General features: G+C 41.0%; 3 protein-coding genes and 1 non-coding gene across 5 annotated transcripts in view; 2 read left to right on the forward strand and 2 right to left on the reverse strand.

Moving 5' to 3' along the window:
* RNASEL (ribonuclease L) overlaps positions 1-6,337 on the forward strand; it is an 18,470-nt gene extending 12,133 nt beyond the window's left edge. Inside the window, exon 7 of one of the 2 annotated variants that reach the window (XM_053605731.1) lies at positions 813-6,337. In XM_053605731.1, coding sequence (XP_053461706.1) covers positions 813-999 — 187 coding nt within the window. In that variant the 3' untranslated portion in view covers positions 1,000-6,337. The remainder of the gene's footprint in view (positions 1-812) is intronic. The other variant, XM_053605732.1, reaches the window with a different exon arrangement.
* Positions 6,338-28,128: 21,791 nt separating this feature from the next.
* Positions 28,129-103,416, reverse strand: RGSL1 (regulator of G protein signaling like 1). The gene is made up of 18 exons (XM_053605730.1): positions 103,404-103,416; positions 101,625-101,707; positions 97,418-97,492; positions 95,355-95,484; positions 90,109-90,213; positions 88,978-89,139; positions 77,343-78,310; positions 64,637-64,699; positions 63,999-64,221; positions 57,881-57,988; positions 51,657-51,765; positions 42,186-42,379; positions 39,928-40,045; positions 39,365-39,479; positions 37,189-37,318; positions 32,889-33,063; positions 30,630-30,768; positions 28,129-28,152 (listed from the first exon to the last, which is right to left on the reverse strand). The coding sequence occupies exons 1-18, from the start codon at positions 103,414-103,416 to the stop codon at positions 28,129-28,131; spliced, it is 2,934 nt and encodes a 977-aa protein (XP_053461705.1).
* Positions 103,417-111,347: 7,931 nt separating this feature from the next.
* Positions 111,348-112,130, reverse strand: LOC128596444 (transmembrane epididymal protein 1-like). Its single transcript, XM_053606073.1, has one exon. The coding sequence runs from the start codon at positions 112,128-112,130 to the stop codon at positions 111,348-111,350; it is 783 nt and encodes a 260-aa protein (XP_053462048.1).
* A 16,983-nt stretch (positions 112,131-129,113) lies between these two features.
* LOC128597870 (U6 spliceosomal RNA) lies at positions 129,114-129,220 on the forward strand. The gene has a single exon (XR_008383425.1). It is a non-coding gene; the product is annotated as a U6 spliceosomal RNA (small nuclear RNA).
* The last annotated feature ends 14,959 nt before the right edge of the window (positions 129,221-144,179 follow it).

Raw genomic sequence — 144,179 nt, forward strand, 5'->3', positions numbered from 1 at the left:
GCGGCGCCTGTGGCTCAGTGAGTAGGGCGCCGGCCCCATATGCAGAAAGTGGCGGATTCAAACCCAGCCCCGGCCAAACTGCAACAAAAAAAATAGCCGGCGTTGTGTTGTGGCGGGCGCCTGTAGTCCCAGCTGCTCGGGAGGCTGAGGCAAGAGAATCGCGTAAGCCCAAGAGTTAGAGGTTGCTGTGAGCCATGTGACGCCACGGCACTCTACCCGAGGGCCGTACGGTGAGACTCTGTCTCTACCGAAAAAAAATAAAAAAAAAATAAAAGGGGCCTTAAAATTAAGAATGGATGTGTCCAGCAGGCTCTCATCTTTCTTTTTAATTTTTGCTAGAAAAAAACATAAAACGAATTGAATTGAAGCTAGTGACTTCTTTGATGCCTGTGTAAAACAAATGTAGCATTACAAAAGTCTAAAAATAGTCCCAAGTTAGTTAAATTAGCTTTTGCTGCCAAAAATGGCAGAGGCAAACTCACCAAAAAAACCTTACAGTTTAGGGCTTTTCTGGATTTTGGAATTGTACATAGGAATTTATGACGGTGTTGTATTAATTTCTTTTTATGAATAAGAAACCTGAAGTTCAAAAAGATTAAATGGCCAAAGGTTGCACAATTAGTTTACCTGAATTTAGGAACTGAGTCAGGAGATAAATCTTGCTATGTCAGATTCCAAAGATTCCATGAGATTTTTACTCATTCTGCTCTAGAAATCAAGAGGGCACAGAGATCTTTGGGACTGGGTGGGTGCTGTGAAAGGGGGAAGAAGATTTGAGACTAGAGCGCCAAACTGTTTGTGTTCCCTTTCAGGATAAAGCCAATAATTGGAGACCCTTCCTGGTATTTTCAGAATAAATTTCCAGATCTGGTGGTCTATATCTATACAAAACTACAGAACACAGAATACAAGAAGCATTTCCCTGAAACCCAAAGTCCAAACAAGCCTCAGTGTGACGGAGATGGCAGGGCCAGCGGGCTGGCCACTGCCACGTGCTAAGTCCTCTAAGTTCAGGGAGCCACTTACTAGCTGAGGAGGCCTTGCTTGGCAGCTAGTAACTCTCTGGGCCTCTTTTTTTGCAGTTTTTGGCTGGGGCTGGGTTTGAACCCACCACCTCTGGTATCTGGGGCCAGTGCCCTACTCCTTGGAGCCACAGGCACCACCCATAATCGTTTTAATAAACACATTTTTCTTTTCTTTTCTTTGTTTTTTGGAGACAGATTGTCACTGTTGCCCTCGGTAGAGTGCTGTGGTGTCACAGCTCACAGCAACCTCCAGCTCTTGGGCTTAGGTGATTCTCTTGCCTCAGCCTCCAAAGTAGCTGAGACTAGAGGCGCCCACCACAATGCCCAGCTATTTTTTTGTTGCAGTTTGGCCATGACTGGGTTTGAACATGCCACCCTCGGTACATGGGGCTGGTGCCCTACTCTCTGGGCCTCTTAATTTAACCTGGTTGCTTATGAAGGATGAGTTGGGTAGCTGATGTGCCAGTCCTTGGCAGAGTGCCTGCTACATGTCTCTAACAAAAGGAGTATATACCCAGATGACACCAGTCAATTTTACTGGGAAAAGCTTATGTGCAGGAAGTGGGAAGCCATTCTGCTAAGATTCTTCTTGTCAATTGCACCACAGGAGTGAGTGTCTAGGCCCCTAATGCTGAGTGTTTCATAGTTACCTCATTTAATTCTCCCAGTGAGCTTGCAAAACAGGGTTTATCATCCCCTATTAACAACTGAGGAACCTGAGACTCAGACAGTTTGAGCTACCGGCCCAAATCATGCAACTTGTACAGAGCACTGTATAAATAGACATGGTGTTATTGTTACCTCTCACGTGGGCACCTTGGAACTTCATTAGCAACCCAGAGAAATTCTGGATGGAATCCAAAAGGGGTATGCCAAAGGAGCCTTTGCCTAGAAGGCTTATTCATTCATTCAATATTTATTGAGCACTTAGTTGCATGAATTTCATTCCTTCTAGAACCACTGGCACTACTTTTCCATGATCTTAAGGCAGTAGTTCTTAAATGACAATCTGTGAGGCATTCTCAATAAAGCTTTGAATCATCACATTCAGTCTGACTTTCTTTGAGTGACATTTCCACTTTAGAGAGTAGTATTAATAATATATACAATGGAAAATACTCAATAAGTAATTCCTGGGTAGTTTTCAAGAAAGGACGTCCTGCTCCCTAAAAGTGGGGAAAGGAGCTATTTTGGGGCCTCATTCTGGAACAATGTGGGCCCTGGGTTTCTTTGTAGACAGAGAAGGAAGGTACTGATCATTTCCCCCTCTGCTTGAATTCTCTGAGAGTTTCTGTTGACATTCCATAAGTATTTCTCATTCAGTTGTCATTACCACAGACATTTTATTGAGCAGGTAGCTCATCTGAGGTACTGTGTCAGGCAAGGTGACTCTGTACCGGGGCTTGCCAAGTGTAAGTGGCAGTTACACAGAGAAGAGAGGAGGTTGCCCACTCCTAATGTACTGGACGGGCAACACAGGTGAGATGATGATAGTAAAAGTAATAACACTACTATTTACGGAGCACCTACTGTTTTTTAGCACCTAACTAGCTTTTCCATATGGCATCCAGCAATGTCCATGGTGCTATAAGATGTGGTTGTTCCCATTTTGTAGAAGAGGCAGCTAAGTCCTAGATCGGATTGGTAAATTCCCCAAGTTCGCACAGGTAGTAAGCAGAAGAGCCGGGATGTAAACCCAGATTAGTGAGTCATACTGTTGGGTGTGGTCTGTCTCTAGTTCTTGAAACTGTCTTTAGCATCCTCAATTCTGCCCTCACCTGCTTTTCTTCCCATTGGTTGCTTCTCTGCAATGTCCTTTGTCAGTGCCTTCTCAGCCCAGCCACTAAAAACTGAATGCCCCTAGACTAATCCTCAAGCAATTCTCTCTTTTCTCCTTCTCCCCAGTTGGTCTCTTTGAATCCCAAGACTAATTTCACCATAAATAGGCAGAGGATACCCAGATTGTGAAAGTTAGCATCCAACTAATTGCCTCCAAATTATCAGTGTTGTTTGATTTTTTTCATACACTTCCATCCAGTCTATTTACAAGTCCTGCCGGTTCTGCCGCCAAAACAGATCCGAGATCACGTCACAACCCTTCTTCTCCACTGCCTGGCTCAACCCACCATGGTTTCTCATTTGGAGCGAAACATTGGCCTCATCACTGACTCTTGTACTTCCGTACTTGTCCTCCCCAAATTAATCCTCTATAAAAAATGTGAATCAGATCAGGGCACTGACTTCCCTGCTTAAGGTCCTCCAATGGCTTCTCATTGCAGTGAGGGGAAAATCTAAACTGTTTACCGTCACGTACATGAACTGGCCAAGTCCACAACTACATTGCCTTTCGCTTGCCTGTCTTGCAGGCTTAACCTCCATCCACACGGCCTCATCTGTGTTCAAGAGTGCCAAGACCGCTGCCTTCTCAGGGCCACAGGCCTTGCCATTCCTCTGCCTGGAGTGTCGTCCTGCCAGATTTGGTGTGCTAGTTCCTTCGCATCTTCTAGGCCTCAGCTGCATCCTTCCTTCCTTTATCCAAAGTTGTTCCCAACTCTGATTTTTTTAACATCATAGCAGCAATCGCTATCTGAAATTATCAAATTGACTTGTTCATGTGTTTTTAAAAAGCTTATCCCTTACCATGATGAGAACACAAGTTCCATGACAGCAATCATGCTATCTGTCTTATTCACCCTCATATCCAATCTAGCGAAGGGTCTGGAACAAAGCACGTTTCAACTAATATTTATTGAGTGGAGAAACAAATACTTTTGAGGTTGCAGCGTGTCGCTGAATCATAATTATCTAGTTATAAGCCAGTGTCTTTCTTTAAAATGTGAGCATCTTAAAGGTCACGAGTTTTTTTGTTAATTCCTTGTGTTCGTCGCAGAATAGGTGTTCAAGGGAATCTGTTGCATTAATTTAGTTGATTACTCCTTACTATGGAACTCTGGCCTAGTAACGTGGGTCTCTCAAAGAACAAAGAGCTTTAAGGATCTCTTTAAAAATATTTGAAAGTCGGCATTCCAGGCCTCAAGTCAGGTGGTAGGAAGGGATATTTGGATACTTTCTGGTATTCCTCATATCACTTTATGTAGGCATTTACCCGTAAAAGTAGCGGCTCTCAGGTCCTTCCTGCTCCCTGGTCTGTGGAGCATCCAAGAAGCCCTGTGGCCAGGCTCGTGAACTCAGAGTCAGTAGTTCTTCCCCCCAGCCCAAATCTCACCTAAGTTTCAGTTTTCAGAATACATTGTTTTGGTCTGGTGCCACTGTGCTCTTGTTTGAGGCAAATCTCTACTCCATGTGCCTCATTCAGCAGCAGGTAGCATATTTGCACCTGTCTCTCCAACCAGCCTGGAAGGGCAGAGGTCACATCCCAGTGACTCACATGGTATCCAGCATGTTATAAGTGCATAGAACACATTTCTTGAATTCACTGGAATTGAGTGGAACTTTCAAATTGGATTTTTGGTGGGTTTCTGCTGGAGCTGCAGCCTGGGAGAGAGGTAAATCTTAGAGCTGAGCCCTAAGGCAGCTCTCCTCTTCCCCACCCTGGTCTCTTTAGGATGCAGTGGGGTCTGAAGATGCTCTGGATAAAGGACAGCAGAACCTCTCCCTCTGGAAGAGAGCCTGATATTTACTCCCCGCCCCCCATGATATTTTCTCTCAGGATTGCCTAAGTGCCCTGGCACATACCACACACTCGATTTTACTTGTTGCTGTTCCTAATTGCTGTGTATACTGACTGTGTCCCTCCCAAATTCATACACTGAAGGCCTAGCCCCGAATATGGTAGTATTTGGAGACAGGGCTTTTGGGAAATAATTAGAGTTAGATGAAGGAAGTTATGAGGGTGGACCCACATGATGGCATTCACGACCTTGAAAGGAAAGGAGTGAGGAGAGAGAGGGCTCTTTTTTCTCTCTCACTGCCACATGGTCACATGGTGAGAAGGAGGACATCTGCAAGCCACCAAGAGAGTCCCACCAGGAGCCAAATGGTCCAAACTGGTAAGACAATCACCTGGCGTATGTTCAGCTGCAACAAGTGTTTATGCTCTTCCTCTTGTTTGTCATGGAAACAGAAATGCTAAAAAAAAAACTGGTGCAAACTCTTATCTCCTCCACAGCACTTTTCTTTCTTTTTTTTTCTGAGATAAGATCTCACTTTGTCACCTTTGGTAGGATGCCCTGGCATCATAGCTCACAGCAACTTCAAACTCTTGGGCTCACAAAATCCTCTTGCCTCAGCCTCCTAAGTAGCTGGGACTACAGGCACCCACCACAACCCCCGGTTATTTTTAGAGATGGAGTTTTGCTCTAGCTCAGGCTGATCTCTGACTCCTGAGCTCAGGCAATACACCTGCCTCAGCCTCAGAGTGCCAGGATTACGGGTGTGAGCTACCAGCCTGGCCCTCCACAGTGCTTTTCATTGATGAATCTTCTAACTGCTTTATGATCTGTTTGCTTAGACTAAGGTCAAAAGATGGTGCTGTCAACAGGGAGAAGTGAGTAGGGGAAAAACAGGAGAACTGGATTTTTTTTAGGCTCTAAACGTTAACAAGATTAGATGTTAATAATATTTACTTTTTATTATTTTTAAGGAATCAAATACAGTAACATTACTGTTAGCCACTAATACTGGCCTATAAACATTTAACACAAGACCCACATCACAAAATATCAAAGCTGCAGGTACTGGCGTGGATGTGGAGAGACGGGAACACTTTTACACTGCTGGTGGGACTGCAAACTAATACAATCTTCTATTTGAAAGGAAGTATGGAGAATCCTCAAAGAACTCAAACTAGACCTCCCATTTGATCCTGAAGTCCCATTACTGGGCATCTACCCAGAAGAAAAAAATCCTTTAGTCTTAAGGACATTTGTATTAGACTGTTTACTGCTGCTAAACTTATAGTTGCCAAATTGTGGAAACAACCTAAATGCCCACCAACCCAGGAATGGATTAACAAGCTGTAATATCTATCTATCATGGAATACTATTCAGCCACAAAAAGATGGTAACTTTACGTCTTTTGTATTAACCTGGATGGAGTTGAAACACATTCTTCAAGAATGGAGAAGCAAGAATCCAATCTACTCAATTCTGATATGAGGACAATTGATGACCTAGTACACGGTGGGGGTGGGGAAAGGGGCGTGAAGAGAGGGAAAGTGTGGCACACCTCTTGGGTATGGGACACAATTATAAGAGAAAAAAATTAAAAATAAAAAAAATTGTAAGAGGGACTTTAACAAATGCAAGCAGTGTAACCTGGTTCTTTGTACCCTCAATGAAACTCCAATGATTAAAAAAAAAATTAACACAAGAATCTTGAAGCAATTTGATGTCTACCAAAGGGGTGAACCCAAAGAAAATTTCATTCTTTTTGACTGCTGAGAATTCTCTCTTTTCTTTGAGAATTAGGTTTTTAATATATATGTGTATATAATATCTATATATTATATATATAACATATATTACATCTGTATTATATATATTTTTTAAACTGAAATAATCAAGTAGGATTTTGTTTAGCTGTTTTAATAGACCAAATGACAGTGATTCAAAGAAAGTAGTAGGTTTCTTTTTTTCTTTTTTTGAGACAGTCTCACTATGTCACCCTTGGTAGAGTGTGGTGGTGTCACAGCTCACAGCAACCTCAAACTCTTGGGCTTAAGCGATCCTCTTGCCTCAGCCTCCCAAGTAGCTGGGACTACAGGCGCCTGCCACAATGCCTGGCTATTTTTTGTTGTTGTTGTCGTTGCTGTTGTTGTTTAGCAGGCCTGGGCTGGGTTTGAATCCGCCAGCCTCAGTGTATGTGGCTGGTGCCCTAACCACTGAGCTACAGGCGCTGAGTAGAAGGTTTCTATTTCTTTCATGTTAAAGCCTCAATAGTTTAGTAGTCCAGGAAGTAAATAAAACATTATACCCCAAGAGTTATCTAGAAAACAGTGTTTTTCCACCCTAGGTGTTTAAAGTACTAGAGATACTGCAGTGAACAAACAGATCAAAATCCCCATTCTCATGAGAGCTGGGCTAGGGCAGAGGTAGGGTGGGGCAGAAATAAACATCCACAGAGTCATGTAGCATGCCAGAAGGTGATAATAACCGGGAAGAAAGGTAGGCAGAGTAAGGCGTAGATAGTCGGGGAAGGGCGATTAAATTTCAGTATGGTGGCCTGGTGGATCTCATCAAGAGGGAGCCAAGTAAGCAAAAACGAAAAGGAAACAAGAGAGTCAGCTCCAGAGATATTTGAGGGAAAGCAAGCAGCGGGCATAGGCAGTGCAAAGGCCCTAGGGCAGGTTCATGCCTGACCTGCTGTAGGAATACAGAAATGTGGCATGTCACATACAGATGGAGCAAAAGAGAAAGAAGCAGAGGGCAAGACAGAGAAGTGGCAGGAAGCGGAGGAGGGCCCCAAGGCACATGGAAGGGTTTGGGTTTTTCTGGAGTGAGATGGGAAGCCTTAGTGGACTGCGGGCCGAGGAGTGGCCTCATGTGACTTAAAATCTAAAATAATCCCTCTGACGTCTTTGTGAACAGACTGCAGAGAGTACGAGTAAAAGCAGGGAGATCAGTTAGGAGACTATTAAATGGTTCATGCAAAAGACGTTGACAGCCTATAGCCGGTGGGGACAGTGAAGCTGATTTCAAGGAGGTCGAGCCAGCAGGATTTGCTGACAGTGAGGTAAGAAAGAGAGGTGTCTAGGGCAATTGTCAGCACTTTGGCCTGAGTGACCAGAAAGATGAGGCTGCTGTGAATGAAGAAGACAAAAAGGCTCTTGGAGGAGCAGGTTTAGAGGGAAGGACAGACGTTTCCTTTTTGGACAAGCTGAATGCCATATTCCCAGGACATTTAAATGGACGTGTCACGTAGGGTTAGATGTGCATATCCAAAGTTCAGGGAGAGACTGGCTGGGGATAAATTTGTGAGGCAGTTACTGACTCAAGTATTAAAAGTCATGGGTTGAGAAATAATTATCAACAGAATGAGTGTAGGAAGAAAGAGAAAGAGGAGGCCAAACCATTGCTTTCATCGATTCTGCTTGCATCCCTTTGGTGGGTACTTAGCTACAGGTCTTTCCCTAGCTGCAAGGGAGGCTGGGGAATGAACTTTCTGCCTGGTTAACCAGGGGCCCAGCTAAAACCTAGTCCCCAGCTGAGAGTTCTTTCTCAACTTCCTAGATCCCTAGCCCAGGTCCCTTATTTGGGGTTTCAGGCTGGAAATTGTTTCTTTACTGCTCTCCAGACCAATGCCATTCTCTAACTAGCTTCCCCTGGTTCAGGACACTCCTTAGTTTCCTGGACAGGACACTCATTTCTGTTAGCACAGGCTGGCGATCCTCAGTTCTCTCTTCTCTTCTGACATCAGGGCTGAAAACCTACATTCCTTCATCCATCTACTCTTCATCACCTCACTCCTTGACCAGGAGCCGCCTCTGCATCTCCTTGGTGGCATGGCCTGGCTCTCCCAGAGGCCTGTGAGTTGGTTCCCTTCCCTGGGGGAGGGGATCTTTTCAGCTTGGTAGATTGTGGCAATACTTCTGCTGAAACCAGTCCTCCTCATAGGAAGGAAATTGGGTCACTGTTCCTGCACTGCCCTGAAGAGACCTCACTGGTCTCTGGGGCCAGCCATAGAGTCTATGTGGGCCTAGAGGAGGATGTTCAATGCCCATTTTCCTGATGAATTAGATATTGCATCTGTAACCTACCTAATCTATGTTACGTGATATCTACAACCTATTGTGGAGGGAGATGGAAACTCACCATCCTATCATTAAAGGGGGGGGCGGAGGGGGGAAGACCTGCCCCAAGTGCAGAGAGATTTTTTTGTTTTTCTCTTTTGAGACAGAGTCTCACTTTGTCACCCTCAGTAGAGTGTGGTGGCATCATAGCTCATAGTAACCTCAAACTCTTGGCCTCAAGTGATCCTCTTGCCTTAGCCTCACTCTTATGTCAGCCTCCCAGGTAGCTGGGACTATCAGTGCTCACCACAATGCCCAGCTATTTTTAGAGACAGGATCTCGCTCTTGCTCAGTCTGGTCTCAAACTCCTGAGCTCAAGCAATCTACCCACCTCAGCTTCTCAGATTGCTAGGATTACAGGCATGAGCTATCACACCTGGCTATAGACTTTTTCCTGGAATTTTTAACTAGATTCATGATATTACAACTACTGTTTTGAGCTATTACTATGTGCCAAGCATTGTGGTAGATATTTAAAACATTTTATTTTATTCTTGACTCACTATGAAATAAATGCCATTATCCTAGTTTTGTAGATGGGGGAATTGAGGTTCAAAGAGATGAAACACATACCCAACTAGGCAATGGCAGTAGGACTTCTACCTAGGGAATCCAAAGCATAAGCTCTAACCCTCCAAGTTAGATGAGCCTGTTTGGCACACACAGGGCAAAATTCTGATCGTTGATCAACAACGGGGCCCCTGAGTGCCTTGGATTTTAGATGGTACTGGTTAGGGCTGTTCTAGCATCCTTTTTTTATTTCATGGGCAAGGATGTTAGGGAGCCAGTACCTTACCTTTGTTTCTCTCTCTCTGAGCCATTGACTATTTGTTGGCCTTCTTACTTGCTTTTGAGACCTGCCTGATGTAGAAAGTGATGAGTCTGGAAATGATATAAGGGCAATCTCATTTTTTCAGGCATCTAAAAGGCTTTTCTGTGTGCAGTCACAAATGGGAAGATTATTTTTGTGGAAATCTGGGCTAAAAGTGAGCAGGACATGGTATCAGAGTGTTGTGTGAGGAAAGTGACTTTTATGAGACTCAGAACCTCATCAAAAATTTAACTTTCTTCCAAGAGAGTCCAAGGCCTGTGAAATATAAGTAGACACCCTACAAGGGCTATGGAGGTGATGAGGGTAGAGAGGCAGTGATGGAGTGATGCTGGTGGAGGTGGTGGAGGCTGGAGCTGCTGGTCTCCAGGAACTGCCTCTCTGTTTTTGGGTTAAAGAACTGATTCATCGCCCTGATGATTGGTTATGGTGGGTCAAAAATAAGTGATACCCAAAGCCCAAGTTCCAAAATACAGATAATAAAAGAACATCAAGAATCACTAGTCAAAATACATGGCCACAAGGAGATGCAAACAAAAGCAAGAGCAGTGATAGATAATTTTGTAAAGAAACAAGAAAATTATTATTCAGCACACACAGTTGACTTACTTGTGATTGAGAAAAACTTTTAGAAAGGGTCAAGAACACCAAGCTCCATGAGGCAGTGCAAGCAGACAATTGGAGGAAAGGAAATTTTAATACAATGTGTGATGATTTGAAAGATGATAAAAAACTAATCTCTGACCTACATGAATGTTTGCTGGTGCCTTTCAATGTTATCCTGAAATTATGGAAAACATTAAAAAGGCAGGTTTTCAAATGCCAAAACAGTCTTGGCCAATAATTCTACAAGGAATAGACTTTACAGGAGTAGCCCAAACAGGAGCTACTGGTTTAAATAGACATTGTTCTATTTAAAGCCTGGAATTATTCATCTAGAAAATCAACCAAAAGTTGGAGGAAGAAGAAACAGACCTTCAAACAAAAGTTGGAGGAAAAAGTATGTTAGTACTTAAGCCCACCTGGGAATTAGCTATTTGTGTGGAAGCTGAATGTTCCAAATATTTGTGTAAAGGTCTTAGGAGTGTTTGTGTATGCAATGGTGGAGATAGTCACTGACACATATGTCATCATTGCAACACCTAGAAGGTTGAACGATGTGTAAATGAATAATTTTGTCAAATGGAAGTGCATAGCCTACTTGGTTTTAGATGAAGCGGACAAAATTTGAACCCCAAATAATGAAAAATTTGCTATATGCACACCCAGATAAGCAGATTATTATGACAAGTGCAACTTGGCCATATGCTATTAGATGACTCATGCAGTCTTATTTGAAAGAACCAATGATTGTCTATGTGGGGACATTGTACCTTGTTGCTGTGAGCACAGTGGAGCAAAATGTGATTGTGACAACAGAGGAAGAAAATCAAGCTCAAATTCAAGCTTTTCTAGAGTGTCTGTCACCCAACAAAGTCATTGTCTTTGCTGAAAGGCTGTTGTGGATCATTTATCAAGTGACCTGATTCTCAGACATAAATCAGTGAAATCTTTGCATGGTAATAGACAACAGAGGGAGTGGGAGAAAGAACTAGAGGATTTTAAAACAGATAAAGTGAGAATATTAATCACTAATGACCTAGCATCTTGAGGTCTGGATATTCACAATATTACACACGTCTATAATTATGATTTTCCACAGAACAGTGAAGAATATGTTCACTGAATAGGATGTACTGGAAGAGCAGGGAGACTTGGAGTTGCAATTACACGTATCACCAGAAATGATTAGAGTTGCCCCTGAGTTGATTGATTTTCTGGAAATAGCAAATCAGAGTATCCTGGAGAACCTTAAGGCAATGTCTGAGAGATATGCCACATCAGTTGAAAAAACAAATGGAAAGAACAATGGGAGACCTCAAGGAAGGTCCAAGAAGTTTTATTAATGTCTTCTATTGAAAAGTGCTGAAGAGAGGCAACCAGGCCAGGAGCCAAAGAGCTGCAGCCTTGGGATTTCCAAGACCTCCACTGGAAATCTCCAACTCAAGGTGACTTTCAAAGAAGTATGGATTAGGGGTGTGACTTCACTCCCAGATCCTTTTAAAGACCCATTTGGGCTCGACTCCCATCATGAGAAGCTTTGGTCCCAGCCAATACATCATCTGGAAGTCTGCAGACAACTACTTCCTGATATTGAGGATCAGATTGTGTATTGAAGATTTCTAAGAACTCCCAAGAAGCAGATAAATCATTTCAGCTAAGTTGCCTGCCAAGGAATGACCCCTGGGGACCATGGCCAAAAGTCTGTACGCAGAGGCGACCTGCCCAGTTTGCCTGGATTTCTTCACCAATCCCGTCTCCTTGTCTTGTTGGCACATCTTCTGTTTTGATGGCATACAAAGTTGGGCATCAGAAAGGGAGGGTTCGAAACTGATCTGCCCCATGTGCCGAGCATGGACAGAGAAACCTCCTATGGAAGCACGGCAGGTGAGAACGCTGACCCTTGTCCTCAAGCAGCACGGGTCCTCCTGGAGCACACGATGCACGTGAGCAGTGAGCTCCAGAGGTTCTGGGAAGATATGAGCCTGGATGCAGCCACCGCCAGCTCCCTTCTTATCGTCTCCAAGGACCAAAAGAGTGTCCAGCATGCAAAGAGCCATCAGGACATGAAGGAAGATCCCAGGAGATTCACCTACCTGGCCTGTGTCCTGGGTACACCCAGCTTTTCCACTGGCTGACGTTACTGGGAGGTGCTGTGGGAGAGAGGTGAAGGAGTGGTCGCTTGGTGCCTGCAAGGAGCTGGTTGACAGAAAACAGAGCGATTTAACCTCTAACCATGTCTTCTGGATCATCAGCATGAAGGCAGGAGCAATCTGTGCCAACTCCATCCTGGAAAGTAGGATTCTTGCAAGCCCTGGACTTGAGCATGTGGGACTTTTTCTGGATGTTGAGATAGAAGTTATCTGGTTTTTCAATGTTGGAAATGATGCCCTCATCTATATATACAGTCCTCTCTCCTCTCTGGAGCCGTTTCATCTATTTTTCTTTATTGAGCTGCCAGGAGAAGGTGACAGTGGTGTCCTGAGAATCTGCCCATGAGAAACTGAGTTCCTCCTAGAAGCTTTCTAAAGAAGTCAAAGAGATCTCTGGCCTGAAAAAGCTCAGAATGATCAAGTGATTTGTTAAATATTGTTAAGTGCATTTTGACTCTGTAGCGACAATGATATAGATTTGTTTGTGGTAAATATTTTAGGCTTGTAGGTAAATAACTGAGACATTTGTGAAAGATTGAAGCCTCAGTTTTCTATTCTGTAAATTGGGATAATTATATCTTTCAGTCGAATAGCTGTCATGATTAGATATCTCTATAGTAACATTTCTAGCATATAATGAATAGACAGTAGTAGATTGTTAAGTTAACTAGATACTAGATTTTGGGGATAGAAACTGTCTTTTTTATTTTATGGATTTTTTTGTGGAATGTCTGATGATAGTCGTCTGTGGACAAAGAATCAGATAGAAACAGTGTGAGATGCTTTGATAAAACATAACATTACAGAGAGAGGGAAATAGATCCCGGGGAAAACCAAGTGGACAGAAACTGTGTTTTTTATTTTATGGCTTTTTGTTTTTTTTTTTTTTTTTTTTTGTAGAGACAAGAGTCTCACTGTACCGCCCTCGGGCAGAGTGCCGTGGCGTCACACGGCTCACAGCAACCTCTAACTCTTGGGCTTAAGCGATTCTCTTGCCTCAGCCTCCTGAGCAGCTGGGACTACAGGCGCCCGCCACAACGCCCGGCTATTTTTTTGTTGCAGTTTGGCCGGGGCTGGGCCTGAACCCGCCACCCTCGGCATATGGGGCCGGCGCCCTACTCACTGAGCCACAGGCGCCGCCCTATTTTATGGCTTTTTTGTGGAATGTCTGATGATAGTCATCTGTGGATAAAGAATCAGATAGAACCAACGTGAGATGCTTTGATAAAGCATTAAATTACAGAGAGAGGGACATAGATCCCGGGAAAAACCAAGTTTCTCATTTTTAATTTCTTTGAAACACAGTTTCTTGAGAGACAAAGAACTTTGACCAAGGCATATTGTGAGTGGTGATTCATATTGTACTGGGAATTATATCCTTTGCCCATTTCAACAATTGATCTGTTGTGTAGCTAGTATACTATGGTATGTATGCTAGGCGTGAAGATGCCAATAGGTTTAATGAGATAATGTCAAGTTTATAAAATAGCAAAAGATTCAGCAACTTCTGGATCAATTATATAAAGGATGAAATGACTGTTCTGAAGACTGGATCCCTGCCGGTCTGCCCAGCAGATGCAGTTTCACTTGCAAAACTCCACTGTGTTTTCTGAGATGAAAGGTCATCTCCCACCAAGCCCAAACTTCAGACCAGCATTGCTGATTTTTGATTTGTTAAGAATTGTTTGTCAACCTTGCTAACTCATTAATGTGTAGTCATCATAAATTTGTATTTAAAGTTGTTTTTGAATTTGTATTAGAATTTACATTTTCTTGCAATTAAATTTATAACATGTCAAAAAAATAAAAAAAAGAAAAAGAAAAAAGAAAAGTGGCTCAGCGCCTGTGGCTCAAATGGCTAAGGCGCCAGCCACATACACCTGAGCTGGTGGGTTTGAATCAAGCCCGGGCCCGCCAAACAACAATGACGGCTGCAACCAAGAAATAGCAGGGCGTTGTGGTGGGTGCCCACCAGCTACTTGGGAGGCAAAGGCAGGAGAATCACTTGAGCCCAGGAGTTGGAGGTTGCTGTGACCTGTGATGCCATGGCACTCTACCCAGGGTGACAGCTTGAGGCTCTGTCTCAAAAAAAAAAGTGCTGAAGAATTCAAGATTTTTTAGAAATATATACTAGATATGGAAGTATTGGAACATACTGGCAGTATAGAGAGATTTGACTGATTCTTAAAATAACAGTGTTTTAAAAAGTAGAATTCAAGGGCAGCATCTCTGGCTCAAATGAGTAGGGCACCAGCCCCTTATACCAGAGGTGGTGGGTTCAAACCCGGCCCTGGCCAAAAACTGCAAAAAGAACAAAAGTAGAATTCAGTATTTTATAATTTCTTCAATAATATAAAAAATACTTAAACTTGAGTTGAAAAGTTTTTCCTGGATATTTTTTAAGGAATGTAGCATTTACAGATTTTCTTTTACTTAAAATTTTTTCTTTTAAACAAAATTAAAATCCCTTAATGTTGCTGTACTAAAGTCAGTCTTAGGAGAGTTTAATGCTTGTTCAGATGTCATGGAAGTGAAAAAAATACTGTTAACAAAGTAAATGTTAATTTCTGTGGCTCACACTAGCAATCCTAGTACTCTGGGAGACTGGGTGAATTGCCCTGAGGTCACATGTTCAAGACCAGCCTGAGCCAGATCCAAACCCTGTCTCTAAAAAAAAAAAATATATATAGCCAGGCATTGTGGCAGGTGCCTGTAGTCCCAGCTACTTTGGAGGGTGAGGCAAGAGAATCACATGAGCCTAAGAGTTTGAGGTTACCGTGAACTATGATGCCACGGCACTCTACTGACAACGTAAGACTCTGTCTCAAAATAAATAAATAAATAAATAAAAATAAATAAATACATACAAAAACAAAAACGAAACAAACATAAAACCCACCTCTCCAGGAGTTCCATTGTGCAGCCAGAGTGGGAGATTGCAGTTACATACAACACCATAAGCAGAAGGGAGTCATGGTTAATAGTGTGAGCTTTGGAGAGAGGCTTCCAAGGTTCAAATCCCAGATGTACTATTACCAACGGTGGAACCTTGGATGTTTACTTAAACTTCCTAAGCTTTGGTCTTCTTACCCATAAAAAAATGGATAATAGTATTTAAATCATAGGTTTATTGGGAAAATTAGATAACACATATGAAGTGTGAGGCACTTTTGTTGCATATAGTAAACCTCAACAAATGCTAGTTGTAACGCTCTGGAATCCTGTCATTATCATCACTCTTTCCACTGCCCTTCCCTTTTGTCTGCGTGGCGCTTAACTAAACTGCTGGGCGCCCCCTGGTGTCCAGATATTGATGTGCGCTGTTCTCTGAGCACACCCCGCCCCTTCCTGATTGTGCGCCAGGCTGCTTTCTCTCCTTCCCACCTCAGCTCAGGCTGGTCCCCTGACGAAAGTCTCCCTGACACCGGCGTGAATTATGTCCATTCGCCGCTTATATTCCATTTGCTGCTGCAGATCAGCGGAGACTCCTCCACCTTGCTGCGTGCCCCCCACAGCTGATCTGGATGGAATACATCAAAGACCTTCCTTCCTCTCTGGCTGATGAGCGAGTTCAGCCGATGGGAAGCCTTGGTAGCAAATTCAAGAGGAATAGAAGGAGAAGGTCTGGATATTTATTCTCCCATTTTACCCTTTTCTGGGGGTGTCCTAGGACTGTGATGATCCAGGCACCCACGAATGGTACCCATCATAACCCTGAAAGACACAATCTCAAATGCCATAATCCAGAATGTCGAAATCCTGAAAGATCAAAATCCTTAAATTCTAAAATCCCCAATATCTAAAATCCCCCAAATCACAATCCTAAAAAATTAAAATCTCAAATGTTGAAATCCTGAAAGCTGAATTCTAGGGAATGGAATAGATTAGTGGATGCTGGTTGCATACGCAATAGTTGCATCATATGATCTGCATCATGTTATGCAGAACTGTGATCTTGTTACTGTCTTTATTTGCATTTGGTGGAAAGTTCAGATGAGCAGATTGATTGTGCAGTATGGCAGGCAACAACATCTTCAATTTAAAATTGAATTGCCTGCATTGGCATTTCCTCCAGCTGATGAAATTCCAGAATCGTTTAATAAATTAAAGCTGCATTTCCTGAAGAAGACAATGAAGTTACTGACCGGTTAGAGAGTAATTACATGATTAGTAGAAGAAGAAGACACAGAAGGGGCCTGGTGTCTTACACCTGTAATCTTAACACTTTGGGAAGCCAAGGTAGGAGAACTGCTTGAGGCCAGGCATTTGAAACAGCCCGAGCAAGAGCAAAACCCCATCTTTGCAAAAAATAAAAAAATTAGCCAGATGTGGTGGTGTGTGCCTGTAGTCCTAGCTACAGGACGCTGAGGTGGGAGGATTGCTTGAGCCTAGGAGTTTGAGGCTGTAGTGAGCTATGGTGACACCACTGCACTCTAGTCCAGGAAAGCAAGAATCTGTCTAAAAAAAAAAAAAGACAGCCTAGCATGTTGGCTCACATCTGTAATCCTAGCACTCTGGGAGGCTGAGGCAGGTGGATTGCCTGAGCTTACAGGTTTGAGACCAGCCTGAGTGATACCTCCATCTCTAAAAATAGCCAGGTGTTGTGGCTGGCGCCTATCCTTCCAGCTACTCGGGAGACTGAGGCAAGAGGATCGCTTGAGCCCAAGAGCTTGAGTTTGCTGTAAACTATGACACCACAGCGCTCTATTCAGGGCACAGAGTGAGACTCTGTCTTAAAAAAAAACAAAAAACAAAAGACATGCAATAGAACAGTGATGCTGTTGAATCATCAGTATTCCACCTCATGAGTGGTCTATATGTGAATGCATGAAGAATACAGCTCTGTGTACCCCAAGCAACATAGAAGCATGTCACAGAAGACAGAAAAATTTAATAGTAAACGCTGGTGCATGTCACCTTCACCCTTAGAAAGTCCAGGGTGGGGCCTCAGGAGGCAGGAATGGAGAAGGGTAATTCCCTACCAAAGCGAATCCTCTCCTTATCCCTGCTGGGACCCTTGTCCCAACCCTGGTGTATCCCCAGTATTGGGCATTCAGATTCCCAGGCCCATCCCCATTTTTGGGGGGACAGGGTTATTAGGTCAAATATCAGAACTTTAATGAAAGTTAATTTCAGGTAAGCAATGATCATGTTTTTAGGATCAGCATTTCCTGTGTAATACTTATGCTAAAAAAAAATTGCTGCTTATCTGAAATTCACATTTAACTAAGTACCTGTATTTTTATTTGCTAAGTCTGGCTGTTCTACATCTCCCCAGACTTTTTTTTCTGTAATTTATGTTCCCACCCACACCTCCTCATGCTCACATTTTGGTACCGACACAATTCTTGAGGAAAAATAACCAGCATAGACTCCCTGATTTTCTTCTGACATTTAAGGAATTGTTGAGTGTTTGTGAACAGAATTGAAGCATGATACCAGGAAGCATCACAGATTTTGAAGCCACTTTCTAGATGTGGACTCTGGGCTTTCTCTACCTCCATTACCAAGCCTTTAGAAAGAGGCTCTTGATTCCTACCCCTCCTGTCAAACAGCAAATGTGCAATAAAGGGTGGCTAAAATTTTAAAGTCTGTATCTCTTAGGGACTCGGGGTGTACGTATAGGGGCACAGGAAGAAGTCTTATTACTCCCTGTGAGTGATAAATGTATAACACATAGAAATCCTCCAAAGGACTACATACGTTTTAGGAACTAAATAGATTTTGTGATATCCTGACCACTCTGCCCCCATGCATTATGTAACTTGTTGGAGAAAAGGCATTCATCATTTCCTTAGGAATTAACTCTTCAATTATACCTTTCCTGGTCAACCATGTCCTTCATGTTCAGGGAAGTTTTAGGAAGAAGGTGGAAAAAGGAGAAACAACTAATGTCAATTCTATGTGCAGCCACATGCTGTGCACTTGGCATACATTTTCTCAAGTTAGTCCTCAACACCATGAAACAGAAATTATCAGCTCTGATTTATGCACAGGGTGTTAGGACTCAGTGAGGTTAAGTAATTTAAGGAGTGGAGATGGGATTTAAATGCAGTGTGCCTCAGGGGAGAACATTAATTCCGAAGGAAGGGCAGCAGGCCCTCCTGGTCTGGACTGTGACGGTCAGAGGAGGGCCCAGGTGTCAAAGCCACAGGATGGGGCTGCTGGCCTGTGGTGTTGATCCAGGATGAGAAGTGTTATATCCACTCATCTCTTGAATTGAAAGTGATCTTGGGAGCCCTCTGAGGGCCAACATCCATTTCCCTATATCCTTTTCCTAAAGAAGAAGAAGGCAGGCCCACAGATGGTGAATGCGATGTCCTTTATTCTGCTTGATGACCTGCAGCCTCGTTGAGGTGAGGATGGGCACCCTGAGGGGATACACATGTGGGCTGCCCCCTCCTCTTGGTCAGTTGGCAGCACTTAAAAAGTCAGTTAGAAGCACTTAAAAAGTCAGTTGGAAGCACTTAAAAAGAAGGATTGATGTTTTTTCATGCTTCTGCAGAAAGAGAGGAGACTTCACATGGGTCTGAAGAGGCTCCACTGAAGGCGAAGGCAGGTCTCAGTGTCTGTGGCTCACTCTCCTCTCCTCAGCCTCTTTCTGTCACTCTTTAGTCTGAATGGGTTATGTGAGAGTCCTAGAAAATAAAAAGTTCTTGAATCATCAAGATGATTGGAATATACAAAAATTTCATATAGAAAACAGCATTTGATATTTCTTCTTGTGGTAGAAATGTGGTAGTCACAATCATAATCGATTGCTGAATTGGTTTTCAGGTAATAGCACGGTTGGCTCTAATTGACTCTGAGGTCAGCAGAGGCAGAAACTTCACATGTTGTTTTCTATTCTACATTCCCAGCACTTAGCACAATTAATTTACTCATGCATTCAATATTTACAGAGCAAATATTACAGAGCAAATATTTATCTGCCTTCCAGTATGCTAGATGTGATAAGAAATAGGACTTGATCTATTTTATATACAAAGAAAAATAAGACTTGGTCTCTGCCCCATGAAAATACATAGACATGGGCAGCACCTGTGGCTTAGTGAGTAGGGTGCCGGCCCCCTATACCGAGGGTGGCGGTTTCGAACCCAGCCCCAGCCAAACTGCAACAAAAAAATTCTGTGGCGGGTGCCTGAAGTCCCAGCTACTTGGGAGGCTGAGGCAAGAGAATCGCCTAAGCCCAGGAGTTGGAGATTGCTGTGAGCTGTAATGCGATGACACTGTACCAAGGATAAAGTGAGTCAGGAAGAAGGAAGGAAGGAAGGAAGGAAGGGAGGGAAGGAGGGAAGGAAGGAAGGAAGGAAGGAAGGAAGTAGTGTCTTCATGGGGGGAAAATGTTCTCAGATAGAAAGAGGAGAGGGTGAAAGGAGGGAGGAAAAGACCAGGAGGTGTCCCAACTGTGATGTCTGCTATCAGCAGGTGGAGAGGAGAGAGTAGAAGAGGATGGGTAGGAGAGGGAAGGACCCTGTTTCTGAAGAATGGAATGCACGAAACAGAGCGAAAAGAGAGGAACCTGGAAAACTGGGCTGAGGTCACATTATCAATGGCTTTGTAGATTCCACTGGGGAGCTGAGGCTTTTTCAGGCCAAGAAAGGGAACAAAGGTTTCCTCACTGAGAAAATGAGCAGGTCACATTTGGTATTAGGGATAAAGCAGTGTGTGGCGAGTGTGTGAGAAGACCGGGATGAGAAGGTGACTTCCCAGAGCTGATGACAGAGGACAAGGGCTGGAGGAAGGCAGTGCCCGGGGGACAGTGGAAGGTCTGGATATGAGAGACACTTCTAAGGCAGAAAGGGCAGAGCTTCTTGTGTCTGTGGTCGAAATGTGGGAATAAGTGGAGGTTGACGCTTGGTTCTCTAGCTTGGAAGACGGGATTGGTGGGAGAGAGGGACTAAAGGAGTCAGAATGATTTGGGCGTACATTAAATATTCAGTGTCTCATTAGGAAATATGGATTCTCTTAGAGAAGAAGCCGGGGCCTGGGATTTCAATTCAATGGAAGATACAAGTTCAACCATGGAGCCATGCGGAGCACTAATATTTAAAGAAAAAGCAGGAAGAGAGTTAAGAAGACTGAGAAAGGATAGTCAGAAATGTGACAAGAACAAGAAGAAAATGATGTTTTCAAGGCCCCAGGAGGTGGCAAATGCATCAGAGGCTCAGATTCTGAGTTTGCATGTCCTTTTCTAAGGAAGTTGGTCTAAGGACTGGAAGGGGCAGAAGTTGTGGTGGCCACCCAGACATGTCCTTATGCTAATCCCTACAACCAGTGTCCATGTTATCTTACACAGCAAAATGAATTTAATGGATGGAATTAAGGTTAAGGACCTTAAAACAGAGACATTATTCTGGATTATCTGGTTGGGCCCTGGGCATTGAGAGGAAGAAGAGGAAACCAGAGAGACTGAAGATAGAAGAGGCAAGAGAAATTTGAAGGATGACAGGGGCCTGACCCACCACTGCTGGCTTTACCAATGGATGAAGGTGGTCCTGAGCCAAAGAATGCAGGTGGCTTCTAAGAAGTGGAAACAGCCATCCAGAAGATGAGACCCCAGTCCTACAACTGCAAGGACTGAATTCTGTCAACAATCTAGATAAGCAAGGAAACAGATCCTCTCCTAAATCCTCCAGGAAGGAACACAGCCCTCCTGACACCTCACTGGTATCAGCCCAGTGAGTTCCAGGTCAGACTTCTGATCTAAAGAACTATAAAATAATTTTGTGTTGTTTTAAGCTACTAATTTCTGGTCACCTTATATAGTAGCAATAGAAAATTAATACAGGGACTAAGGTAGGCCAGGTTCCTTTCCTGGATCCTCTTCTTGGCCTCTGAATCTATGGTTGGGACCCCTCTCCCTCACCTCTCTATTTTCATCCAAGCTAGACCTGGGATCCAAATTTCAGGGGGAAAGGAAAAAATTAAAGATAGCAATTTGTTGGATTGTGAGCCCATCTTACCTCCAAGCTTTGGTTGACCTATAGTGTTAGAAAAAAACTAAATTTCCCATTTCCTTCCTTCCTTCCTTCTATCCTTCTCTTCTCCTTCCCTCTCTCCCTCCCCTCCTTTTATTTTTCTAAGTAGTTGCTCTGACATCAGGGTTGGCTGGCTAGAGCTGTCACTGATCCCTTAGAGACAGGTTCTCCATTTCACCGCAGTCTCTCCCACTCTCTGCTGTCTTTCATGGGCTGCTTCACTCATTATTTTCCTGTGTTCTATAGGTGACTGATCTTGACACTAGTCTGAAGCTGGCATGGGAACATGTTGGATCTGGGATCTCTACAGGGAGAAACCAAAAAATGCAATCAACAAGACTCAATAAAAGATCTGAATTTTTTCTAAAAAAAAAAAAATGGTATCATGAAGCCTTTTGAAAAACATGCTTGTGTGTGCTCATACACCACCATATAAGTATACCCATGGGTGAATGTGGAGAGAGAGATAATTTTAAAATGGAAAGATGGGACAAAGATCTCAGTGGCAAATGAATCAGTTCAACTCTGTTCCTTATGTGGGGCCAATCTACGCCAGCACTACAGCTTGTGGCCCTGAGTCAGTGTTTTACTGCACCCTCACAGATCACCTTACTTATGGCCTAAGAAGTAACATCCTCTCTGGTTCCATGCATGGGGCTCTTGACTTTTTTCCTTTCTCATTAAGTTCTTTCCTAGTACCTCAATTCCAGTAACTGGGCTCTTTTCCATTATTTTCCAGGGATCTTGCCTTAATTCTGTCCCTGATTTTTAGGGACTGAGTCTGTTTCACATCCACTCTTCCATCTATTAATGGAAGTTCTGTTCTGAAGTGCTAGCCCTTCTAGAGGAGGGCCTCCCTTACACTGAACACTTGCCTTTCTGGACCTTCTCCCAGGAGCCCAAGAGCCTCTCTACAGCCTTCCTTACTCTCTTCCTTTTGCGTCATGTCTGCCTGCAGTTCTCCTGGATCTTCTGCACTCACAGCCCCACCAGACAATCTCTCAGTACGCTGGTCATGAACTCCGTCCTGACATTACAACCTTTTTCATCCCTGTGAAAAGTCTAGGAAATAAAGGCTCTCAGCATAACAGGAAACTCTGGCTGGGAATTTGAAAGGATTCTCCCATAAGCTTTCTGGTCTTTCCTTATTCTATAACCCAGAAAAATGATGACCAACATCTCCTCAATTATCTCAAGTAGGGTACTCACTGAGGAAATTCTGTCATTTTACTCCTGATTTTTTTAAAGGACAGAAAATGGGCTTACATTAGTTAAAAGTACAACAATAGTTTGGGCCTTTAGGTCAGATAAAAAAATCCCTTTATCTACAAGTTGGCAAATGAACAAAACTCTAGGGAAGAACCATTCCTTTTGTGCATGAAAAGTTTACAGAGGTGGTTACCATAGAACAAGAACAAGACAAAGAGTAAGAAGTGTTCTAGTCCAGACTCTGTCATTTACTGCCTACAAATCTTTGGAAAGTCATGTACCTTTTCTGTAAGTTCACTGGCTTAAAAATAAGTGATTTCTGACTTGGCTGTGCACAGGGTTGTAGTGAGGATATACTGAGACAATAGATATGAGTCATTGTCCAAATGGGAGAACCTAGCATGAAAAGACCCCTCTGTCACTGCTGCTAATAATAGCACCTGGCTCCCTCCAGGGTTCAAAGACATCTACATTCATCTTTAATGGGAGTCTTCAGCAACTTGAGCTAGGATTTGCACAAGGCAGCCACAGAGTGAGACCTGGAGACCAGATCTCCTGAACCAAACCCCTGTGGAAAGACCATCTGTGACAGAACACCCAAGTTCAAGGAGGGCAGAAATTCTTCCTTTCATCCTCTGCCCATGTCTTACCCATTGCAGTCTGGTCTTCCCTTATCTGGGCTGTCACCCCGTGCCCCTTTTTGATCTTTCCAGGGGAAGATGGTGCCAGGACATTTCATTTCTGTCAAGATTAGGAGGCCTCTGAAAGATGATTTGCCTCTGGTGGGGGCCTGACTTGATTACCTCTTCTTTTTGTTGCTGGGAACTTTTTGTCTGAAGGGAGAAAGAATAGCCAGTTATCACAGTGACCATGAGGTCTCTAAGGCTGCACTCTCTGCTGGTTTGCTGTTGTCATTTCCTTTAGGGATAACAACAGCCAAAATTGAAACCTTTTGCCTTGAGGACATGGCTTCTCACATTCTTAATCTCACCTCTTCCCCAAGAGCTTGTAATCTCTGAAGCCCTGCACTGCTCTCCAGTGTGAAGAGCTTCCAAGAATCTGGTTTGTCTTCTAGGTACCAGCACTTGCAAATGATACCTGGTCAGCTCCAAATCTTTGTTGGAAGGACAGGTCTGCAAGCAGGTCTGAGAAGGTGGACAGTTGATGAAGAAACAGGCCTACCATTCTCAGAGGCTGCTGTTTGTAACCTTTGCCTTCAAACAACTCTTTGGCACTCCTCAGCTGTAGTTTCCATGACCCCTGGAGATTCTTCTAGAGCTCTAACTTAGGATCAGTCTCACTTTGATGCTTGTGCAGAAATGAGTTGAGCTGAATGAGATTTGACAGTCTCAGATCCCTTCTGTTTTTATTGTCAATATCCTGCCAAATAGAAGAACAGCTCCTCTTTCTTTCTCATCTTGCACATTTTACCCTAAAGTGTTGAAGTATTTGGGAAACTGGTAATAAAAAATCATCTGGGGTACTCTTCTACCAACAATAGTGTAGGGGCCCCAGCTTCCTAAAAGTGCCCGTCCTAGTTGGAGGTGAGCAAAGACCTTTGCAGAGACACCCCTCCCTAATTTCCCCAACTGCAGATCCCTCAAGAGGCAGCAACCTCTATTTCTTGGTTCTACATGCCGAGGAGAGTCAGGATGTGTAGCTAGGTCCTGGAAAGTTTATCCCGTCTCCCATGGTGCGCTTGAACATAGCAGCTTTGAATTGAAGACGAGGAATTCTGGCTCATGCCTACCCCAGGACAGGACACATCTGCACGGTGGGTAGTGTGAGTCCTGAGTGGGTAAGGTTGCTTGATGAAGCTAAAGACAAATACAGAGAAAAACTGCATCAGAACTCATGACACAGAGAGTTACTGGAGGACCCTTCGCCTAAGAAAGACCATCCCAGGTGGTCTTCCAGGGTCACCTCAAAGAAAGGGATTAGGAAAGGGGAGGCAAAGGAGCAATGCCCCAGGGATGTTTGGGAGACCCAGTTTGTATGTCGCAGTTATTTTTTTGTCCCAGGACACCTATCACCTGGATCCAAAGGCCATAATGCCAACCACATGGACCGAAGGAGGTAAAATAAAGAGATTAGGCCAGAAGAACACTAGAATCACAGTCTTTAGGGCTGTTTTGACCTTATGGATCATGGGCAATATTCCATAGTGAACTTCTCCATTAGGTAACAAGGAAACATATATAAAAGGATAGGTCCGTTAAGCTGGTATTTTATGCCTACAAGAAGCAGAAAAGCCCAACATCTTCCCCAAGTAAAAGTTGACAATCGAAGTAGAAAGGAAGGGTTTATTGGGAGAGACTATGTGGACAGAAAGTCAGGGTTAGTACTAGGGAGTTGACTTTTTTTTTTGACAGAGTCTCAGTATGTCACTCTGGGTAGAGTTCCATGGCATCACAGCTCATAGCAACTTCTAACTCTTGGGCTTAAGTGATTCTCTTGCCTCAGCCTCCCAAGTAGCTGAGACTGCAGGGGCCCACCACAAGGCTATTGTTATTTTGTTGTTGTAGTTGTCATTGTTGTTTGGCAGGCCTTGGCTGGGTTCAAACTCGCCAGCCCTGGTATGTGGCCATCACCCTAACTGCTGAGCTACAGGCACTGAGCTGGAGTTGACTTTTTGATGCTGAAAATTGGGAAGAAAAAGAATATAATATGGGCTCAATATGAGAGTGTGGAATTACAGGGTTTGTTACAGGGATGAGATCAGTGGCAAGATCCTCCAGGATGCAGGAGGTATGGGGTGATACTCTTCAAGCCAGCAGCTAGTTTCCACGTGAGGGGGGAAGTAAAAACTGAGACATTATGATGGTCTCTTAATAAAAATCATATCATGCCTGAAAAGGACAGAAGAGTCAGCAGATATGAAGCTTAAGGCACCTGCCTTCCAGGGGCTGTAAAAGAATCAAGAAGATATAATTATTCCAATGAGAGCTGCACACAGAGCTCTGGAAAAAGTTCAGGAGACCTGCTTTTCACCCTATCTCTGCCATCACAAGCTATGTGATCTTGAGCAAGTCACTTCACATTTGGGGTGTCATAGTCTCCTCACAGTCAATAAGGAGATGAGCCAAGCTGGCCTTTGAGTAGTGGACTTCTGCTATCAGTGGGGATCTAACTCCAACTCACAATTTTGGACTGAATTTGTTGTTACTTCTCGATGTTGAGGCCGCAACCATTCAATACCTCTTAGCAAGGTGAACCTTAAGGTGGCTTGGTCTTCTTTTCCTGGGGAAAGAATAAGGAGAACATTAAAAATCTTTGCAGCTACTCCAGATGAAATCTTTCTAAGTGAGCCAGAAAGTTCTTGTGTAACATGTCTTAGATTCTAGGATGTTAGTAATAGAACATTACCTAAATACAAACCTTTGTATCTGAGATACCATGGTTTGAAAGTGCCCTATACTTATGTTGAAATTTAATTGCCAAAGAGATGGTATTAAAAGGTGGCACTATTAAGAGATGAGGAGGTTGTGAGGGCTCTGCTCTCACAAATGGATTAATATTCTTATGATAGGAGTGGCTTCATTACTGTGAGAGTGGGTTGTCATGAAAGCAAGTTTGGCCCTTTCTTGGTGACCCACTGGCACTCTCTTGCCCTTCTTCCTTCCACCAGGGATGATGCAGCACAAGAGACCTCTCTAGATGTTGTCGCCATGCTTTTGGACTTCCCAATCTCTAGAACCATGAGCCAAATAAATTTCTTTTTTAATAAACTACCCAGTATCAGGTATTCTGTCATAGCAACTCAAAATAGATTGAAGGGTCTGAAGCTGAGGGAGGTAATCACCATGCTTGAAGTCCCTCAGCTCCTACTTGATGACTCTCCAGACCTAGAATACAGAGCCCTTAATTCATGGCATCCCGTTACTCTCTTTCTCCTTCTGACATCAGGAAAAAAAGGTGGATTTCTTTCCCTGGAGCTCAGCTATAAGAACTAAGCAAAAAAAGCTGGGTCCCCTTTGGCTACCACTAAGGACCATTTTCTCATTCCTTTAAATGAGTACTGGTTACTTGCTCTGCCTGTCTGCTTTCCTCTCCTTTTTCTCTCATTCCCTCCTCTTTCTCCATCCCTACTCCCTTCCTAAATAAGCTTTAGGGACTTTTGTTCCCTGTTCAGATGTATTTAGTAGGTCTTAAGAACTCTTGTTTGCATTCTAAAAAGAGGGTGAGATACTTGTTTGTGAAAACTGGCTTGGGGGCAGTGATTGGTATCTGGGAAAACCCAGGAGAGTCGGGCATGTTTGAATAAATCAGAGAATGTTCATCGCCATCATGGGGCAGTTACTTGCTGTTTTTAATACTGTCCTATCTCTATATTTTTTTTCTGGTGCTGATTTTGTCCCCAGGTGCTCAGTCCTGTTTTCCAGAACTTCTGAGACACCTAGCCTTGTCCTCACCAGGCACTGCTCAGTTCATGCTTCTCCCTCTTGTTAAAATCCCCTCTTGCTCAAGTACCAATCATAGCTATCAGGAAAGGGACTGAACTTAATGGCTTTGTGCTAAGAAAACACATATATAGTCACGCATCACTTAACCGTGGGCTTATGTTGTGAGAAATGCACTGTCACGCAGTTTTGTCATAGAGTGTTCTTGCATAAACTTAGATGATATAGCCTATTGAACACCTAGGCTATGAGATAGCCTATTGCTCCTAGACTACAAACCAGCACAGCATGTTACTGTACTGAATACTATAGACAATTGTAACATCGTGGTATTTGTGTATCTGAACATATCTAAACATAGAAAAGAGGCAATAAAAATATAACATTATAATCTCATGGGACCACCATCATATTTGTGGTTTGTCATTGACCAAAATATCATTATGTGCTACATGATTGTGTGTTTTTATGTGTATGTGTGTGTATATATGTATATATATGCATGCATTTAATTTTTTATAGATATATTAATTATGTAATATATACATAGAATATAAATAATAAATATATAAATTCCTCATAATTACACCCTCCAGAGGTAACTCTATTAACACTTTAATCTTTATTTCTAAGTTTTTTCTATGCTTTCATAAAAATTATACATGTGTAGAAATATATATTTATCACATTAAAACAGTACTTTATATCCAATTGTTTTATGTTTTCAATTAACACTATAAAATACATGATTTTCAAATGGTGGGATTTAATGAAGTCAGTTGGAGCAGGAAGCCTCTTAAGCAGCAGTGAATTGGGTCTGCACCTTCAGGCACCCACCATGTGGACTGCAGCAGGACAGAGGCATCCGGAAGCTGCAGCCAGGAGCAACACTGGGGTGGGGTGCCCTCTTACTAGCACTGCTGGCCACAGTGCACCTGAGTACACTTGTTTTCTGAGGGCCAAGGTAGAGAGCTTTCTGTTCATTGTACCAACGAACACCCCTGAGAAGCCTCAAAGTTGGCCCTTTGGGCCCTCACTTCTCTTCACAAGTCTCGATTGCTAGAGAGTGGAGCATGGGTCCTGGTGGAGCTTACCTACAGTTGAAGGAGGGTACTTGTATGTAGTTTTGGGAGGACCCTTTCTTTCCTTGACCTTCTTCCCCATGTACTGAAAGTAAGAGCTAGTCGCCTTCCAGGAACAGTACCTGTGAGAAGAACGCTTCTGGTCACTGGGAGGAAACCACAGCTGGAGGGGGCTGGAATAATAAACACAGGGGAAACCAGTTTGGGGCCACCCCTCACAGACAGTGTGGGATGTTCAATAAAGAAGCGGATAGCATTCTGGCCTTGGAGTGCTGCCTGTAGAAGGCCCTTCTTCTGAAGCCTCCTCTTTGTTCAGACTGACTCCAGCAAGAGACCTATGTGGGCAGTGTGTTGGGATGCCCTCTGGAATCACGGCATGGAGTCTGTAAGGAATCTGCTATATCCAGGCCTCAGGTGAGGTTAACCCCTGGGGTCTGCTTGAGTATCAGACTATGAGACCCCATCTAACCCCTCCAGGTCTAGCTGGAGCATCTGACTGGCCTCTCTCTGGTCCTGATTCCTGCTTTCCATGCTGCCCCTTATTGAGAACCTTGATCCCCTCACCCAATTCCCAACAGGATTTTCTCTGGAACTGACCCTGGTTTCTTAGGTGAGCTTATACTTGGATGACCTGAGACTGCTGCTCCCTAAACCACACAATAGTCACATCTCTTCCTCCCTAGCCCCCTGACCCCTTGCTATCTCTATTTTCAGTGAGCCCTTGTCTCAGACCCCTTAGAGGTCAGTCCATTTTATCTGGTGGGCTTCTCCCATTCCACTCACTGAACTGGGTCTTCCTGTCTTCACAGACCTCCCAATATGCCCAGATAGTAGTGACAGATCAAGTGACCTGGTTTCTAATTCTGGTTCTACCATCTACCAAGTGATCCCAGGCAAGTCCCTTAACCACTTTGAACCTCAGTTTCCTCATCTGTAAAATAGGGATAGTACTTTGCTCCACCTACCTCAGAGGGTTGCAGAAACGTTCATTTGAGATAACATGTGTGTGTAAAAACATACATATGATCTGTGAAATATAAATCGCTTTCTAAGTGTGTAGGAAAGCAAGTAAACAAACAACTGCATGAGGATCGGGGATCCAAACTTTCCCAAGGCAGCTAATCTTTCTAAATCCACATAGTGACAGCTGAGTACTGACTCAAGCCAGAAGAAGCATGTATTTCTCCAAAGTCTGATTACCCCCTAAATAGAAATTCTTAAAATGAATTAGTCTGGGTTAGGAGAACTAAAATAGTGCTTTAAGGGCTAAACTGCTTATCATGAACTTAGATTTTTGAATTTATTTCAATTCTGTATTAAATAATTTATTACCTTAGGGATTTTAAAATAAAGATTAGTAGTTGGTAAGCACCCTTTATGCACTTCCATTTTAATAAACTAACATCTTTTTTGTGGGAGAAGGGAAGCCCTGAGAGCTGGAATCATAATAATCTAAGCATCCTGATAAGCTTGTCTGAGAAAATGTCAGTGTCCTCTGGCCACTATCACCCAGGGCCTCGCCATTCTCTCTGTGGAAGATGTGAGCTGGAGCTATGGTAGGAATAAATAGACCAGCTGGGAGAAAAGTCAGCTCTCAGCCCAAACCTGGGCAGGACTGGTTAGGAGGCACTGGCCACAGGTTGTATTTGGTCTGCAGATATTTTGCCTGTTTCATTTTTGCTTTCTGGCCTTTGCAGGCTCCTTGTCATGTTTTAAGTCTTGAGTTAGTTGCCACATTTGCCACTTTCACCTTGAGAGGGATAACATAGAATTTTGAATTTCTAGTTCCTTTTGAAAATTGGAATAGCTAACAACAGGGCACCCTGAGTAGTAATTATGGGAATCTGGGAATAACAAAGCAAAACACTTTGGCTTTCTTCCATAATCACAGCCTTTGTGTTAACCTTGACTGCATTTCTACCAAAATGGCTGTGTTCACCCTTGCCCTTAGGGGAGAAACCTAGGCCTGAGAAAACCTCACATCCTTGTTCCAAGCAAGCACAAGAGGAGTGGTGGGAAAGCAGGTGTTCTGGTTCCCAGTCTTGGGCTGCCATCCATTTTCTGATCCAGGGTTTAGAGCTCTGTGCGAGAGATCAGGAGTAGGAGGTAGGATAAGAAAAATATCACCTTAGTTTCAAAACTGGAAATTATGAAACAAAGGCTTAGAGGAAGATAGAAACTCTCTAGAAAGCTAACTGCGTTTTCCTGACATGGCATTCATCAAGTAAGGAGAGACAGTTACCTTTTCCAGAAGTACATAATGACGGGGAAGAGACTCATGATAGCCCCATGGAAGATACTCCGGTCTAGATGGCCCTCTGTGATGGCAGCAAGTATGGAATCCTTCTGTGACTCAGGGATATTCACCTGCCCACAGAGTGGAAACCTGTCACTGGAAGAGGCTCCAGGGAAGGCAGAAAACCTCTCTCGGCCCCCAGGACCCTTAAGACCACCCCTTCTCTAGAAGGCAGAAATTTTCGTGGGGTTGCTGGGTAAAGGATCCAGGACTTTGAAGTCATCTGTGACAATTAGCTTTCAAGGACCCTTTGGAGGAAATGTTTTTTGCCTAAGGGCAGAGTTGAGTAGAAGTCCCCCTTACCCTCAGCTTTGGAGGGATGTCAGAATGCAGGAAGAGCTTTAAGATAATATTGATTTTGGATCGCATTAGAAGCACATCATTCTCACTGTATGCTCGGTTGACCAACAGCATTTGAGCTGAACTCACCAAATCGTTAAATCTAAAAAAGAGATGTCAAGCAGGAAATTAGCAAGGAGAAACTAAAAGCAGTGACTAGATAGGGCACCTGGCCCAGGCTTCTTTCTGGCCTCTAAAAGTCAGGGCTAGTTCTAGGCCAGATTGGACTTCATCCATTCAATTATAATTTATCCCCTGGCAAATATTGAGCACCTACCCCACGGCAGACAACAAGTGAAGTGTTCCTTCAAGTGTATTTCTTCACCACGAATGCCCTCTTTCATCCTATCCTCCTTTCCTTACCTGTTCTGGCCCTATAGCATTTTTACCTCTGCTGACTTCAAGACCTAAGGCCTCTCTTGCTCTTTTCTCCTCTGTGCTGTGAGGTAAACACTGAGATGCAGGTCGGTCCCACTTTACTAGAGCACTTTAGGCAATGCGAGGAGGTTTGGACTTTACCCAGTGGTCATGGGAAGCTGTTGGAACACTTTAGACAGGAGAGTGGATATTGGTCTGGTTTACATTTTCAATAGGTTACTCTGGTTGCTGTACAAAGAATAGTGGGTAGAGAGCATATGAGGAAGTAGAGGGGAGGTGGTGGGAATGGGCAGCAACAGGCGAGGAAATCCAGTTGATCCAGGACTTAGAAGTCATCTCTGACAATTAGCTTTCAAGGACCCTATGGAGGAAATGTTTTTTGCCTAAGGGCAGCGTGGAGTAGAAGTCCCCCTTACCCTCTGACTGCTCTCTCTCTCTCTCTGACCCCTCCTTACATATTTTATTATCTGACTAACCCCTACTTACTCTCCAAACATCAGCTTAGGTGACCTGTCTCCCAAGAAACCGTACCTGAGGGCTTACAGTTGTCTACGGCACTTCCCGTGCCTGACTCTCCCATCGTATTTGTCCTCCTGAAACACTCCCTAAGTTTTATCTGTATCTGCCTTCTCCATCAGTTTGTGGGAGTCAAGCAGAGAAAGACAAATACTATGTATCCCATGTTCTCACTCAGGTGTGGGAGCTAGAAAAGGGGATCTCACGAAGATGGAGAGTAGATTGGTGGTTACCAGAGGCCAAGAAGAGTAGAGGGGAGAAGGGGATGAAGACAGTTTGATAAATGGGTATAAACATACAGTTAGTGAAAAGAAATAAGACCTAGTGCTCAATATAAATCAATAAGGTGACGATAGTAACATTATCTACTGTACGTTTCTAAATAGCTAGAAGAGAACAATTCGAATGTTTTTAGCATAAAAAATTTAGGCAAAGGACATCCCATTACCCTGATTTTACATTTACACATTATATGAATGCATCAAAATATCACATGTGCCATAAAAATATATGTCTGTTAAGTGTCAATCTAAAATATTAATAGATAGCTGATATAGGAAGAATATATGGACCCTCCATGGTGGATTGACTTTGGCTTTTCATCAAAAGATTGGCAAGTGAATGCATATAAATTAATTTCTTAACTGAAAAATATCTGCTTAATGGCTCGGTGCCTGTAGCACAGTGGTTATGGCGCCAGCCATGTGCACCAAGGCTGGCGGGTTCGAGTCTGGCCCAGGCCAGCTAAACAACAATGACAACTACAACAGGAAAATAGGTGGGCATTGTGGCAGGTACCTGTAGTCCCAGCCACTTGTGAGGCTGAGGCGAGAGAACCGCTTAAGCCCAAGAGCTGGAGGTTGCTGTGAGCTGTGATGCCATAGCACTCTACCAAGGGCAACATAGTAAGACTCTGTCTCGAAAAAGAAATAATAAAAATAAAATAAAATAAAATATCTTCTTACTGTCACACACACACAATTTTATAATTATAATAATTCTTGGCTTTAATTTAAGAACTTTGGGTTCAACAGTGCTACATAAGAGTATTTCTTTCATGTTTATAAATAATGGAGAAAAAAGTGTGCCATTTCCCCGGAATAAGTCAGTGCATTTCAATGTTGGAAACTCTGAAATACTGAAGAACTTTTAGGACCCAATGAAAAGAATGATGGAAATTGATAGAGTGGCAGCATTTGGTAGAATTTCCAAAAGGAGACTCCAGCTTGGCAGGGCTAAAATCACTGTGCCTCTCACAGGACAAGCAGTTTCTGCTGGGCAGCACTAAGGGTGAAAAGCAATAAGACAAAAGAAAGGTGGGAAACTTACTTCTCCATTTCAGAAAAGAAATATATGTCATTGATTGCAAAGTTAACAGTGATAACCCTGTGGCCATATATACGACGCTTTACAAAGGTCATTTCTCCATTCTCTTGTTCTGTACTCCGGACGTTTGTGGATAGAAGGGCTGAACGTCCTGACGTGTTGGTCGATACAGAGAAATCTGAGAGAGAAAAACAAAGGAATTACAATTTGGTTTCATCAAGTCCCACTTAAGCCTGTGGCCTTCAGCCTGGGCATACATAAAAATGAAGAAATGAAATTACTGGGTGAAACAATCACTCCTTACTATGGAGCTCACGTTTTACACGAAAGGCTGCTGAAAAAGCCATCTGCTCAGACGGTATGAAAACACACACACAATCAACTGAGCACTGAAGGATGTTTTCCTGTTGCGGGTCTAATAGAAATACAATCACACTGTAGTTACGCTAATCTCTAAGGTTTCTGAAGAGGCTGTGAAAACTAAAAATGCAGAGATGACCCTGAGGATGGAATGTGCTTATTCAAAGTTCAGGAGGGTAATAATTTAGGACTAAACTGGGAAAGCACACAAAGAAGTAACCAAAACATCCAAAGTAGAGAAGTTTATTAAAGAAACTGTGGGTAGAAAGCTAGAGTGGAAAAGAGAAAGGAATGAGTAAAGATCATAGAAGGTTCTAGAAGATTTGGATTGTGTGTCAGAAAAATAAGACACTTATTTTAGAAATTCTCTGCATTAGGGTATATCCAAAGAAATTCATCCATAGGGGTTCAGGTCTAAGAGAACAGTTTTGGGCCGGCCCTGGTTGAATACCTGGCTGAGTTTAGGAAAATGATCTAATCTAGCTGTAGAATTTACCACTTTCCATCAATCTTTCTGGAGTCCTGTTCAGAAATTATTGATGTGGGATTCCTTTTGGTGCCTTGCTCTATATAGGATAAGATTCCATTGCTGGAGTCTACTTCTTGGGTGAAGGATTCAACTACAACTTAGTTGTAATACTTTAGCTTACAAACTCAGATAATGTAACCTGATCGTATGTACCCTCATATTAACCAGGTGGGGGGGGGGGAAATGGAAAACAGACAAATGTGCCAGAGAATTGGAGGGGAATGTGGAATCAAGGAGAAATTAGTATTAATTTTTGGTTGAAAAGCACTATGCCATATCTGGTGCTGACTGAGTAATTAAAGTTATCCAGCAGAAAAAGCAAAAATGACTGAATTAAAGCCCTTGAGCAGATGAGGGAACAGATGCTTCTCAGCCAGGGCAGGCACCACCATGCACTGTGACAAGAGCTTGTAAGCACAGGGGAGGCTGACTGGGCAATTCAGGGAGGGAAGCTGTCAAAGTTCTCTTCTGATTGCTTCTGTTTACTCAGGCAAAATAAAACCACACACACTCCAGCCTAAGACAATCAGCAAGATTAATAGAGTGGCAGTTCCAACAGGAATCAAAGTTTGTTTGAGATGGGATATTACAGCCAGAGTATGAAAACACGTGTACATTTAACAAGTCAATAATAAAATAAACACTTGTGTTCATGATAGAGGTTACATCTGTGGAGGGTAAAGGAGTTTGACTGCAGAGGGGCATATCATGTTACCTGGGTTATGCAGTTTTCTATTTCTGGGATTGGGTGGTGGGTATTCAGTTGTTCATACAGTCACTTCTATGTGTGTGCTATACTGTAAAATAAAAGGCTTGAGCTTGTGACAGACTGAGTGTCACTGCTCTTCCTTGCATCTGAGAGGAACTGGAAATTGGGTAGGCCTCCCATTGAATTGCATAAGCACTCTTGTTCCTGGGCTATCTTGTAATGCAGGGGAAGAAGGAAGTCAAGAACAAAGAAACAGACTTCCTTCTGTTCTAGAGCATGAGGGCTTGAGCTCTTTTATTTAAAAGAAGGAACAAAAGAGCTAGAACTATTTTTTTTTTTTTTTTTGTAGAGACCGAGTTTCACTTTATGGTCCTAGGTAGAGTGCCATGGCATCACACAGCTCACAGCAACCTCCAACTCCTGGGCTTAAGCGATTCTCTTGCCTTAGCCTCCCAAGCAGCTGGGACTACAGGCGCCCGCCACAACACCCAGCTATTTTTTGGTTGCAGTTCAGCTGGGGCCGGGTTTGAACCCGCCACCCTTGGTATATGGGGCCAGCACCCTACCAACTGAGCCACAGCTGCCGCCCGAGCTAGAACTATTTTTGAATCCTAAACATGTGGTTGCAAAACAGTTCATAAAAGATACATGCAAAGGTTTTTTTTTTTTTGCAAAGTACAAAAATTTAAAAATACCAATAGAAAAATAGACAAAGGTCATAAAGAATTCAAGGAAGAATGCAAATGACCAATAAATAAAGATGCTCAACCACTAAAGAAAAATAAAAAAGAATGGCATATTATTTTTTGTATTCCAGGTGGGTAGTTTTTAAAAATGTATAATACCATGCGGTGGCTGTGGCTCAGTGGGTAGGGTGCCAGCCCCATATACCAAGGGTGGTAGGTTTGAACCTGGCCCTAGCCAAACTGCAACAAAAAATATCCGGGTGTTGTGGCAGACACCTGTAGTCTCAGCTACTCGGGAGGTTGAGGCAAGAGAATTGCCTAAGCCCAGGAATCGGAGGTTGCTGTGAGCTGTGACGCCATGGCACTCTACCAAGGGCGATAAAGTGAGACTGGCTCTCTAAAAAAAAAAAAAATAGAAAATGTATACTATCCTATTGTTGGTAAGGGTGTGAGGCAGGATCAGACGCTAGTTTATACTGTTCATGAGAGCATAAATTAGGGCAATGTTTTTGGAAGGAGAAAATTTAACTCTTTTTAACCATTTATCCATTTATTTATCCATTATTTCAGTTTTAAGGAATTTATGTCATAGAAGTGCACAATTGCACAATAAGTGTGTTTTGCAGCATTGTTTGAGTGACAGTTGGAACAACTCAAAAATCATCGAGAGAAGATTTCTCACTAGAAGTCTCTCCAATCTCATGTCATACACTTTCCCCATCTCAGTGGAAGATTCCCACCCACCCAGATCTCAAAATCTCTAGTCCAACTGACCTGGTTACAGTTCCTGAAATACATCATCCTCTTTCTTAGTTTAGGGTTCTGTGTATACCTAGAAGTCACTCTCCTCCCATCCCACCTGCCTAATCTGGTCATTCTTGAAAATTCAAGTTTATGTCATTTTCTGGGAGAAGTCTTCCCTGACCCGATCCTCCCACCTGACTAATTAGGATCTCCCTACAGTTATTATTGGGATCAGTCATCACAATTATAGAATGATGCCAATAACACTGGCTAACCCTTTTATGGCATGTACTATTGCCAAGCGTAGTTCTAACGTGCTTTGCCTGTTAATACTCATTTAGTTCTCATAACAACCTTATGAAATAGGAACAATTATTACTCCTATTCTACAGATGAGAAAACTGAGGCACAGAGTAACTTTCCCAGGTCATTCAGCTAGAAAGTGGCAGATTAAAATTCAGGCAATCTGGTCCCAGCATCTGCGGCTCATGTTTTCTGTCTGAAGTCTGCAGTTGTCACAAGGGCAGATTCTATATCACACGTTCACTACTGTTCACCGCTGTACCTCCAGCACCTGGGAAGGTGCCTGCTACATAGTAGAATCTCCAAAAGTGTGTTGAATGAATGAATGAATGAGCAAAGCAGCCGAATAAATCTGCACGATGGATACTTTATGGTAATCAAAAACAATAAGGCAGATAGATGTATACTGACATAAAATGATGTCCAGGGTGCGTTATTAAGTGAAAAAAACAAGTTACCAATAGAACATATGGTGTCGATTTTGTGGGGAAAAAAATAAGTATTATGATATATATAGAAACATAATTATATGTATAATTATGAGACAGGTTTAACAAAGCATTAACAATGTTCTATCTTGAAGGATTTTCACTTCTATACTATATATTCCTGTAATTTTTATTACCTCATTATTAAAAGCATGTATTCATTTTATAAGCAGAAAAAAAATTGAATAATTTTTAAAGACCAAAGCAAATAACAAAAGGAGGTAGTTTTGTAAAATGTGAGATCTCACATTAACTATTAGACTAGTTATTCTCCACCCTTGCTGGCTCCCTAAGCAAAGGCTACTGGGCTTGGACCCTCGGTAGAGAGGCCTGGGCTTGGCTTTGCATGCAGGCCCTGGGGTGGCACCTTACCTAAGCTGCCACAGGCATGATACAAAGCAATAAGTTTTGCAGTTTCTTATCTGGGCTGATCCTGGTGGCTAAACATCAACAGGGAATGGCAGTAAATAGAGAAATGACTTACTGTCTTTGCTAATTTGCATTTCCATGTGAAGATAGTCTTCAAATTCCTGGCGCTTACTAGGATTCGACATAAATCTACGGTACTTGCAAAAGCTTCTGATAAAGTTGATCATTTTCATCCAGCCTCTCTTCTGGGGAAAGAAAAAGGAATATGATACATTCATTAATATAGCTGCTGTTCACTGAGAGGGCATTATGTGTTAAAACTTGACGCTCCTTACATTTAATCCTCCCAACGCCTCTGTAAAGGTATAACTTTTAGTTCCAATTTGAAAGGTGAGAAAACTCAGGTCAGAGATCTGGTAAACCTGCCCCAGATTAAGTAGCTGGTGAGTGGAAGATTCCCACTCACCCACTGCCCATGCTCCCTCTGCCACAGGCTTTCACCAGTGAAGATTTGAGGTGCCATGGGAGAGAAGTGGAACGGTGAAAACAGCAAGAAACAGAGGACAGAAGTAAGTAATGCTCATGAGAAAGGAAAAATGGCTCAGGCAGGTTTTGAAATGTTGAGGAAAGAAGGAAATGAGCAAATACCAATTCTGATGTATAATTACATCCACACAGATGCATTTCATGTTTCTTCATCTGTTTCGCGACAGGTACCAGTGACCATTCTCCAGTTTCTTTGACCCTCAGGAAATTGATATGTGGAGTCAGAAAGAGTCTTGTTGATCAACCTCTCTTGCAGAGAGGGAACCTCACTGTAAGCATAGCTTTAAGATAGCCAGCACTGAAGTGTAAAAAGCACTGATTGGGTCAGAAACTTTGAGTCTGGAGCCTAGTTTCTCCCTGTAATTTGGGTCAATTTACCTAACCTGTGTGTTGATGGCTCTAGGTGTAAGACAGAAGCCATAGCCTTCAGGGTTATGGCGAGGCTCTATGATTATACATGTACGATCCTATAAACCCCGATGACGTGCTTTACATAAAGAGTTAAGTATGTCATGGTTTTCTTTTATCTTATCTAAGAGCAACCAAAAGTCCTGAAATTAAAACAAAGTGTCCTGTTTCTGGGTACAGTATTCTTTCTAATATTCTATATGATAATTCCTGGGGCCCTGACATGGAATTGATTCATATATGAATGAAATACAGAGGAGAAAGGAGAGAAAACATATTTTCATTCCTAGAGTATTAAATCATATGGATTTAGACATCATTTTAAGAGATATCTTAGTGCCATCTTTGGAGTCAGATTGAGCTGGGCTCAAATGTTTCTAATACTAACCAATTCTAAAACACATTGAGCAGGTGATTAAGGGGGTGTGTTTTTTTTTTCAAACCATATGAAGTGAGTTCCCTGAATAACATTCCTGACTCCTCTTTTTTCCCCTTTTCTCTCCTCCCACGGGAGAAAGAATGAGCTAGACCAGTGTTTTTCAACCTTTTTCATCTCACAGCACACTTGAACCTACAGTTCAACCTCTGTGGCACACTTAAATTATGTTAATAAAAAAAGAGTAAAAAAAGAATATACTTACTGTGCTTTGAACTTCTTTTGAAAATAATTTAATGATCTTTAAAAATTATCATGGCACACTTAAGATCGTCTCACGGCACATCAGTGTGCCATGGCACACCGGGTAAAAATCTCTAAGCTAGATAATTGTTAAGTTTGAAAGAAGGAAAAGGACATGCTCTGTTCTCAGTCCTTTGCATTCTGTCTTTGCAATTTTCTTGCCTGCAGGACACTCATTTCAGATCTGTTCTTTTTCATACAGTGAGAGACTCACTCACCCTAGTAGAAGTTGTTTCTATATACCAGTGACTATGTGTGTAAGTCAGTTTAATTTGGGTACAGAGAGGATCAGCAAACCACATTGCCTCACTGCCAATCCTTGTCCTCCTGACTAGTTTTCAGCAGTAAAAACAAACAAACAAACAAACAAAGAACACCCAGACATTTTGATCTCCATATATCTAACCCCAATACCTACTACTCTATCGGTTCTAATCACAGGCAGAAAAGAGGATTTCTTCAAATTCCCAGGATAACAATTTCTCTGAGCTTCAGATTCTTCCTTTGCAAGATGAGGGTTTAAAAACCTACCTCCAAACAGTAGTGGGTTTTGTGGTTAAATAGGGCTAACAGTGAAAATATTTTGCATGGTAGAACAGGCCCAGACAGTAGATTTTCTCTTCTCTAATATCTTATTTTCACTTTCTTCCTCACTGACCTGGAATTCCTGCAGGTGAGTTGTTGCTGTTTTTGAGGGCTTCCTAGGTGAAGGTTGAATTTGTGGTTCCATCTCCAGAGGACGAGGTGGAAACAGTTCTTGGTAATCTTTAAACCTGCCAGAAAGAGACCAATAATATCAAAGAAGACAAAACTTGACATAAAAAGGATAACTGTCAAACTTGCCTCAGCTTTTGGAGCAAGTTTCAGTGAAAAGTGGGGCATGATAAAGTGTGTTTTATTTTCTTGCCTAAGATAGGAGGATAAAATGGCCCATGCAAATTCATCTTGGGCAAAAGCAGAAGTTGCAAGTTAAGTACTACTCTTCTTGCTATATCAATCCTTTTTTAATATCAGCCTATGATTCCTGATCAATACTGTAGTCCTCTTATTAAGGCAAATGAATAGAAATGTGTGTACGCATGTTCATAGCTAGCTAGGTTCAGGATAAATTTATAGAGAGGCTCTGGCAAGGAGCTAGGAAAGTAGATTGTGACTGATCCGGCTTTCAGAAGGCAAAGAGCAACTCCAGAAAGAATCCTTGCCTTTACCGAGCACACTCACCACTTTTCTTCCACTGATTTCATGATAAAGTTCTGCAGCATTAACAACATGGTTGTACTGACATGACGCATGTTTGCGATTTCTTTGATAAGCGGGGCATCACACTGCAGTATTTCCTCTAAAAATGCAAGAGAGAGAAAGAGAGAGAGAGAGAAAGAAACATCATCCTCATCTACCTTTTTTTTTGGAGTTTTTGACCAGGGCCAGGTTTGAACCCGCCACCTCCGGTATATGGGGCTGGCGCCCTACTCCTTTGAGCCACAGGCACCAGCCTCTCATCGCCATTTTTGAGGTAGCTGGTATTTTTTTCATCCTGGTCTCACAGCCTTCCACAATTTGTTTGAAAATCCCCAAGGCATATTTGGAATGTTATGTGGAAGTGTATTTGTAGATAAAATATTTTCGTGGTTTATTCCGCTCAAATTTCAAAAATGAGTGCTTAAGAGGAAAGAAATGTTTAAATGAAACCTAGGTAACCAATGACCAATAAAAAAAAAAAGAAAGAAGTGTTTTAATGATTCATTCCTAAAGCTGATTGGAAATTGTCAACTTAGGGAGAGGGCAAAAAGAATAAAGGTTTAAAATTAAATTGCTGGAGCAGATGAAGAATCCAAGATTACAAACAAGTATCATATGGGCAATATGGTTCTCTAGGGAGTTCAGGGACTGTTGTGTTCATTAATGAGACTTGAAAACTAATCAAAGTTAGGATCTGGGACTCCTCTTTCTTTTCTAGCTCATTCAAAATGATGTACAGAATTTGACATTCTAAGATTCAAAAAATAAGTACTTCTCCAAATAAACATTTGCTAATTTAACCTCTTCCTATTTTCATAATATTTATAGCCCTTTCCTGCTTTACTGCAAGTAAAAAACAAATTCACAGAAACTCTATCCTCTTTATCTGTGACTAAACAGGAGGCTCTATCGTTACTGCCTTGCTCTAGGTTTTCTTTTTATTATTATTATTTTTTATTAAATCATAGCTGTGTACATTGATATGATCATGGGGCATCATTCACTAGCTTTACAGACTGTTTACCAAGTTTCACATATACCCTTGTAAGATGCAGCGCTGGTGTAATCCCACCAATCCCCTTCCCTCTACCCACCTCCCCCCTCCCTCCCCTCCCTTTCCCCCTTCCCCCTATTCTTAGGTTGTAACTGGGTTATAGCTTTCATGTGAAAACCCTAAATTAGTCTCATAGTAGGGCTGAGTACATTGGGTACTTTCTCTTCCGTTCTTGAGATACTTTACTAAGAAGAATATGTTCCAGCTCCATCCATGTAAACATGAAAGAGGTAAAGTCTCCATCTTTCTTTAAGGCTGCATAATATTCCATGGTGTACATGTACCACAATTTATTAATCCATTCGTGGATCAATGGGCATGTGGGCGTCTTCCATGAGTTAGCAATTATGAACTGAGCTGCAATAAACATTCTGGTACAAATACCTTTGTTATGATGTGCTTTTTGGTCTTCTGGGTATATGCCCCCCAGTAGAGGGATTACAGGATTGAATGGCAGATCTATTTTTAGATCTCTAAGTGTTCTCCATATTTGTTTACCTCTCTAGGATGGGATCATGCTCACTCCCTTTTGTTTTCCTCTAGAATTAAAAGTTAGTACTTAACTTGCAACTTCTGCTTTTGGCCAAGTTGAATTTGCATGGGCCATTTTATCCTCCTATCTTAGGCAAGAAAATAAAACACAAGAAAAAAAGATTTTCATGCCTACAGTTTTCCTTCCCAACATAACTCTCTTCACAATCTATGAGAGGTGGTCAATCAACCTTTGCATATAGCCAACCCTTGCTTTTGTATCCTACTCCAGATGTAGTTGATTTGATAGTCAAAGGGCTTGAATGAGATTCAAGTCCACCAACTGAACAAGCTAGTTAACTTTTCTGTGTTTCTCCTTCTTTGTTGGTAAAATGGAGCTATTTTTGTGTCTATTACAGAGATTAAACAAAATTCTATTGTGATATTTAGATAAAATTAACCAAGAAGATATATGTGAAAGTACATTTCACTTGGCTTCTTTTACTAGTATTAAGATTTTAGATATAGTATTGTTGTTCTCTGCTTTCCCTGTGTCTCTTAATTTTTGTCCCAGTACTGCCCCATGTCATCACTGCCCCATGTCACCACTGCTCTGTTCTGCTTTCTCTGGGAGCTCACACAAGGAAAGCAATTTCCCTATTCTCCTATGACAATGCAGGGAGAAGGAAACAGGATCAGGAGAAAGGATGCATACCAGGAGAGATATCATTGTGGAAAAAAGTCTTGAGTAAATTTTCCACAAGAGACTTATAAGATTTGTCATTGGTTTCTATGACAATCTTCTGTACGGCTACCAAGAAGTCCAATGGGCTTTCAGCCTTCCGTTCTTTGAGGAACTCCCGGAAGTACTCCACGTGCTGTGTATTTAGGAGGACTTCTGTCATGTTTCTGGAAAACAAGAAAATATCTTTGGTAGAGAGACAGGGATAATGACTCTGGATCCTGCTCCAATTTGGGAATGGGGAAGGACACATCCCAGGCTGTTAGGCCTTTAGCAGTTTGTGAGATAAATTAGTTAAATCTATTTCTTTGGAGATGAACTTGAACTTTAAGGTGACCCTGCTGAGCTCAGTCCAATCATTTGACAAACCTAATGGAAGAGGAGAGGAAGTATTAAAGGTGACAATGTTTTTCAAAGGAATTCTTTTTTTTTTGTAGAGACGGAGTCTCACTTTTATGGCCCTCGGTAGAGTGCCATGGCATCACACAGCTCACAGGAACCTCCAACTCCTGGGCTGAAGTGATTCTCTTGCCTCAGCCTCCCAAGTAGCTGGGACTACAGGCGCCCGCCACAATGCCTGGCTATTTTTTGGTTGCAGTTCAGCTGGGGCCGGGTTTGAACCCGCCACCCTCGGTATATGGGGCCGGCGCCTTACTGACTGAGCCACAGGTGCCACCCAAAGGAATTCTTTTTTAATTATGGATTCAAAACAATTTTTAATTGGCAGTCATTTCTTTGAGGCAGAGTGTGACAGGTCTATAGTTATTGATTAATATTTATAAATTTCCTTCGCTGCTTTCTTCCTTCACTGCTCCTTGAATAAAAGTTCTCCTAATGTTTCATCCTCAATCCTCTGTCCTTTTGCCTTATTTATTTATTTATTTATTGGTGGGGGATAACCTGTCCCTTCTTTGTGTTTTTAATTTTCATTGATATAAGGAAGTGGTTTCAAATTTTATTGATATGGTAAAACTGTATCTCCAGTTCCTATGAACTTCACTCTAAATTTCAACTGACCATTGAACATCATCTTTATGTCATAGTTATTATTTAAACCTCTATGTACATGCCCAGACCAAGCTGTTCTTCCTTTATATACCTAATTCATTAAGTATGTTAGCTACAGATTTTTAATAGATCCCATTTATCAGATTGAGATAGTTCCTTTCTATTCTAATTTTATTGAGTTTTTTTTTTTATCATAAATGTGTTCTGGATACGGTGAAAGGCTTTTTCTGTATCAACTGACATAATGATGTGGGTTTCCTCCCCCTATTTTGTTAATGTGCTATATTGTATTAATTGACTTTCAGATGCTAAACCAACCTTGCTTTCTTTTTTTTTTTTTTTTTGTAGAGACAGAGTCTCACTTTATGGCCCTCAGTAGAGTGCCGTGGCCTCACACAGCTCACAGCAACCTCCAACTCCTGGGCTTAAGCGATTCTCTTGCCTCAGCCTCCCGAGTAGCTGGGACTACAGGCGCCCACCACAACGCCCGGCTATTTTTTGGTTGCAGTTTGGCCGGGGCCGGGTTTGAACCCGCCACCCTCGGTATATGGGGCTGGCGCCTTACTGACTGAGCCACAGGCGCCGCCCCCAACCTTGCTTTCTTGCACCAAATCCCACTTGGTCATGCTATAATCTTCTCTATATGTTGCTGGATTTGCTTTGCTACTCTTTTGTTGCAGGTTTTTATATCTAAAAACAAAAGAGAGTATTGATCTGAGGGTTTCTTTTCTTACAATGTATTTTTCTTGCTTTGGGATAAGGAAAATATAGGCCTAAGAATAATTTGGCATGTGTTCCTTCTTCCTCTTTTTCTTCAAAGACTTCATAAAATATTGATACTATATATTCTTTAAATGTTCCATAGAAGTCTCCAGTGAAGCCATTTATGTCTGGGCTTTTCTATGTGAGAAAAATTTAAATAATTAGTTTAATTTCTTTCTTATTACAGGTTTATTCACATTTTCTTCTTTCCCTTCCATAGGCTTCAGTAATTTGGGTTTTTTTAGAAGTTTACCTATTGCATCTAAGTTGGCTACTTTGTTTTTTGCATCTCCTTGCAATCTTATTAATTTCTGTATTCAGTAGTACTGTCTTCTCTTTCAGTGCTAGTTTTGGTTGTCTGTGTCATTCCACTTTTTTCCTTTGGTCAGTATAGCATAGCGTTTATCAATTTCATTGATCTTTACAAAAAAACCCAACTAGTGTGCATGGCTTTTCTCTTTAATTTATTCATTTACACTCTAATAGTTATTATTTACTTCCTTTGACTTTAATTTAAATGCGTCATCCCACCATTTTGGTCTCTGTTGTTACTGATGAGAAGTAAACTTTAATCTCATAGTTTCCTTAAATGTGAAATCCTTCTCTTCCGCAGATCTCAAGATTTTTCTGTCTTTGTTTTTCTTTCTTTCTTTCTCTTTTTTTTTTTTTTTTTTTAAGACAGAGCCTCAAGCTCTGGATGGAGTGCTATGGCATCACAGCTCACAGCAACCTCCAACTCCTGGGCTCAAGCCATTCTCCTGCCTCCACCGCCCAAGAAGCTGGGACTACAGGTGCCCGCCACAATGCCTGGATATTTTTTGGTTGCAGCTGTCTTTGTTGTTTGGCGGGCCCCAGCTGGATTTGAACCCGCCAGCTCAGGTGTATGTGGCTGGCACCTTAGCCACTTGAGCCACAGGCGGAGAGCCTGTCTTTGTTTTTCAACATTTAGCTATGATATATATAGGTGTGGATCTCTGTTAATTCCTTCTACTTGGCGTTCATAAAGTTTCTTGTATTTTTTGAATAAGGGCTTTAATCAAATTTGGAAAGTATTCAACCACTATACATTCAAATGTTTTTCTATTCCTCTCTTTTCTTTCCTTCTGATAGTCCCATTATTTATGTACTGGTGTGCTTAATGGTGTCCCTAAGGTCTCTGAGATTTTGTTTATGTTTCTTAATTTTTTTTCTTCAGACTGGACAACTCTACTGAACTTCAATCTTCAAGTTCATTAATTTTTCTATGAATTCAAATCTGCTGTTGATTCTCTCTACTGACTTTCTCATTTCAGTTATTATACTTTCCAACTTCTGATTTTTATTTAGTTTTATTTTATAATTTCTATTTCATTAATGATATTCTCTATTTGATTAATTATTTTAAACATGGTTTTCTTTAGTTTGTGGATGAGCTTGGTTGGGAGTCTTTGGTGAGTTCAATATCTGAATTATATCACAAAGAGTTTCTATTGTCTACCTTTTTTCTCCTTGTGTATGAGCCATACTTTCCTGGAATATTTTGTTTGTTCATTTGTTTATTTGCTTGCTTGCTTTTTTTGTATGTATCATAATTCTTTTGTTTAAAGATGATATTTTGGATAACATAGCAACTCTGGAGTATGATCTCGCACACCACCTGTTATCCACCAAAGGTTATTGCTGTTTATGGTTTTTCTTTCTTTTTTTCTTTCTTTCTAGTTTTCTTTTTGTTGTTGTTGTTAAGTGGCTTACCTGGCTGATTCTGTAGAGTTTTCTCTCCTGCAGTGTATGGCCACTAAAGTGTCTGGTCAGTTTTTTCTTTTTAACATTCTTATTTTTATTTTTAATTTATTTTTTAAAAAATAAAAAAGTAATTTATTGTTTACTTTAGGGTCTCACAGTTAGTCAATGATACATACAGATAATTGGGCCCTGCTTTGGTCTGTCTTGAGCATTTGCATAACCTTATTGAATTACTCTGGGGATGTCTTATTCTTCAGATCCCTCTTCTATACTTTTGGCTGTTTTACTGCTTGCCCAACTAGCATCTCTACCTTAAGCAACTGTGATGGTTGCTCTCCTGATTGCCACAAAGATTCCTATTGTTTTTGACAATGCTCCTGGTTATGGACTTTTCTATAGTGCTCCAAACCAGGTCAACCCCTTCCGTTGGGGTTGGTACTCATGGCTAGCATGATGGCTGGTGCTCATGGATAGCATGCTTGGGGTGATATGAGCAATTTCAAGCTAAAATGCCACAGATCCCACTGTTCTTACTGACGGTGGGTAGTTTTCTTGATTAAGCATATTTTAATTGTTATATATCTCCAATTAATTTATACAGTTCTGAAATTCTTTTGGACAGATTTACCCAGTTTTATCATTGCTTTTAGGAGGAGACTACTTGCAAGATTCTTACTCTTACCATTCTAGAAAAATTAGTCTTTCTTCAGTGTTTTTTACATCTGTAAATTCCTTTCCACTTTCCCTTCCACTATTTATTTCAGTCCTTTACCATCATTTTCCTGAATAACTGCAACAACTTCTCATCTATTATTTCTGCCTTCATTCTTTGAGCCTCTGACTGTGTATACTATTGTTGCTATTTCTGCTGGTGTAATATTTTTAAAATTCACATAACAGGTATCTGCTATGCATTGCTTCAACAAACCATAAAGAATCCTCAATGCCACTTAATCAATACAAATTCTTTAATAATTTTATTTTTTTTATCGACAAATAGGCATACATATTCATGGAGTACATAGTGATGTTTCAATACATATAATGCATGGTGATCAGGTCATGGTAATTAGTATATTTATCATTTATCATTTCCTTGAGTTGGGAACATTCAACATCCTCCTTCTAGCTATTTGAAACTATGCATTATTGTTAACTATAGTCACCCTCAGTGGTATAGAACACTACTTATTCCTTTTATCTAGCTGTAATTTTATATTCCTTAAAAATGTCTCCATATCCCTCCCTTCCCCCTACTCTTCCCAGCCTCTAGTATCCTCTGTTCTATTTTTTAATTCTGTAAGATAAATTTTTTAGGTTTCATGTGTAAGTGAAAACATGTGGTGTTTAACTTTCTGTTCCTAGATTATTTCATTTAACATAATGTCCTTCAGTCCCTTCCATGTTGCCATGAATGACGGGATTTCATTCATCTCTTGGCTGCATAGTTTTCCATTGTGTATATGTACTACACATTTTCTTTATCTATTCATCTATTGTTGAACCAAGGTTGATTCCATTATCTTGCTGATTGTGAATAGTGCTGCAATAAACATGGTGATACAGAAGTTCTCTGATTTAATGATTTTCTTTACTTTGGAAAAATTCCCAGTAGTGGGATCGCTGGATCATATGGTTGGTCTATTTGTTGTTCGTGGGGGCCTTCATACTCTTCTCCATAGTAGCTATCCTAGTGAGCATTCCCATCAACAGTATATATAAGTTCCCTTTTACCTACATCCTCATCAGCATTTGTTATTTTTTGTCTTTTTCATAACAGCCATCCTAATCAGAGTAAGATAATGATTCACCATCATTTTGATTTGTATTTCCTTTTTTTTTTTTGTAGAGACAGAGTCTCACTGTACCGCCCTCGGGTAGAGTGCCGTGGTGTCACACGGCTCACAGCAACCTCTAACTCCTGGGCTTCCGTGATTCTCTTGCCTCAGCCTCCCGAGTAGCTGGGACTACAGGCGCCCGCCACAACGCCCGGCTATTTTTTATTTTTTGTTGTTGCAGTTTGGCTGGGACTGGGTTTGAACCCGCCACCCTTGGCATATGGGGCCGGCGCCCTACTCGCTGAGCCACAGGCTTAATGATTAGTGATGTAGAGCATTTTTTCATGTATTTGCTGACCATTAATATGTCTTCTTTTGCTAAGTATTTGTTCAGATCATTAGCCCATTTTTTAAATATTGGATTGTTTGTTTTTTTGTTATTGAGATGTTTCAGTTCCTTATACATGTGAACATGTATTCTGAATATTAATCACACATCAGATAAGAAGTGTGCAAATATTTTCCCCCACTCTGTAGGGTATCTTTTTACTCTGTTTCCTTTGCTGTGTGGAAGCTCTTTAGTTTTATGCAAACTAATTTTTTTATTTTTACTTTTGTTGCCTGTGCTCTTGAGGTCTTATTCACAAAATCTTTTCTCAGACCAATGTCTTGAAGCATTTACCTACGTTTTCTTCCAGTAGTTTTATTGTTTTGGGTCTTACATTTAAATCTTTGACCCATTTTGAGTTGTTTTTATATAAAGTGAGGTGTGGGGTTCTAGTTTAATTTTTCTGCATATGGATAATATGGCACCATTTATTGAAGAAACTACCTTTTTCCCAATGAGTGCTGTTGGCCTCTTTGTCAAAAAAATAGTGGCTCAGTCGGTAAGGCACGGGCCCCATATACCGAGGGTGGCTGGTTCAAACCTGGCCCCGGCTGAACTGCAACCAAAAAATAGCTCGGCGTTCTGGCAGGCGCCTGTAGTCCCAGCTACTCGGGAGGCTGAGGCAAGAGAATCGCTTAAGCCCAGGAGTTGGAGGTTGCTGTGAGCTGTGTGATGCCATGGCACTCTACCGAGGGCCATAAAGTGAGACTCTGTCTCTACAAAAAAAAAAAGTAGTTGGCTATTGATAGGTGTATTAATTTATGGGTTCTCTATTATGTTTCATTGGTCTATGTGTTTGTTTTTATGCCACTACTATAAAACTATAGCTAAAAGTATATTTTGTCACTATAGCTTAAAGTATAGTTTGAGTTCTGGTAATGTGTTACCTCTAGCTTTGTCCTTTTTGCTGAGGATTTTTTTTTTTTTTTAGTGACAGTCTCAGTAGAGTGCTATGTCATCATAGTTCACAGCAACCTCCAACTCCTGGGCTTAGGCCATTCTCTTGCCTCAGCCTCCCAAGTATCTGGGTCTATAGGTGCTTGCCACAATGCCCAGCTATTTTTTTTGTTGCAGTTTGACCGGAGCCAGGTTCAAACCTGCCACCCTTGGTTTATGAGGTCGGCACTCTATGCACTGAGCTATAGGCACCGCCCTGCTGAGGATTCTTTTGATTGTTTGGAGTCTTTGTGGTTCCGTACAAATTTTAGGATTTCGTTCTGTTTCTGTGAATAATGTCATTGGTATTTTGATAGGGATTGCATCGCATCTCCAGATTGATTTGGGTAGTATATTTCAAAGTCTTCAAATACTTTAAATACTTTTATATTCATAAGTTAATATCTTTGTGTCATTTCTTTAGCTTGTGGGTAGAGTTTAATGTTACCCACAAAAGACTTCCATTTCTTTGCAATTGAATTTCTACATGCAGTTCAGGGCCCTTTCTGAAGTAATGAATGTTATCAGTAACTGAAAATAATCTGTGCCGCTTTTTTTCTATGAAAAATATTCAGTCAGAGACTTGGACTACCAAATTTGTATGGTCCTCATCTACTGTATCCTCATTATTTAGAAGAGGAGGTTTCATATACCTAGCCATAATAGTAACTGCATAAAAAATGAATAAATGAGTGAATACATGGCATGGCCTAATAGAACATTACAGTCAAGTCAAGAAGGTAGAAAACATACCTGAAAAGTAAAGAGCAATAAAAAGCAGTGCATAATGAATGCTTGGTATTGTACTTTAAGGATTTAGGATTTTATTTATTTATTTTATTATTATTTTTTTTGGAGACAGAGTCTCACTATATCGCCCTCAGTAGAGTGCTATGGCATCACAGCTCACAGCAAACTCAAACTCTTGGACTTAAGTGATTCTCTTGCCTCAGCCTCCCAAGTAGTTGGGACTACAGGCAGTATTTAGGACTTTAGAGAAGAAGGAAGTCATAGCAAACATAACATTCAGAGAGATTTTTATGTATAGGTGACTCTTACGCTGAAGTATATGCATTGTATCCATAGAAAGAAAGGCGGGTGGGCACCCCTCCAAGAAAAGACTACAGAATCTTTGTCTAGTGCAGGGGGCTGACTCTCAGATTGGTTATTAAGGGGAGAAAGACAAGAAGTAATGAATTAGTTATGAGAGAGCCATTGTAGTATGTTATCCAGAACATTCAAGCAGGCAAGGACACATGTGCAAAGGTATTTATGATATTATTTATAGCAATAAAAAATTAAAGACCAGGGACCCTGAATTTCCACCTCATTGCAGGCTAAGGAACAACTTCCAACCCCTATGGCCTTGAAGAAATTAGGTCATTTTCTCAGCCTCTTCTTCATAAATAAAGAGCCTGGTTTTGTAGTCACCTCCCAACACACGTACCACAAAAACAAAACAAAACAAAAAAACAAACTAAAGACAATGTAAATGTCTGTGAAAGGGTATGAATGGTATGGTTAAATAAATTATGCTACATTTGTAGAAAAGGGATCCTCAGATTTTAGATACTTCCTTGGCATAAGCACAAGCATTTTAAGCGAGGTAGCTATTAAGCGGAATTGAGCCAAAGGCCAAACCATAGAACAATGGCCAAGCTGGAGGTCCAGAGGTAGAACAGTGGAACAATGGTTATAGCCCTGCCCTGTCCATAATATTTCTATTTCTATTATATGCATATATACTATGCATATACTCATGGACTTTCCACTCTGGCTAGCACCCCCTCTACAGTTTTTTTTTTTTTTGTTAGACAGTCTCATTTTGTCATCCTTGGTAGAGTGCTGCCATGTCATAGCTCTAAACAACTTTAAACTCTTGGGCTCAAGTGATTTTTCTTGCCTCAGCCTCCCAAGTAGCTGGAACTATAGGTGTTTGCCACAACTGCCAACTATTTTTAGAGCCGGGGATCTCGCTTATTCTCAGGCTGGGCTCGAACCTGTGAGCTCAAGCAATCCACTCACCTCCGCCTCCCAGAGTGCTAGGACTACAGGTGTGAACCTCCACACCTGGCCTCCCTCTGCAGTTTTAAAACGCTCTGGGATATTTCTTCTGGTGTCCTGGGACAAGGTGCAGAAGAAGAGTAAGGAGAACCCCAAGCTCCTGAGTCCTGTCCCAGTGCTCATCAGGCTAGAATGTTGGTCTTTCTCTGGCTCCAGTGGGTCTGGACATTAATCAAGCAAAGGACTGAACTCTTCTTGCTCTTCTGGTTCTGCTAAAATAGTCCTTCCAGGTTACAGATTTCCAGTAGATGGCCCTCCCACATTTTACAAGGCCTCCAGCAGATGACCTTTGATCTGTATCGCAGCATTCCTGCCACTTCCTCAGCTAGCATGCACCACACCCTGAAGTGCTTTAAAAGAAGCTTCTTACCTTAACTCAGTGCTGTTGACATTTTCCACTGTCAGTGGCAGCCCATCTGTTTGCAGATGCTCTTAATAAAGCTCTGCTACTAACTCTACTTGGCCTGGTTCTTTGTGCCACCTTTCCACCTTTTGACATATAACAACATCCATAATATGGGAGAAGGTAAATCTATACATACTGACATGAAAAAATGTCCATGATAGTTTAAGCTTAAAAAGTTGTTATGTAGCATATATTGCTTGGTGCCAATTTTAGAAAATAAGTAATGATTTAGAGTACCAAATGTGCCTAGGAATATATGTATGACATATGGAAAACGGTCTGAAAACCTACACACCGAAAGAAGTTCACCATTAGACATGGTGAGATTTTTAAAAAGTTTATGCCTAGAGATACTGCTGTAGCCAGATTCTGTTTCTTACCTGGGTCTCATTGAAGGCTTTCTTAGACCACTTTTTTTGAAGACAGACATTTTTCTTGGTGAGGGTAAACGTACTACTTTTGGTTCCTTGACAATTTCTACTGGATAATCTAAAAAAAGTCATAAATATGGGGAAACACGATGTTAGAAGGCATAAAAGGGTACAAGGTAGCAAGGACATTTATTAGATATATTAAGTTCATGTGGAAAAACTACTGTCCCCATAACTGCTGCTGAATCAGGCCAGTAGGGCTGAGACCAGACTCAGGGATAATTGCCATGCAAACATCAGCCCAGGCTGTGTTATCTAAGTATGTTGACCACTTGGCCCAGAGCCCACCTTCCTCAGAGAGACTATTGAAACTGACTCCATCATACAAATCCTTATTACAATAGTCAACACAAAATGTCATCCCCCCTCCAATCTGCCATTTTTACTAGACCGTACTCCACTTGATACTCTGTCCTCCGTAACACTTCTGCTATCCCCTTCTATCCCCTTCACTTACCCCCTGGAACTCTTGATTTGTAATCGGCAAAGTTTCAGAATCTTGACCTTTTCTTTAAGCATCTCCCCCACCTTCTTCTTTTAATTAAAACCATTTTTCTTTCTTAAGGACATTGCTTCTACTAAAAGCTTCTCTAATGATAGTCTAACATACCATGCCAAATCAGAATAGGTGTCTGATTCCCTATTGTCATTTAGAAGTCATTACTTCAAAAAATATATCAAAACATCATTGTTGAAAAATAATAGATTTCATGGATCTCAGTATTATGAGAGCCCTTTGACATTCATATAGAAAAAAACAGACTATGAACTCATCAAGGGCAGAGATGATGTATATTACTCATATCACTCACAGAAATTAGAATATGACCTAGTTAGGTAGTCAATACCTAAAAATGGTTATTAGATAGAAAAGTAACTTTTATGTGGTTTGATAATAGTTTCAGTGACAGATGGCATACAAAAAGGAATGAAAGCTATAAATATATGTACTGGATCTAAATAAATGCCATAAATTAGGTAAAAAAATAAAATCTAGACTATGAAATACTAGATATAAAAAGAAAGCCAAAAATTAAAAACAAACAAACAAACAAAACCCTCCTAATACAAAATACCTAGAATACTGGATTAAAAACTACACACTTTACAATCGGGAATAAACTTGTAGGAAATTAAGACAAATAAAATAAAATAGAGATTAGAAACAGAGAGGCTGCTAAAACCAGAAAGGTAGGCTTTAGATCAGTGGTTTTCAACCTTTCTAATGCTGCGACCCTTTAATACAGTTCCTGTGGTTGCAACCCACCGGTTGAGAACCACTGCTTTAGATACTTTAGCTGCCCTAGACGCCTTTGCCTTTAGAAAATGGGCAAAACTTTTGGCATGCCTTTCACTCTCAAGATATTTGGCAATTATATAAATTGTTACTAAGACATTTAAGCTGAGCTTTTGTCAGATTCTTAGGGCACAAAGGGGCAAAAATTGCAAAACAACAAAGGAGAAGAGGCCCTGATAAACACCCCAGGGTTTCAATTGAGACTCCAAAGAGTATGGGAAATCAGAAATTGCTTCTCATCGAAGGGAATAAAAAATAGCTTTGAACCAACTCAATTACTGAGCAAATTAAGGTTGTCTGGATGGTATTAGTTTCACATATGCCATAAGTAAAATAAAATACCCTCTGGAGGAAAATAGCTTCACTTGGAGTCTCAAGTTAGTGCTACAAATTGTCACCAACAATGATCACAAATCAAGCAGAAATAACAAGGTATTTAAAATTAGTTGGCCAAAAACCAAAGGGGAAAAAAACCACTGACATTTGAAATAGACACAGGAAATTCAAATATGGATTTTCAAATTACTATTGTTAATGTATTTCAAGTAATTAAAAAAGAAAAAGGAAAATGATAACATGGATTGAATATTATAAAAAGAAAAAAGGAAAATTCTACATATAAAATGTTTAATAATTAAAAGTAAGAAAATTAAGAATTAATAGATGAGCTAAATGACAAATTATATGCAGAGAATTATAATGGCCAAAAGACTCATGGAAAAATGCTCAAGGTCTTTAATCATTAGAGAAATGCAAATCAAAACCACAAGGAGATAATCACCTAACTCCAATGAGAATGGCTCGTATTAATAAGTCCCCAAACAACAGATACTGGTGTGGATGAGAAGAGAAAGAAACTCTTATACATTGTTAGTGGGACTGAAAACTAGGACAACCTCTGTGGAAAGTCGTATGGAGATACCTCAAAGAACTTAAAGTGGACTTCCCATTTAATCTGCAATCCCACTGCTGGGTATATACCCAAAAGAAAAAAGGTCATTATATAAAAGGGACACTTGCACTTGAATGTTTATAGCAGCACAATTCATAATCACAAAGATGTGGAAATAACAACCCAAGTGCCCACCAATATATGTGCATGAATGGATTAGTAAAATGTGGTGTATACATACCATGGAGTACTACTTAGTCATAAGTTGTCTTTTGTGACAACCTGGATGTAAATGGAAATCATTCTTCTAAGTGAAACATCACAAGAATGGAGAAACAAACACATGTACTCAATACCAAATTGGAACTAAGAGATCAACACTTGAATGCACATGTAGAAGTAAATCTCAATGAAAATTAAGCTGGGGAGAGGAGGAAAGGGGTAAATTTATACCTATTGGGTACAGTGTATACTATCTGGGTAAAAGGCACACTTATAACTTTGACTCAATCTGGACAAAAACAAAGTATGTAAACAAAACATGTGTACCCCCTAATATTCTGAAATTAAAATAGATGAAAAGAATGAATCCAGACTAAAATACACAGAAATGAAAGAAAAGATGGAAAATACAGAAAAAAGCATGTGACATATTATTAAAATGTTGAAAATATGTATAATAAAATTATCAGAAGGAGGAAGAGATAGAATGGAGTGGCACAAATATTGGAGGAGATAATAACTGAAAATTTCCTAAAATTGACAACATTAAGTCAGAAACTCAAGAAATTTTAAAGCCACATAGAGTATAAACACTTAGGTACATCATACTAAAATTATATTCAAGCAGATACCAAATGGGAGACAGAACAAGGAAAAAATGAGAAATATTTCCTTCCATGAAGCAATGCCAATGAAAAGTGACAACTGACATCTCAAAGTGAACAAAGGAAGCCAAGAGACAATGAAATAATAAGTTCAAAATGTTGAAAGAAAACAACTCCAATAAGAATTCTATGTTCGGAAACTATGTTCTTCAAAAACAAAATAAAGAATTTTTTCAAAAACAAAATAAAGACATTTTTCTGATGCACACTGAAGGAAATGCCAAAGAGGGTTCTTTAGGTATAAAGAAAATAATCCTAGATGGGGGAGGCAAAAATCAATGGAAAAGAGAAAAAACTAAATATGTGAGTAAGCCTAGATGAATATTGACTCATAAAATAATAATACATATGCAGTGAAAGTACTAATTTACATCAAACTTCAATACATCAAGGATGCATTTGAAAATCGATCTGGTAACCACTAAAAGAAGAACAAAAACATGAAAAAATAATACACTAACAGAGAGAAGAATAGAACTGTTAACAACAATAAAACCCCTCCATCTTAATCTAATTAAAAGGCAATTGTCAGATTGGATTTAATAAAAACAAAAATACAAGAAATAAGATTCAGCTTAAAAGAGTCTTACCTTAAATATAAGAACAAGAGAATATTAAAGAATAAAAGGATGGAAAAGGGGGCAGTGCCTGTGGCTCAAAGGAGTAGGGTGCCGGCCCCATATACTGGAGGTGGTGGGTTCAAACCCAGCCCTGGTCAAAAACTGCAAAAAACAAACAAACAAACAAACAAACAAACAGATTCAAAAGAAAGGTGATGGCCACAATAATGCAGACAAAGGTGATGACTTCAATAATGCAGAAGTATTACTAGAGAAAAAGCATTACCTCACCATGAAACTATAAAAATTTCAAATTTACTTGGATTTAATAATATAGCCTAAAATAAAATAAATCACAAATTTAAAGTCTTTAAAAGATAAATGAAATAATCCAGAGTGGGAGATTTTAAAATCTCTCTCAACTAATAGAAATGTAAACCAAAACTATTGGTAAAGACACAGAAAATCTGAGCATGCTTAGCAAAACAGACCTAACTGACATATACAGAACACTATGCCCAACATTACATAGTTTATAAATACTCTTTTTTTTTTTGTGGTTTTTGGCCAGGGCTGGGTTTGAACCCGCCACCTCCAGCATATGGGACCGGCGCCCTACTCCTTGAGCCACAGGCGCCACCCCATAAATACTCTTAAATGTAATGACAGAATATCATAAACAACTTCATGGCAACATATTTAAAATCTCAAGCAAAATTCCTGAATTTATAAAATATACAACAAACTAAAATGGCACAAAAAGAGAGAATCTGAGAAGTCCTGTAAATTTTAAAGGGATTAAATCTGTAATTAAATCTGTCTCTGAGATTGAGACAAGTGTGTCTCAACCTAATACAATGTCTATCTAAAAATGTAATGGTAGACCTAGGTAATGAAAGTAAATCAAATGAATAAATATTCTAAAACACAAAATAAAACTCTCCATTGGCAGAGAACATGATCATGTGTATTAGTGAAATTTACAGATAAATTTTTAGAATTAATAATTTAATTTAGTAAGGCTTTGAAATATAGTATATAAAATATATTTCCATATGCTGGGTATAATTAAAAACTAAAGTTTAAAAATTATAATATTTATAAGTGCATGAGAAAACATCAAGGTCTAGAAACAGATATAATGGAAGATATATAAAAATGTGATATAAAAATTATTAGTTAAAAATAGATATTTTATTTATCTTTTATTTTTATTTATAAATATTAGTTGTCTATTTTTTGAGACTTTAGAAAAAAAATAAGAACTTAACTGATGACTCCATACTGAACCTCAGAGTCAAAGCATTCTATGATAGACTCTTATCTGACAATGTGAATGTTACTTTTTTTTGCATTATTATTATTATTGCTCAATATTTTGTTGCAGCAATGGTCTGATTTCTTTTCTGAATGTATTTATCTTCATTTGTTCTTTATGAGGTTTTTGTTTCTAGTTCTTATCTTAAACATTGTTATTGTCATTAAATTTTAAGCCTTTTTAATTTTGTGTAGGCAAAAAGTGGAAACCAAATAAACACACCTATATGCATAGAGAAAATAAAAAAAAAATTTGCACAAATGGAAACAAATGAAGCCTTTCCAACAACACTGATAAGCCGAGTAAGCTGAGACTTGCACGGGTGAATCAGAAAAGACACTGTCAACTGTGTTTCTTAGAAGTGAAATAATAGGCCAGTGCCTGTGGCTCAGTGAATAGGACGCTGACCCCATATACTGAGGGTGGCAGGTTCAAACACAGCCCTGGCCAAAATGCAAAAAAAAAAAAAAAGATAGCTGGGCATTGTGGTGAGCACCTGTTATCCCAGCTACTCAGGAGGGTGAGGCAAGAGAATTGCCTAAGTTCAAGAGCTGAGGGTTGCTGTGAGCTGTAATGCCATAGCACTCTACCAAGGGAGACAAAGCGAGACTCTGTCTCTAAAAAAAAAAGAAGAAGTGAAATAATGGATCATAACAAAGTCTGTCTCAAAACTTCTGTAGTGACCCACATATGCACCCAACACTGGGGCACCCAGATCTATGAAGCAAATATTGTCTTATCAGAGCAAAAGAGAAAAACCCCAATAAAGTAATCATTGGAGACTTCATCACTCCACGTTCAGCATTAGAAGATCATTTAAACAGAAAATTGACAATGAAACATTGGACTTAATATGTACTGTTGATCAAATGGAACTAACCGACATTTACAGAACATTTCATCTGGTAGCTTCAGAATATACATTCGCCTCGGCTCATGAATCATTCTCAAGGATACAGCATATGTAAGAACATGAAACAAATCTCAAAAAATTAAAAAATAAATTGAAATCATACCAGTTTTCTGTCTGTACTAGAAAGATTGTTATTTTTAAAAAAGACAAAAAAAAAAAAAAGGCATAGTCATTGCCCTTTAACCATCTCTCCATTTCAAACAAAGCAAGATCCCTTTCTTACACTCTGAGTTGAGAGATTCTCTCTTAGATTAAAAAAAAAAAATCCTAATTGCCTCAAATCCATCCCTGTGTATAAATACTTGCCTATATGAGGTGCTCTCTCACAATATGCTTTATAGTCATCACTTATCTTCTCTATGGCCATTTTTGGATTCTTGCAGCAGAGTTCTTCAAAGGACATTTTGCTTAGGTCTGTGAAGTAAGGAAGAACAGAGATGGAGATGGAGTCTAGTTGTCTGGGCTGGATGCAGTGGCTCAAGCCTGTGATCCTAACTGCTCAAGTCTAGTTGTCTAGGTTCAAAGGTATTGCCTTCAAAATGTCACTTAAGTACCCTGTTTCTCCGAAAATAAGACAGTGTCTTATTTTAAGGTGTGCTCCCAAAGATGCGCTAGGTCTTATTTTCAGGGGACGTCTTATTTTTCCTGTAAGTAGGTCTTATTTTCGGAGAATGTCTTATTTTCGGGGAAACAGGGTAGGATAATAGTGTTTTAATGTATTGTTTACATAAAGAATACAAGTTCCCTAAGCCAAATTATAACCAAGGAAAAAGAGTCTCCACTCCCCTCCAGAATGGGAGGATTCTGCCCTTCATAGGGAAAATTGTCCCATGGAGATTTTCTACACAAGGAAGGTTATGGTAACAGAGATATGACTTGAAAGAGCTGCCAATCATTAATTAATGTATAAAACATAACTCACACAAATGAATGCTGACACTTTCAAAGAAACCATTTGTTCCGGGGAGAGCTGCAAATGTAATTTCAAACATTCTGCTCTTGCTTCCAAGAATGTGATTACCTCAATAATAATATATGGCAAATAATGTGCTATGCTGTTTTATCTTTCTCACATCTGCTTTGGGGATTCGTTTCAGAATCAACAGCTCATATATTTGAATATTGTCAACATTTGCCAATCATTGGCTTTTGGAGAAGGATTTTTTTTTTCTAGAAACAGCCATGTATTATTTCTAGTTACATGTGATGAATTGAAAAGGAATACCTTTTAGTATCTAAAAGGTAGTCAGGCACTAAAGCTGAGATAGCAGGTTTTAACTAAGTCTTGGGCAACAGAAGCATAGTAGTAGCTCCTTGCCCCCCTACCGTGGGAAAAATATTCATGTACATTGTGAGATCTGGGATTTAGAGTATATCCGATTGCTCTCCAGGTAGTCCAGTTCTTTCTGAAGCTGTACTGTTAAAGTCAAACAGAAATACTGGGATGTGACCCATGAATGTCAGTTATCCTTACGTAAGCATCATTGTCATTCATGTCTTTGGCACCTTTGTGTCACCACCATCATCATGATCATTGTCATGATCCTCGTTGTGTTTCAGGCAGGGGTATCCGACCATCAGTGACAAGAGCAGTGGATTGTTTCTGCAATTAATTCAAGTTTCTAATTTCTCCATTGCTGAGCAGCCTTAGGCAAGTCTTTTTTACCTTTCTGGACACAGTTTCTATATAAAAGATGAGAGTATTCCAGCTTTGGTGCTCTGTTGGTTTATGGTACAGCCTGGGTAGAAGCACCAGCCCACCTAGGAGTCAGCACCTTGGCTTAGACAAGTGCAAATAAAGTCTTTTTTCTTTTCTTTTCTTTTCATTTTTCTCCTTCTCCTCCTCCTCCTCCTCTTCTTTCTTCTTTTACCAAGACTGATTGGTGTATTATATTTTCTTTCTTTTTTTACTGTTTGGGATTCATTGAGAGTATAGAGAATCAGGTTACACTGATTGCATTTGTTAGGTAAAGTTCTTCTTGTATATTATCTCCCATCTCCAAGAGGTATGTCACACACCATGATCCCCACCTTCCTCCCTCCTTCCCTTTCTCCACTCCCCCATTCACCCACCCCCCACCATGTACTAGGTCATCAATTGTCCTTGTATCAGTACATTAAGTACATTGGATTCTTGCTTCTCTGTTCTTGTGATGCTTTAGTAAGAAGAATGTGTTCCACCTCCATCCAGGTCAATACAAAAGATATAAAGTCTCCATCTTTTTTAGTGGCTGAATAGTATTCCATGGTATACATATACCATAGCTTGTTAATCCATTACTGAATTGGTGGGCATTTAGGTTGTTTCCACATATTGGCAATTGTAAAATTAGCTGTGAGAAACAGTCTAGTGCAAATGTCCTTATGATAAAATGATTTTTTTCTTCTGGGTAGATGCCCAGTAATGGGATTGCAGAATCAAATGGGAGGTCTAGTTTGAGTTCTTTGAGGATTCTCCATACTTCCTTCCAAAAAGGCTGTATTAGTTTGCAGTCCAACCAGCAATGTAAAAGTGTTCCCTTCTCTCCACATCCATACCGGTATCTGCAGCTTTGAGACTTTGTGATGTGGGCCATTCTCACTGTAATTAGGTGATATCTCAGGGTAGTACTGATTCGCATTTCTCTGATGATTAGGGACAATGAGCATTTTTCATATGTTTTTTAGCTATTTGTCTTCTTTAGAGAAGGTTTTTTTCATATTGATTAATTTAAGTTCTCTGTAGATCCTAGTTATCAAGCTTTTGTCCAATTCATAACATGCAAATATCTTTTCCCATTCTGATGGTTGTGTATTTGCTTTGGTTGTTATCTACTTAGCTGCACAGAAGCTATTCAATCTAATTAAGTCCCATTTGTTTATTTTTGCTGTTGTTGCAATTGCCACTGAAGTCTTCTTCATAAAGTCTTTCCCCAGTCCAATAACTTCAAGTGTTTCCCTACAGTTTCTTCAAGGATTTTTATTGTTTCATGCCTTAGATTTAGATCTTTTATCCATCTTGAATCAATTTTAGTGAGTGGAGAAAGGTGTGGGTTCAGTTTCAGTCTTTTGCATGTGGTTATCCAGTTCTCCCAGCACCATTTATTGAATAGGGAGTCTTTCCCCTAGTGTATGTTCTTGTTTGGTTTATCAAAGATTAGGTAGCTGTAAAATGTTCATTTCATTTCATGGTTTTCTGTTCAATGCCAGATGTCTATGTCTCTATTTTTGTGCCAATACCATGCTCTTTGATCACTATGGCCTTGTAGTACAGCCTAAAGTCTGGTAGACTGATGCCCCCACTTTGTTTTTATTACTAAGAATTTCCTTTGCTATGCGGGTTTCTCTCTGGTTCCATACAAAATGAAGGATTATTTTTTCCAAATCTTAAAAGTATGATGTTGGTATTTTAATGGGAATTGCATTAAATCTGTAGATTTCTTTGGGAAGTATAGACATTTCACAATGTTGATTCTTTCCAACCATGAGCATGGTATGTTCTTCCATTTGTTAATATCTTCTACTATTTCTTTCCTTAGGGTTTTGTAATTTTCTTTACAGAGGCCCTTCACCTCTTTTGTTAGGTATATTCCTAGGGATTCCTAGGTATTTTCTTTGAAGCTACTATGAAGGGAATTGTTGTTTTTAAGATGTATTTATTTATTTATTTATTTTTTTAAAGACAGAGTCTCACTTTGTTGCCCTCAGTAGAGTGCCATGGTGTCACAGCTCACAGCAACCACCAGCTCTTGGGCTTAGGCGATTCTCTTGCCTCAGCCTCCCAAGTAACTGGGACTACAGGCGCCTGCTACAATGCCCAGCTGCTATTTTTTTGTTGCAGTTTGGCTGGGGCTGGGTTTGAACCTGTCACCCTTGGTATATGGGGCTGGCACCCTACTCACTGAGCCACAGGCACCGCCCTATTGGCATATACAAAGGCTTCTGAATTGTGGACACTGATTTTAAATCCTGAGATGTTACTGTATTTTTGGATCACTTCCAGGAGTCTTGAGGTTGAGTCTTTTGGGATTCTCTAAGTATAAGATCATATCATCAGCAAAGAGGGAGAGTTTGACCTCCTCTGCCCCCATTTGGATGCCCTTTATTCCCCCCCCCCCATTTTTTTGTTTTAAAGATCATAAAAGTTTTACTTTTCTTATGTAAAGACCTGGCAATACATACAATAGTCCTCTGCCGATTTGGAAGGAACAAGTTTCTACTATAGTCTGTTAATCATATGGTACAACTGTTAAAGGAGAAAAAAGAAAATCTGTATTTCTTATTGGAACCATTTTTCTTGTTTGAGGTTTCTTTTCCACACAAGAATCCTTCAGGGGCAGGTCTCACAATGCCCACTGACTCCAGATGCCCATGGGATTTAGGAGTTCCTCAGCCTGTTGCCAGAGTGGAGTTTGATCCCAGAAGTCATAATTAAGATGCCCATGATTTAGCCCCATGCTAAGACCTTCTCACAACCTTCCCACCAAGGTCATGGCCACCAAAGACCTTCTCAGTATGGCTGCCTCACCAGGCACCAAATCTATCGCAAGTACACTCCAGTTGGCATTCAAATTGGTTGCTGTATACTGTTTGAGTCCTTCCACTCCTCCAAGCTTTCCACTCAACACACAGCTTCCCACAACAACTAAAAACTCCAGAAAGGCTTCCTCCCAACCCAGGCCTCTGTGGGCAGCCAGCCAATCCCAGCCAGTCACACTCACTTGCCTAATTCATCAGATTTCCACCACTCCAGATCATACACTGTATCCAGCTCACCACCTCCTTGCTAACCTCCCTGAGCTATGACTCTGCGTAAGGTCCCCATGCATAAGATCCTCCTGGTCTGCCTTCTTGTTTTGCTGCGAAGAAGGTCCTTTATCAGGCCAGACTTGTGTTCCAGAAAAGATATGCCAGAAGAAGTAATAATGCTTCTTGGGGGGGAGACAGGGAGTCTCCACAGAGGATGGTTCACACTCTTCCTGGCTCCCCCTGCCACTCCATAGCCACCAGAGTAATGCCTGTCACCCAGTATGTGTTTGGTGAAATTTAACAGCCATCCTATCTTCTTTTGCCTTGATGTCCTTGAAAAGGCTTGAGAATGCTCAGGTTTTAGAGAAAGGGTGGAACCTCTAAGGTGAAAAAAGGTTGTTCATGCTAGATTTAAATGACTCATCCCCAAGCATAGCTCTGAGGAGCAAGCGTTCAGGGCATCTTATTTTGTATATAGAGTACACATTAAAGTTTTAAAAAAGAGTTGAGTGTTACATTTTTTTGTAATCTAAAAGGTATCCATTACTGAGCATGTACTTGTCATGTAAATACATTACCTGTAATTCTCTCAACAATATTACAAATTAGGGGCCATTATTTGTATTCTGTATATGAAGAAATGAGGCCCAGAGAGATGGAGTAACTTACCCCTGCTCACGGAGCAAGTGAGCGGTACACCTGAGTTTTCCAAGCATTTGCTTACTACTTCTCTAACATTGTTTTTCAAAGTGTTAAGTCATGACTCATTAGCATGCAAAAAAACAAATTGAGTCACTGTTAGCTTTTATAACATGAAATAGGATAGAATAGAATGTTAGAGTACATCAGCTTATGCAATAAGGGCAAGGGTTGCTTTGTGAAATTTTTTTCCATTTATGTGACATATGCACACACATATACACATGCATATGTTTAAAGAATCATAAGGTCAGATATATTTATTGTGAATCAAAGGTTGAGAAATACACAGTTCTCCAAATAACAATGAAAGCAATATGCTCAATACTCACTATTGCCACGCATTGTGCTAGTAGCTTTCAGAAATGATCTCAGCTCACCTTCAAAACAAGCCTGTTATCATGTATTATTTCTATTTCACAGATGAGAAAACTGAGGTAAATAGAGGTTAAATACATTTCTGAAGTATACAAAGTTAATAGAAGAGCAAGGACATAACCCCAGCAGAGACAGCAGGGACAGCAGAGCTTTGTGCTGATTACTGCTTTCTGCTGCCTGGTGGGCTGGTGTGTTATGTTAGGGAAGAGGATGACTGTTAAAAATGTATGTACAGAAATTCCCTTGCACCTGATTCTGGTGTGGTAAAGAACATGCTTATCAGATGCATGAAAACATTCACTATTAACTATAGTGATGCTTTAGTGGGCAAGAGTCTGGCCAAACTTGAATATTCTGGCTCTCTCAGATCCAGTAGCCAGCTCTGCAGTTAGTCTGTCTGGATTCCAATCCTGACTCTGCTGCTTACTGTGTGACCTTGGAAGGTCACATTCCCTCCATATCTCAGTTACTTAGTACTTACATCATGAATTATTTTGAAGATCAAATAAAGTAGTCTTTTCGTGGTGCTGTACTGATGCATGGTAAATAATCAGTAAGTATTCATACTTGCAATTTGGCTATATGTGAGGGTCAAAAATAATACAGTGACTGCTCTTACCTACTAGAAACATTGGTGGTGACAGCTCTACCTGGAGAGACCCTCCTTGTCTCAGGTCTTCAGTAGCTATCTTTTGCCACTGCATAGAATCCATTTTCTCTGTGGTAGCCAAAGCATGGCTTAACTCCAGAGATTCCTGAACCCTCTTACAAAGAAGAATGTTCTCTTCTTTGCTTATCGAGTCTTTTTTATGCCACTGGGTACTGATTGGCCTGTTCTGAGTCTAAGAGAAGGGAATGGGGAAAAGACAGCATTTGTTGCAGCAGCTAAACCAGAAGCAACAGTTTTGTAAAAACTCAGTCCTTCACGCCTCCCTGTCACACAGACTTGCTGTGATTGTTTTTAATTGTTAAGAACCATTACTTCTTCACATACCAACCCTCTCCCTCTTCTAATCAAACCTATTTTCTATAATAGAGAAATGGTATATGAGTGTGACTTCTTCAAAGTCAGGTGATACACTAAGTCCTTTTCTTTGCTGGTCAGGAAAGAAAGACATGAAAGACACGTCAATCTTTCATTGCCTCCAGGAAAATAAAAAATTCATTTGCTTTAACAAACAAGCCTTCTAAAACAGCAACTTCTCACTCTTCTTCCCCCAACCTCATAACTCCTTGCCAACCCAGAGCCCCTCTTACTGTAAAAGAAAGAAACCAGTAGTCCTCTTCATTCAGGAATTCATCATACCTGGGCCTAAGGATCTGAAATACAAACACAGCATAAGCATCATTAGGTGGATGCTCAGCCTGCTACGTTTTTCCTGCTCGTGTTCACCTGGCAGCAGAGTAGGCTACAGATTCTGGATTCTCTAACTTGGAGATACAAGGAAAGAGCAGACTTTAGCTGTGACCAACCAGGAGGCATTTCTTTATCTCCCTGAGTATGTCAGCTCACACAGCCTCTCTTTAAGTTTTAGAGAGTAGCAATATATTTAAGAAGAGAGGTAAAAAATAATTTATAGAACAAGTACTTGATGCCTGCATATTACTTCCTTCCTTTCCAAAGTACTGTCTCATTTGATTCTTAAAATGGCCCTGAAAACCAACCATCTCTTTTTTGATATTTCTACCCTTATATCTCCTGCTTGAAGACCTTACACATTTGTGAAGAACATTTTGTTACATTGAAACAAACAATAACAATAAAACCTTTGAGTTAATGCTTAGCTGGGTTTATTTATTCATACTCTCACTTTACGCATTTATTTATGTGACAAATGTTTTCTGAGTGCCTCCTGCATGCCAAGCACTGTATAAAGTGCTGGGAGTACAGAGATCAAGATGCTACAAGCCTTGTTCCAAGGAGCTCCCCTTCCAGCATGATGATCAATGCTGTGATAGAGGTATCATTATTAGCAAAGTTCTCTGGCAGCAGAGAGAAGAGAGCAAATATTTCCTAATGAGCCATGGAAATCCAGGAGGAATTCATAAAGGGAAAAAGAATTAATCTAGAGTTCGCATCTTGCATGAATAGGAACTCATCATAAGGAAGTTGAGTAAAGAACATTCTGTGCAGTGAGAAAAGCATAAACAAAGGCACAGAGATGGAATAGGACATGTTTGAGAATGATGAGGCCTGCAGTGTGGATGAAACGTAGCATTCACGTGAAGACTGCAGTAATGGAGGAGTGGTAAGGGGTGAGGCAGGGAAGGTTGGCTGAGGAACGTGAATGCCTTGGTAAGTAATCTGGGAATTATTTTGTAGTAATCTTTAAGCAATGTAAGATCATCTCCACAAACTACCCCAGTCACGCTGCCATAAAGTAAGTTTAATGGTATGAATTTTAGCAGCATTATTAAATCTCCTGGGCTCCTGGAGAACTGAAATGAAATATATTCCTGGGAGAATTCAATTCAATGATTGAACCTTAGCAATGTGTACTGTAATATAATGTTATCCACCCGTGGATAAGCTCTACGTACATATATAAAATATGAATAAAAAGCATGTGTGAAATGAGTACCCCATTAACACCCTTTCAGTTTAAAAAATTTATGATTATGTAATAATTAATGAATAGAAAATCAAATTGATTTCTTAAGAAACAATGTTTAATCGAGCATTTTCTATCAAAAGAAATTATCAGATTTTAAATCAAAATAATAGTAATAAAAAATAAAAATACCCCCCCTTTATTTTGTTATACTGTATTAGGACTTTCTTCAGAATTGAGCTTACACATCACTCAATAAACCCTCTTAGTCAGAGCACTGTGTAATGTAATAAACCAAGCCATCTACGAACTTTTCCTGTAAAGGGCCAGATAGTAACTATAGTTGGATAGGCTGTATGGTCTCTGTTGCAAGTACTCAACTCTGTGGTTATAGGACATGATGACACATAAACAAATGGACATAGCTGTGTTCCAATAAAATTTATTTATGGATACTAAAACGTGTTTATTTAATATCCATGTGTTGTGATATATTCCTTGTTATGTTTTCTACCATTAAAAAAATGTAAAACCATTCTTAGCTTGCTGGCCATACAACTATAGATGGTAAGTTGGATTTAGCTCCCACACTATAATTTGCTAACCTTGGAGTAGACTGAGCGGGAACCTGGACATTGACTCTGCACTTACCTGTAAATAGCAGTGAGAATTTAGATTTTGTTCCCTCATCTGTGTCATGAGAGGGGAGGAGGAGAAAAAGTCTAAGATATTGTCCTATTCTGAGGGTCAAAGAAAAGAAACATCTTTGTACCTACTATTTGCCAGACACTGTACTTATAGTGTCTTTTCTTTTTTGAGATAAGGTCTCACTCTGTCACCCAGGGTGGAGTGCAGTGGCCAAATCATAGCTCACTTAATCTGAAACTCCTTGGCTCAAGTGATCTTCTTGCTTCAGCCTCAGCTGGGACTAAGGAGTGCACCACCACACCAGGATAATTTTTAATTTTTTTATAGAGATGGGTCTTGTTATATTGCCCAAGCTTGTCTCATATGGTGAAGCTCTTGGGATTTTGTGACTCCATATGAAAGTGCCAAAGACACCGAATCTGGACTATGACACATTTTCTTCATTCATTCTACGGTCAATGGACATTACTATTGGTTGTTTCTGTATTTTGGTTATTTTTAATAATTCTGCAATGAATATGAGCGTACAGGTATCTCTTTGAGATCCAGTTTTCAATTCCTTTGGATATATACCTAGAAGTGGGATTGCTAGATCTAAATAAAGGTAACCCTATTTTTCATATTTGGAGGAACCTCCATACTGTTTTCCATATTGGCTGCACCAATTTACATGACCATGGAGCACAAGTGTTCCCTTTTCTCTACAGCCTTTCTAACACTTTTTTTTTCTTCAATATATATAATGGCCATCCTAATAGGTATGAGGTGATATCTCATTGTAGTTTTGATTTGCACTTCCCTATTAGTGATGCTAAGTACATGTTAATGTTCCTATTGGCTACATGTTTATTTTCTTTGAAAAAAAATGTCTATTCAAGTCCTTTGCACATTTTTAAATTAGGTTCTTTGGACTTTGTTCTGGAATTGAGTTTCTCATATATTTTGGATATTAACTCCTTATCAGAGAGATATGGTTTGCAAATATTTTCTTCCATTTCACAGAAACTGTTTCTTCTTTTTTGTGTGGAAGCTTTTTAGTTTAATGTGATTCCATTTGTCTATTTTTTTGTATTCATTGCCCAGTCTTAATAGTTAAAAGTTTTCCATCTATATTTTTCTAAGTGTTTCATTGTTTCGGGTTTTATATTAAGGTCTTTAATCCATGTTTTCCCCATTATATATTCCTGGACCCTTGTCATGTTCATATAATAGTGCATATGTGCATAGGATTATTTCTGGGCTTTCTATTCTGTTCCATTGGTGTGTATGTGACTGTTTTCTACACCAGTATTATACCGTTTTAATTACTGTTGCTTTCAAACATGTTTTGAAATTAGGGAATGTGATGCTTCTAGCTTTATTCTTCTTTCTCAAAATTACTTTGACTATTTGGGATCTTTTGTGGTTCCAAATGAATTTTAGGATTGTTTTCTATATTTCTGTTTTAAAAAATGCCATTGAGATTTTGGTAGAGAATTGCATTGATCTAAACATAGATTTGGGTAGTATGGGTATTATGGACATTTTAACAATATTAATTCTTCCAATTTGTGAAGATTTTAACTCTGTCTTCTAAAATTTAATTCACCCATATTTGTACTGACAGTGTGCAAGTCTTTTACCTCCTTGATGAAGTTCATTTCTAGATATTTCATTCTTTTTGATGCTATTATAAGTGGAATTTTTTTTTTTTTTAATTTCCTGTTGGGGCTCAGCCCTCGTAGCTCAGTGCTTAGGGCTTAGACACATACACAGAGTCAGGCAGGTTCAAATGTGGCCCAGGCTTGCTAAACAACAATGACAACTGCAACAAAAAATAGCCAGGAGTTGTAGTGGGCACCTGTGATCCCAGCTGCTTGGGAGGCTGAGGCAAGAGAATTGCTTAAGCCCAAGAGTTAGAAGTTGCTGTGAGCTGTGACACCATGGCACTCTACTGAGGGCAACATAGTGAGACACTGTCTCAAAAAAAAGAAAAATTTCTTTTTGGTTAGGGTATTGTTAGTGTATGGAAATACAACTGATTTTGAATGTTGGTTTTATCCTACAACTTTGCCAAATTTGTTTAATTCTAACAGTTTTTTTCAAGGATAACCTTAAGGTTGTCTACATGTAAGATAATGTCATCTGCAAACTGAGATGGTTTTACTTCTTCCTCTATGATTTGGATGTCTATTTCTTTTGTCTAATTTCTCTGCCTAGGACTTCTAGTACTGTGTTGAATAGAAGAAGTAACATTCACTATCCTTGCCCTGTTCTTGCTTTTAGGAGAAACAATTTCAGCTTTTCATCATTAAGTATGATGTTAACAGTAGGCTTTTCATAAATAGTATTCATTATGTTGAGGTACATTCTTTCTATACATTTTTTATAGTTTTTATCATGAAAGTTTGTTGAATTTTGTTTGAATGATTTTTCTGTATCTATTGAGATGATCATGTAATGTAATTTTTTTTTTTTTGAGACAGAGTCTCACTTTGTCACCCTCAGTAGAATGCCATGGTATCATGGCAACCTCAAGCTCTTGGTAAGCGATTCTCTTGCCTCAGCCTCTGGAGTAGCTGGGACTAAAGGCACCTGCCACAACACCTGGCTATTTTTAGAGACAGGGTCTTGCTCTGGCTCACTCTGGTTTTGAACTTGTAAGCTCAGGTAATCCACCTGCCTTGGCCTCCCAGAGTGCTGGGATTACAGGCATGAGCCACCGTGCCTGGCTATGTGATGTAATTTTTATCCTTAATTCAATTAATATGCTGTGTTATGATACTGATTGACTTGCATGTGTTAAATCATCCTTATATCCCACAATAAATCCTACTTGGTCGTGGTCCATGATTCTTTTAATATGCTGGAAATATTCTGTTTGCTAGTATTGTGAATTTTTGCATCTCTGTTCATCAGGGTTGTTGATTGTTAGTTTTCTTTCCTTGTGGTTTCTTTGTCTGGCTTTGGTATTAGGATGGTACTAGCTTAATAGAATGAGTTTGAAAGTGTTCTATCTTCTATTTTTTGAAAGAGTTTAAGAAGTATTTGTGGGCGGCGCCTGTGGCTCAGTCGGTGAGGCGCCGGCCCCATATGCCGAGGGTGGTGGGTTCAAGCCCAGCCCCGGCCAAACTGCAACCAAAAAAATAGCCGGGCGTTGTGGCGGGCGCCTGTAGTCCCAGCTACTCGGGAGGCTGAGGCGGGAGGATCGCTTAAGCCCCAGGAGTTGGAGGTTGCTGTGAGCTGTGTGAGGCCACGGCACTCTACCGAGGGCCATAAGGTGAGACTCTGTCTCTACAAAAAAAAAAAGAAAAAAAAAAAAAAAAAGAAGTATTTGTGTTAATTTTTCTTTAAATGTTGGGTGGAATTCATCACTGAACCATCTGGTTCTGAGAATTTCTTTGTTGAAAGTTTGGATTTTTTAATTCATTCTTTGATATCTTTGTTATTGCTCTGATCAGGCTTTCAATTTCAGTGTTGGTAGATTATATGTTTTTAGGAATTTCTCTTTTTCTTTTTTTTTTTTTTGGCCGGGGCTGGGTTTGAACCCGCCACCTCCGGCATATGGGACTGGTGCCCTACTCCTTGAGCCACAGGCGCCGCCCTCTCTTTTTCTTTAGGTTGTCCAACTTTTTCATATATAATTGTTAATAATTGCCTATTATCCTTATTTATGTGGAAATTAGTTGCAATGTCTCCTTTTCACTTGTAATTTTATTTAAGTCTTCTCTTTTTCTTTAAAAAACCAATTTAGTTTCATTTTTAAAATTGATTTTCTGTTCTCCATTTTATGTATTTCTTTCCTAACCTTATTTTTCCTTTCTGGTAAGTGTCGGTTTATTTCTTGCTTTTCTAGTTCCTTGAGGAGTAAAGTTAGGTGGCTTATTTGACACCTTTCTTTTTTTTTATGTACGTATTTATTGCTATAAACATCTTCCTTAGTACAGCTTTTTCTGTATCCCATAATTTTGATATATTGTATTTTTATTTTCATTTGTCATGATTTATTTTCTAATGTCCTTTTTTATTCCTTCTTTGACTGAATAGTTGTTTAAAAATGTGGTGTTTCATTCTTCTTAGTGAAGTATCTCAAGAATGGGAAAAAAAGTGTCCAATGTACTCAATACTAATATGAAACCAATATGTAAATAACTACATGCCCACACATAAGAAGACACACAAGTATAGTCTAGCATGGGGGAGGGGAGAGGAGAAAGAAGGGAAGGGAATGAGGGAGGGGAATAGAGAAGGAAGAGGAGAGGGGGATTGGTGGGATCTCACCTAGTGTGCACAATGTGATGGTATTCCACATGCCCCCTGGGTGAAGGGCTCAACTACAACTTGAACTCTACCTTAGAAATGAAATCAATGTAACCTAAACATTTGTACCCTCATATTAATGTGAAATTTTTAAAAAAGAAAAAAAGTGTGTTGTTTAATACTATGTATTTGAAATTTTTTTCTTTCTTGTTATTGATTTCTAGTTTCCTTCTACTGTGATTAATCAGAAAAAATACTTGGAATATTTTCAATCTTCTTAAATTTGTTAAGACTCATTTTTGTGGCCTAGCATGTGATTTATCATAAAGAATATTCATGTGCACTTGAGAAGAATGAGTATTCTGTTATTGTTGGGTAGAAAGTTCTGTTTGTGTCTGTTAGGTCTAGTTGGTCCATAATGTTGTTCAGTTCTGTTGTGTATTTTCTGTCTTTATGGTCTATCCATCATGGAGAGTGGAGTATTAAAGTTTCCTATTATTATGTTGCTGTTTCTTCATATCTGTCAACAATTTGATTTATACGTTTAGGTGACTTGATGTTAGACACATATAACAGCCATATCTTCCCGTTGAACTGACCCTTTTATTATTATATAATAATCCTCTTTGTCTCTTGTGATGTTTTTTAACTTAAAGTCTATTTTTTAATATAATTATAGATACCCCCTTTTTTGGTTACCATTTGCATAAAATATATTTTGCCACTCCTTTTTCAGCCTATGTGTGCTCTTCAGTCGAATGTAAGTCTCTTATAGACAGCACATACTTCCTGTTTTCTTCATTCACTCTATGTCTTTTGATTGGGGGAGTTTGGACCATTAATATTTAAAGCAATTATTAATAGGTAAGGACTTCCCATTGCTACTTTGTTAATTGTTTTCTATCTGTGTTACAGTTCTCTTCTTCCTCTCTTGCTGTCTTTCTTTGTGATTTGATTTTTTCCATTTATAGTTGGATACTTCAATTGTTTTCTCTTTATTTTAGGTAGCTAATATATATTTATTGTGGTTACTCTGAGGCTCACATTAAACATTTTATTTTAATTTATTTTTTTGAGACAGAGTCTCACTATGTCACCCTGGGTACAGTGCTGTAGCATCACAGCTCACAGTAACCTCAAACTCTTGGGCTTAAGCAATTCTCTTGCCTCAGCCTCCCAAGGAGTTGAGACTACAGGTGCCCACCATAATGCTATTTTTTGGTTGTAGTTGTCATTGTTGTTTGTCAGGCCTGGGCTGGATTCAAACCCACCAACTCCGGTGTATGTAGCTGGCACCCTAGCCACTGAGCTACAGGCACCAAGCCTAAACATTTTATAGTTATGGCTGATTTTAGCTGATAAAAATTTAACTTCATTTGCATACAGAAATTCTATGCTTTATTCCCTGCCCCCACTCAGTTTATATAATTGATGTCAGATTTTGCTTTTTCCTATCTTGTGTTTCTATTTACTAATTTTGTGGTTATATTTATTCTTATTACTTTGTCTTTTCATTTATATACTTGTTTTAAAAGTGAATTACATACCTTCTTTATAATATTAAAATCAGCTATGTTTGTCCTTATATTTACCTTGAACACTGAGATTTACACTTTCATGCTTTTGTGTTGTTGTTTATCACCTTTTCATTTCAACCTGAAGAATTCCCTTTAGCACTTCTTGTAGAAGTGTAGATCTAGTGGTGACAAACTCCTTCAATTTTTGTTTTTCTGGGAAACTATTTTTTTTTTTTTTTGCTGTATGCATGGACTTTACTGTAGAATTTTAAGAGTATTGTAAAAGGATTAGTTATAATGTGAAACATATTTCCCTGGATCTGGGAAACTATTTTTTTGCTTCTTCATTCTTAAAGAGTAGTTTTTTCTGGGTAAAATATTCTTGGTTGACAGGGTTCTTTTGTCTTTCAGCACAACAACCATATCATCCTACTCTTTTCTGACCTGCAAAGTTTCTGCTGAAAAATCTGCTGAGAGTCTTATAGAAACTCCTTTGCATGTAACATGTCACTTTTCACTTGCTGCTTTCAAAATGATCTTTGTCTTTATCTTTTGACAATTTAATTATAAAGTGTCTTGGTATATGCCTCTTTGGATTCACTATTTGGAGATTTTAGAGTTTCAGAAATGTCGATGTTCTCTCCATAGATTCATGATGTTTTCAGCCATTATTTCTTTCTTTCCTTTTCTTTCTTTTTTTTTTTTTTTTTGAGACAGAATCTGAGTATGTCACCCTCAGTAGATTGCCATGGCATCACAGCTCATAGCAGCCTCTAACTCTTGGGCTCAAGGGATTGTCTTGCCTCAGCCTCCCAAGTAGCTGGGACTACAGGTACCCACCACAACACCTGGATATTTTTTGGTTGCAGTTGTCATTGTTGTTTAGCAGGCCTGGGCTTGGTTCGAACCCACCAGCCTTGGTGTATGTGGCTAGCACTGTAACCACTGTGCTACAGGCGCTGAGCCCATTATTTCTTTAGATAAACTTTCTACCCCCTTTCTCCCTCTCTTTTCCTTCTAAAATTTCTGGGATGTATGTATTGGATTATTTGATGGTGTCCCTCAAGTCCCATAGGCTTTCTTTACTCTTTGTTATTCTTTTTATTCCTTTAACCAGACAATTTCAAATGATCTGTCTTTGAGTTCACTGATTCTTCTTGAGTCTGCTGTTTATTCATTTAAGTCATTGTCTTCTTCAGCTCTAGGATTTCTGTTTGACTCTTTTTTTAATGGTTTCTAATTTTTAATTGAAATTCTAATTTTGTTCATGTATTTTTTCCTGATTTTGTTTTGTTGTTTATATGTGTTTCCTTGAAGCACATTGAACTTCTTTAAGGCAATTATTTTGAATTCTTTATTCTGAATTCCTTACCAAGTAATTCATGGATCTCCATTTCTTTAGGGTCAGCTACTGATAGTTTATTAATTTCTTTGGTGGTGTCATGTGTACCTGATTCTTTGTGATTCTTATGCCTTTGTATTGGTATGTGTGCATTTGAAGGAGTAGTTACCTCTTCCAATCTTCAAAGACTTGTTTTGGTGAATAAAGATGTTCACTAGTTAGCCGAGTAAGAGATTCAGGACTGGTTGGCTGGTGATGTCTACAGGCTGGCCTACTGTTGAGTTCCACAGGTGAGGCTACTGAGTCTGTAGGTGGATGAAACTGGATCTGTATCTGTGAGAAGATGGAGCTGGAGCTTTGTCTGTGGGCATTTGGGGCTTCATACAGGTATACAAGCAGTCAGGACTAGATTTGAGTCATAGGCGACCAGGACTGAAGCTAGATCTGCCAGTGGTATGGCAGAGCCTTTGCCATGTATGGCTTCCTCTATGTCCACAGTTGTTTGGGGCTGCCCTCAGGGTCCACAATCAAGGTTAGGGCCAGCAGGTCTGTTACCAGGAGCATAATGGGTGTGGTTTCTCCTGAATCTCTGGACAGATGATACTTCCCCTAGAAATTCAACTGAGCAGGATGGATCTGAGTCAGAGGGCTGCATCCACATCCACTCAGGTCTTGAAGTCTTTAGTCAGTGGCCCTGTTACCAAGGTTTCAGGCAGTCCTGGTTTCCGCTAGGATCATAGAAGGGTGTGGCTGGTGGCATCATAAACAAATGAGGCTGAAGCTGAGCCCACGGGGAGTGGGATTGATACTGTACTTTCAGCCAGGACCATGACTGGTAGGCCTGCCTTTCCAAAGCAGCTTTTCTTGCTCTTAAGCTTCACTGAAGTGTGGCATCCTCCTACCTGGCCCCCAAAGCTCCTCAAAAGGCACCTTTGTCTGTGGATAGTTGCCAAAGGCTTGGGACCTCCTATTCCACATATTGCTGGAATTGGGGTATGGTTAAAATTTAATTTTTTAAAAAATTTTTTTTACATATACATGTGTTTATTAGGTTTCTACTTTTTGCCTTCACAAAATTAAAAAGGCTTAAAATTTAATAACAATAACAATGTTTAAGATAAGGACTAGAAACAAAAATCTCGTAAAGAATGAACGAAGATAAATACATTCAGAAAAGAAATCAGACAATTGCTGTATCGAAATATTAAGCAATAATAATAATGCAAGGAAAGTAACATTCATATTGTCAAATAAGAGTATGTCTATTACAGAATGCTTTGACTGAGGTTCAGCATGGAGTCATCAGTTAACTTTTTAAAAATTTTATACAGGTGGCCATAAAGTTTGTGTTTTATGTCTAAAGTTATGAACTTTATGGCCACCCTGTATCAAATGGCTAAGCTCTCCTTGAGAAGGTGACTTTTGAATAGAGACCTGAGAAAGTGGGAGACTAAGCTGTGTTACACAGCACAGTACAGCCATGCTGGTAGTATTCCTTGCATAGGTGAGGATGAACATAGGGGGAAGAATGGTAGATGAATCCAGAGAAAAGAGGTAGAGTACAGATCATATGGGCCTTGTTAGTTTTACCAGGGACTTTGGATTTTACTGCAAGTAAAATGGCTTTACTGAGACAGAAAGTCATCTTTTTTCAAGGCCTTCACTTTCCTATTTTCAGGTAAATTATTATTGTTTATGTTTTGTCAGAATCACTGTGGTTGGTATGAAAATGAGCCTGCTGATGGGCAAGGGCAGACACAGAGGCATCAGTTAGAAGGCCATTACCATAATACTGTTAAGAAGGATGGGTCTTGACTGAGAATGGTTGTTACAAAGGAGGGAAGAAATGCTCACTTCCAATGGACTAGGTATGGGTGCAAGAACGATAGCAAGATTTTTAGTTTGAGAAGCTATCATGTGTCAGTCTTATCTATATACAAGTATCTTCAATGTCTTTACAGAAGACCAAGGCACAGTCAGGGAGATTTACTGGAAATTTGATTATCTGAGAAGCATAATCCTAGCCTGAGCTTTCAGCCCCAATGCCTCTATGGTAGGCAGGAAGGCCTCTGGGTATTCATTAATCAAGAATTGTGCAAAGGAGAGCATTGCCTGTGGATCTACTGGACTGATATGGTCTGAGACTACCTGCATGTGCGAACTTGGATAATTATGATATATTGGAATTCATGCTGGACTTAGAGCCAAGAACTCCTAGGTTCTGATCCTGGATCATCCATTAGCCAGCTTCCTGCCTTCTTTAGACTAATTCACTTACTATGATCTCTGACTCTCATTTTTCTCATCCATATAACAGAGGCAACAATACTACTTTGTCTGCCTCTTAGAAGTGCTATGAAACATAAAGGAGAAAATGTGTGTTAATGTGCTTTATAAGGGTAAATACATTATAATGCACTAAATAACTTGCTGTTTAAATCTATTTGCTCCACCAGATCTACTCTCTACTCTGCTTCACCCTGCTTGTACCTTGGAAGATTAACCTGTATGGACAATTTCAACAGGCTCCCTTGTCCTCTGATTTGGTTTATCAGATGAGGTATCCTGGCAGGAGATGGGAAAGCAAGAGATGAACTTGGGCTATTTATTTCCTTAAACCCTACAAGCTACAGCACTATGAACTGGTTATATCCCTTGACTGAAGATGACAGCTATTGCCAATTCAGCTATTGTCCCATTCAAGGCAGCTTTTTCTCTCCTGGTTCTAGTAGTTGCTCCTTTCCTTCAATTCTTCATGCTAAGCAGTAATAGAAGCATCATACCCTTACTAATCTTGTGGTATTGCACTGTCCCTGTGGTTTTCCTTCTGCCTCACCAATTCCTTTGTTGGTAGCCCCTCTTATTTGGTTCTCATCTATTGCCCAACTTGACTCTTACATTTGTTTTCCTTCCAAGCACTTAATACAATAGTCATGCTATAGGCTTCACTTCCTGTGAGCCTTTAGGATATTCCCTTTCTTTTATCTGGTGTTTTGTGAAAAGAATAAATCCCTGCCGATTGGCCATTTCCTTGATGGCTAGCCTAGCAAAATACTTTTCAATACATAGTATTTATAACAGATTTCTTTTTTTTTTTAATTTTTTTTTTTTTTTTTTTTTAGAGACAGAGTCTCACTTTGTTGCCCTCAGTAGAGTGCCATGGCATCACAACTCACAGCAACCTTCAGCTCTTGGGCTTAGCCAATTCTCTTGCCTCAGCCTCTGGAGTAGATGGGACTACAGGTGCCCGCCACAACACCCCAGCTATTTTTTTGTTGCAGTTTGGCTGGGGCCTGGGTCAAACCTGACACCCTCAGTATATGGGGCAAGTGCTCTACTCTCTGAGCAACAGGCACTGCCCTATAACAGATTTCTTAGAACTTCCCTCATAGAATGCTCTCAAGTTCATGGTTTGGGGACACTACATGTAATGAGGAAGTGTAAAAGGAATGGATACTGACAACTCTTCACCTACTCTACTTCAGAATTTTGGCTGGTTTGGGGTAAGCTGCAAATTTTGTGCCTTAAAGATCAACCAATTCTTCAATATGTGAAGGCTTATGTGCGTAATTATATCTCTAACTAAGCCAATGCAGATGATCGGTTTTGGTCAGTCTTGGCTTAATCTGCAAGATACTAACCCATTTCTGTAAGACAAAGCCTACCTTGCAGATTTCCTCCTGGGCTTTGGGAATCCAGGGGTTCACATTCCCATAAGGCAGCAATTCCTTTAGGCCCTGGATGATCTGGGATTTGAGTGGTAAGGGTGGACCAATCTGCTCGCTCAGGTAGAGCTCACAAATTCTGTTACCCAGCATGTGACGAAATACGGCATTCCCATTCTTTCTGTTGTTCATCAGGACACCGAGAAAATGGTGTAGGTCCTGCCAGAGGTCCAGAAGTTGGGTCTCCACTTTCAAATTCTGTTTTTTCAGGTGGCTCCGGAAAGGACTCCCTGCATAAGCATCAGCACACAAGGCCCAGTGGGTATACCCGATGGAGAGGCTTTGCTTGCTGGCCTTCTTCATAGTTATCTGGGAGGAGTAATGTGTGATGGGAGTGGCAATCCTCAGGTGAGTAGTGAACCTTGTCTCAAAGAGGCCCTCCATATGGAGGTGACTCTTGGCTTTCTTCTTCATGCTCAACTTCCTGACAGAGCGACTATGCTTTTCCGGGGGATTGAATATTTTCTCCTTTGAAGAATCCACTTTCAGGGGAGGCATTTGTTTAACCACCTTTTCTTGAGGACACAGCTCCTGTGGGGGCATAATGTTGGTATCTGGCTCAGAGTCCATTTCCAGAAACCAAGATCCAGGATCTATCAACTGCCACATCTTCCTCTTGGTTTTCCTGCTCGAGTACTCCTTCTGAAAGTGGTCATTCTTCTTGATGGTCATGTTCAGAGGGAGTCCCCCTGTGTGGGAGCAGCAAATACTGCACAGGCGAGTCTCATATTCCTGCATCAGACCTTGGCATGCTTCCTCCTTGGCCATGGCCATTTTGGCATGGGTGTAAAAGTTGGGAAGCCAATAACTCTGGAGTTTGAACAAAGCCACCTTTTGCATGTGGCTTAGGATCTCCCTCCTGGATGTGGTCTGGTTAGGATGCCAGATGGAGAGGTTCAAGAGGGACTCTGGAAAAAGTACAGAGAGATAAAAGGTGAAAATGATGTAATAGTGACAGGGAGGATGATGTTAGCGAGTAACTTTTCCAAGTGTCTTCGTGTATGGCATTTCATTAGCTCCTCATGCAATCCTAGAGTATGGACCGGTGAAACACACAGTGGACATATTTTAAGGGTTTGCTCAGTACACAGTTACCCCTTGCCCTTATTACCTTTCTCCTTCCCCATAGGAACAAGCCATTTTATGTGATTCTCTGAGTTACTTTTTAGACTACTGAATGTTATTGTGAAGAAAAGCAAAAAGCACAAGAAAAGATGATTAAAAACAAGAGCCATCCATCTGAACAGGATGCCTCAGGGTCAGACATGACTGGAGGAAGGTATTTGGACTGGATAATTTGAAGGAGTCCTTACTACCTCTGATTTTAATGGCATCAATTCTCAATTACCCATATGAGGAGAGGGGTGTATAACTAATTCCAAACACTGGATCTTCCAGAACATGTTTGTATTTGGGTTAGAAATCCTCTTCATTTAATGAACAAATATGAATAAATCTTATTCTCTAGAAAAAGGATTAGGAATCTCTTTATGTAAAGAGCCAGATGGTAAATACTTTGGGCTTGTAAATCATATACAACTTATGTTGTATAATCTTCTTCCTCTATGTTTGTTTAGACATTTAAAAATGTAAAAGCTGGGCGGCGCCTGTGGCTCAGTGAGTAGGGCACCAACCCCATATACTGAGGGTGGTGGTTCAAACCCAGCCTTGGCCAAACTGCAACAAAAAATAAATGAATAAATAAATAATAAAGTAGGTAAACCTATAGAGACAAAAAAATATAAATAAATAAATAAATAAAACTAAAAATAAAAGTGTAAAAGCATTTTAGGCCCATAAGCCACATGTAATGCATATGGCCTGCAGACTATAGTTTGTTCTAGAGGATCTCAATTTAAAAAATAAAATGAGGTGGGGTGGAACAAGATGGTGGCTGAGTAACAGCTTCCCTGCAACTGGGCATGGTGAGTCTGGGGAGATAAGACTCCAGGCATCTCTGGCTGGTGGGATCTGCCTATAATCATCCCTTTGAGGATACAGGGAGTCGACAAGGGACTTCTGGATCCCAAGAGGAGGACAAAAACAGTGGAAAACTGGCAAGTGGTTGCATGTGTTCGATCGACCTAATCCCACCAGCAGCCATAAGTATAAGCAGCAGTGAGACTGCAAACCAGAAAGGCCTTACCTGTGAACTGTTTTGGTGTTTTTGGATTTGGCACTCAGTTGAACTGCCTTGGGGAGAGACTGAGCAGGAGTGCAGAGAACTTTGGGCATTGTCTAGGGCCCCAGACTGAGCCGCTGAGCTGGACGGAGCTAATAGTGTTCGGCTGTGGGCCACAGGGAGCCATTGTGAGAGAACTGCCCCGGCAAGCTCCGCCCTCAGGGTCGCAGAGCAAGGATTGGGCGGGAGCTAGTAACCAAGTGACTGAGCAGCCTAAAGGCGGGGACTGAGCTGCCTTACAACCTTAACCCTCAGGGGCAGAGTGAGACCAGATTTGGCACACTGGAGCCTCGGGCTGTTGCCCTGGGTAGAGTGCTGTGGTGTCACAGCTCATAGCAACCTCAAACTCCTGGGCTTGGCGCTGCCTGGTCCTCCATAAGGGCTACACTGTGACCCCTGACCCGCGACCCATGTCTGCTGGGCCTCCGCATGCCTGAACAGGAACCGCGGGAGCCATGCAACCCTGTGTCCTCCCTTCTGTACCCTCCCTGCCTCGACACTGGCCTGCTCTTCTGGCCAGGGACTCTGGTAGCCACGTGCCCTCCAGAGCCCTCCCTGCCTCTGCGCAGAGCCCTTCTCCTGGCCAGAGACTGCTGGAGCCTTGGGCTCTCTGAACCAAAGTCACTGGGCACCAGGCACTCCCAGAACCGTGCGCACCACTTCCCTCCGTGTTGCTGGATCTGGGTGTGTCACACTCTGGAGCTGATTCCACAACCAGAACTCCCTGGCTGGGGCAGCCCCAGAGGAACTACCCAGGGTCACTCCCTATAAAGATCCAGCAACAATAGAGTGATCCCGCTGGGGTCTAATCTTGGAGAGAAACCTTCCCAACTCTGAGGATGGACAGAGGCAACGGTGAAAAACAATCATGTGGTGAAACCAACAGAAAAACTCTGGCAATATGAATAATCAGAGTCAATGGGACAGACACAGCACAAGATCCCATGCACAAACATATAGCTGAGATGTCAGAAATCGAATTTAGAAATCTGGATTGCAAATAAGATCGAATTAGAATTCCAAGCAGTAACCCAAAATATATCTCAAGAATTCAACGAATTCAAAGACCAAATGACCAAAGATTTTGACACATTGAGACAAGAAGTTGAAACCCTCAAAGATCTGAGAAACACAGCATAATCCCTCAGTAAAAGAATGGAGCAAGTAGAAGAAAGGATTTCTGACATTGAAGACAAAGCTTTTGAATGCTCCCAAACTCTCAAAGAGTAAGAGAAATGGAGGGCAAAAACAGATCACTCTCTCAGAGAGCTCTGCGATAATTCAAAGAAAACCAATATTCATCTAATAGGGATCCCCAAAAGTGATGAAGTGGCTTCACAAGGCACAGAGTCTCTTCTCCATGAGATTGTGAGTCTCCATGAGATTGTGAGTCTCTTCTCATCACACTGGAGAACTTTCCAGACATGCCAAGAGATTCTGAAATTCAGATAGCAGACAGTTTCAGAACTCCACCACAACTCAACCCAAATAAGACATCCCCCAGACACATCATAATCAATTTCACTGAAGTTAATATGAAGGAGAAAATTCTGAAAACAGCCAGACAAAAGAAAACCATCACCTACAAGAGCAAGAATATTAGAATAACTGCAGATCTCTCTGCTGAAACCTTTCAAACTAGAAGAGGATGGTCATCGACTTTTAACCTCCTAAAACAAAATAACTTTCAACCCAGGATCCTGTATCCAGCTAAACTGAGTTTCATTTATAACAGCAAAATTAAATACTTCAATGACACTCACATGTTGAAGAAATTTGCCATAACTAAACCAGCTCTCCAGGATATTCTCAGACCTATCCTCCATAAGAACCAGCATAATCCTCCACCACAAAAGTAAACCCACCCAGAAAATTTTCATCAAACTCCAACTTCCACAGTTGCAAAAGGATTAAAAATGTCCACTGGACTCTCAAAAGGCTTATCAATATTCTCAATCAATGTGAATGGTTTAAATTGTCCTCTAAAGAGGCACAGGTTGGCTGACTGGATACAAAAACTCAAGCCAGATATCTGCTGCATACAAGAATCACATCTTACATTAAAAGACAAACATAGACTCAAGGCGAAGGGATGGTCAGCTATACTCCAGGCAAACAGAAAGCAGAAAAAAGCAGGTGTTGCAATCCTATTCGCAGATGCAATAGGCTTTAAACCAACCGAAATAAAGAAGGATAAGGATGGACACTTCATATTTGTTAAAGGTAATATTCAATATGATGAGATTTCAATTATTAATATTTATGCACCCAACCAGAATGCACCTCAATTTATAAGAGAAACTCTAACAAACATGAGCAACTTGATTTCCTCCAGTTTCATAGTAGTTGGAGATTTTAACATCCCTTTAGCAGTACTGGATAGATCCTCTAAAAAGAAGCTAAGCAAAGAAATTTTAGATTTAAACTTAACCATTCAACATCTGGACTTAACAGACATCTACAGACCATTTCTTCTTCTTCTTTTATTGTTAAATCGTAGCTGTGTACATTAATGCAATCATGGGGCACAGTTTGGCACATTTTCATAACATTGGTTGACAAAGCCTTCCTGGCATTTTCTTAGTTATTGTTAAGACAATTATATCCTACATTTACTAAGTTTCACATGTATCCTTCTAAGATGCACCGCTGCTATAATCCCACCAATCACCCTCCCTCCGCCCATCCTCTCCACTCCCTCCCCTCCCTCTCCCCCTTCCCCATATTCTTAGGTTATAACTGGGTTATAGCTTTCATACGAAAGCCATAAATCAGTTTCATAACAGGGCTAAGTACATTGGATATTTTTCTTCCATTCTTGAGATACTTTACTAAGAAGAATATGTTCCAGCTCCATCCATGTAAACATGAAAGAGGTAAAGTCTCCATCTTTCTTTAAGGCTGCATAATATTCCATGGTGTACATATACCACAGTTTATTAATCCATTCATGGATCAATGGGCACTTGGGTTTTTTCCGTGACTTAGCAATTATAAATTGGGCTGCAATAAACATTCTGGTACAAATATCTTTGTTATAATGTGATTTTTGGTCTTCTGGGTATATATATATATATATATAGTAGAGGAATTATATAATTGAATGGCAGATCTATTTATTTTTTATTTTTTATTTTTTTATTAATATTAAATCATAGCTGTATACATTAATGTGATCATGGGGCACCATACATTTCTTTTATAAACAGTTTGACACATTTTCATTACACTGGTTAACATAGCCTTCTTGGCATTTTCTTAGTTATTGTGTTAAGACAATTATATTCTACATTTACTAAGTTTCACATGTACCCTTGTAAGATGCACCACAGGTGTAATCCCACCTATTACCATCCATCTACCCATCATCCCTCCTCCCTCCTCTCCCTCTCCCCATGCCCCATATTCTTAGGTTATAACTGGGTTATGGCTTTCATATGAAAGCCAAAAATTAGTTTCATAGTAGGGATGAGTACATTGGATGCTTTTTATTCCATTCTTGAGATACTTTACTAAGAAGAATATGTTCCAGCTCCATCAATGTAAACATGAAAGAGGTAAAGTCTCCATCTTTCTTTAAGGCTGCATAATATTCCATGGTGTACATATACCACAGTTTATTAATCCATTCGTGGATCGATGGGCACTTGGGCTTTTTTCATTACTTAGCAATTGTGAATTGGGCTGCAATAAACATTCCGGTGCAAGTATCTTTGTTATGATGTGATTTTTGGTCTTCTGGGTATATATTTAGTAGAGGAATTATAGGATTGAATGACAGGTCTATTTTTAGATCTCTAAGTGTTCTCCAAACATCTTTCCAAAAGGAATGTATTAATTTGCATTCCCACCAGCAGTGTAGAAATGTTCCCTTTTCTCCACATCCATGCCACTATCTCTGGTCTTGGGATTTTTGATACATGCTAATCTTACTAGAGTTAGATGGTATCTCAAGGGAGTTTTGATTTGCATTTATCTGATGATTAAAGATGATAAGCATTTTTTCAGATGTCTGTAGGCCGTGCGCCTGTCTTCTTCAGAGAAGTTTCTCTTCAAGTCCCTTGCCCAGCCTGCGATGGGATCACTTGTTCTTTTCTTGCTTATACGTTTGAGTTCTCTGTGGATTCTGGTTATTAAACCTTTGTTGGAGACATAACCTGCAAATATCTTCTCCCATTCTGAGGGCTGTCTGCTTGCTTTACTTACTGTGTTCTTGGCTGTGCAGAAGCTTTTTAGTTTGATCAGGTCCCAGTAGTGTATTTTTGATACTGCTTCAATTGCCCAGGGGGTCCTCCTCATACAATGCTCGCTTAGATCGATTTCTTCAAGGGTTTTCCCTGCACTCTCCTCTAGTATATTTATAGTTTCATGTCTTAAGTTTAAATCTTTTATCCAGTGAGAGTCTATCTTTGTTAATGGTGAAAGGTGTGGGTCCAGTTTCAGTCTTCTACAGGTCACCAGCCAGTTCACCTAGCACCATTTGTTAAAAAAGGAATCTTTTCCCCTCTGAATGTTTTAATTTGGCTTGTCAAAGATCAGATAACAGTAAGTAGCTGGATTCATCTCTTGGTTCTCTATTCTGTTCCAAACATCTACTTCTCTGTTTTTGTGCCAATACCATGCTGTTTTGATCACTATCGATTTATAGTACAGTCTCAGGTCTGGTAGTGTGATTCCTCCTGCTTTGTTTTTATTTCTGAGTAATGTCTTGGCTATTTGAGGTTTCTTCTGATTCCATATAAAATGAAGTATTATTTTTTCAAGATCTTTAAAGTAAGACAGTGGAGCTTTAATAGAGATTGCATTAAAATTGTATATTGCTTTGGATAGTATGGACATTTTAACAATGTTGATTCTTCCCAGCCATGAGCATGGTATGTTTTTCCATTTGTTAATGTTTTCAGCTATTTATTTTCTTAGAGTTTCATAGTTCTCCAAATTAAAAAACAGAGACCATATGATTCTCTCAATTGATGCAGAAAAAGCTTTTGATAATATCCAGCATCCCTTCATGATCAGAACACTTAAGAAAATTGGTATAGAAGGGACATTTCTTAAACTGATAGAGGCCATCTACAGCAAACCCACAGCCAATATTGTATTGAATGGTGTGAAATCATTTCCACTCAGATCAGGAACCAGACAAGGCTGCCCATTGTCTCCACTGCTCTTTCACATTGTAATGGAAATTTTAGCCATTGCAATTAGGGAAGAAAAGGCGATCAAGGGTATCCATATAGGGTCAGAAGAGATCAAACTTTCACTGTTTGCAGATGATATGATTGTGTATCTGGAAAACACCAGGGATTCTACTACAAAACTCTTAGAATTGATCAAGGAATACAGCAGCGTCACAGGTTACAAAATCAACATTCATAAATCGGTAGCCTTTATATATACCAACAATAGTCAAGCTGAATAAACAGTTAAGGACTCTATTCCGTTCACAGTAGTGCCAAAGAAGATGAAATAGTTGGGAGTTTATCTAACAAAAGACGTGAAACATCTACAGAACATTTCGTCCCAACAAAACTGAATGCACATTCTTCTCATCAGCCCATGGAACATACTCCAAAATTGACCACATCCTAGGCTACAAATATAACCTCAGCAAATTAAAAAAAATAGAAATTATTCCTTGCATCTTCTCAGAACATCATGGAATAAAAGTTGAACTCAATAACAACAGGAACCTGCATATCCATACAAAAACATGGAAGCTAAACAACCTTATGCTGAAGGATAGATGAGTTATAGACAAGATTAAGAAGGAAATCACCAAATTTTTGGAACAAAACAATCAAGACACGATTTACCAGAACCTCTGGGATATGCAAAGGCAGTCCTAAGAGGGAAATTTATAGCACTGCAAGCCTTCCTCAAGAAAACAGAAAGAGAAGAAGTTAATAACTTAGTGGGACATCTCAAGCAACTGGAGAAGGAAGAACACACCAACCCCAAACCCAGCAGAAGAAAAGAAATAACCAAAATCAGAGCAGAATTAAATGAAATTGAAAACAAAAGAATTATACAACAGATCAATAAATCCGAAAGTTGGTTTTTTGAAAAGATCAATAAAATAGATAAACCTTTGGCCAACCTAACCAGGAAAAAAAGAGTAAAATCTCTAATTTCATCAATCAGAAATAGTAACAATGAAATAACAACAGACCCCTCAGAAATTCAAAAAACCCTTAATGAATACTACAAGAAACTCTACTCTCAGAAATATGAAAATCTGAAAGAAATCGACCAATACCTGGAAGTACGCCACCTACCAAGAAGTAGCCGGAATGAAGTAGAAATGTTGAACAGGCCAATATCAAGTTCTGAAATAGCATCAACTATACAAAATCTCCCTAAAAAGAAAAGCCCAGGACCAGATGGCTTTACGTCAGAATTCTACCAAACCTTTAAAGAAGAACTAGTACCTATATTACTTACTAAACCTCTTCCAAAATATACAAAAAGAAGGAATATTACCCAACACATTCTATGAAGCAAACATCACCTTGATCCCCAAACCAGGGAAAGACCCAACAAGAAAAGAAAATTATAGACCAATATTACTAATGGATATTGATGCTAAAATACTCGATAAGATCCTAACAAACAGAATCCAACAACACATCAAAAAAATTATACATCACAACCAAGTGGAATTTATCCCAGGGTCTCAAGGCTGGTTCAATATACGTAAATCTATAAATGTAATTCAGCACATAAACAAACTAGAAAATAAGGACCATATGATTCTTTCAATTGAGGCAGAAAAAGCTTTGATAATATCCAGCATCCCTTCATGATCAGAACACTTAAGCAAATTGGTATAGAAGGGACATTTCTTAAACTAATAGAGGCCATCTACAGCAAACACACAGCCAATATCGTATTGAATGGAATTAAATTGAAATCATTTCCACTTAGATCAGGAACCAGGCAAGGTTGCCCATTGTCGCCATTGCTCTTTAACATTGTAATGGAAATTTTAGCCATCGCGATTAGGGAAGAAAAGGAGATGAAAGGTATCCACATAGGGTTAGAAGAGATCAAACTTTCACTCTTCACAGATGACATGATCGTATATCTGGAAAACACTAGGGATTCTACTACAAAACTTTTAGAAGTGATCAAGGAATACAGCGATGTCTCAGGCTACAAAATCAACACCCACAAATCTGTAGCCTTTATATATATCAACAATAACCAAGCCGAAAAAACAGTCAAGGACTCTAATCCTTTCACAGTAGTGCCAAAGAAGATGAAATATTTGGGAGTATACCTAACAAAGGACGTGAACGATCTCTACAAAGAGAACTATGAAACTTTAAGAAAAGAATAGCTGAAGATGTTAACAAATGGAAAAACATACCATGCTCATGGCTGGGAAGAATCAACATTGTTAAAATGTCTATACTACCTAAAGCAATATATAATTTTAATGCAATTCCTATTAAAGCTCCATTGTCATATTTTAAAGATCTTGAAAAAATGATACTTCATTTTATATGGAATCAAAAAAACCCTCGAATAGCCAAAACATTACTCAGCAATAAAAACAAAGCAGGAGGAATCATGCAACCAGACCTGAGACTGTACTATAAATCGATAGTGATCAAAACAGCATGGTACTGTCACAAAAACAGAGACGTAGATGTCTGGAACAGAATAGAAAAACAAGCGATGAATCCAGCTACTTACTGTTATTTGACAAGCCAAATTAAAAACGTTCAGTGGGGAAAAGATTCCCTATTTAACAAATGGTGCTGGGTGAACTGGCTGGAAACCTGTATAAGACTGAAACTGGACCCACACTTTTTACCATTAACTAAGATAGACTGTCACTGCATAAAAGATTTAAACTTAAGACATGAAACTATAAAAATACTTGAAAAAAGTGCAGGGAAAACTCTTGAAGGAATCAGCCTGGGTGAATATTTTATGAGGACTCCTCCCCAGGCAATAGAAGCAGTATCAAAAATACACTACTGGGACCTGATCAAACTAAAAAGCTTCTGCACTGCCAAGAACATAGTAAGTAAAGCAAGCAGACAGCCCTCACAATGGGAGAAAATATTTGCACGTTATACCTCCGATAAAGGTCTAATAACCAGAATCCACAGAGAACTCCAACGTATTACCAAGAAAAGAACACGTGATCCCATCTCAGGGTGAGCAAGGGACTTGAAGAGAAACTTCTCTAAAGAAGACAGGCACACAATCTACAAACACATGAAAAAAAGCTCATTATCATTAATCATCAGAGAAATGCAAATCAAAACTACTTTGAGATATCACCTAACCCCAGTAAGAGTAGCCCACATAATAAAATCCGAAAACCAGAGATGTTGGCGTGGATGTGGAGGAAAGGGCACACTTCTACACTACTGGTGAATGCTCACTAATAACGTTCCTTCTGGAAGGACGTTTGGAGAATACTTAGAGACCTAAAAATAGACCCGCCATTCGACCCTATAATTCCTTTACTAGGTTTATACCCAGAAGACCAAAAATCGCAATATAACAAAGACATCTGTACCAGAATGTTTATTGAAGCCCAATTCATAATTGCTAAGTCATGGAAGAAGCCCAAGTGCCCATCGACCCCCAAATGGTAGCAGATTGTGGTACATGTATACCATGGAATATTATGCAGCCTTAAAGAAAGATGGAGACTTTACCTCTTTCACGTTTACATGGATGAAGCTGGAACATATTCTTCTTAGCAAAGTATCTCAGGAATGGAAGAAAAAGTATCCAATGTACTCAGCCTACTATGAAGCTAAATTATAGCTTTCACATGAAGGCTATAACCCAACTATAGCACAAGACTATGAGGAAAGGGCCAAGGAAGGGGAAGGGAGGGGGGAGGCTATGGTGGAGGGAGGGTAGGGGCCACACCTACGGTTCATCTTAGAATGGCGAAACTTACTAAAGGCAGAATACAAATGTCTACATACAATAACTAAGAAAATGCCATGAAGGCTACATTGAACAGTTTGATGAGAATATTTCAGATTGTATATGAAACCAGCACATTGTACCCCTTGATTGCACTAATGTACACAGCTGTGATTTAACAATAAAAAAATAAAATAAAATAAAATGACAGAGCTATGGAAAGTGAGAAGATCAGGAGCTTTACAATTACCCTGTCTCAATTCCCTTTCCCTCCTTCACCCTGCCTTCACTGGCAGGTAATATCTTAGGAAGGGGAGTTTACCAGCCTAAGGACAACTGATCTATTGCAACCCCTCTCTGTTTGGAGTTGAGATTCCCACTGGCATCCCTGATACATAGAAGATGGTGAGAGCAGAAGTTATTAAATGCTGGATTGATTATTTTGTTATCTCCCCCAAGGATTTTACTTCAAATATGCTTTATAATTCTTACTTATGTTCATTCTGCAGAGTGTCACCACCCTGGAACCCTCCTGAAGATGGGTGGCCTTCAGCACAAGAAGCAGGGACAGGTAGTAGTCTCTCACTTCAAGGTCCGTCTCATCTATGCTCAAGATCTTCTCAGCAAGGATCCAGAAATCCACCAAGTCTTCCCCTAGAGGTCAGACAACGAAGACACAGATCTGCACCCTAATCTTGCCCCTTTATTGGCTCCATTTGGGGAGATCAGCTGCTGTTTTACTATATCAGACACCACTGTTAGTCACTTCTTTGGGTTAAGACATCATCTCCAGAAAAGTTCTAATGCAGGGGAAGATGGGAGGCCTGGGGAGAAAGAACTTAATGCATAGGGATCATTTGTGACTTTTTGTAGCTGTTTTAAAATAAACTCTCACTTTAGGGAAAATTGCAAGACTGAAGATGGATCGTGAGACATTTGAATTTTGTCCAAAAACTTAGCAGGGGAAAAAGAACATTTCCTAGATCATAGACCCAGAGCAGCCTGTAGAAGGACCCTTGAGCCAAAAGGTGACAAAGTCTCCATTCCCTTTATTACAAACAACTTTGCCAGGGCCAAACTCTGAGTGCAGTATGAAAGATACAGTTTGTCCAGTTGTCCCCTACCTGCTTTCTGGAGACTCAGGATTGCAACCTTAAAACTAGGGCTTGTCCCTAGACCGAACAGTCCCAGTTGCCACCCTCCCAGCATGCAGCAACTACTGGACCCACTAGAACAGGAAGCAGTGGTTCCTAATGCTTTTGCTACAGGGGTTTATTTATTTGTTCCTCATCCATCTCCTCACCACTGTAGCAGCTACATGGAGCAGGGACTTAAGGCTGCTGTTCACTTTTGTGTCCCAACCTATACAGTGGCTGCCACACAGTGGTGCTCAACAAATAGTGTTAGATGAATGAATGAATACATGAATAAATGAAAGGGAAACTGTTTTTACCACCTATGCTACAGACGTCAGTTTTCAAAGACGTTTTCATCAACTGCATTATTACACATTAAAATATTAATATTCACCACAGACACACATCACTGCCAACTGGGGCTCCAGGGCAACCTGGAAACTGTTAAGAACTAGCAAAGACCCCAGGAACAATTCCAACAACCCACCTGCACTGTTCTTGAGGTAGGAACAGAAGCGCCATATCCCTCTGACCCCGCCAATGCACTTCTCCAGTAGCCACTGGTCTGCCTTTTTCCATCTCATCATTTTGGCTGCCAGGAAAAGTTCATGGTAAGATAGAAGGATGTTTCCCCCAGACCCTCTCACAGCCTTGCATGCAGTCAGATCCCCATTTGTTCAGTGTGAGGGAGGAAAAACGCTGGCCAGTTAGCTGAAGTGGGACTCAATTATGTGGTGCTTTTGAAGCTGGGCATCAGACTGTCTTCTGACACGTGTCAAGTGATGTGGGAGGGGCCCACACACAATCAGCAGCTCAAAACACCCTCTAACCAAAGCCCCATCCCTTCTGCAATCCCCACATGACAGTGATTTTTTGCTCAGTGTGCATTTTAATCCAACTTCACATACATTATATGTACATACACGTATATATACACAAGTATGCACACATATATATATTAATATTTTGAAGGAGAGTAGTTGAGTATAGCAGATGACTTGTTACAACATTTTAATTCTACAAATGCTCCTGAATTTTAACTTCGCTAGGGATAGGAACATGTTCATTTCCTTTGACTACCAAGCTAAAAGTTACTAATTCACCCCTAGATGGAAATTGTTTATTCATTCCTTTTGATAAATATTTATTACATGCCCACTAAGTTCCATGTACCACTCTGGGTGCTTAGGATACAGCAATAAACAGAACAAAAATCCCTGCCACCCCTCCCCCCAAGCTTATATTCTTACAAAGGAGACAGAAAATAAACAAAAGCATAATAAATAAGTACATTATCAGGTAAGGTCAAAGGTTATAAGCACCACAGAAAAAAAGCAAAGAAAAGGTAGCATTGGGTAAAGGGAATTGGGAGTGCAGGGAGCAGGGATTAGATGAGTAGGCAAGATATAGTATTAAATATAGGGTCATTAGAGCAGCCTTCATGAAGGAGGCAAGATTTGTTCAAAGATTTGGGGAAGTGAGAGAGGGAGCCACATGCACATCTAGAGGAAGAACATTCAAGGTAGAGGGAAAAAAAACAGTGCAAAGTCCAGAAGTAGAACTGTGTCCTGCATGTTTGGGTAGCTGCAAGGGGGCTAGAGCGGCTGCAATGGAGTGAGGTGGGTGATGGGAATGGGAGGAGAAAAGGTCAGAGAGGAAATGGGCCCAGGTTCTTAGGGACTTAAAGATCATTGTAAGGGGGTTGGATTTCTTGCTGAGAGGGGAGTCATTGGTGGTGTTAGGGTGGAGAGGAGCAGGGCAGACAGAGAGCAGAGGAGTGACATGACCTGAATCATATGTTTTTTCTAATATTTTTGATGTGATAAAAAACACATAACATAAAATTTACCATCTTAGCTATTTTACATGTACAATTCAGTGATATTAAATGCACTGATGTTGTACAACCATCATGACCATCCATCTCCAACATTCTTTTCATCTTCCAAAACTGAAACTCCATACCCATTAAAAATGTAATTCCCCACGTTCCCCTCCTCCTAGCCTCCACTTCCTTTCTCTGTTATTTTGACTATTCTAAGTATTTCATATAAGTGTAACCATACGGCATGTCTTTTTGTGACTGGCTTATTTCGCATAATGTCCTCAAGTTTCATTCATGTTGGAGCTTATGTCATAATTTCATTTTTAAGGCTGAATACTATTCCGTTCTATGTCTATACCACATTTTGCTTATCTGTTCATCTGTTGATGGATACTTGGGCTGAATTCCCATTTTAGCTATTTTGAATAATGCCCCTATGAATATAGGTGTACATATACCTCTTGGAGACTTTTCTTTCAGTTCTTTTGAGTACATACCTCAAAGTTGAATCGCTGAGTCATATTTTAATTCTCGTTTTAATGGTTAAGGAAATGCCATCATGTTTTCCACTGTGGCTATACCATTTCACAATTCCCACAACAGTGCAAAAGGTTTCAAGTTCTCCACATCCTTATGAACATTTTTGATAATACACATCTTAAAGGGTATGTGGTGGTATCTTATTATAGACAGGGTGCCAAAAAAATGTATACAAATTTTAAGAAAGAAAAAACAGTATTAAAATTGTAATACTCAGACAACGCCTATGGCTCAGTGGGTAGGGCTGTGGCCCCATATACCAAGGGTGGCAGGTTCAAACCTGGCCCTGGCCAAACTGCAACAAAAAATAGCCAGGCATTGTGGTGGGTGCCTGTAGTCCCAGCTGCTGGGGAGCTGAGGCAAGAGAATCGTCTAAGCCCAGGAGTTGAAGGTTGCTGTGAGCTCTGATGCCATCGCACTCTACTGAGGGCGATAAAGTGAAACTCTGTCTCTAAAAAAAAAAAGGCTCCTTGTGGAAGAGGCTCCTTTGGAAGAACTACTCGCCCAGCCCAGTCTAGAGGTTGGTCAGGTGGTCCCCCATCTTCTTGATGAGTTTCACTTCCTCATCTAGGAAATGACTCTCCAGGAAGTCACAGAGATGAGGATCTGTCCCGGCAGAACCCAGGGCATTAAGATCTAACCTTCATCCTATTTTGGGTTAGAGAAGATATTCTGTATGAAATACTTTAAAATGTATTGGGATTTATGTCAGCACCTATAGTTCAGTGGGTAGGGTGCCGGCCCCATATACTGAGAATGGTGGGTTTGAATACAGCCCTGGCCAAACTGCAACAAAAAGATAGCTGGGCATTATGGCAGGTGCCTGCAGTCCCAGCTACTCCAGAGGCTGAGGCAAGAGAATTGCCTAAGTCCAAGAGCTGGAGGTTGCTGTGAACTGTGATGCCACAGCACTCTACTGAGGGCAATAAAGTGAGACTGTGTCTCTTAAAAAAAAAAAGATGTATTGGGATTGAATTTATGGCCTAACATAGTGTATCCTCGAAAATGTCCCATGTGTACTTGAGAAGAATGTGTATGCTATTGTTGGGTAGAGTGCTCTATATATGTCTTTTAAATATAGTTGTTTTATTGTATTGTTTGAATTCTGTATTTCTTTACTTATCTTCTTATTATTCTATTCATTATTAATAGTGGGGGTAGTAAAATGTCAATTATTGTAGATCTAAAATGAGCCTCTTAGATACAGCATATAATAGGATCTTGTTTTTAAATTTATTCTGACAATCTCTGTGTTTCTATTTAACAGTTTAACCATTTACATTAAATGTAATTACTAATAATGAGAGATTTGTGTCATTTTGCTATTTGTTTTCTATACACATTACAGGTTTTTATTCTTCATTACCACCATTACTATCTTCTTTTGTGTTTAGTTGATTTTTGTAGTAAAGCATTTAAATTCCTTTCTCAGCTTTTTTTTTTTTTTTTTAGACAGAGTCTCACTCGGTTGCCCTCAATAGAGTACTGTGGCATCATAGCTCACACCAACATCAAACTCTTGGGCTCAAGTGATTCTCTTGCCTCAGCCTTCCAAGTAGCTAGGACTACAGGTGCCTGCCCCAATCAATGCCTGGCTATTTTTTGAGATGAGGTCTTGCTCTGGTTTAGGCTGGTCTTGAACCTGTGAGCACAGGCAATCCACCCGCCTCACCCTCCCAGAGTGCTAGGGTTACAGGCGTGAGTCACCTCACCCAGCCTTCTTTTCTTTTTTTCCTTTTTTGTGTATATTGTGTAGCTATTTTCTTTCCAGTTACCATGGGGATTACATTTAACATTGTTAGTTTATAACACTCTAAATTGAATTTATACCAGCTAACTTCAATAACACAAAAAACTTTGCTCCTTTAACAGTTCCATATCCATTCTTTTTGGTCACTGATGTCACAAAATTACATTTTTATATTTTGTGTGTCACCAAACATAAACTAATAACTTGGTAACATACATTAGTCTCTTTAAATTATGTGGAAAACAGGCTTGGTGCCTGTAGCACAGTGGTTACGGTCCATCCACATGCACTGAGGCTGGCAGGCTCCAGCCCAGCCCAGGCCAGTTAAACAACAATGACAACTGCAACAAGAAAATAGCTGGGTGTTCTGGCGGGCACCTGTAGTCCTAGCTACTCAGGAGGCTGAGGCAAGAGTGATTCTGCTTGGTGGTATCTCACAGGTCCCTATTGCTCTGCTCACTTTTTTTGAATCTTTTTTCTTTTTGTTCCTCACATTTTACAATTTCCACTGCCCTATCTTCAGGTTCATCAATTCTTCCTTCTGCCTTTTTTAATCTGCCTTTGAATCCTTCTAATAAATTTTTCATTTCAGTTACAGCACTCTTTAGGTCTAAATTTTATTTTGGGTTTTTTTTTTTTTTAGACTTTCTCTTTATTGATATTTCTATTTTGTTCACGTATAACTTTATAGACTTTGTCCACCTTCATTTCTTTGAACATCTTTAAGGCAGTTTTACTTTTTTAAACAAGCACCCAAGAAAAAGGAAGTTGTTTTAAAGTCTTTGTCTAGTAGATCTTTATTGACTTTTTCAGGGACAGTTTCCTTTATTTTTCCCTTTAAATGAGCCATACTTTTCTGTTTCTTTGTGTGCTTTGTGATTTTTTTTGTTAAAAACTGGACATTTGAATCTAATAATGTGGTACCTCTGGAAATCAGATTTTTCTCTTTCCCCAGAGTTTACTTTTTTGTTTTTGTTAATTTTTTTGAGATAGAGTCTCACTGTATTGCCCCAGTAGAGTGCTGTGGTGTCACAGCTCACAGCAACCTCAAATTCTTGGGCTTAAGCATCATGCCTCAGCCTCCCAAATAGTTGAGACTAAGCACTTGCCATAACACCCGTCTATTTTTTAGTTGTAGTTGTCATTGTTGTTTGGCACCCCTGGGCTGGGTTTGAACCCACCAGCCCAGGTGTATGCTGCTGGCATCCTAGCTGCTGAGCCACGGGTGCCAAGCCTGGTGTTTTTTTTTATTTTTGAGCTCTCTGTGCCAAGGACAGAACTGAGATATGAAATTAGGTTTCTTCGGGTCTTTTCTGAACTTGCACCTTTTCCTAGGCATAGGTGGTCACTTTCTTATTTTTCCCATATACATGGTAGACATAAAGTTCATGTGCAATTTAAAATAGTCTAACATAGTAAATTCCACATAAACTTTATGTCAATCCTGTATTCAGTTGTTTTTGAATATACTAGTCCTTAATGCCACCCACATATCTATAAATGTAACCAGTATTTTTACCTTACTATATAAGATTGACAGGTATAGGATCATTATAAAATGTGGCCTCCCACTTTTCTACGCACATGTGTGTACACATGCATACAACCCAATACTTACCTCCTTCTGGGGATTTAATAAAACTGATAAGCTCCTGACAGAGAATATAATGGAAACACAAGTTTGTTTTACAGAAGAAAGGTAACCGGTATTTTTCCAACCAGGTCAATAATCCTTTGTACTTGGCAACCTAGAGTAAGTAAAAAAATAGAAACAGAAAATATAAATAGAACTGAGCTGCTAGGAAATATAGCTTACTAAGAGGCAATAAATCATTTCACATTGCAGTATCTGGCCAAAAAAGGTGTGTGGATTAAAACTAGTATATAAAAAAATAGTATTTAAGGGGAGCAGAAACTTGGCCTGAGACTTCTGAAGAAGGCAATAGATTAGTAGGAAATAAAAAGCTTGATCTTGCATCAAAAATTCTTCCTCTTGCACATGGTGGCTCACACTTATACTCTTAGCATTTTGGGAGGCTGAGGCAGGTGAATCACTCAGGAGTTCAATACCAGCCTAAGCAAGAGGGAGACCCCATCTTTAAAAAATAGTTGAGTGTTATAGCTATAGTCCCAGCTACTTGGGAGGCTTAGGCAAGAAGATTGCTTGAGCCCAAGAGTTTGAGGTTGCTATGAGCTATGAGGTCACAGCACTCTACCAAGGGCAACAGAGTCTCAAAAAGAAAAAAAAAATTCTTCCTTCCTGGGTAAAGTTGTTAAAGAAAAATGTAAGTCTTGCTTGAGAGAAGAGAAGCAGAAGAGATTTGGGTTTGCGGTGGCAGGTCCTAACACTCTTCAACTTGTTTGTAAACCCACTCATAATTTCTCATAAGCTCCTAACCCATATCAATTGCATGATGTGTACAAAAACACACAAAGTTTCACATATAAAATCATTTAGTTACTAGATGGAACCCTAAGATATCAAGCCACCAGAGAAGGAGGAAAAAAAATAAAAAATTTTAAGTTTCAGGATTATCCTAGGGAAACCAAATATAAGAGTTCTCTTAGCTCTCCAGTACTCAAACCTTGTTGTGAGCAGGACTGAGAGTGACCTTTCTGATCCCATATGACATTAGTAGGACATGGGGAAGCCAGTGGTAGGTCTACGGTCTACATAGTGGAAAAGTAGAACAGGAAGGGAGGAAAGGGAGAAGATAAAGGCAGCAGACACGGAAAAAGGGAAAAAGACATAACAAAAAAGGGAAGATTAGGAGGAAAATATGCCTCTCTGGGCAGCACCCATAGCTCAGTGGGCCACATACACTGAGGCTGGTGGGGTTCGAACCCGGCCCAGGCCAGCTAAAACAACAATGGCAACAACAACAACAACAAACTAGCCGGGCACTGTGGCAGGCGGCTGTAGTCCCAGCTACTTGGGAGGCTGAGGCAAGAAAATCGCTTAAGCCCAAGTGTTTGAGGTTGCTGTGAGCTGTGATGCTATAGCACTCTATCCAGGGCAACAGCTTGAGATTCTGTCTCAAAAAAAAAACAAAACCTAAAAAAACATGCCTTTGTAGGAGCATGGTTGAGCAATCATTAGAAATTGCAGAGTGGCATCTTACCTTTATCTGTACATGATAATGCATATCTGATAACAACTATGTGGCCCATGGGCTGCTACTTCCTATCCCCCAGCCATGGCAGATATTGCCAATTAATTCCCAGACACTTTCTTGCATAGATGTGCCCTCAAGGTCCTTTTCAGGACAGCACTCTAAGCATCTACTAGCCAACAATCACGAGAGATGAATTCCATTTGCTTACTACGGATTGGAATATAAACAAAAGAATTCACTGGCAATTGTTTGCCTAAGAGGTAAAAACATGAAAGAAAGAAAGAAAAGGAAGAAAGGAAGGAAGGAAGGAAGGAAGGAAGGAAGGAAGGAAGGAAGGAAGGAAGGAAGGAAGGAAGGAAGGAAGGAAGGAAGGAAGGAAGGAAGGAAGAAAGAAAGAAAGAAGAAATGTCTACCTGACTTGATGCTGTTCGTTCTATTCATCTGCTGTACAGTTTCTTCCCTAGTCATTCTCTGGACTTCTTTTCTCCTTCTTCCAATTCACATTTCAAATACAGCTTCTTCTTCCTCCACCCCAAACCCTCTGCCATTCAAGAATTTTACTCACTGTGTCATAAGGAATTTCTGGCCACAAGCTCCACTGCGAATTTTCAACCATATAAATTGGTGTTTGACCAAAAACCTGCAAAAGAAAGCTAGGAAACAGCCAAGGAGGGCAGAGCTTCTCCTTATGTGTAAGGCACAGTCCATTACAGCCCAGGAAAAGAAAGGTTCCATTGCTTTCCTATTTCAAAGAACACTAATTCTTTTTTTTCTTTTGCATATATTATTCTTTTAATGAGGTGCCCCTGGTGTAATTTGATTCCAGGATTATGACACCCTTGGAAAGTAGAGACCGATGAGGATCTTCATTGAGTTTGGCAGAGTGCCATTGGGATTAGCTGTTGATATGCCACATACAGTACTTTTCAAAATAAAATAACCTGTATTAGGCTTGGCGTCTGTCGCACAGTGGTTATGGCACCAGCCACATACATCAAAGGTGGCGGTCCGAATCCAGCCTGGGCCAGCTAAACAACTGCGACAAAAGAAAAAAATAGCCAGGTGTTGTAGCGGGCACCTGCAGTCCCAGCTACTCGGGAGGCTGAGGCAAGAGAATCGCCCAAGCCCAAGAGCTGTGAGCTGTGAGCCGTGATCCCACGGCACTCCACCAAGGGCGACATAGTGTGACTCTGTCTCCAAAAATAAATAAATAAATAAATAAATAACCTGCATTTGAGGAATGAATTGTTTTTAGACTTTAGCGTGATTATCTTCTTAGGGTTGTAGGCCAGGTCACACTTTGGGTGGTGAGAAGGTTTCCTCTGAAAAGAACTAATTCTTAAATTTCTTATATCAACTTTCTCTGCATAAAACCACCAGAAATAGATAGAATTGCAAGATTTATCTTTTGGCTCCTCCTGGCATGACCTGGGAGTTACCTTACTGGTGTACAAAGGCCAAGACCCATGATAATGGAACATTTTTATTTTGTGTATTCTATTATTCACTTTCTCCATAGGCTTAGAGAGTTAAAGCAAAGGTGTAGAGCCTTTTTCTAATGGGAAATAGTTTGGATTCACCTAACCACTTGAACTGGAGAAAACAGGACCGAAGGTGTGAGGATCAGGGGTGCAAATTACATATGAAAACGTTAAGGGAGCCCAACATAGTAGGTGATTCTAGGCTGCTGTCCTCTTTTGTGGAGGAGGAGGATTGTCACCAAGGCAATGAGCTTTGAAGCTTATGGGAAAGGACTTCTCTGTATATAGGTAGCTAAGTGTAAACAGTCTCAGCATCAAAATGTCCTCAAAGTGTCCGTCCCAGGAGTTTTCATGGAAAACTGGAGGGGCTGAAGCTCCAACTCCAAGCTAAGCTCTCAGCATATCACATCAGTCTGACCATCGCCCCAAGACTAACAGCCCCAAATTTCAGCCATTGTGTCCCCCTTCCTCAGTGCCCTTCACCTCCTGCCCCTGGCTGTGAGGTGCTGAAGGAAGGTGATGGGGCTGCCTGCGTTTCTCAGACACAAGTCTATCAAGGAGATTCAGCCTGTAGGGATCCTGCCCTGCCTTGTGCTCTGTGTATGACAAAGCATGCCCTGCCTGTCGCACTCAGACTTTACCAAGTACATGTAGGACTGTGGATTTGTGAAACCACTCAGGACTGGTGTATGGAAGCAGTTTCCCCACCTAGTGTTTTTACTGTAGAAAAGACAAGGCTGATGTGGGGAACACACCAGGCCTGGAGTCAGAAGACCTGGTCAGATCCCAGAACCACCTCAGAAGCACTGAGTGATCTTAGGCAAGTCATTTGACTTCCAAAATTCATTGGTAAGAAGGGAATACCTCCTACCTCACGGGGCGACTGTGGGAATTAGACGGGAATTAAATGGTAGAAATTTGTAAACTGACAGGCGCGCGCGACGTGAAATCCTGCTGTCTCTCTATAGTCCACAGCTGTCTAAATGACCAGTACGTTCTCATCCTCTTGGCTGGAATCCCACCTTCCCACATCATTCTGTGTTTCCAGAACATTACTGGGAGCTGTTCAAATTGTGTTGGCGAATTGACTGATTCACATGTCTTAAGATTTCTTCTGAAACCTTCATTAAGACAGTGGAAAGGCAAGAGTAAGAGTGAGGAGCACGCAGGATGCCCACTCAGGGCCGCCTCTTCCTCCCCCGGCTCTAGTCCTGTTGGCTGGCACCACCTTCCACCCACCCACCTGCACCTCCTGCCCTTGATCCCTTCCTGTCACCACCTCCCAGCTGTCAAACAGTGACACAGGCCTATGTTTTATTTTGTTAAAAATCTCTATTTGCTGCATCTTTTTTCCTTTTTCCTTTACACCTTTTCCACTTCCTGCCCAGACTACTGAAACCACCTCCTAACTGTTTTCCTTCGTCCATCAAAGTCACCGGCCACACAACCCATTGGCCAGAACTCTGCAGAATAATTTCCTCAAATGCAAGCCTTATAACATTACTCCTTTACTTTGAACCATTCAATGACTCTTTGTCACCTCTAGGATGATGTCCAAACTCTTGAGCACAGCCTGCCTGGTCTCCAGGCCTTGGCTTAGCCACGCTTACCTCTTACTTGTCTGACTCTCACAACTTTTCCTTCAGCCTCACAGATTCCCCAAAGGGTCATAGGATTGTATTCCTTGGAGCATCTCTTTTCTTTCTTCTGTCTGTCAGGCTTTTGCTTCTCTTGCTACTCACTCCCTAGTCTTTTCCTCCCACTTCTTTATCCATCCTTTTGTCCTCATCTTCATCTCCCAGTTAATTGTCAAATCCCTACTCCACTTTTAAGACTTGGCTCTTGTAAACCTTTCCTGACTCTTCCAGGTAGGAGCGCTCTCTCCCTCCTGTGTACGTCCCCCCTACTTCCTAGAAAGTTCTATCATATCACTCATACCTTAAATACATGTGCCACTCTCTCACATTAGACTGGGACTTCCTTGAGGACAAAGATGGCATCATTAGTGTGTGTGTCTCCAGCGCTAAGTCCAGAGGCTGGCGCAAGGTAACACCCAATAACTATCTGTGGGATGGCATAGAGTGTTTTTTCCACACTTATCTGAAATTTCGCCTTCATATGTAACATCTCATGGGGATGTGCATTGAGATGAGCCACAATTTTTATGGCATCAGCATTAAAATGTCACCAAAGATACCTGTAATCCTAGCACTCTGGAAGCCGAGGTGGGTGGATCACTTGAGCTCAAAAATTCAAGACCAGCCTGAGTAAGAGGAAGCCTCCATCTCTACAAACTTGCCAGGTGTTTTGGTGGACACTTGTAGTCCCAGCTACTAGGGAAGCTGAGGCAAGAGGATCACTTGAGTCTAAAAGTTTGAGGTTGCTGCGAGCTATGATGCCATGGCACTCTACTGAGGGCAACAAATGAAACTCTTGTCTCAAAAAAAAAAAAAAAAAGCCACCAAAGAAATCTTTGGTTTAAATAACCAGAAATTATCCAAGTAAGTCCAGGTTTAATGGAGGTGTAAGACTAGACTATATCTAGTCAATATTTTGATGTTTGAGGTTTATTTTAGTTTATAGATTGACGAAATATGTAGTTTTTGATCCAGTCCACAATTCAACAATTGTTACATGCTAAACTCCCTGGTAGAGGGAATAGACAAGAATAAATAACCCTTGGTCCTTGGCCTGCAGGAATTCATAATCTCAGGATCCACCAGGGGCAGACACCCGGGTGAACATGCACACATGTATATAACACAAGAAAGGTGCAAAGTTCCAAGGGGCACAGAGGCAGGGAGAAGTCCCAGACACGAGACTCTAATTGTGATGATCAAAGAATCCCCTAAGGAGCATAGAATTTAAGCAGAGATTTGAAGAATGGTTAAGACTTCAATAAGTGGAACTATGAGAAAGGCACTCCAGGCAGGGGGGAAAAAAGTCATGGAGAGGTTCAGAGTTGGGGAGAATGACAGGTGTACTCAACAAGGATAGAACTCCTGTTACTAGAGCCCTGGGTGTCAGCAGAGGACGTGATGGATGGAACAGGCAGAGGCAATTGAGGAGGCTGGGATTTAGGATTTTATTATATCATCAATGGGAAGCTCTTGGAGATTTATAGGTGGCTCTGGTTCATATTTATTTCCTCAAATTGAAAGTTTTTGATTTGAGTAGAAACTTAGTAAAAAACAAAATAAGAAAAAAAAAAAAAACGAAGGCACTCAACTCAGGGACATTCTCTACTCAGCTGTTAATGAAATAATTGGATTTAAGTCTGAGAATGCTTACCGGAAGAGAAAGAAATGTGTTGAAAAAGTCAGCAAAGACTTCATCCTCTAGCAGAATTATAAGATTAGTAGAAGCAATTATCTCTACATGGAGAGAAAAAGGAAACATGAACCAGGATTGCATTCAGGTTGAGAAAATGAAGCCATTGACTGGATTGTTCCACACAGCCTAAGCTCAGCATTACGGTGGCCTTTAGGGTCATCTACCTCAATTCCCTCCCTTCTCTAGGCCTTTTTTTGTTAATGTCACTCTACTTAAACACTCTCAGCTGTGGGGGCCTCGCTACTTCACAGGGCTGCCCATTCTATTCATGAAGAGACAAAATGGTTAGTTTTTACCTACTGTAAATTACTTTCCTTTACCTTCTCTCTGTTTGTAGAAATTCCACCCTCTGACACTTGACACAAATTCACCCAAGTCCTCTTAAAAGGGACAGTGCTTCCAGTATCTATGAAGACAGCACAATCTTGTGCCTGCCTCTGACCTCTCTGGCTAGTCACTAAGCCATTCTTGACGCTGTTCCTCTTACAGCGTCCTTTCCATCTGGCTCCTCTCTCACTGGTTGGAAGGACACCCCCAACAGCAGCATCCCACCTGATCCCCAGGGCAGAACACGAGAGAATTGTTGCCCATCTGGCATCTTCTATCGGTATGGCCTGAAACAAGCTTAGCTTTAGGGGTTCCCATTGTTACCCCCACCTTGCTTTATTCAGACAGTCACTTTTCAGAAACTAAGGCAGAAATTTACATTTATTCCAGTCAAATTTCAACTTGTTAGTCTCGGCCCAACATCACATCCTGACAAGAGCTTTCTTGAATGTTGACTTGGTCATGCAATGTAATAATTTCTTCTTTGAGGTTTGATCATTGTGCTGCTGGAGTTAATCAAGGAAATAACTGTTGAATGTCATAAAGGCAAGGGTAGAGACCCTAGATGAGCTAGGGAACTCCTTAAATTTACCTTAATTCACTATCTATGCTCTTTAAAGCACCATATTACTAGTGAACAAGTGAATTGTTTTAACAATGACCCAACATTTCTCCATCATACCTGAAGTTCACAACAAAAGACTGTAAAATGGGTGTAAATGCTATAAACACTAGGCCCACCTCTCAGTCTAGGTAAGCATCTGCCACTCATCATCACTAAAGTGCACTTATAACATAGGAAAACTAAACTATGAGAATATTACTGAGACCATCTGAGTTCAAAAAAGTGGAGTTTGGAAGAAATTTCCCAAGTAATTGTTTCCCATAGCTACACACACGGTTGGCGGCAAGCAGCTTGCCTATGATACGGCTTCCATCAACACAACAGTCCTAATGAAGTATAGAAACCCTTCCCCATCCTACTGATTCTCCATTCCCATTTGTCCACTCTTACCTCTTCTACCCTCAAACTTCCTAGTAATCTGGGGAGGCTTTCAGCACTCACTCCAACCATAATACTATTGGCAACAAGAGAAGTCACTGGATAATCTCAAATCCCATACCAGCCTTCTCCCTGGAGGAGGTAAGGCACATGATGGCCTGATCTACATTTCACTTCCTCTCTCTTGCCTCGGTTGTCTTGTCAATAATGTCCTGTCCTATTCTTAAAGATCTGTGGCAGAAGGCAGGAAGAAGGGGAAGAACGAGAGATGGAAAACAAAGAGCACAAGGAACAAGAAGTCCCAGGTGGTGGTCCTGGCTGACTCAGACCTGTTCGAGACTGGGAAGGTGAGTGGTTTGCCCTATTCAAGGGACTCAAAGCCTTGAAAGCATCTCTCCCAGACTCACCAGCGTTGCTCATGTTGCCATACTCTTCCTGACACAGGATTGGTTAGGAGTAGAATTCGCCTCCAGTCAACACAGCCCTACCCCTTGTGAACACATGATGACACTGCTTCTAACAGATTCCAGATTCTATCAGGCAATGGCCTACCTGTCTTTGGCATAGACCTCAATCCAAAGCTAAGTGTTTATCTAACCTGCTGGATCCCTGTGAAGATACCAGACTTCCTATACGTAAACCTTTGGTCCATAATATTTTGTGCGCAATGATATACAAAGTCCCAGGATTTCTTCATTGCTCCATCCTCTCTCACCTGAGTTCAAAAAAAGGGAGTTGGGCAGAAATTTGGCGATGACTTTTGCATTGTTAAACTCAGGTCCCAAAGGTCTTGTATCACATTTAATGTAATTGTAATAAGCAGTATCTTGTGGATATTGCGTCCACTTGAAACATCAACCTTCAAATGCCCGAATTTCTTTTCTCTGAAGGATTGTCAAGCACTTGGTCTTTTCATGAAACAATTCTTCATTTCTTTTACCATTTTCTGATAGGAAGTGAATATTAAGTTGAAAGACCAACAGCCCTAAAAACTGTAATATTTAGCTAAGAATTACTAAGAAAAGAGTTCTTCAATGCAACACCCCAGAGAGGATTTAAAGAACTTCAAAGTCCTGGGATTGTTGGGAAGCTTATATAATGTCCCACAGAATTGGAACTGCCAGTAAAATATCACATTTGAAAAAGTGTTATACCTTCTCTACCATATGTAAAAACTAAAAGCTGTATTTTAAAGTGATTTTAGTAAGGGGGGATTCTTTACTTCTTGATGTTTTATGTATTCCAAGATGAATTTGTAGCTTACCATATTTCTTCAATCTATTATCAAAATACCACATTCATTAGTTAGTGTAACATACATGAGTTCAGAGTGAAGTTCTGGATGGTTCAATAATGTTAAATTATTTCTTGGGTTATTACCTCTTTTTGAAAAAGGACTATCACAGCCTGAGCAAAAGAAATAGTGTTGCAGTCTCTTCCTAAAATAATGGCATATATGGTAGTGATCTATCCCCACCCTCCATCAGCCAGTATGCTTTCAGAGAATCTTCAGTTAAGCTGCGAGCTACTCTCTAGTACTAATTACTACCCCAACCTCTTCCCCATAGCTGGAAAAGGCTGCCTATTGGAGCCATTAATAGCCAAAAGAGAGTCACTCTAAGAATGGTAAAGAAGAAAAGCCATGTCACTGGCTGGAGGGTAGAAGTACATACTGGTTGCTTTTTTTTTTTTTTTTTCTGTGTATAAATACATAAGTTTACTATAATTTTTGCTTATTATAAAGGATATGTAGCACACTGTTTTTACAAATAATAATTTAACATACAATTCTCTTTATTGCAAATGCCATACAATTATAACTTTAGGGAAACTTGCAAAATCCAGTACCTCTTTTTAGAATTTTTTTTTTTAAAGTCAGTCAAATTTTATTTTATTTGTTTATTTATTTATTGAGACAGAGCCTCAAGCTGTCACCTCTGGGTAGAGTGTCGTGACATCACAGCTCACAGCAAACTGGTTGCTTTCTTGACCCTTTCATGACCTTCTAGTTCCCAAAAGGAACCAGATGCCTTCCAAACTTGGGTGTTATTAAGAATCACCTGGAGTTCTTGCTTAAAAACAAACAAACAAAAAAAAACCAGTACCTTTCCCTGGCAATTCTGATTTAGAAGGGCTGAAATGAAGTTCAGATGTCTGTATATTTTACAAATGCCTAGATAATTATTATCATCAGGAAAATACAGAAAATACTGGTTTTTAAATGAAACCTGATCTCGCATCTCAGCTCTGATACTTACAAGGCTCATGTTAGATGGGATCCAGCAGGCAATTAATTTCCCAAATCTCTGGGCATTTCCTTTACCCCAGTGTACAGTTACCCTGGAAATGACAGCAAGTCTTTATCAAAGATTAGGAAGAATATTCACATACTTGGCTGGGCACAGTGGCTCATGCCACTTAGCACTCTGGGAGGCCAAGGTGGGCAAGTTGCTTGATATCAGGAGTCTGAGACCACCCTGAGGAAGAGCAAGTCTACTTTAGCTGGGCATAGTGGCACATGCCTATAATCCCAGCTACTTAGGAGGTTGAGGCAAGAAGATTGGTCAAGCCCAGGAGTTTGAGGTTGCTGTGAGCTATGATACCATCGCACTCTACACAAGGCAGTGGAGTGAGACTCTGTCAAAAAAAAGAATATCCACATAGTTGAAATAATACTACAAGATTCTTCCTAAATGGAGAAACGCTTTTCTTTTTATTTAAGAGATTATAGGTCTCTGGCTTGGCTCCTGTGGCTCAAGCGGCTAAGGCGCCAGCCATATACACCTGAGCTGGTGGATTCGAATCCAGACGGGCCCACCAAACAACAATGATGGCTGCAACCAAAAAATAGCTGGGTGTTGTGGTGGGCGCCTGTCATCCCAGCTACTTGAGAGGCTGGGGCAGAGAATCGCTTAAGCTGAGGAGTTGGAGGTTGCTGTGAGCTGTAATGCCACGCACTCTACCCAGGACCACAGCTTGAGGCTCTGTCTCAAAATAAATAAATAAATAAATAAATAAAATAAAAATAAAAAAATAAAAGAGATTACAGGTCTGACTCAGGGTTGATAATTGGAAGAGGGCCCTTATTCTCTACAATCATGGCTCCTTTGGGGCTCCTATTTATTAGTTCATTTACTAACAAATATTTATTCAGAGCTCCTATGTGACACAAACAGTTCTAGACATTTGGGACGCATCATTGAATAAAATAGTCAAAAATCCCTGCCATCATAGAGCTTATGTTCTCCAGTAGAATCTTACTGAGCTGATTTTTTCCACACATTTTTTCCAAGGGACCCCATGGTCAATGACCACTGCAAAAGATCTGTGGGTCAAATCATTCTGATATTCAGACCGGTATAGCTGCCTATTCTTATAACCACTCTTTGTTTTTGGTGGTTAAGCACCACTTCACATTGAAATCAAAGTCAATTTTCAACTACAACGTATTTTCTCAGGAATTATGGTTGTCTCCACCACACCACTACTGCTAGCACCCCACCTGTATCAATTATTTCTTATCACAGGAACCATCATGTATAGTCTCCCATTGCTTCTGAGTTTTCAAGTCACTTCTCCAAGGTGAAAGTTCTGATTGCTGAGTCTAGGACAGATGTCCATTTCCTTACTGCCAGAGCCAGGAGAGGGGCTATCTGGCCCCCTCTGGTGTCCACAGTGGGAAAGAGTCTCTTCAAGACTCAAGGTGAATTTAGACAGAGTGACCAAAGAGGTTTTGGGAATATGCACACATATCTCTGTATTGACTGAATTCTGGGTTTATTCATACCTACACATCTAAGTTTATCAGGAAAGAGGCCTACATGATGTTTCCTGGATCCCTGACCAGTATATGCTGGTATACTTTCCTGCTCCCCTCTCCATCTCGCCTTTTAAATCTGCAGTTCAATACCAAATGGAAAGAACTCTTTTAGGGCTCCTGTAAGATGGTGCCCTCTCGTGGATGTTAGTGAAGATTACACTTTTCTTCCCCAAACTCCACTGTAATTTGTACGTTCTGTTTTTCTCCAAACCTATCTTCATTTGGCTTTACTTTCCAAAGTGATTAGGATTAGGATTACTGTCAGAGTGCTCATACCTACTGTGACACGAGGAGTACAGAAAGGCCGTTACCATCTAAAGAGTAGTCACGTCTTTCCACCATTGCATCAGGCCTTAGCTGTGATTCTCTGTGGCTTCAGAGGGTCCTGCTAATATTTTTTTATTTTACCTAGAAGACACCTGTTATGAGATGTAATAATATTTGGAGGCATTAATTTTCTATAAGCAATGAGTTTACCAGTATTTAACAGGGCTTCAAAAGTACTCAAAACCAGGATAGGTCTAAGAACTAATAGGTGGTTTAATATCTCTTCAACCTTCATCTTTGTAGAGATAGTATCTTGAAATACTAATAATATTTGGGCTTTGCCTTTCAACCCTCATATATGACTTTTCTACTATTTTGTCAAAGATGAGCTGTCAGGTTATAATAGCAAAACAAAAACAAAAACAAAAAGTCAATTTTTAGGTTAAAAAGTACAAAATATGCTCTTAATATAAAAAAGAGAAGGCCTGAGTGAAGTAGAAAACACAGTTTTGCCATATCAACTGGAAATGGCATAGCAGAAAAGCAGATTCCCTCCACCCCCCAGGGCACTACAGGAGGTTCTCCAATCTGAAGGACCTTCGAGACTAGGCCAAGGCCTAAAAAAATATCCAAGGCTGTGGGGAAGAAACAAGAGGAGGGGACCCAGAGGTGGGTGACCAGGACATTGCACAGCTCTGCTGATTCCCAGGACCAAGAAGGAGCATGGAAGCTGAATGATGCTAACCATATTTTATTTCCATGCTAGGGAAATCTGTTTGTCTCAAGTGGAGAGTAGTGTTGTTGCCTGATCATCCCTCCAATGCAGTGTAAGCCTTCTAGGGAAGCTGCCTGCTGGTCGCACGCTGAAATCCCACACTCCGTGCCATCCCACACCCCAAGACACAGCTGAGCCTCTGCTAAATGACACTAGGAAGCACTCCCTCACCCTACAATAATTCAGAATGCTTCCCAGCCCCCAAAGCCTGAAGGTGAAGGTCCTTGATATCCAGACAACAGCTCAGCCTAACGTTTTGTTTGTTTGAGACAGTCTCACTTTGTTGCCCTCGCCATGGTGTCATAGCTCACAGCAACCTCAAGCGTTGGGCTCAAGCAATTCTCCTGCCTCAGCCTCCCAACTAGCTGGGACTACAGGTGTCCACTGCAATGCCTGGCTATTTTTAGAGGCAGGGTCTTGCTCTTGCTCTGGCTGGTCTCAAACCTGTGAGCTCAGTCAATCTACCTGCCTCAGCCTCCCAGAGTGCTGGGATTATAGGCATGAGCCACTACACCTGGTCCCAGCCTAACTTTTGAATAAGACAATTAATAAGGAAGAGTAGAACCAAAACCAAAGGGTACCTCTACTTCTCTTAGGAACTAGAAAATAAAAGGAAACCAGAAAGGTGACCCTCTAGAATCCCTGCCCACCTCCTTCTGCCATAACTTGATGTTTTAGTCTCAATCAGGAGTGAGGGAAGCTTGGCAGATTCTTCATATCCTGAGGAAAGTAGGGGAGAAGCAGAAGGGGTGCAATATTTGTTACAAGTCCCCAACTCCTGTTACCACCATCTATACAGCATTATGTGACAAAGTTAAATGTTTGTCTACCTTAAGCTATTTTCTTTTTTTGTAGAGACAGAGTTTCACTTTATGGCCCTCGGTAGAGTGCCGTGGCCTCACACAGCTCACAGCAACCTCCAACTCCTGGGCTTAAGCGATTCTCTTGCCTCAGCCTCCCAAGCCGCTGGGACTACAGGCGCCCGCCACAGCGCCCGGCTATTTTTTTTGTTGCAGTTCGGCTGGGGCCGGGTTTGAACCAGCCACCCTCGGTATATGGGGCTGGCGCCTTACCGACTGAGCCACAGGTGCCGCCCTTAAGCTATTTTCTTAACATTTTTTGTTTTAGAACCTTACTGATAAAATAGTTGTGGGGATTCAAAAAGGAAAGTATATGAAATAAATAAGTCCTTGGATTTTATTATCTTGAAAACCATAACAGAATGGATCCAGGTAAATTTACCACTTGGAAATCAATTCAGATGTGTCAGAAGAAGAATGTGACAGCCTCTACATTCAGGGAGACAGGGCTGAAGAAATTCTGGAAACACACAAGCCCTTTGAACTCTTACTATTCCCAGGGTATTCTGTGCTGTAGACCCTGCAGAGGCTGAGAAGCTGGACACGGTGGACTCAATGATCCCACAGGTCATAGAAATTCTCATAGGCTCCTTTCCCCCATATAATATGATAATGGACCCTCCTTTGTATCTGAGGTGAGTCAGCAAATAAATAATGCCCTGCCTCTAGCACAAGAAGTACATAGAACCCCCTTAAACTGGAATAAGGTATTGCTGCTTGCCCTCCTCCTAATAAGGGTAGCCCTTTACAGGCAAGTTTAAGTTCAGGCCCAAAGAAATGGTTGATGAGAGACCCTTCCTAGCACCCTGAGCTAAGTATGGTAATATATCCATGAGTAAAAGAAAACATTCAAACAATATGTCAAATGAGTGGGTCAGGTGCTAACCATTGTGCATGGGTTTGCCTCCTGCAGGTCCCTACTCCATTCGGAAGTACAGATGTGAAAGGGACCCTATGAAGTGCCTCTAACAGCTCAGACCTAGTTAAAATTATCCAAAGTGAAACCTTGAGTCCATTACCAAAGTAAAGAGATGTAGACCCCAGTGGCAGGGCCAGCCTTAGGTGATCTAAAGTGTCTGTTTGAGAAGAAGAGAAAAAAATGAAAATATTGATATTTTCCTTAATCCCTTTGAGCTATTTGTCTTGTCTAGAGGATAGTGAGACAACTCCTTAGTGAGGATTTCCCCTGGCTATTGCCTGTTCTGTTGATGTCTTGCTGCTGAGTGTGTTATCCTAAACCTCATTTGGTAAAAGTATTTCTGTACAAGATTTCTGAATTTGCAGAAGCCAGTCTCTCAGATTATATACAGAGTACAACTAATGGCTCTGTCCTCAGATCTCCCATGTTTCTTACTGGATATTGTGTGCTAGGTGACTGTCCATTTCACTGTGTTACTCCTCACAGTTGTAGTTTTCACCTGATAATCTGTAGCTTTCATCTAAAACATCACCTCAATTCAGCAGAAAGTAGCATAATGACTATGACACTCCTCCTCCCACAGATTTGGAAGCATAAAATTGACAGTGAGGAATATGTTAACAGAGAAAATGGCCTGGAAAAAGGGTTAAAAATCTTTTACATCTTTCAAAACCCCTTACCATTTTTGAGAACTAAACCTACATCCCTGCTGGAGGCCAGTGTTTGGGAGGGGCAGGGCAGTGTCCTTTGTTCTTAGTGCCCCAGGAAATGGGGGATTGTTTGAGTGGAGACCAAAGGAATTGTTCGAGTGCTTGTCTTAGTCGAAGTTGGGATTAATCAGAATCATCCCCTGAAAAAGCTCTGTATTTCTGCTCAGAATCAGGACACTGGTACTTTGAGACAGGAGTATGACAGCCTCCTCATTTGTGGGCAAATTAATAAACTTCTCTTTCCTTCTCCTCAATAAATAAATAACCTCACAGAGGAAGTTGCCTTTAAGGGTGTGACTTTCTATTTAATAAATCACAAAGTAATCAAAGAAAAAGACTCAAAAACAGTTCTCTGAGTTCTGCATATTCAAAATTACAGTATAGATTTAGTATGAACATTGATGAAATCCAGAATAAGAAAGGATGAGGAGGGGTTTATCACGATGGATAAATTATTATATACAAAAAATAAAAAAACAACAACAGCTAGTGGTCATCACCCTATGTGGTGGGTGAGAGATATTTATAAACAGGACCAAAGATGGGATATAGTACATTTATTTTAACATTTTAATGGGAGGGGAACAGGAAGGCAGAGAGATCAAGTGCAAGCAGGTCACCATTGCTGGAGCTGGGGAAAGGGAGGGCAGTTTTTGAGAAGCCATGAGTGAAGGGCACAGGCGCATGCCCCTCTTGTTTCATTCACTGTTCTTCTGCACACTGCTCAGCAAATGAGACTGAGAGAAGTCAGAAGAGGAAGGGGCATGCTTGTCTCAGCAGAGTCTGGTGCCTTGGCCACCTCTGAAGGAAGTATGCCTTATCATTTTCTCCAACAGCTCCACCTCCCACAACTTCTCATCCTGATGTCCTCCAGTGTTCAGACAATAAGGAACCATTTTGGGCAGTGGTTCTCAACCTTCCTGATGCTGAGGCCCTTTAATAGTTCCTGTGGGTTGTGACCCACAGGTTGAGAACCGCTGATTTAGGGGAACATCCTGGCTCAGGCATTAATAAAAATGTAACGATACCACAAAAAGGAGAAGCTATAGATCCAGATCATCAAAATGGTACTGAAGACCACATGCCAGCAGAAGAAGGTGGTGACAAACGCAAAGTCATTTTCATCATCATCCATCCATTTATAGCCAGAGATGGGTTTATACAGCATAAAGCCTATCTGCATCAGCCAGGAGCCTGTGATGGTGTACAAAACGGCCTTCATCATCCAGAGGAGCAGCATGTTGGGGGCCCACAGCTCAGCAACCACAACCAGCATCAGCAGGAACATGGTCTGGGTGAGCAGCATGTGAGACCAAAACTCCACTCCTTCTGTGTCCTGCAGGTGAGACACCATCAGGGGCACAGATATAAACATGCCCAGGACTTGGGCACTTTGCTCCAGAGCAGCACACCTCTGGGGCAGCAGGTTCTGGCTCACTATGTCTACACACCCACTCAGGAAGTAGGTCATGTAGAAAGTGAGATGCTGCCACTGTTTGCGGTACATAAAGTTTCTCTCATGAAATATCTTGCTGATAAGCACGAACTGCCTGGGAACGCTATGCAACTCTTGGGCTACTAAAATGCAGGCACTGAGTATCTTCACCAGCCCAACATAGTACATTTGCTGTAGCCGTGCCCATCTTCCTTTGCTCCAGGGATGGCGTGGTGGGTACTGGACAGGAGCATTGCATACCAAGGCCCTGGAGACCAGCCGTGCATGGTAAAGTCCATAGAAGAAGAGAGACAGCCCTGGGTACAGATGACCCTCCAAGCCTCCCATGGAGGTGAAGGTAGAGCTGACCACAGACAGAAGCAAAAAGCTCAGGGATGGCTGTTCACCCAGAGCCACCTCTTTCCCTCTGTAACATGGAAAGAGACTCCTGAAGACTACTTATATCCTCTGTTCAGCCTACTGCATCCACATACAGAAAGGAAATGGTTTTGGAAGAAGCCCAAACTTATGGTAGGGTGGGTGTCATGGTTTCCTTTCTGATCTTCTGCTCTGGTTCATTGACAACCAGCTAACCTTAAACAAATGATGAAATAAGCATATTCTCTAGCACAATGCCTGGGCATCTGCCATTCAGAGACTGTGCTAAAGGCACTCCTACCTCTCTCTATTCTTACTGTACTTGACTCTGTTGCCATCTTCCTTACTTCCCTTCTGTCTTGGTCCATTGGGATGCTATAACAAAATATCATAAACTCATGGTTTATAAACAATAGAAATTTATTTCTCATGGTTCTGGAGGCTGGGAAGTCTAAGATGAGGGTGTCAGCAAGTTGAGGGTCTACGGCTTCTCCTTTTTGTCCAGTGAGGGCCCAATTTCTTATAAATGGTGCCTTCTTGCTGTGTCTTCATGTGGCAAGGCAGCCTTCTGGGGTCTCTTTTATAAGGTCACTAATCCTATTTAGGAGGGCACTGCCCTCATGACCCAATCACCTGCCCAAAAGCCCTATCTCCTAATATCATAATTTTGGGAGTTAGAGTTTCAACATGAATTTTGGAAGACATAAACATTTTGACTATAGCATCCCCCCAAATTCACAAAATATAAGGAAGAGAACATATAATGCAGGGTTCATCCCTTAAGATTACTCATATATGACAAGCACTAGGTATCAACACTGTTGTACAAACACTAGATACAAATGTATTCCCCTTATGTGTGAATAGTCTTAAGAACCACAAGTAAACATACTGAATGCTCAATTATTCTGATATAATTTGAGGACTTGGAAAAATGTTCACTCCCAAGAACCTCTCTTTTGGGCTGGGCATGATGGCTCATGCCTGTAATCCTAGCACTCTGGGAGGCCGGGGCACGTGTATTGTTTGAGTTCAGGAATTCAAGACCAGCCTGAGCAAGAGCAAGACCCATCTCTACTAAATATAGGAGGGGAAAAAAAAAAAAAAAACTTAAGCAAGAGGATCACTTGAGCCCCAAGAGTTGGAGGTAGCTGTAAGCTATGATGACGCTATGGCACTCTACCCAGGGCCATAGCTTGAGACTAAAAAAAACAAAAATCTCTTTGAGAGAACTGAGAAGACACAATCTCAGATCACTTGCTCTAGGTTGCAACAGTGTTTTACCAAGTTAAAATGAAGACGAACAAATTCTACCCCGAAGTACTAAGACAAAATCTCTTGGAATGGTGTTTTGCAATAAACACTTCAATGAGCAGTTCCAAATCATGCTTATACAGGTAATGTGTCCTGAATGTGAGATACCACCAGGGGCACCTAAATTTTCAGAAGCACTGAATAAAATGTGAGTACTGGTGAGAAAGAGAGCCCAGTATGCTAGTTACTTAGTGTGAATTTGTCACCAAATATTTTCCCTCATGAAGTAAGCATTTAGTTAGAAAGTAATGGTCATGCCAGCTAACCAAATATAGAAAACATCTCAAATTTCCTCAGAAAGATCCTACAGATGTCCATTTTGAATTATTTGTTAGTAAATTATCATTTGTTGCTGTTATGAATGTAATTACTAGTTTATTTTATAATTATTATTGATATAACAAACTAAAATTTTGTGTTGGCCTTCGTATTAATCATCTGGTTGGATTGTCATACTGTTCTTACTAATTTTCAAATGATTTTATATAATCATATTATCTGCAAATAATAAAAAGTATTTCCATTTCAGTGTATTTTTGTCTTCCATTTGTACATTCAGTATGATTTCATATATAAAATTCAAAACCACCTGAAATGAAATAACAGGGTGGTGCCTGTGGCTCAGTCAGTAGGACACCGGCCCCATATACCAAAGGTGGCGGATTCAAACCCGGCCTCAGCCAAAAACATAGCCGGGTGTTGTGGCGGGCGCCTATAGTCCCAGCTACTCGGGAGGCTGAGGCAAGAGAATCGCCTAAGCCCAGGAGTGGAGGTTGCTGTGACCTGTGATGCCATAGCATTCTACCAAGGGTGACAAAGTGAGACTCTGTCTCTAAAAAAAAAAAAGAAAAGAAAAGAAAAAACATAAAAATGTGTGAAGCTATAAACAAGATTCAGGAAAATGGTTACTTCTAGGAGGGGAAGGATGAGGTAGCTTTGAGAGGGACACACAGGGCCCTGAAAATACAACATTCTTCTGGTCTTAGAATTAGAGTCAACACCGGAGTATTGATTATATCAAAACTGTATATGGTTCACATGTATTCTCTGAGTGTTATTTTGAATCTACTCAATACTATTTGTTTCAAGAAAACAGAGGAGTAAGAAGAAGCACTGTGTAGACAGGTGAGACTTGATGTCTGATGAGTCTATTTTAGGGTAAAGAGGTGGAAAGACAGCTGTTTGCAGAAGGGCTCACTCCCTCAAATGCCCAAATGAGGTAAGGCTTAGGGCATCAACACTTACTGTACTTACCATTCTACAACAGGCTTTTGTTGTTCACTCAGTCATATAATGTGTTGGAGACAGAACATTTGTTATGTAGTAATATTTCTTTTTTTTTTATTTTGTAGAGACAGGGTCTCACTTTATGGCCCTTGGTAGAGTGCTGTGGCATCACACAGCTCACAGCAACCTCCAACTCCTGGGCTTAAGTGATTCTCTTGCCTCAGCCTCCCGAGTAGCTGGGACTACAGGCGCCTGCCACAACGCCCGGCTATTTTTTGGTTGCAGTTAGGCCAGGGCCGGGTTTGAACCCGCCACCCTCGGTATATGAGGCTGGCGCCTTATCAACTGAGCCACAGGCGCCACCCATGTAGTAATATTTCTTATTATTTTTAATGCTATTTTCTTTATCCAGTACCTTATGGATGATCATGTTGGCCTATCTTATTTTTTTCTATTTAATAAATAATGCTCAGTAAATATTCTTCTTTAGGGTAGATGGCTGTAACTGAAATTTCTGGGTCATAGACTATTCCTTTTTTTATAGTGACAAATCTTTCTTCACAGGGGTGGTCCTAATTCTTACTCACCCTCACAGCCTATTAATCAACAACTGTGTGGATTTTCCTTCCTAAATGTTTGAATGTTCCCTCCAAAACCCATGTTGAAGTTTATTTGCTATTGTGGTAGTATTAAAAGGTATGAGCTTTAAGAGGTGATTAAGTCATGAGGGCAGCTCTCACGAATGGATTAATACCATTATTATAGGAGTAGTTAGTTATCGTGGGGGTTATTCCTGATAAAAGGCAGGAATTCAGCCCGACTTTCTGTCTTATGTGCTCGCTCACTCACCATATGTGACTTCCACTGTGGGATAGCCCTCACCAGATGGTGGCGCCATGCTCTTGGACTTCCCAGTCTCTGAAACTGTGAGCCAGATAAGCTTCTGTTCTTTATAAATCATCCAGTCTGTGATATTCTATTTATAGCAGCACAAAACAGACTAAGACACCAAGTTAACTTTCCAGTTACTTCCTTCCACTTTATCCCCACCCAGTGCCTTGTTTAGGTATCATCAACTCTACATTACTGAAACATTTCTCAACTTAGTTCCTGTCCTCATCCATTCTTATCCACATGGCAGACAGGTGAGCTTTGGGAATAGAGAGCTAATCATAACTTTGGCTAACTTAAATTCTTCAGTGATATCCCATTGCCTTGCAGATAAAATCCATGCCTTTATAGTAAGTTTCAAGGCTGCTCATGCCTCAGCTTTGTCCCATTCCAGTCCATTCCCAACATGTGCCGTTGTCTCCAGGCTTATCAGAAGCTCCCATTAATCTTTCTGTTCCCTACCCCTTCTCTCTCTGGAAAACTCCTCTTCCTCCTTTCTCCTTCAAGGTTCAGCTCAAACACTTTCTTCTCCTAGCAGGGCAGGATATTTCTCTATGCAACTTATACATAAAACCTCTACCATTATGCTTGCTACATCATTTCATAGCTGTTTATTTACTGCTAAATCTTCAAAGTCAGAGACCAAGTCTTGTTATCTTTCTCTCTTTAGAGTCTAGCTCCATGCCTGGTAGTGCTCAATGAATGTTTGATGGATGAGTAAGTGAATAAACTATCAAATAATCTCACAGCCTTTATGATAAAATACTTTGTAATCTAGTTATGAAGACAGAACGGATACATACAAATAATGCCAGGTCATTCATGCTAAGTGCTAAGTGCTAAATAAGTTGAACAAATGAGTAGAACTATGTAAATAAAGAAAATTGCTCAGCCCAACTGTAGAATTAGGGCAGAATTAGGAGAGATAATTATTCACAATTAACCAATGGAGAGCCTATGATATGTGAGCTCACTCATTATCTTTAACTCTTCATCTTTGAGACCAAGATGCAGAATGAAAGGGTGTGAGTAACTTGGCATAATTGTAATTTCTTGGCCAAAGACACAGACTTTTTTGAATAATCTTTCTCAATGACTTCTTTCTTCATTTTTGTTACCACTAAAAAGTCTTTGTCAATATGTTTTTCCTTATCAACTTTTCCTCATGGAAGTTTAATATTCCACTTGTTCAAAGGCAGCAGGAGCAAGGAGTTCTCACCAGTGAGCCAGAGGTACCACTTACCTAGGATGGGGAAGGATCAAATGCTGAATTTACTGGCTAATGTTCTGTGACCTACAGGCATGGTCTCTGCCTAAGACAACCCTTTTCTTTTTTTTTTTTTTTTTGAGATGGAGTCTCACTATGTCACCTTCTATAGGGTGCCGTAGCATCACAGCTCACAGCAACCTCAAACTCTTGGGCTTAAGCAATTCTCTTGCCTCAGTCCCCCAAGTAGCTAGGACTACAGGCACCCATCACAACGCCCAGCTATTTTTTGGTTGTAATTGTCATTGTTGTTTGGTAGGCCTGGGCTAGATTCGAACCTGCCAGCTCTGGTGTATGCAGCTGACACCCTATTTGCTGAGCTATAGGCGCTGAGCCAAGACAACCCTCTTAGTACCCATTTGAACACTTGGGCATCCTCTGGCTCACCCTCCTCCTACCAACCCCAAGGATAGGTCCTCTGAGGCACAGGTCCCAACAGTTAAGGTATGAGCATTGCTACATATCAGAATCATCTTGGGGGGAGGGTGTTAAAAATACAGATGATCAAGTTCTAGCTTGACCCTAGTGAATAAAATCTCTGGGTTGAGGCCCAGGAATCTGCATTTTGAATCATATCCCTCTCACTTCTGGTGATTCAAATATAGGCCTTCCTTCACCTATTCTTGGAAACTGCCACACTAGACTTAGAAACCATCACTCTAGTCATTAGGCCACACTTCAACACCATCTTCCAGGCTTCAGCAACCCACAGATTCACCCTGCAGTGAGGGGCAACATCTTTATAAAAGCAGAGCCCCGCAACATTTACCAAGAGAGGCTGACACTCAGCAGGAGAGGGAGGGGAGGGAGGGAGGAGGCTGACAGAGGGACCAATAGGGGAGAGAAAAAGGAGAGACAGAGAAGGCTGAGAGAGAACATGGAGAATTCATAAAGAACACAAAGAGAAAGCACAAAGAGAATAGAAGCCAGGAATGGGAGGAGAGGGAGCCAGAGGCTATACTTTCTCTCAAGGGTGGGGATTAGGATAGAAGACCTCCTGAACCAGGCCCCAGGGGACATTATAAATTAGCTAGTAAGAAAATCAGAAGTCCTCCACACGCCTGTAATCCTAGCGCTCTGGGAGGCTGAGGCAGGTGGATTGCTTGAGCTCATGAGTTCGAGACCAGCCTAAGCAAAAGCAAGACCCTGTTTCTACTAAAAATAGAAAAACCGAGGCAAGAGCATTGCTTCACCATTGGAAGGGAGGATGAGCATAGGACTTTTGTCTGGTTGAAAGACACTTAAAATTAACTATCACTTCCTGAAAGATATGTGTGACTGGGAGCATATCAGGGAGGGAGGATGGTATGTTGGGTAAAGAGTAGGAAGGAGCATGTGTGTATGTCTGTATGGTTGTATACATGCACACACATAAGTGTCTGTGAAAATTCCTGTTATAAAAACATCTGAAGGAGATAGGGATTAAGCTGAAGGCCTTAGGGGTTCCTTGTCATGATCAGGTTCAAGATGGGATATAAGTAGATGGGAAACCTGAGGTCATCACCGGGGGACTGTGGCAGGGAAGATTCAATGTCCCAAAGAGGCAAGAGACACTAATCTGACCTGAAGATGAGAGAAACTAGTCCCAATGTCACCCCAGTTCCTAAAAACACCTAGCACGTCGCTTCCACTTCCTCCAGCTTCTAACCAATGAATCTTCAAAAAGAAGAAAGCACAAAGCCCAAGACACAGTTGATTTGGATGTATATAAGTTTAAAAGTATCGGTCTAGAAAAGACTCAAGTAAAACCACTTTGAATTAAATTTTATGATGGTATAAATAAAGTATGGCAGGAACATAGAGGAGGGTGTGGTTAATTCTGGTGGGGAGGAGGTAAGGAAAATCCTGGCAGAGCAGCAGACATTTTTATTGAAATGTAAGTAGAACAGGCTGACAACTTGGAGGTGGGGAGCAGGTGAGGGTAGGGGCACTCTGGTAGGCTTCCTGGTAAGCCAGACTAGGACAGACTGGAACAAAGGTCTTTCCAGAGCTCCCAATATCACCCTGAGATGGATGGCCCCACCCAGCCTGCAGGTACTGCTCTCTCCTTGGCCTTGACCTCAGTGAGGATGGGGAGTCTCTCCCAACCCTTGTCCCCAGATTTCCAAGCTCGGAGATGATAGGTTCATGGATAGGGAGAGGGCTCTCCCCAGGCCCTGTCCCTCGGTGACCCCTCAGGGAGAGGGGCTGATGTTTGCAGTCAGCAAAGGATGCCGCATCTCAGATCTGGTGCCAGGACACCTGGCCCCTGGCAGGAACTTGGCAGAGTGACCTTGGTAGGAAGTAGATGCACAGATTCACATGGGTTCCCAGCAGACCAAACAGCCTCTGGGCAGAGGGCTTCCCCTGGGCCCCATTCGGCTTGTAAGGGAAGTTGACTCTGGAGAAAGTAGAGAAGTAATGAGAAATAACAGAAAGAGGTTGGGGCAGGAACCTAGCCAGCTGGCGCCAGGCACACCTCCTGTGATGCACAGGACAGGAAGGAGGGTAGATATCACCACCACCACCCAATTCTACAGGGAGAAAGAAGAGGCATATGGCTATTAAGACAAGTATTTCCATTTTACCCTTTAAAAATTTTTTTCTTTCAAGAATTTAAGTAACTCATTCAACTTGTAAGCAGGAGAGTTGGGATTCCAAACAGAGACCACACCCTAGCACATTCCAGATCAGGTCCAACCTTCTCTCCTCTTGCAGCTTCCCTGTCTTCCAGACCCTGTGTCCAGGTCAGTCCTTCCTCCAAGGCCACTAAGCTCCTCTGTGCCCCCAAACACTGTTATGCACATCAGTTATTTGCTCTGCCCACCTCCTCCAGGACAGGGACTGGGTCTCATTCATCGTTCTTTTTTTCTCCCTCTCTCCTCCTAATACCATGTTTACTCATTTTTTATTTTTTAATTTATTTTTTATTTTTTTGAGACAGAGTCTCACTCTGTTGCCCCAAGCTAGAGTGCCCTGGAGTCATAGCTCACAGCAACTTCATACTCCTGGGCTCAGCCTCTGGAGTAGCTGGGACTACAGGTGTGCACCACCACGCCCTGCTAGTTTTTCTATTTTAGTAGAACTCCTTAACTCATGCAATCCACCCAATCGGCCCCACAGTGTGCTAGGATTACAAGTGTGAGCACTGAGCCCAGGCACTAGTCTCCATCTACCCTCCCCATTGCCCTGACTATGCCTCCTTTCTTCAGCCTCACCACTGCCTAGAACTTAGCCCTAACACCTGGGAAATATTTGGAGTAAATAGGGGTCCACACTTTGAAACTGGACAGGCCAAGGTTATAATTCTAGCTCTGCTGCATTCTGGCCATGTGGCTTCAGGCAAATGACTTTTACCTACACTGTAATCCCTTATCTACAAAATGAAGCTATTTACCACACAGGCTTATGGTAAGAATTGAACGAGATAGTGTGAGCTTAGCATAGTCCTGTATAAATGAGTTATTATGGTATTTCTCATTAACTAAAATAACAAGACATGAAAGCAAATGTTAGCACAGCATGTCATACTTTACAAGGTGCTTGCACATGCATTATCCAGTCTGATCCTTACAATAAGCACGTTAGGTGAAGGATGCTCCTTCCCTATGACAGCTAGGGAAACTGAGTCTGAGAGTATTTAAGAACCTTGGCTTCTTTCAGATTGTTCTATTTTTTTTCTTTTGAAACAGTCTAATTTTGTCACTCTCAGTAGAGTGCTCTGGCATTATAGCTGATAGCAACATCAAAGTCTTGGGCTCAGGTTATCCTCCTGCCTCAGCCTCCAGAGTAGCTGAGACTACAGGCACCTAACACCATGCCCAGCTATTCTTTTTAGACACAGGGTCTGGCTCTTGCACAGGCTGGTCTTAAACTCCTGAGTGCAAGTGATTCACCCACCTTAGCTTCCCAGAATTCTAGGATTACAAGCGTGAGCCACTGTGCATGGCCTAGATTGTTCTATAACAGGGGTCCTCAAACTATGGCCTGCGGGCCACATGTGGCCCACCGAGGACATTTATCCGGCCTGCCGGGTGTTTTTGCCACAGCTGCCTGTTTTGCTTAGCAGCCGACTTGTCCCGAGCCGCAGTGTGCATGTGTGGAATGTGTGCCAACTCTCTGACTCCGCTCCTTCTCTCTGTCTCTCCCCACTGGGTGTTTTTGCTGTCCTGCTTAGCAGACCACAAGTCCAGGCCTGCAGTGCACATGTGTGGAATGTGCGCCAACTCTCTGACTCCACTCCTTCTCTCTGTCTCTCCCCACCCCTCCTTTTCTCTGTCTCTTGACGCTTCCTCTCAGTCACCAGGTTGCCTGTGCAGAGCCTGCTGTTGCCTAAGGACCAAGGAAAGAACAAGTTAGGATTTTTTTTTTTTTTTGAAGTTAGGAGGTCTATTTTTTTTATTATTTTGCAGTCAGTAGGGTCCTTTTTTGCAGTTAAGGGGGGCCTTTTTTTCTGAAGTTAGGAGGTCTTTTTTTTTTTGCAGATGGGGGCATCTTTTTTTTTTGAAGTTAGAAGAGCCTTTTTTAAAAAGTTGATTAGTTGGTTGGGGGTGGTTTCTAGGGGGGGTTGCATCACAGTGATAACGCAAATAGTCAGCGCTCAGTGCTAATGCAAATTGTCAGTGCTCAGAGGTAATGCAAATGGTCAGAGCTCAGAGGTAATGCAAATAGTGCTCAGTGGTAATGATAATTGTAAGTGCTCAGTGTTAATGCAAATTGTTAGCCCTCAGTATTAATGCAAATTGTCAGCAGTCAGTGTTAATGCAAATGGTCAGTGCTATCGCATGGGGGCCCCAAACTGGTAATCTGCCTAGGGCCCCATGGGAACTTAATCCAGCTCTGCAGACAGCTGAGGAGTAGAAAACCCAATTTAATTGACAGTAAGTGTTTTTATATTCTGATTGCTATTCAGTTGTGTACGATGTTGTATGTTGTGTGCTGTGTAAACCCCGGTTCACACTGTTGCGATCTCTGAGTAGATTCAGAAGAAAAAAGGCATACGTGCCTTCTTTTTTCCTGCAATGGAATCTGATCGCATGGGTCTTCTCACATGGGTCTTCATTGCAGATCAATTATCACTGATCGAGTTCACAGATTGCAGTGCAGTTCACACAGGGTGGTGTGAACTGGAAAGGTGGTGGAGGAACCGGCTCTGTAATCGTGCCTGTTCCCACACAGCACCAGTGTGAGCCTGAGGTAAAAGCGGAGTTCCACCACATGGGCACTGGTGAGGCTGAAATGATGTGGACTGGCAAGGCTGCATTGATGGACACTGCTCAGACTGCATTGATGGGCAGGGCAGTCTATATGTCTCTGTGTGGGCAAAGTTATTGCTGGTATATTGTTTTTGGAGTGCTGTATATATATATATATGTATATATATGTATGTATGTATGTATGTATGTATGTATGTATTTTACTAATAGCAATTTGGAATCCCTAGGAAACAAGGATATCAAGAAAGAGAAAAATTGACTCAGAGTGTAGGATATTCAAAGAACAGTGGACTTATGATTACTTTTTCATGCAGTACAAGGAAAGAGCTGTGTGTTTGATATGCCAGAATACAGTGTCTGTGTTCAAAGAATACAATTTGTGTCGACACTATAAACTCAACATAAAGATAAATATGATTGTTTGGTTGGAGGAGTGAGAAAAGATAAAATACTAAAACTAAAATATACATTGACAACTCAGCAAAATACTTTTGTGAAGCAGAAACAGCTAAATACTTCATCACTGTGAGCAAGTTTTCAAGTTGCCAAGCTAACAGTGTGCACTGGCAGACCATTCGTGGAGGGAGAATTTGTTAAAGAATGCCTTCTTTCTGTTGCCAAAGAGATGTGTCCAGAGAAGGCTGATTTATTTAGTACAGTGAGTCTTTCAGAATCCTCATTTACATGAAGGATTGAAGAAATGGGAGACAATTTGCATCAGCATTTGCAAAACTCAGCAAAAAAACTTTCTTGTTTTTCCTTGGCACTTGACGAAAGCAACGATGTTTGTGATTCTGCACAACTTCTAATTTTTATTCGTGGGATGAATGACTATTTCGAAGTCACAGAAGAGCTTGCTGCACTGCAAAGCATCAAAGGAACAACTACAGGAGAGGATATCTATGAAAAGGTTTGCCAAACTGTGAATAGTTTGGAGTTGGACTGGGCAAAACTAGCCAGTGAGACAACTGATGGTGCTCCTAACATGGTGGGGTCTAAGAAAGGAGTAATTGCTCGCATTAACCAAGAGATGGACAAACATAACCACTCTCATCCAATAGCCATACACTGCCTCATCCACCAACAAGCGCTGTGTAGTAAATCACTGAAGTGGGACTCTGTTATGAAAACTGTGGTATCTTGTGTTAACTTCGTTAGAGGTAATGCACTAAACCACAAACAATTTCAGGAATTTCTGTCTGAGCTAAATGTTGCCAGTGAAGATGTTCCGTACCACATAGAAGTCTGTTGGCTGAGTCGAGGGAGAGTTTTGAAACATTTCTATGACTTACTTCCACAGACTACAGCTTTTCTGCTTTCAAAAAACAAAGAAGTACCAGAGCTCAATGATGCAGAATGGAAATAGCACCTTGCCTTTCTGACAGAGCTACTCAACAGTTTCAATGTGAAACTTCAAGAAAAGGGGAAGAAAAGGGGAAGCTCATCATGTGATATGCAATCACATGTGAAAGCATTTGAAGTAAAATTAGGCCTCCTCATCAAACAAGTGAAGGAGGAAAATTTCTGCCATCTCCCCACAACTCAAAATCTGTTACCAGAAAATCCATTGGTTGCATTCCCAAATAAAACATATGTGGATTCACTGGAAAAGTTGCAAAAGGAGTTCCGATTTAGATTTAAAGAGCTTCATCTCCATGAATAGGAAATACAGCTTTTCCGTAATCCATTTTCTATTGACATTGAACATGTGGATACGATTTACCAAATGGAACTGGCTGAACTGCAGAATTGTGACTCTCTGAAAGACGCATTTAAGTCAAGCAGGCTTCCTAATTTCTATGCATCTCTCCCCTCTGAGACATATCCTAATCTCAGGAACCAAGCACTCAAAATGGCAACCATCTTTGTTAGCACTTACGTCTGTGAACAGACTTTTTCCAGAATGAAACATCTGAAATCTCTAACCAGATCTAGACTAACTAATGCACACTTGCATCACTTGTTACGACTAGCAGTGACAAATATGGAACCGGACATTGACCATCTCATTAGCCAAAAGCAGGCCCATAGTTCCCATTGAAATACTGGTAAGTTTGTTGATTTAACTTTACTTGTTCTTCATTTTAAATATTGTATTTGTTCCCATTTTGTCTTTTTACTTCAAAATAAGATATGTGCAGTGTGCATAGGAATTAGTTCATAGTATTTTTTTTTTAACTATAGTTTGGCCCTCCAACAGTCTGAGGGACAGTGAACTGGCCCCCTGTTTAAAACATTTGAGGACCCCTATTCTATAACATTCTTGGGGTGCTCCCCTCCTATCACACATGCATGTCAGCTGACCCTCCATGTTATGGATTGTCTCTGTTATGAATTAAATTGTGCCCCACCCCAATATTCATATATGGAAGCCCGCAGGACTTCAGAATATACTCTTATTTGGAACAGAGGTCATTGCAGATGTAATTATCTAAGCTAAAATGAAGTCATATTGGGGCAGGGTTGGCTCTATCCAATACGGCTGTTATCCTTGTACAAAGAGAAAATTTGGATGCAGACACAGCACAGGTAGAACAAATTTGACATAAAACTGAAGGCAGAGAGCTGGGTGGCATTTCTATAAGCCAAGCTATGTCCAAGATTACCAGCAAAACACTAGAAGCCCTGGGAGAGGTGTGGAATTGATTTCCCCTCAAGCCTTCATAGCCTTCCCCCTCATAGCCTGCAGACCAAAACAATTCTGCTGACACCCTGATCTGGAAGCAGCCTCCAGAATGGCCAATGAATCGGTTTATAGTACTTTGTTACAGGTGGCCCCAGGAAACTTGCTGGGCCGGGGCTCTCAATTTGACTATGAACCTATTTCAGCTACAATTGCTTTTTCCTTTGAGATCCTCCTTGGCATCTGTGGGGCACCACTGGATTTTACTAATCCAGTACCAGATTTTACACAAATATCTTCTTCTGTGATTCCTGCACCTCTAACCTGTGAATTTGGAGAGGTTTCAGGTCCCCAGGGGAGCCTTATTTTCTACCCTGAATTCTTGGCAAAGAGCAGTTTCCTTGCTTGCTCTTAAGCTGGTGGGATGCGGTTGTCCAGTCTTCCTTACACTGAACAGGCCACACTTCCAGACTTCCAAATCTAACCTTTATGCAGGAATCTTTGTTTTTGTCCCCTAGGACTATCATCTCCTGTCCCTCTATTGGCATGAAAACCCCAGCTATTAGCACAGTGGATAAAATAAGTCCAATTCACCTGCTGCCACAGGACCAATTCATGAGCAGATCACCTAGCTCTGAATCATATTATACAGCAGGGGTCCTCAAACTATGGCCCGTGGGCCACATGTAGCGGTGTGAATTGTATTTTTGTCCATTTTGTTTTTTACTTCAAAATAAGATATGTGCAGTGTGCGTAGGAATTTGTTCATTTTTTTTTTTAAAACTATAGTCCGGCTCTCCAACGGTCTGAGGGACAGTGAATTGGCCCCCTGTTTAAAAAATTTGAGGACGCCTGTTATACAGGATGGCCAGACAGTTTGTGTGCAATTTAAATAGTACGGCCACCTTATATATTTCATCACCTGGGGATTTGGGTTTTCTTCTTTAGATCTTGGCTTAAAAAAAAAAAATCTTATTTATTTTATTCAGCGTATCTTTCCCTGAGGGGTTAGGAGGTAGGGAATTAGATCAGTCTACCATTTTGCTGAAAATGGAATAGGCATTAAAAAGAAGCCCACTTTCTAGAGCAGTGTTTTTCAACCTTTTTTATCTTGACCCTACAGTTAAACTTCCACAGCATACGTAAATTTTGTTGATCAAACAGAAAAGAGTAAAAAAACATATACTTACTGTGCTTTGAGCTTCTTTCAAAAATAATTTAATGATGATCTTTACAATTTTTCCTGGCACACCTAAGATCCTCTCACAGTACATTGGTTAAAAATCACTTTTCTAGAGAAAGCAAAGGCCTTTGCGCTGGGGCGGTACTCACATCTAGGGGAGTGCTTTGCTGTCTTCTCGGGGCATGGTCCCGCCAAGCCGCTGATGAGAATGGAGAGGGGTGAAGTACATTTAAACACCGTTGCTTCAGGGGCCTGTGGTTCCTCCACAGGCAGGTCCTTAGCATGACCCTCTCCCCTCCCTCATTCATACCTATCAGGGACCTTCAATACTCAGGGAAATTTAGAGTACACTGCCACACTGGAAACTGAAAATGACTTCCATTTCCCACCTCCTTGGGAAGAGAGACAGAAGGGAGCCAAGTACAGAAAATCCAAACTCCTTAAGTCAGGGTCAGAGCGTCAGGAATATCTCACTAAACCGATAATCCGTGTTAATCATCACAATTAAGAGGACCTGCCCACTCTCTTTAACATTGTTTCCATCATGAGCTAAAGGTGCCCACATCTCTGAGTGGTAGCCTGATTTCTCAGATAAAGGAAGCAGTGCAGAGTTGATACTTTACAGCCTTCTGAGAACCTGAAGTGCCCCTCAGTGGTCTCAGCAATCCCACATGCATCAATAAGATTTGGTGCTGCTAAATAAGATTTAGCCGACTGGTTAGCCAGCCCAAGATGTTCCAGAATAGCTTTCATTATGGCACATTGAGGATCAGGTCTCAATGATTCCTCTGAGAGGGGAAGCTTGAGTTTTCCATCAGGTGACAGGTTCTGTATTACTGAGAGTAACAGTTTGTAGTTATTAGGGTCGTTTTGAAAGCAGACCCAGGGACATCAAAAGAATTCACATCATTTGAACATCTGTAAGAATGAACAGCTTGGCTATGTGAAGAGCTTGGCTATCAGGCAAGGCAGGACAAAACCCTTTCTCCTTGTTTCCTGCCTGTGCAGATGTAAAAATTAAACACAAACAATTTTACATTCTCTGGATAGAAGTAATGTCACTCACTGCTGAAATGAAAATAGAATTGGCTGTAGGCCCTGAGAGTGTCATTCACTGTGACTCAAAATCTGTTGAGCAGCCGTTCTCACAAAGGGGAGAGGCACACATCGTGCTCTGCTGTTGCTATGGTAACAAGTCCCCCACTCTCATCCCTGTTCCTCTCCGCCCTTCCCCCTCCTCTTCCAGGGAGACGAACTAAATTTCCCTAGTGCTACAGCCCAGTGAAATAGAGGCTGCCACAGCTTGTCCCTCTTTGAGATGGGGGCTTTTGAAGGACAGCCGTCTGAGTGACCTCAGATACAGTGTTCCTTGCATGGGTGCTGGGCCTCTCTCTCCCATTCAATCCTATCAGCTCCTGCTGTCCCCACCGAGGTCCTGCTCAGAAGGAGTGATTTCACCTAATCCCAGCAAAACCCTCCCTGTCACACAGTTCCCAGTTCCCAAGATTTCTTCCTGGGCTACACTGCTGCTTGCTCTTTAACCTCTTAAAGCCCAAAGGGTTCATCCCGACCCCTTCTCCTTCAGTAGTTTGAGTATCATACCACCAGAAAGGGCTCACGTTTTAGGAACAAAAACAGAGCTACCCACCTTTCCGGGGGACAAGGAGGATCTAGACTTCAGGAACACCAAGACTTATCTGCCACCCTTGGAGTGTAACCAGGACAATACTTTTCATTTCTTCCTTACTTTCTCTTTTTTATTTCTTCTTCTTCCTTACTTTCTATTTCTTTTTTTTTTTTTAGTTTTATACTTATGTTTATTAATTTTTTCAAATATCATATATAATATACTGTGCCACTTAATGTTATTTAATGACTTTTAAGTTTAATTCACATGTAATAATTGTACAAATTTATGGGATTCAGACTGATATTTCAGTACATGTATATAATGTGTAATAATCAAATCAAAGTAATTAGCATATCCAGCACCTCAAATATTTACCATTTCTTTGTGCTAAGAACATTCAAAATTCTCTCTTCTAGCTTTTTGAGAATATATAATAAATTATAGTTAACCACATTCACCAGACAGTGCTGCAGAGCACCAGAACTCATTCCTCCTACACAGCTGTCATCTCTTTTCTAAATAGAGTAAAGGACACTTTTACTACAAGAGGGACACACAAACATTAAAAGTTCCAGAGGGTCTTCTTGATGCACAGAAAACAAAATTCAAGTTTCTTACACCAAAAATTAGGTACCCAGGACTTTGAGATCTGACTTTTCTGTTAGTTCTCTGAGCTTAACTATCTCTATGCACATGAATTACTGTTTAGTGACAATGAACTTCAGTTTATCTGCCGTTAAATTGTTTAGGAAGCTGGAATTAAAATAGATTTTTTTTCATTTTTTAAACCACTTTAGACATGAATCTCATCAAAAGGCATTGATTTCTGCCATTTTTAGTAAAGTGTTTTGAATTTGGTGTAACTGTTTTATTTTTTATGGCTCACTTGTCTTGCTCTGTATCATACAGGCACACCGTGAGTGGGGGAGAAGGATGTAGGGGCTATCTACGCCTAGCCCCAAACTGTTAAGATCGTTGCATTTGTTCTGCTTGTCACAATGTATTCCATCTTCTTCCTGCTGTCAATGCCAATCTTCTTCAATTAATGTTTTTCATAATCTCCTATTATGTAAGAAATGAATCAGCAGTTCAAACTAGTTAATATCATGGCTAAAGAAAGAGTAAATTGACTCTGAGTGAGTCGGTTCTCTGCCTACTTCCTCCTGGTTGACACTTTAAAAGATTGACTCTAGCCGAAGTTTTTAAGAGTGGTCTTTTGTTCTTTCTTGACTATTCTCTATATTCTGGACACTTAAAGTTTTCTATATATGATCTTTCAGAGGACTGTGGAGAGTACAATTGTGGATGTATTCTCGAAGATTCCATGCATGCCAGTGTGAACTTGGGCACCCTTTCTTTTTTTTCTTTGTGCTCTTCATCTCCCAGCTAATAGCGTCCTGCCTCTTCTCTGTAAGCATCCATGATGACAGCATATCATACACAAAGAAAATTGGCCCTCGAAATTGGCCCACCCAATTGAATTCCTAATTTTTCTTGCTATATCAGCTCAGAATGTCACATAGCTGAACTTCAAAGTCGTCATCTATTTAAAAACACTATGGTGTTGTGAAAATTGAAAATGATGATGCTTGTAAAAGTATCTTCGAAAAATATCCTTCTTCAGTGCTCACTTCGGCAGCCCATATACTAACATTGGAACAAGACGGAGAAGATTAGCATGGCCCCTGGGCAAGGATGACATGCAAATTCATGATGCGTTCCATATGTTTTTTGTATTAACCTGGATGGAGTTGAAACACATTCTTCTCCGTAAAGTATCACAAGAATGAAAAAGCAAATATCCAATGTACTCAATACTAATAGGAAGCCAGTAGATGATCTAATTCACACCCACTTAAGAGAAAAGCTCATTTCTATTCAAGTTGGGATGAGGGAGAACAGGAGAGGCAGGGAGCGTCTGAGGTGCTCCCACTGAACGGGCACAATGTAGGGGTGTATTGGCATACTTTTGGGGTGCAGGACACAGCTACAACAGGGACAAATTCAAATATTGTGATTTGGTTGATTGTAACCTCACATTAACCTGAAATAAAAAAAACATAAAAAAAGTTATTATTCAAAGCAACATTTCACACGTCCATACTGCCTCTATTTTATTCTTCCTCAAAGAATAAAGAAGGTATACTGTGACAGACACGGAATTAGGCTTCTTATGTTTTTTTTCCTTTAATCTCACAAAAATCCTACTTTATGCTCTTCATAATGCTAATTATTATCCTCATTTTGAGAATGAGAAAACCAAAGCTTAGAAAGTCTATGTAATTAGCCCAAGGTCATGCAGCTGATAAATGTGAGAGTCAGGGTTTAAGTTCAGGCAGACTGACTCCAGACTCCAGACCCCAGCCTTGAGTCTCTGCGCAATGTCAGAATTCAGATATTTTGGCTGGGGGCTGGTGGGACTGAGGGTCAGGGAAAGGGAAGGAGTGATTTAGGAGAAGGGATTAGCAAGAGCCCCTCAGGTCACACCCCAGAGCCGGCCCTCACTGCAGGTTCCCACAGCCAGTCTTTAGAGTTTACTTTGGAAAGAACACAAATTCCCTGTTTTCTCATGGGCCTGGTGGGTTTCTATGGCTGCCAGGTTGTAGCCAGCACCCCAACTTCTCCATGATGGAAAAAGGTTGGGGCAGGCTAGGCCACAGCACTCATGTTTCCATCTGGTGTCCAGATCATCCCAATTGACACCTAAAGCCTCTTCACAACCCAGCTACTAAAAACTTTCAAATTTGTCACTCACGTTAACAATCTGTAGCATTAGATATTTCTTTTCTTTTCTTTCTTTTTTTTTAGAGACAGAGTCTTACTTTGTCACCCTCGGTAGAGTGCTGTGGTGTCACAGCTCACAGCAACCTCCCACTCCTGGGCTTAAGCGATTCTCTTGCCTCAGCCTCCCGAGTAGCTGGGACTACAGGCGCCCGCCACCACCCCTGGCTATTTTTTGGTTGCAGTTTGCCCGGGGCCAGGTTCAAACCCACCACCTTCAGTATATGGGACCAGCGCCCTACTCACTGAGCCACAGGTGCTGCCCAGCATTAGATACTTCACTGCAAGTGAAACAGGTTTATTTGAAAAGCAGACAGCAGATGACAATCTGATAGAAAGCTGTCATTTTGAGCTGTTGATAAGTCATTAGTTTACAAATATTGTCTGTGCCTGCCCACTTCCTACAGCCATGCCCAACCCCCAGTATCAAAGCCCCATGACCAAAAGAATACTGAGTCATAATCTAAAGAACTCAGAAATCACAGCCCCTCTGGTAGAGATTTCCCTACAACCTGGACCATGTGAACAAAACAGGGCTGTCAGGGGACTGCGAGGACCATAGGCAGGACGGGCAAGTTCAGGTCAGAGAGAACCACTGCTTCTCCCCCACGGTTTCCCACTTGCTCCAACATTTACTGACTGACCAGAACTGGCGGCATTTAAAAAAAAATTAACACCAGTAATATACATTTTTCTTATACAACGAACACTGTGGATAGCTAATCCTTACGATAAGCGTTAGTTGTATTTGACAAAGTTACCACTGTTCAAGAACTTGTCAAAGGCCACACAGCCAGGAGACAGAAACTGGGATTCAAATCCAGGTCCAGCCTGGGTGCCTGGCCATGTGTCAGCCCTACCCTTACTGTGCAAGGCCTGAATCCTAGTACCATATGTGACAAGATGAATTACACCGCCTGTAAAATACCCAGCTAGGTCACTGTTTTTGCACACTAAGCTTTGGAAGCAGGAGAAAAGAGGCACCATTAAGGCACACATATCCCCCTGCTGCTAACAGCTAGATGAGATGGCAGTGCTGGCTTTCTGCAGAAACAGCACATTTTTTTTTTTTTTTTTTTTTTTTTGTTTTTTGTTTTTTTTTTTTTGGCCGGGGCTAGGTTTGAACCCGCCACCTCCGGCATATGGGACCGGCGCCCTACTCCTTGAGCCATAGGTGCCACCCAGAAACAGCACATTTTAAAGCCAGCATCAAATGCACTCACTCAAGGAGGCCCTTTCTCTCCTCACTCCACCCTGAAATGCCTAAAGTGAGCTTCTATTTCCCACTAATTATATCTTCAGCATTTTATTCCCAGACTTGCCCTAACCGAGGGAAGAAACCGAAGGCCAAAATTAGCAAATAACACACTTGCTCATTAGATTGTCATGAGTTGGAACCTGCTCAACTTCAACGCTTGGAACAGAGGCACAGCAAAGAGTCTGAAAAATACAACTAATATCAAGTTCCCATTATGTCCCTGACTGCTCAAGCCCTCTGGCTCCCTTTCAATTCATCAGACCCATCATAAATGCCACAATGTGGCCTTTGAGGTCTTCTGTTGACTCTCTCTCCAGTTTTCTCTATTCAAGCCTTTGGGTTTCCCCCACAAATCTCCCTTCCCTCTCCCTGAAACTCCTCCCATCTCTGTGCCTAGGTTTGTGCTTGTAACACCCTCTCCTTTCTGTGTTCCTCCTCTGATGCCATCATTTCTTCTAAAACTCAGAAGAAAAGACTGCTAGAAGGCTTTCCTGACTACCCTATCCCCGCCATTCTTCCAATTAGCACTTAGTCAGCAGGCCAGCCTTTACTAGCACCCCCCAGGAGTCCTCCAGCTCCTTTCTGGCCAGCACCTACTGAACCCTTTCTATGCACTCAGCACTACCGTGGTTTTTGTACCACCCTATTTCTCTATTCCCCTTCACAGAAAATCTCCTCAAATAAGCTGTTTGTGCTCATGTCTCAATTCCTGTCCTCTCATGCTGTTTTGAACTAACTTCAAACTCTTGACCCCATCTCTCCCTGCAATTGTTCTTTTCAAGGTCAGTAATGATCTCTATGCGACTAAATCCAATGGTCAATTTTTAATCCTCTTCTTCACTAATCTCTCAAGAATTTTTTTTTTTTTGTAGAGACAGAGTCTCACTTTATGGCCCTCAGTAGAGTGCCGTGGCCTCACACAGCTCACAGCAACCTCCAACTCCTGGGCTTAGGCGATTCTCTTGCCTCAGCCTCCCGAGTAGCTGGGACTACAGGCGCCCGCCATAACGCCCAGCTATTTTTTTGGTTGCAGTTTGGCCGGGGCCGGGCTTGAACCCACCACCCTTGGTATATGGGGCCGGCGCCTTACTGACTGAGCCACAAGCGCCGCCCACTCTCTCAACAATTTTTGATACGAGCACCTGACTCATTTTTCCTTAAGAGAGGTAAGGTTATATTCAATAAAATACTTTTCTTCATATTTCACCTTATGAAATAAAGGCTGAGTAAGTACACTTTTATATGTTCACAAAATAATTATGTCAGCTAAAATGTAGTCTGGTCCAAGGATGGTGATTCAAACAATTATTGTTGCTGTTACCAAAGTATTTTCCCCCGGTGGTGAATAACTTTTGATAAAATTCTGAACAAAACAAATTATAATATTCCTTTGATTTAAATGATTAAATATTAAGTGTATATTAAGCTGTATTAAGAATTCTTGGTAAAATGGAGATGAGGTCTAGGCTCTAATAATTTTTTCCCACTTAAGTAAATGCCTGCCAGGACACTTAAAATGTGTGTGGGACGTAAGGTAATTCATTCTGCTTGACAGTCTCCTGTACTTTGTGAAATATCTAATATCGGGTGGCGCCTGTGGCTCAAGGAGTAGGGCACCGGTCCCATATGCTGGAGGTGGCGGGTTCAAACCTAGCCCCGGCCAAAATAAAAAAAAAAAAAAAGAAAAGAAATATCTAATATTGCTGGCCGTGGCCCATGAAATGATAGTAGAGCTCCCAAATATTAAAAAAAATGAAAATGCCCCTTAAAATTTGCACAGTGATCCTTAGGAGGGTGTTACTATGTTGGGAGACAATTCTCCAGAGATCTCTCTCATCTCGGCATGGTGCATAAACAGACACAAAAGACAGCTGGCTTTACTCTGGACTATCTTTTCAAGAATGTTTGTATAGCAAACAGCTTTGGAACATGGAAATAATAGGTTTTTGGAGCAATGGATAGGCATGCTTCTTGCCAGTTATAAAAGATTCATGTTTTCGGCTCGGCGCCTGTGGCTCAAGCAGCTAAGGCACCAGCCACATACACCTGAGCTGGCAGGTTCGAATCCAGCCAGACAACAATGACGGCTGCAACCAAAAAATAGCCGGGCATTGTGGCGGGCACCTGTAGTCCCAGCTACTTGGGAGGCGGAGGCAGGAGAATTGCTTGAGCCCAGGAGTTAGAGGTTGCTGTGAGCTGTGATGCCAGAGCACTCTACCCACGGTGACAGCTTGAGGCTGTGTCTCAAAAAAAAAAAAAAAAAGATTCATGTTTTCTAAGCCTGGGTTCCTTTCCTGGAATGCAAACCACGGCACATTGTGGCAGGCATCCTCTGGCTCTCTTCACACTGCTGGGGAAACTGAGCCTCAGGGGTCCAGGACAGGAACATGCAGACACTCTGATTCCTTCTACTGGTGGACTAAAGTCCTCTGTCTGTGAGGTAGGAGTCTTATGTCTTCTGCCAGCATCCACAAACCTGTGGTAGGCTGCCTTGTTACCTTGTGAAGAGGGTAAAATCTCAGTTCCTTCACAATGTCTGACACTGAAAATCACCAGAACTACATATGAACTCCCACGTCTATATTCTTATCCTGACTGCTCTCTAAACTCCAGACATTTATAACCAATTGCTATCAAATACTTGAATGTTAATCTTTAAATGTCCCAAATAAGCTCCCAGTCTTTCCCCTAATCCTTTTCCTCTCAAATGCAAAATTGTTTCCCTAGTTTAGGCATTTTTAGTGTCATCTTTGTTGCGTTCTTTATATGACACATGTAATTGGTCTCTATATCCTCTTGACACTACTTTCAAAAAACATACAAAATCTGACAACTTTTCCATCCTCACCTCTCTCATCCTGGTCCATGCTGCCATCATCTCCCAGCTAGATAATTTTTTTTTTGAGACAGAGTCTCACTATGTCACCCTTGGTAGAGTGCTGTGGCATCACAGCTCACAGCAACCTCAAACTCTTGGGCTTAAGTGATTCTTTTGCCTGAGTCTCCCAAGTAGCTGAGACTATAGGCACCCACCACGATGCCTGGCTGTTTTTTTGTTGTAGTTGTCATTGTTGTTTGGCAGGCCCGGGCTGGGTTTGAACCCGCCTGCCATGGTGTATGTAGCTCGTGCCCTAGCCACTGAGCTACAGGTGCCAAGCCACCATCTACATAATTTCTGTAGCCTCTGGTCTCCTTGCTTCTTTCCTGAGTCTTTAGAATCTATTTTCGACACAGCACCCAAAATTATTTAAACTTACATCTGATTGTAACTTCCCTGCTCAGAATCCGCCAGCGACGTCCCCCTCCCTCAGAGCAAAAAGCAAAGCCCTGTGGTGTCCAGCCCCTCTGCTTCTCTCCATCCCAGTCTCCCCCCATTCTCTCCCTGGTTCACTCTGCCCTGGTACATGGGCTTTCTTTCTGAACCCCAGACATGTACATTTACAAGCATTTAAAACTCAACAATCTAAAACTCGATTCCTGATCTTCTCTCTAAAATATGTTAAGCATGCTCCTACCTTAGGGCCCTTGCATTGACTATTCCCTCTTTTGGACAATTCTTCCTAGATATCTGCATGGCTCACTAGTAGCTCACTGTTTCCAGGTCTCTGCTCCAGTGTCACCACTATCACAGAGGACTTTGCTGATGACCCATTTAAAATTAGCAGTCCCCACAGGCCTGGCACGTCCTATTCCCTCTCTCTGCTTCTTTTCTCTCTCTAGTCTTTCCTAGCATCTAATATCACATATACACATTGCTGGCTTCTTTTTTATTAACTATCTCCTCCTCTGAAATGGAGATTTCTGTGTTTGTTGAATGAGTGGATCCATTGACACAATCTTCGCAGCATACCCATATAGTTCCAAAAATAAAATTTTAAGTCGCCTCTATCACTGAACTTCTCAGAACACGTTTGGAAGGACAGGACCAAATGTCACGTAACAACTAACAGATAAATCTGAAGCCAGGAAGCCTGGCTCACATCACTTGCTATCATACTGTTGGGTAAGATAATTACACGGAGCCACAGTTATTTCAGTTGTTAAATAAGTATAAAGAGCAAATTCCCTACCCATCTCTTGGGTTGTGGTGAATATCAAATGCAATAGGGTATCCAGAAAGGCTCTGCAAACTATAAAGTACTGTGAGAATTTAAGATTTATGGTTTTTTTTTCTCCAAAATGTACTCTGTTTTTTATTCCCAGTGCCACAATGACAGCCTGTATGATCTTGTTCTCCGAGCACCCCTGTATCTGTACTTCATTCATCCCTCTCAGCTCTATCAGTTCTTCCGCATTAAGTGCCTCGGCCATACTCACACCGTCACACCAGCTCAGATCCCCCTCTCCATAAAGGCTCCCACATCCTAAGATGGAATTTCTTTCCCATTCCCATAATACCATTTGGAATGCTGCTTACAGGACTGTTCAGGGTATGATTCATTTATTGATTTTATCATACATATTTAAGGTATACAACACGATGTTTTGTCACAAATACATAGTGAAATGATTACTACAGTCAAACAAATGAACACACCCATCATCTCGCATAGTTACCTTTTGTCTATGTGTCAAACAAGTACTTATAATCTACTCTTAGCAAATTTCCAGTATACAATATTATCAACCATAGTCCTCACACTGTACATTAGATCTCCAGAACTTACTCATCTTAAAGAACCGAAACTATATACCCTTTGACCCTCATCTCCCCATTTCAGTCCCACTCCCACCCTTCTGGCCCCTAGTTACCAACTTTCTACTCTCTTTCTATGTATTCAAATTTTGTTTTTGTATTTTTTTTTTTTAAGATTCCATATGGAGGTGAGATTCTTTCGTGTCTGGTTTATTTCACTCAGATGTCCTTTAGGTTCATCCATGTTGTCACAAATTGAGCTCCCCTTCTTGGAGGCTGAATAATATTCTGTTGTATTCCATTCCATTGACTCTGGCCTCCTCTTCGAAAGGCCTGTACACGTGCTTCTGCACCTCCCTTTGGAATAACAGTGAGACTTCCCACCAACAGCCTTTGAGGCCTCTGCCAAAACTCAGAGACAACATGATGAGCTACGGTTGAGATCTTTTTTCATGTGTTTGGTTGAATATGATAAAATGGAAAATGACAAATACGATTCCAAAGGAAGTCTACTACTCCTGAGCCATGTCCAGGAGACCACAGTGCTAAGAACAGAGCATGTGATGAATTGTTAAGCTCCTTGCTGGGAAAGTCTTCAATCAGAAGACAGGGGAAACAGGAAAGGAAGTATCTTTGAAAAAAGAGTTCTCTGGGGATATGGATGTGGCAGGACACTTGGAAAGAAGAACATGCCATCCAGGAGTTTGTAACAAGGATGGAATAGTGGGGACAGAGAGCCCTGAGGTTTCAGTCCAGAACTTGTTCTACTCAGGATACCTTTATGACAGAAGGGGACTTCCCTGCTGAGGGCTGCCTATGGCAATACTAAATTTCCTTATTTAAACGTCAGTATTGATTTTTCAGCTCCCCCTTTTTGCTCCAAAACTCCATATTCCAGTGGAAATTCTTAGGAATCTGCTTCTCACCAGCTTAGGGAATAAAGGAAAGAAACAAACAGGTGTGAGAGACACTAACTTCCATTATTTGAGCACATACAATGATCTCCATCCTCTGCCTATTACAATATAAATCATCACATCTTTACAGTTTGGAGAAGCAGATGGAATTAGCCCCATTGTACTTACGGGGAAAATGAGGCAGAAACTGATTGAGAGATTTTTCTCATGAAAATACAGGTAGCAGAAACACAGTAGGTACAACTCGCTGTCTTTAGAACATTCCCTGGACATGTCTGCCAGTGTTCTGGCTCTCTATATGCTTCACTAAATGACCACTGCTCATCTCCTCAGATTCCACCACTCTAAAAAGGCCAGGCCCCATTTAACTTCCTGCATCTAGAGGTCTCAGTTCCCTCTAAGGTGGAAGCAACTGTGCCCTTCTCTATCACATGGGATTTTGCACCTCTTTTATGACATGTCACAGACCCGCTCCTAATGTGGCCACTTGTGCACATCTTATTTCCTCTTCTAGATTATAAAATCCTTCATAGCACTGACAGTGCCTTGCTCACCTAGGTATTACCTAAAGCATTGAATAGAAAAAGGGTTAGAATGAGTTCTTGCTCACAGCAGGTGTTTGACACATGTTTGCTGAACGAGAAACACAGAGGCATTGCAAAAGATGAAATCTCAGGTATTCCAGTACCGCGGTCCCTGTTTGCTCCTCAGATGAACAAGATCTGAGGGTTCGCTGTCATCAAAAGCAAACGCTGGCCAATTGCCAGAGGGCATCCACCCCATCCTGGCTTCTGCTTCAAAGTTTCCCCTAAGTCCCAGTCGCAGCCCTCTTGATCTTTCCCTGTTTGCTCATTAAAGTTAATTTGGGACATGAAAAGATCCAGTACTGAATATTTCATTAAGGCCAGGTCTCCTTGACACAGCAACTACAGACAAAACAGGTAAAAATAGGGCAGAGGTTTCAAGTATGAGGCCAGTGAAGGTGGTACCTGTTTAAACCTCAGGTCCTCTGTTCATGGGCTGACATCTTCAGACCGCCTTGGGAATGCGAAGAATATCAAGGGAAGTTGATTATGTCTCATAAAAGAAGCTCTACAGCTCTCTTTCATGGGGGGTTAAGGAAACGACAATTGGTGTAAAAAGTCTACAGTCCTAGGTGTGGACTAAGATACTCATTGTTAATATCGGCTACCATTTTCAAGTTCTTTCTATGTGATGAGGGTTTTTACATGAATTATCTCTTCTAACCCACACAGTCACCCTCTAGAGGGATACTACTGTAGATAGTGATACTATTTTATTCCTCACATTACATATGAGGAAAATGGAGCTTAGAGAAGTTATTGGACTGAGCTCTTATAATTATTGAATGGTGAAAACATGATAAGTTGGGATTCCATCCGTAGGACAGAGTATTCCTAGAGTCCATGCTATTATTAACCACCTCACCCTATTGCTTCCTAAGATAACTCAAAATGTTCTAATCTTTCTTAGCAGGCAGAAAAGACACTAACCAATAACCAATATTGCATTAGATGATGTTGATTTGAGTGGGGTTCCAGCGAAGGAAGGCCTTGGTTTTAATTAAACTTCATATATCAAACTTCATTTAGTTGAGGAACAAAAGAATAAAGGCTGTCACACAAATCGGTGCTATGAGAAATCGAGGCCTGTTTTACATATGTGGCATGTCAAGATTCACTGGGATTCACTAGGATTGTCCGTAAAGTTTTACAAAACTGGAGCTGGAAGGGGTGAGAAAAGTTGGATAACACAAAGACACAGCAATGGTCTCAACTGGAAGCTCCTCTCACCTGCAATTCTAACAGATGTATCCTTGTTTTGAAATTTCGATTCTAGTAAATGTAAGTTATTCATTTCTATAATTTTTTTAAAGGAAGAATTTGGATCCAAAATACATCAGTAAGTTCATATATACCAATGATCACCATAAATTTAAGTATTTTAAGCTCTCTTGTTAAGGTAACATAGATTTTTAGAACAGGTTAAAATACAAAGTCAAACTACATAGTATTTAAAAGACACATGCTTAAAATAATGGTGTACAAAAAGGTTAAAACATAGCATTAAAAACATATTAGAAAAGTAATAAGAAAACAGATGGTGTAACATTAATATCAGACAAAAGAGAAAAGTTGAGAAGCATTAGCAATTAAGAGGGACAAAGATATTTTTTTCTTTCTATTAAGTTCAATTTTCCAAGAAGACATAGCATTTATGAATCTTACTGCAATGACAATGTAGCATTATATGTGTGTATTATAAATACACGCATAAAATCAATATTGATAGAAATTCTAAAAGAAATAAACAATTCAGATCCATAGCCAAAGAGCATAATATTCATTTCAGAAATAATCACATCATATTAAAAAATAAGAATATAAACCAGCTGGGAGTTGTCCCTATAGTCCCAGCTACTTGGGAGACTGAAGCAAGAGGATCTCTTGAGCCCAAGAATGCTATGATGCCACTGCACTCTACCCAGGGCAACAAGGTGAGACTCTGTCTCTAAACCAGGGATCCTCAAACTGCGGCCCTCGGGCCACACAAGGCGGTGTGATTGTATTTGTTCCCATGTTGGTTTTTTACTTCGAAATAAGATACGTGCAGTGTGCATAGGAATTTGTTCATAGTTTTTTTTTTTTTTAAACTATAGTCCAGCCTGCCAACGGTCTGAGGGACAGTGAATTGGCCCCCTGTTTAAAAAGTTTGAGGACGCCTGCTCTAAACAAATAAATACATAGAGAAAAATAAGAATATAGATTTGAATACTACTGAAGGAACATTTGTGAAGAAAAACAATACATTCCAGAAAAAAAGCAGCAATAACATCAATATAAAAAATACTAAAAGGAAAAAATAAAACACAATTTATTTGAAAATTTTGGGGGATCAGGGGTCCCAGTTCCCTGAACCCAGTTCACCTGGTTCCATTACTTGGCTCAGCTGGAAAGTTCAACCAAGGGGGGTAGGGTGGGGTGGGTGTGTGTGTGTGGGGGGGTGGGGGTGTATGGGTTAATTGAATGAATGGAAACTGGAAAGGCACAGACAGCGTGGATAGAAAGCAAAAGTAACTTACACACATTTCAGAGTAGCAAAGAAAGATTTTGTTTAGGAAGAACAAAGAGAAAGTTTAGAGCACTTCCAAAGAGAGTTGGAAGAGGTCCCTCTCATGAAGGAGAAAAGGTGAGAGAGACCTAGACAAAGGCCTGCAGGGGTATTAAACACTCCATTTGAAATTGGCTGTAAGTCTTTCATTGGCCTCTCTGTGCCTCCAGGCAATATTGCCCTTTTCTATTGGTCATTGATTGTCTCTTTCTATTGGTCATTGGTTACTTAGGTTACTTCATACCCACATTCTCATGGGCCCTCCAGACTTCCTGGTTCAGCAGGGTGGGTTTTCCTCCCATCCCCCTTGAAGCCCCTTTCATAGTGTACCCTCTTGAAAATTAAGACAGTCTTCTAGATAACTTCTGGGTTAAAGAGGAAAAAAAAAATAGACGTGGAAAAACTGTTAAAAAGTGAGTGATGACTCCATATATCAAAGCCTGTACAAGGAAGCCAGAGTGGACTCAGGAAAAAAGTCTCCTCCAAGCCTACACCCGTCACGACAAAAGGGTGTCTGAGCAGGTTGTCCTTTGTGGGTCCATCCTCACATCGTCATTCCCCAAAGACTTCACACGCCTTAACCAAGACGGGCATCACCCAACACAGTAGTAGCCTATAGCCACCTGTGTTAAATTTATTTATTTATTTATTTATTTTTATTTTTGTATTTCTCAAGCTGTTGCCCTGGATAGAGTGCTATGGTGTCATAGCTCACAGCAACCTTCAACTCTTGGGCTCAAGCGATCCTCTTGCCTCAGTTTTTCTATTTTTAGTAGAGACAGGATCTTGTATTTTGCTCAGGCTGGTCTCAAACCTGTGAGGTCAAGCTATCCACCCACCTCAGCCTCCCAGGGTGCTAGGATTACAGGTGTGAGCCACCACACCTGGCCTTATGTGCTAAATTTAAATGAATTAAAATTTTAAAAAAATTAAAATTCAGTTTCTTAGTTGCACCAGCCACATTTTAAGTGCTTAGTAACCACAGGCAGCTAAAAGTTATTGTATTGGACAGCATAAATTATAGAAAATTCCCATCATTGCAGAAAGTTTACTAAGCAGTGCTTCTCTGGAGTTTGCCAGGGAAATTCCCGTATGTCAATTCCACTGACTCTAGGCCACCACTGAGTCCCACTTTCAATTGGCTATCCTAGCAGACTTTATATATAACTCCTATTTGCTCAAGCCAATATATTAAATCCAGAATCTTGGGAAAGTAAATTTATATTGCTAAAATATGGCTCAATCGACTCCTTAATCTCACTTGACATGGTCAAATCCCTTTAGAATTCATTCAAGTCCATGCTCCCCGAACTCGCCAAAACTGATTGGCAGGATCTTATGATTTTCATGTATCAATTTCCTCTCCCACCTCAGACCAGGTCCTATACACACTTATCTGGGACCTATTCTTGTTATGGTCTTGAAGGTAATCAGAGAGGCAGGGGAGCCCACAGAGATTGGCATCCCTTTGGGATGATGCTCTCTCAGGTACTGTTATCAACAGGTGTCTCTTCAGGGGAAGCCTTTCTCTCTGGTGGAAAAGGGAATTCCTCAATCAGAAAAAAAGGTTCTAGGAAATTGGGGAGTTCAAAGTTCTTGGCCTGCCCTGTTTCTCCCTGCCGTATCTCAGGGTCCCACTCCCATCCCAGCAGTGCCCACTTAGCACTAGAGACTGCACACGCCATACAACTCAGCAATTGGCAAAATTCTTCTCTGCCCTGCAACTCTAAGAAATGAGGAATTCCTGTGAACTTGGCAGAAAGGCTTTTTCATTTCCCTCCCATCTTCAGAAATGAGCGTGAAAAGTCTTCCATTTTTTTTCTGCTTTGTATACTGTCTTGAATAGCATTGCCCAATATGACTTTTGCAGTGATGAAAATGTTCCCAACTGGCTCGGTGTCTGTAGCTCAGTGAGTAGGGTGCCAGCCACATACACCGAGGCGGGTGGGTTCGAGCCCTGCCTGGGCCTGCTAAACAGCAGTGATGACTGCAACCAAAAAAATAGCCAGTTGTGGTGGAGGGCACCTGTAGTCCCAGCTACTTGGGAGGCTGAGGCAAGACACTTGTTTAAACCCAAGAGTTGGAGGTTGCTGTGAGCTGTGATGCCACAACACTCTACCAAGGGTGACATAGTGAGACTCTGTCTCAAAAAAAAAAAAAAGAAAGAAAGAAAATGTTCCCAACTTACACTGTCCTATAATATAACTGTCACTGGCCACATGTGGTGATTGAACACTTGAAATGTGGCTAGTGTGACCAAAGAACTGAATTTAAAATTTTATTTAATTATAATTAAGCTTAATTTTAATGTAAATAGCCACATGAGGTTAGTAGTGACCACTCTGGACAGCTCTCTGGCACTGAAAGGAGTCGGTTAACCCTGACATTGTTATAATCGCTATTGTCACTGTCTTATCACTTTGCCAAAGACACTTGCTCTTCCTACCCCTTGCCCTGCATGTGTACTTCAATCCATGCCACAATTGTGTGAGAAACTAGGGTGCTACTGTATGTTAAATATCTTTTTCCCTGGAAGGGAGGTTATCCATGTATTTTTCCAATATGTGAGAACCTAGTCTCAGAATTCCATCTTAAGGTCCACTCTTGAAGTCATTCCAAATATCAGTTAGTGTATCAATCGTTGATCCAGAATTGTACACTCAAATGATGTAAAACTGTTAGGTGTTAACTAAAGAAGCCATTTAAAATCATGCTGGCAGGAATGCTAAGGTGCCAGGGGTTAACAATTCTAAGAGCCATAACTGCACCTAGACCCAAGAGGTGGCTCCCGTTGTAGGAGCTGCCCTCCTGCTGGAGCTGGGGCCTTCTGAAGATGACGCAACCAACCTGCCACCACCCCACAGAGAGGGAACCCAGGAAAGGACATGCTGGACCCACTGTCCCCCTGTTCACCAGCCTCCTTCCTATGCCTTCCACCAGCAAACCCAACCAGAAGCTGGGGTGCAGAAAAGGTCATTATTGCCATCAATGAAACACAGCTGCCAGAGGTAGAGGAGAGAGGAGAAGGGTAGACAGTGGTTCTAGACTAGCAACAAAATTTTCCTCACACCTCTGTTTGAAGTACTAAGTCTGGCAGGATGAGGCCTGGACTCTGCCCTTGGGCTGCTTCTCCATAGAAATGCTACCTGTGAGATCTTGAATCAGCCCCTGGACACACAGCTGATCTCTCTCCCCTGGAGCTATTTCCCGATGCAATAAAATGAGTTACAAATGATGATGATGAAGGTAATGACAATTTAAGTAACCAAAGAGAGACAGATTAGAAGGTGCTTTGAAAGAGGTTTAGACGAAATCTTAACACTCAAACATAGTAACCAGCAGTTTTAGGACATGTCTAGGGATGACTCTAACCTTGTGTCTCCCTTATAAACAGCTCTTGTCACAGAAGTCCTCTAAAATGCTTTTGACACATTACTCAGCACCACATTCCCTGAATCTAAATACTTCTTTAATATGTATCTGTATATTTCCTATGTGTCTATGTGTTACATCTTTAACCGTATTGTAAGCTCTGTGAGGACAAGATCATGCCACCACAGCTCATTTTACTGGATTCTTGAAAACCTTCTTGCTCACTGGAGTATTACATGGTGCCAGATAAGTAGGTAGCAGTGACAGAGCCTCGGACCCTCAGGAAGGTGGAGTGCTGGTGCTGGGGAGACAGGTCTGGAGGAGTCTCACCAGGGAGCAGCTCCGAAGGGCCTACCTCCCCGGGCTCCTGTGATCTGGCTGAGTTTTCCCTATGAAACAGCTTTCCAGGTCCTCCGTGTCCGCAGACTGGAGCCATCTGCCAGTTTTGCTAATCATTCACCACCTTTGGCTTCTTTCTCAGCTGTTCGTGGGCAGCGTCTGGTTTGGGATAGGAGATTCCTATCTTCAAAGTCCTGGGATCAGGATGCTCGTGTTTCAGTGAACAATGCGTACCCTTGATGTCCGGCCAACGA

This window comes from Nycticebus coucang, chromosome 10 (genome assembly GCF_027406575.1).
Source record: "Nycticebus coucang isolate mNycCou1 chromosome 10, mNycCou1.pri, whole genome shotgun sequence".
NCBI lineage: Eukaryota > Metazoa > Chordata > Mammalia > Primates > Lorisidae > Nycticebus > Nycticebus coucang.

Bases quoted from the DNA above. Each gene is read 5' to 3' on its own strand.
- RGSL1 (XM_053605730.1), bottom strand. The intron at 64,700-77,342 runs GTAGGCTTTGTC...TTTGTATTTCAG, and splicing joins CCCAGGAGGAAATCTGCAAG to ATCCTTAGGCCCAGGTATGA. The intron at 40,046-42,185 runs GTATGCATCCTT...TTGCATTTTTAG, and splicing joins CCACAATGATATCTCTCCTG to AGGAAATACTGCAGTGTGAT.
- LOC128596444 (XM_053606073.1), bottom strand. From the start codon at position 112,130: ATGGGAGGCTTGGAGGGTCATCTGTACCCAGGGCTGTCTCTCTTCTTC.